We start from the raw sequence: 144,179 nt of genomic DNA, 5'->3' as shown, positions 1-144,179 counted from the left end.
AATATTAATTAGTTAATTGTTTAATTGATTAATTAGCATATAAGTTAATTGATTAATTGATTACTTGATTATTAATATTTTTTTAATAATTATTTTGTATATGATTTTAATTGATATATTGGTTATTAATTAATAATAATTAGTGATTTTTTGTATTAAGAATTAGTATATTATTGACATTTATTAATTGCTAACACATTAATTATAAATAGTTAATGATGTAATTAATATATTGCATATCATTTAAATAAATTAATTGGTAATTAATTTATAATAATGACTTAATTACATTAATTGTATACATTTAAATGTAATGTGTTAATTTATGTTGTAGTTAATTAATTAATTGGAATTAAACAATATTAATTAATCTAAATTATTATTATTATAGGTAATGTGAAAATATATTTTATAATATTTTTTTACAATAAATATGTATTTTTCATATATATATATGTTTAATGTTGTGTTCATTATTAGTTATAGTGTTCTGGCTTAGTTTCATAGTTTTTGTTATAGGTTAATTTTTTAGGGTTTTGGGTCTTTTTTCTAGTCGTGAGTAAAAGTGTATTTAGTGGGATTTGGGAAATTTTTACGTTTGTGGGTAAATGTGTATTTTTGAGTTTGAGGGTCAGTTTTCAGTTCTTGGGTAAAGGGCTATTTGTAGAGTTCAGGATCAGTTTTTAGTTTGTGGGTAAAGGGGTATTTGTAGGGTTCAGGGTCAGTTTTCAGTTTGTGGGTAAAGGGGTATTTGTAGTGTTCAGGGTCAGTTTTCAGTTTGTGGGTAAAGGGGTATTTGTTGGGTTCAGGGTCAGTTTTCAGTTTGTGGGTAAAGGGGTATTTGTAGGGTTCAGGGTCAGTTTTCAGTTTGTTGGGAAAGGAGTATTTGTAGGGTTCAGGGTCAGTTTTCAGTTTGTGGGTGTAGGGGTATTTGTAGGGTTCAGGGTAAGTTTTCAGTTTGTTGGGAAAGGAGTGTTTGTAGGGTTCAGGGTCAGTTTTCAGTTTGTGGGTGTAGGGGTATTTGTAGGGTTCAGGGTCAGTTTTCAGTTTGTGGGTAAAGGGGTATTTGTAGGGTTCAGGGTCAGTTTTCAGTTTGTTGGGAAAGGAGTATTTGTAGGGTTCAGGGTCAGTTTTCAGTTTGTGGGTGTAGGGGTATTTGTAGGGTTCAGGGTCAGTTTTCAGTTTGTGGGTAAAGGGGTATTTGTAGGGTTCAGGGTCAGTTTTCAGTTTGTTGGGAAAGGAGTATTTGTAGGGTTCAGGGTCAGTTTTCAGTTTGTGGGTAAAGGGGTATTTGTAGGGTTCAGGGTCAGTTTTCAGTTTGTGGGTAAAGGGGTATTTGTTGGGTTCAGGGTCAGTTTTCAGTTTGTGGGTAAAGGGGTATTTGTAGGGTTCAGGGTCAGTTTTCTGTTTGTTGGGAAAGGAGTATTTGTAGGGTTCAGGGTCAGTTTTCAGTTTGTGGGTGTAGGGGTATTTGTAGGGTTCAGGGTCAGTTTTCAGTTTGTTGGGAAAGGAGTATTTGTAGGGTTCAGGGTCAGTTTTCAGTTTGTGTGTGTAGGGGTATTTGTAGGGTTCAGGGTCAGTTTTCAGTTTGTGGGTAAAGGGGTATTTGTAGGGTTCAGGGTCAGTTTTCAGTTTGTGGGTGTAGGGGTATTTGTAGGGTTCAGGGTCAGTTTTCAGTCTGTTGATAAAGGGGTATTTGTAGGGTTCTGGGTCAGTTTTGGCCTTTAGGGTGAAGGGGTCTTTTTAGTGTTTTGGGACAGTTTTGGGTATTTTAGAGTGCTGATAGTTTAAGTTAACAGTGATACATTAAATTTATTACACAAAAATAGCTATTATTATAACTTTACATTAGTACCCTTTATTTAGATCAAAACTATTTATGTATTAGCATGTTTTCAGACAGTAGCTAGAGTGGAGTTGGAATTCTAATTATTAATTGGTTGGTGTACAGCACCATCAGTAATATTACCAACACTGGAGTTGGATTAATAAAATTACATTGGTTAGTCTCCACCACATTTTATGCTATTACCTTGAGTGTAGTAGGAATAGTACAATCATTTTTGTTAGTGTCCTGCAGCTTCTATGATTTTAGATTGACTGGAGTAGTAACAATATATATACAATTGGTCAGTGTGCAGCACATTTGTATACATTTGTTCATTACTGTAATTTACAAATAATAATTAATGCAACATAGATGTTTTCTAATAACTTTATTAAACAATTTTTCATTTTTTTATTGTGTACTACAATAAAATCACAAACAAATATAACATCATATTTTTTGAAACTTTTATTATTCACACAATAACATCTTTACATTTATATACATGTGGTCAATGTAAAACATAATTTGGATTACTAGATTTTTTCAGTAAATTTTACATATTCACATCAGTCACTTACAATTTAAACTATTTATATAGAAATATATTAAACAATGATTTTTTATATATTTCTTATATTAATATTTAATAATGTTAATATTAAATATTAATATAATAAAATATATAATACATATTTCTTTTTAACAAGTAACATGAGTAATATTACATTTTTAGGATCAATTCAAATACAAAAAAAAAATTTCTTGGTGTATATTTCACACAATGTTGTTTTTACATAAAACATATAAATCGATTTGGTTGTAAAGTTTATAATTGTATAGGGAAACAATATGTTTAATTATAATATCTGGTATTTATCAAATATTACTAAAGCAATTATATAATTTTGTTACACTTAGAAATAATTATATAACTTTTTTTACTAATTAATAAAAATAATAATTTTTTTATTATTTATTATTATTATTATTATTAATTAATAAACATAAACATTATTTTATTATTAACAAAAATATATACATTCACAGATAAAATAAAGACTTTTTTAAGGCCATTCTTTATATACTAAATGGTTCTACTTGTTATATTAATAACAATAAATAAGTTATATTATTTATCATTATTAATTATTCCCATAAACATTTTTAATGTTTTAGTAAAATTATACACAAATTTATTCATATAAATATACTGATTAACTAAATATTTACATCTTTTATTCAAAGTTTTATATAATTATTTAATATTATTAATATATAATACATATTATATATTAATTTATATTAAATATATATATTTTTTTAATAAAGGAAAATTGTCATGAGTATAGTGTATTAATTTGTTACATTATACATGTGTATGTATTATATATTTTACATTTAACATTGTTTATTCTAATATCCTTTTACACAAATGGGTTAAGGGGACTACTTTTTTACCGCGTAAGGTTATTGCGCTCCATTCAGGACTGGAGAAGTTCGCGGTTGGGAGTTGCTTCGCGTGGAGAGAGGTAAGGTTATTTTTAACTACAAATTATAAGTAAGTGGTTATGTTTGAGGGTATAATCAAACTCTGTAGTGTTTTTTGGTGTATGTATTAATAGTTTAATTTGCGTTTGGGTGAAAAGTTTCCGTTATAGATGTGTCGTGCTTTTTTTCCTTCAAGTCTAATTTTAAGTGTTCGGAAATGTCTTCTTACATGGTTAATGTTAATTGTTAGTATATTTACAAATGTGAAGGGGGTATTTGTGGGTGGCTTTCGTTATATATGTTATTTTACAGGTTTCGGTTCCTCGCACGAAAACTACATGGAAGGAAGCGTGTTTTTTAATGGAGAAACTAATGTTTAAGTTATTATGCTTACATTTTGACTTTTATCTCCTATTTTTCGTGTTTGCCAGGAGCGGTTTTTTCACTTTTTAAACCTTTTTCGGGTTTTTTGGAGGGTTTCGAATCGGATTGATACATTGATATGCGTAACCGTTTTTTTAAAATAGTGTGTATATAACTTTAAATCCTAACGTGTACACACTACTGTTTTCGGGATTTCCTGGAGCGTTTTTTTACGTTTTACAATTTATTTTCGGGTTTTTGAGGGTTTCCCACATTGGAATAGTAAGATATTGGATTGGATTGTATGGATTGATTTTTCCTTCATTGCGTCTCTCAAGTTCAAAAATTGTAAGTATTTATTTTACTATTTTGATTGGGTGGGAAATGTCGATTTCTAATGTTATGTGTATGTTATAAAAAATTATAAACATTGCATATTTGTTACGAATTTATTTACATCAATTTTCTAAGTTTGTCAAACAAATATGTTTTATTTATAATTTATTATATATGTTTATGACATGTGAATTTTATTAGTATTGTAAGAAGACATTCGTACATTTATTTGATATTTTTAAAGTAGACTTTTTGCTATTATTGCCAGGTATTCTAAACCTCTAGTTGTAGGGTATAATGTGACTTGACTTTGAAGTAGTCGGAACATTTGTTGGGTTTGTTTAGTGAGTTTGGGCCCTATTTGTGACACTGATTGTTCCATTCTTAGTTCCTGATAGCTTTGTTCTTTTTTCAAAGCTTCAAGAAGGTTGTGGAATGTGGGTTTGCCTCTGTTTGTAGTTGCTTGGAAAGCATTATGCCACCCTTCAACACTGTTGTTGGTTTTAGCCTCTTGGTTTAAAGTACTGAGATACACATTCCACCAAGGGATTTGGAATTTGGGCTGGCGTCGATGTCCTGATCTGTGCAACCTTCCCACCCAAGTGTCTTCAAAATAGTCTAGCAATGGTGTTAACTTATCCTCATTCCTCTTATAGTATGCGCTGTCAATTAATAAATTGTAATGTTCAGCAACATCTGTAACAGGGACGTAGGCCAGGGCTATTAACTTTTTAACTTGATAGGCAAAGGTGCTATCTGTAGAGTATAGTACACTTAAAGTAGATTTTTGGAGATGCCTCCATATACTCTGAGTAAAATGATAATAGCAACCCTGGATTGCTGTGTGGGGAAATGTTCTCAAAATGCTATTTATCATAGCTAATTCGAAATCAATAATTATTTTTTCGGGAAAATAATTATTGATTTCCGTTTTGAGAACATTTAAAATTTCGGTGTAGGTTGTTTGCTGTTTGTTGGGTAGCAAACAGTAAATGAAAGGTATGTTAGAATGATGGTATAAACCGTGGATGGAATACAGTTGGTAAAAAGGTTTTGGGCAGGGTTTAAAGGTTCCATCCATCATCCATTGGGGACACTGTTGGATTTTTCGTAAATTACTTGCAGTTGCAAACATAATTATTCGGTTTGTACTGCTTTCATTATCAAAAAGAATAAATTTATCTTTATTGTGTGTGATGGCCATTTCGGGTGAAATAATAATTTCTTCAAAACAAGTTGGGTTGGGTTGGGTTGTGCTAGTGAGTCGTTTGGTGCGTGCAATTGTGCGCTTCAGGGAGTCAATAGAGGGTAGTTGCCCTGAAGCATGGGCAGGGATTTTTACCAGTTCTTCTTTAAGTATTTGTGTGGTGGGTTTGTCACTTTGGCGTCGATTCCGATCCGGTAAAAAAATCCCCCTGTACGCATCGTATTCGTAGGCGAATCCGTACGAATCGTAAAAATCCATACGACCTGCGTAGTACGATCCTGTGGCGCATATTCCCGTACGAATATCAGTCATCCGTACGAACAACAGTCGAAGCCCCCGTACGACTCGGCTTCGGAAATGTAACCGTACGATTTGTAAACCTGCCGTACAACCACACAAGTACGATCCAGTTGGGGAACTCTGTACGCGATTCGTACGGGCCAAATTATTCGCGCATGAAGATGGTCCCGTACGGTATCCCATGCCTCACAGCAAGCGTAATCAATACATACCAAACGTGTAGCCCTTGCGCAAGCCTACGCGACCGCGCTCCCCCCCACCCCCAAACGGCCCGTACAACTCGCACGCAGGCACAAGTACCGCACGCACACCCCCCCCCCAACAAGCGAACCCGAGCCCCCGACCCGCCAACGGCTCGTACAACTCGATCGCAAAGCCAAGTACCGCACACACACCCCCCCAACAAGCGTACCCGAGCCCCCGACCCGCCAACGGCCCGTACAACTCGCACGCACGCACAAGTACAGCACGCACACCCCCCCAACAAGCGTACCCGAGCCCCCGACCCGCCAACGGCCCGTACAACTCGCACGCACGCACAAGTACCGCACGCACACCCCCCCCAACAAGCTAACCGAGGCCCCCCCCCCTCCGCCAACGGCCCGTACAACTCGTTCGCAAAGCCAAGTACCGCACGCACACCCCCCCAACAAGCGTACCCGAGCCCCCGACCCGCCAACGGCCCGTACAACTCGCACGCATGCACAAGTACCGCACGCACACCCTCCCAACAACCGTACGCGAGCCCCCGACCCGCCAACGGCCCGTACAACTCGCACGCACAAGTACAGCACGCACACCCCCCCAACAAGCGTACCCGAGCCCCCGACCCGCCAACGGCCCGTACAACTCGCACGCACGCACAAGTACCGCACGCACACCCCCCCCAACAAGCTAACCGAGGCCCCCCCCCGCCAACGGCCCGTACAACTCGTTCGCAAAGCCAAGTACCGCACGCACACCCCCCCAACAAGCGTACCCGAGCCCCCGACCCGCCAACGGCCCGTACAACTCGCACGCACGCACAAGTACAGCACGCACACCCCCCCAACAAGCGTACCCGAGCCCCCGACCCGCCAACGGCCCGTACAACTCGCACGCACGCACAAGTACCGCACGCACACCCCCCCCAACAAGCTAACCGAGGCCCCCCCCCCGCCAACGGCCCGTACAACTCGTTCGCAAAGCCAAGTACCGCACGCACACCCCCCCAACAAGCGTACCCGAGCCCCCGACCCGCCAACGGCCCGTACAACTCGCACGCACGCACAAGTACAGCACGCACACCCCCCCAACAAGCGTACCCGAGCCCCCGACCCGCCAACGGCCCGTACAACTCGCACGCACGCACAAGTACCGCACGCACACCCCCCCCAACAAGCTAACCGAGGCCCCCCCCCGCCAACGGCCCGTACAACTCGTTCGCAAAGCCAAGTACCGCACGCACACCCCCCCAACAAGCGTACCCGAGCCCCCGACCCGCCAACGGCCCGTACAACTCGCACGCACGCACAAGTACAGCACGCACACCCCCCCAACAAGCGTACCCGAGTCCCCGACCCGCCAACGGCACGTACAACTCGCACGCACGCACAAGTACAGCACGCACACCCCCCCAACAAGCGTACCCGAGCCCCCGACCCGCCAACGGCCCGTACAACTCGCACGCACGCACAAGTACCGCACGCACACCCCCCCAACAAGCTAACCGAGGCCCCCCCCCTCCGCCAACGGCCCGTACAACTCGTTCGCAAAGCCAAGTACCGCACGCACACCCCCCCAACAAGCGTACCCGAGCCCCCGACCCGCCAACGGCCCGTACAACTCGCACGCACGTACAAGTACAGCACGCACACCCCCCCAACAAGCGTACCCGAGCCCCCGACCCGCCAACGGCCCGTACAACTCGCACGCACGCACAAGTACAGCACGCACACCCCCCCAACAAGCGTACCCGAGCCCCCGACCCGCCAACGGCCCGTACAACTCGCACGCACGCCCAAGTACCACACGCACACAACGCCAAAACCCAAAACAGCACAACAACACCAAACATGTCTCCTGTGTACACACCATTGAGTAAGAATGAACAGGTCACAGCTAAACAGAGGTCAACACTGACACCCACCCCATATATGACACACCCAACCAATTCAAAATAAGCCACACCCACATCTTCACCTACAAAAGGCTCCACACATACAACCCATCATCCTTTGCAACATACCCATTATAGCAAAGAAACTGAGAGCACACCAACAATTGCAGCCACATACCTTCACACATACACCCTATCACATCTACACCCACACCACCCCCTTCACAATCACAACCACACACCCTCATCCATACACACCATCACCCCCTCAACCACATACACCCCACACCATGACCACACCCAAGAATCCAAAGTTCACCAACCCGGAGATGGAGATCCTTACCGATGAAATCATCAGAGTCGAGCCACAGCTGTTTGGCACATTGGTCAGACAGACCAGCATGGCAGAAAAAACTCGCCTGTGGGAGAGGATCATAGACCGGGTAAATGCTGTTGCACCCATCAGGCGCACCAGGGCGGATTGCCAGGCCAGGTGGTACGATCTGCGGAGGATGGTCAGGAGGAAGATGGACCAGGACTACGCCGCTGCACACCACACTGGAGGTGGTGGTCCCCGCAGACCTCCTGTATACCATCCCTGGGAGCAGAAAGTCATGGAGCTGCTGGCACCGGTGGGAGTACACGGAATACCAGGAGCCGTTGAGTCTGGTGAGTGTGCAAGAAAAACATGTGACAGGGGTGGACTTACAACAGTGCCCAGCAGCATGGGGTGGGTGGCCATGAGTCCCAGCATGACTAAACAACATGGGGATTGATGCAAGGGGGAGGCACAAAGGGTGGAAGGTGGAGGGTAGGAGGCTACTCCCATGTCATATGTCTCAGGGACACACCCAAGCACCATGCCCAATGTACAGGGATAGGGAAAAATCACACTACATAGTATATTACAGTTGCTCAACTATTTCATGTGGTGGACACACCTTGCGCAATAAACACACCACGCAGTGTCAGCGTAAAAGGCCATTTCAATACACCAGAACTGCAAATCTGAACATAACAGTAACAGCAACATAATAATAACAACAAACCCCCACTCACACTGCCCCATCATTCGTTTCACTCGTCCCGCTTCATCACCAAGCCCTTGAGCCACCAACCACGCTTCATTCTTGCCCCCCAATGACTCGTCATCCAGCCCCACTCATTGCGTCGTGCCATTCACGCTTCTATGCGCCCTACGAACTCACCCCCCCCAAGGGATGGGTGTGCCCGCTCTTGCCCCCCTTGTCCCTTCAAATACTGACAACCAGTGAACCCCCTGTAGGGTGGTTCACTGCCCCCCCCTCAAGGCTGCCCATCCACCACACACACACCATTCACTCCCTGCTACACCAGATACCCACATTCCACAACTTGCTCCACACATCTCTCATATCCATCATGTAGTACGCATTGCCCAGCTGGGGCAAGTGCACCCCGTCATCCCTGAAAACTAACCGCTCCTCCAGTCGTATCCCGCCATGCGCAATAACCTCAATGTCCTTGTATGCACAGTACGGTCTAACAGCCCTATTGAGCTTCCTCCGAGCCTTCTCTATGGCTCCATGCTTCAAAGCCCCTCTCCACACTTTTCTGGGGACCAACTCCGTCCAGGCAATGCAGGTCCCCGCAAGCCTCTACTTCAAAACCTTCTGGTCCCGCTGCATGAGTTGTAACAATGGAAATGCAGACAGTTGCACCAGGTCGTTCTCCCCCAGAAGAATGATCAACAAATCTGGCCATCCCCTCTGTGGGACCACTTTTTGCAAGCCCGGGTAGTAGTGCGACCCATCGCATTCCACTTCGGCCCCACCATTGTACCTCATGCAAGTGTCCTCTCAGTCCCAGGTTGCGCCCGTAAACCTGCAGCTCCGCATATTTGGATGCCCAATGCACGAAGGAGTGGCCAACAATCCAAGTCACTGTCCTACTGCCCGGTCCACCCACGCAACCTACAAAGAAAAAAATGTCAGAACAAGAAAAACAGTCCAAAACAACCAACATCCTGCCTGGGACCATCCTACTTCCTCACATACCTCTCACAACAGCGCAACTCCCATCGCCCAATCCTCCTAATCCTATCCCTGGACCAACCCAACATTGCCGCCGCAGTTGCAGCCCCAATCCGGAAAGAGTGGGTCCCAAATGCAGCCTCATCCATGCCCAAACGCCTCAAGCCCTTAGGCAACACCGCCAACAAGTGGCCCGCCGTCACTCTTGCGCCAGATGCATGACAAACAATCTCCACACAACGCACCCCCCCCTGTCCCCTGTAAAGTTCGCCATTCCAACACCGGGCAAACCGCCACGCCAGACTCTTTCAACCACACCCACTTGCCTCTGCCCAATGGAACCGTCTTGGAGCATCGCAGCCAAATACCCATGCGCCCCTCATCCACACGAACCTCCTCAAACAACCTCCCAGCCCCACCTCTCGTACCCAAAAGCTCAGACACCCGGAACGCCCCGAAAAACATCCACACCATGCACATACGGAAACGACCCAGCTCACCCAGGTCACAACTGCATTCCAGCAACACCCCCACCAGCCTGACCAACAACTCAAACGTCACCGCCTCTCAGCCTACCCCCACCCACCCCACTTTCCCTGCCCCAACCCTGCAACATTCTGGCCAGAATCACATCCTTAGTTGGGTCAAAGCCCAGGAACAAAACACAGTAGAACTATATCCCTGCCAACTTTCCAGATATCGTAGCCGCAGTCAAACCCTGATCCATGCAAGCCAACACGTAACTCCTCTGCCCCTGTACCACAGTTGACTCCCCACTCACTACCCCATCCACCGTCCAGCCCATGAAAGTGCCAAATTCAGACCATGCCAAATGATACGTCCTCCTTGTGGTCGCAGCCAGTGATCCTTCCATCAACCCAATCATCCTCACTCCCCCAAGGCCCAGATGCCGGCCGGCAGCTCGGTCTTGCACGTATCCGCACACGGTGCCAGGTGTCGAAAACGCTGCCACAGCGAACGAGACAAAGCATCGGCAATGTCATTTTTCGGCCCAGGGACATGGTTAGCCCGAAACACCACATTCAACTGCAGACACACCAACATGAACATCCACAACTGTCGCAGCACCCTCAGGTCCCTTGCCCTCTGATGATTCACCAGCCCCACCACCGTCATATTGTGGAGGAGCACTGACCTATCACGAAATTCCTCCCACCACACCGCCAGTGCCACCAGCAAAGGGAAGAATTCCAAGAAGGCAATGCTCCTGCCCTGTTTGATCCAGGAGGCCGGCCAGCTCTTGGGCTTCGTCTATTCCATACAGACAGTGACACACAGGGGACTAGATGTAGTCAGGATGGTGAGGCAAGAGCTGGGACCAGCCATCTTCTCGGCCAGATCTCAAATTCTCATCCCAACTGTGCTCCCTGGGACCCTGGTAGGCCACCCGAAAGCCCTCAGTGAAACCCCAGACGAGCCGCGCCGCAGCCTCCTGATCCGGGTAGCATGAGAGCCACGGGGCCATCGCCTCCACCCTAACCGGTGTAGGCGCCCTTTGGTCCAGGTTGGCCCCGCCCCCTGGTGTTCACCCATTGCTCCGAGGGGGTGGCGAGTGTGAGGCACAGCGTAAGGGCATGCTTCCCGCAGCTATTGTAGCACTTGTGCTTGAATTTACAGGGAAACCTGGAACAATACCCCCTATTGTAAATCCAACAGGCCCCCATGGAATGACCCCCCTGCTTGGACTGCTGCCCCAAGACAATGGTGCTGGGCACTGTTCCACCCCCCGCCCCGCCTTGTGCGGGACGTGGCGGAAAAGACTGACACACCACCGGTAGGCCGCTGGCCGTGTGAGTGGACGCCGTGGAGTGCGACAACGCCATCCACTGCATCCAAAGCTCCTGATCCACCTCCCCCCCAACACATCTCGGCATTCGCGCTAAGCCTTGCTCCAACACCTCATCATAGCTTAAACAAGCAAAACCTCCAAACTGCATCTGTGCCTTGCGAATGATATCCATGTACTCTAAAAGTGCAATCGCCCTTTCCAAATACCTCTGGCAATAAACACTGGCATAGATCAAGAAAGCTGACGTCCAAATCTCCATCGTCACCGGCACCCTAGGGCACCTCGTCAGCTCCCACTCCTCCTCTTTAGACCCCTCCATAGCCTGTACCTCCCTATGGAGCTACTTTAACACATCGACAAACTCATGTTTGCAGATCCGCTCCTTGAGTTTCTCAAATAAATGCAACCCCAGAGGCATCGCCAGCCCCATATATGGGAGCCTCTCAGGCACCTTCACTCCCTTCTCATCCTTACCATCCCCTTTGTCCGTCTGCACCCCCAAAGTCACTTACTTACCATCCACCTCCTTACCATCCCCGGGTGGATTGCCCGATGGCCTCACCGCCTCCCGCACTGAACCGTCCCCCACACCCACCGACCTGCAAGTCCTCTTCCAACCTTCCCCCCCCGCGGGGCCTCCTCCCAAGATGCCCACCAGGCACCCTCACCTGTGAGTGCCGAGGCCCGCTCCCGGTGCCGTCCTCTGGACTCAGTCACCTGGACTGGCGTCGATCCGGCCTTTGTCTTTGTTGCCGTTTTGACCTGTAACACACCAAGGTTGCCGTTGGCCGCTGCACCGCCTACGCCTTCCAAGTCATCCCGCACCTCCCATTCTTCCAGCTCATCACTCTTGGGACCATAATCCAACTCAAGCACCGGTTCCAGATCCACACCCACATTGTCCACCTCCTTCAGCTCACATTTCACACCTTTCTGCACACCTCCCCGCCCACACACTCCAGATCCGCCACGCGTTGCAGGTGCCCGAGCACTCGGTGGGGGGACAGCTGCTGCAGACTGCCCTACTGCTTCTGTCTTGCGTCTTGGAGCCGTCTTGCGCCCCGCCAGGCACCCGAGGGCTCTGCCGACAGCCGCCGGCTAGGATCCCCGCACACCCCTCAGGTCGCTCAAACCTGAGCGGGCCCCAGCACCATCGGCCCTCAAAGCCGTCCTGGCCGTCCATACACCTGCCATACCCCCCCCTGGGGGGGGTGGACCTGCACTGCCTACCTGGCCCTGACCCTCTTAGACTCCTCCTCCCTCTCCGCTTCCCTTTCCTCCTCAGAGGTCGGGGTGGGAGGGCCCTCAACCTCATGGCCCCACACAGACCCCACCCTGGCCCGTGTCTCCTCGGCCCACCTGACCTCCAGAATCTGCTCAAACATCCTCTCTCCCCGGGCCCTATCCTCCCAGGAAGCGGCACCCCAGATCCGAGGGGAGGGTGCGGGCAGTAGCTAAACAAATCAGCCCCCTGGGGGAAGAAACCCACCTGCGGAAAACCAGGAACCCAACCAGGCCTGGCAATGGGAACCAGAGTGGGGGTCCCACTCCGGCCACCCAGGTTCCCCACCACCCCCTGCCTCGCCATGGCCGCCGTGCCAGCCCTAGAGCCGGTGGACAGGTCAATGTGGACCTCCTCTTCCAGCCCTGCAGACTCTTGCAAGGCGTCCCCAAGCACATCCTCCCCTGGATCATTGAGAGCCGGCTGCCCGGAAAACCCAGGGCCCACCCCCCCCGGTGTTCCCGCCTGCTCCAGGGCAGGCCCAGACAGGCTGTCTGCCTGCCCCTCACCCTGCATCGCGCCAACCGGCACCAGCAGAGGCCCTTGGGGCGGAAGCGCGGGGGGCGCGGCCCTCACGGCCGCCCCCGAGGCCACAGGCAAAAACTCAAGCAGAGGGAAGGCCCGCGGGGGACGGCTCCTGCGTTTCCAGCCTCGCGCCGGGTCCTTGGGCACTCCGCCCCCCCTCTGTTCATCAATCCGGGACTGCAGCGTCCTGCTCATCATCCTGGCAGGCCACCACCGCAGCTTAACTAACGGCTGATTAAATAACGTGGTTATTTAATCAGTAATCCACATCCCTGTACTGCCGAGATTACAATGCATCTTAGCGCCGAGACGCCCAAGGGTAATTGTACGCGCTTTATAAATATCACAAACATAAACATAAACCCCGGCCGAGGCAGCGCGCAAGCCCCTGGTGGCCCCCACCCAGGCCTGGACCAAAACCCCTGGCTGGATAAGGTCTTTCCCACCGGCCCTTGCGAGCAACAGCAAGGCCTCCCGGACCTGTATTGCGGATACCCCCGACAGCTCGCCAAAAACCATGCTACAGGCTTGAATAAAAAAATACCCAGCTGGCGTGAAACAGCTCGGGAAAAACTCCTACCCAAACCTGACACTACGGTCACTCCAAGAATAACTAGCCCTAAACTAACCAACTCCTGATCTCCCTCCCGATGGTGCCATGCGCAGAAAGAGGAAGTTCCCTTCCTCCCCTGCGCCTAAATACCCACCCCCGGACTCCTCCCCATCCCCTACCTGGCCAATCCCCTGCGCTAAAGACCCCGGGGGAAGACTAGTCTGCGACTCTGCTTCCCCCGGGGCCCGGAATTCCAGAGAAGCAACATTTTGTGGCACAGTAAGGCAGTGCAGCGAGCAAGCATGCACAAACAACCTGGCTCCATCCCTGTCTCCCTCTCTCTCCCACTACCACTGTTGCCCACTCCCTCTGTTGCAATCTCCCTCGGTTGCCCTCTCCCTCGGTCGCCCCCTCCCCCTGTTGCACTCCCTCCCTCCCTCAGTCTGCCTCCATCCCTCTGTCTACCTGCCTCAGTCACCTCACCTCAGCCCCCTGGGCACACAGACAGTTGCACCCAAGCACTGCACAGCCATTCAAAACACCATAGACATGAATGTCCAGGGACAGCAGTCATCTACTAATAGCCTGCAACACACCCACCTTTTGCAGTGGACAATGTACTGTGTCAGGACACACATTTGAGAATGGTCTGTAGTACACAATGGGCACAGGTGTAGGCACCACAAGTCTCTCATGTGATCAGTGCAAACACAAACACCAGGACAAGGTCACACATCCTGTGCATGAACCCAAAATCACAAATATGCCCGCATGCAACATCAGGGGCCAGCCAAATTTTTAACAAAGGTGGCTTGCTAATCACACCAAAACTACTGACATGGCCTGTCATACACACCCCTTACAGAAACTCATCACCTGGGGACAAGCATCGGAGTGCAACAATGTCACAATTGTCATGTATCACAACTAAACACTCACTCATATGAATATGCATACAAGTAAGACATGCACACTGAAGAAGCTACAGTCCATTGTGCCTTCCAAACAATACTTGCCCCATCTCATGACTGATGTGGATGCACGTAAGTAACAACATGGACATGGGTATTGACAAGGTGATGCGTCTCAGAGAAGTGACACGTTCAATAGCAATGATCGATAAGTGTGTGTACAGGTCCAGGGGTGTTGGCATTGTGTGGCCATCACGGAACAGCAAAATACATCCAATGTAGTTGATGTCATGCTAATTTATGATGCCCTGTCTCTTACATCAACATGCTGCATCTAAACTCTGTGCATGCTTGACGCAGGCATAAGGATTTTCACCATATCCTGGATGTTGCGTCAACCTGAGCAATGCTTAACATGTGTTGGGCCGGCAATACAAGACACAGCAATGGCTGTGTCAGTGATTGACAAGAGATTGGAAGAATGAAAAATACCCCTGAGTACATGTAAAATTACTACCACTACATGCACAACTGAACAATGACAACAATGACAACAATGTAAAGCATGTGGAACAGTGATGCAGATAATGGATAAATAACCAATATATCACTTGATAGTGCCTTAACAGTGTCTCTCTCTCCCACACACAGGGCAACGTGTGGAGCCTAACCCACCCCAGGGGGGAGAAGGATCCCAGTCCCAGGCTCAGCCGGACACAGACCCCACCGACAGCCAGCCCACTCAACGCACTGTGGATGACCCCAACCAACCTGGCACCTCTGGATCCCAAACACCTGCAGCAACTGTACCAGAAACTTCTCTGCCAACCACCGGAACCATTCCCAACACATCACAGCAGACAGGTCAGAGCCTTGCACATGATCCATCAGAGGGCCTGTCTGAAGATGAGGGACACCCTTTGTCGGGCGCCCCTGAGGTGGCTGACAACCTCCACTCTGCCAGCACTCGGGGGGCCCGTCGACCGGATGTGCCCACAAGTGCAGGCGGTGCACATGTGGGTCAGGGTGGTGGCAGAGGTGCAAGGCGGAGGCGGGAATCTGGACAGGCAGCTGCAGGGACCGGTATGGCTGAACTCACTAACATCCTGGAGGCATACCGGCGGGACACCAGGGAGGTAGGCCAGCTTGCGGAGGTCCTCAACCAGGTGAAAGAACAGCAGGCAGAGCTAATAGCCAGGCAAGACCAACATTATGGACGGGTGGAGGAAAGTCTGGCTCAGCTCTTGACGGTGCATCGGGAAATGAACCACTCGCTACGTCAGATAGCTGCCAACATGCAGCACCCTCCCTGTGTCACAAGGCCATCAACATCACGGCAAAGTGTGACACCAGCCGCAGGGAGGGGGGAGGCGGAGGAGGAGGAACTCTCTGACGTAGCTTCCCATGCATCGTCCAGGCCTGCACCTGAGGGCCCCCCAAGGAAGGTTGGTCGTCCACGTCTAAGACGTTGAGGGGCAGTGGCCCATGCACGACTCCCAGGACACAGGACCTGGCATATTGCCCCTGGGTGCAACAGTTTCCCCTATGCAACTCTCCCACATGGACTTGCTGGTCACAGTCTACCCGATGATGCCACGCACTGTGGCCTGGACTCTGACGAGAGTAACTGTAAGGCACCACTGGACTTTGGATTCAACACCTTTATGTACTGCACCTATTCACATTTCCAGCACAAGATCACCAAATAAATACACTAAACCACATACGCATTTGTCAAATTATCATTGAACCACAGCATAAAATGTTAGGTGTGTGCAAATGTATACAATGTAAGGGTATGCAGCAAACAGCAGCAATCCACACACTTGCATCAGATTCCGTGTGAGGACACACATCAGTCAGAAATCACTAACAACTACATACATGGATGGCAAAACACAACTGTGTGGGATAGTAAATGCTGGAGGGGGGGTTCGGATGCCAAACTGCTATCACAGCCAGGCCCCGGAGAGTCACATTGAGGTGTACAGATCATTGTGACAAAAGTAGTTGTCCACGTAGGGAGTACCTACAATTGTGTCCTAGGGTTATGTGAACTATCATCAACATGATGCAGTACTGTGGATGTAATGAATGGCGCAAAGGACAAGGGTGGCAGGACAGACTGTGGGCAATGGGCTGTTGCTCTCTACACAAGCACACCTGAGTAGGTGACCTACCCCTATGTAGCTACAAGTACTAGACTCCTGTCACGGGAGCAACGCATACAGAACAACTACCCACGTCGGACACATACCTACACCAGACTGGGTAAATCACACCACACCCAAGAGATGTGGTCATGGTGTGTGTCCCCTGTGGCAACTTGACTGACTGTGACCGCTACGTCGAAGTGGTGTGACCAGGTTGTGTACTGCCACGTGACTGTTAGCAAGATGATTTTTCCTGCAGTGGTGTTGACAAGGTAACAATGTACAATATTGTGCCTATGGAAGGTGTGTGTGTGCTGTGCACCGCACATGACCTGGTGGTACGTAGACCCAATGTAATGTGAATCTGCATAGTTGTGGCAGTATGTGCTTCACACACAGACACATAAGCTGCAGTGGCTGAGTCAGAAGCATTGTGATACCAGGAGGGTGATTGTCTGGTGTTGTCTGTGTGTAGGGTGGCAGGAGCATGCTCTACAAAAGGATGGAAGGAGGGTAATCCTGTGGGTGTCTGTGTACCTGGATCGTGTGTGCTGCATCGTGCCTGTGCATGCAGCAGCAATGAGTGAAGACATGACGGCAGGAGGGCTGTGACAACTTGCCAAATGGGCACATACCGCAAGGCCATTTGCAAGCCACAGACTTAAATGTGAATGTGAAGGCAGGAGTGTCTGACTCACTCGGGGTCAATGCTAATACAATGGCACAGTAATGACCAAAGATCACAGTCACTCTATCAGGGCCCTTACATACATGTGGGGCACAGGACACACAGCGTCAGCAGGTGTATACTACAGCTAGGGTGTGGAAAGCTGAACAGCTGCTACAAAGCCATCGACCTTACACAAAATATAGTATTACAGCCTTCCCATACACCATGCATGTGCCCGCTGGACACGTCAACACAACAAGCATAAGCATACTACATGCCAAATGCTACTCATGCACATTAGAAGGACATGTCCGTTGACATGAAGGCGGCAGAATCTCAAATATGAACACACGTCATGCACAACATGAGTTAATTATATTGTGAGCCCATGGAGCACTGTCAAACATACATGTGCATTGGCAAGGACTCCAATTTACACTATTAATGATGTCACCTGTAATGCAGCAGTAATATTGGGTAGAAGCCTGTCAAGGACTGGCCGTACCTTTCTACATCAGAGTGGTGTGATGCTCAAAGGGTTCCACCTCCAAATAGCCCCTTGGTCTGAGTACAAATGACAGACACAAAAGGGTGATCAGGCGACGGAAGGAGAGGATGGGAACTGCTGGGAGGGAGACCTGAAACAGAGGCAAATAACCATTATGAGTACATTCCATTATCACTGCTAATACAAAGACCTCATGTGATACACTACCAGTCACACCTGTGAAGTAAAATGACTGGAGACAACATTACATTAGTCCTCATGCTATCACATCAGATCCAATCCAATGACACGGACACATAAAACCTAGGACAGTCTGTGATCCATTAGAGTATTGTGAAACGCTCACAAGTGAGCAACCATGCAATGTGACCTATGTTGGTAGAAATACATTCACTGGCTCAGATGCGGTGGAACTCACAAACAAATGAAAACAGTTGGCAATACTACTTACGCAGACTGTAATATCTGTTATTGACCATGTGTACCCACAAGGGCCATGTAGGCAATATTTACTTCACCCACAACAGCTGTAAGAATCACATATGATGAGCAAGCTAATGACCTACATGCAATGAAGGTTGTTGGACTTGGCCCGTCTGGCAGGTCCGCCCCTGAAGTATTTATGGTATATGTAACCTGGGGATGGTGATTCCCCCTCTGAGTGCGTGTAAAGAGAGAGCGACCTACCCTTCCCTAGGAATACATGGGGAATGGATGAGTCCTCTGTAGTTCCCGATGCGTAGGTTGTGCAGGGTCAAGTCTGGTATGTATGAACTCGTGACATTGAGTGCTGTGCAACTGTACATGTGGCATGAGTGTGTCTATTGTTGAAGTCCCTATTTCAGAAGTTGGCATATTTGTGAAATGTGTGCCTGGCGTATGATTGGCTGAGGCAGGCTGGTGAGCCTGGCTCCCAGGATCTGGGAGGGTCTGCCCCGGTGGTGAATGGAGCGTTTATCATGCTGATGTGAGGGGAGGAGTGAGCCTGGGACTGCTTGTGGATTGACTGTCTGGTTTGAGTGTCATGAATGAGGCTGGGTTTTCCCCAGACAATGCTGGCTCCACCCTCTGGGGTGCGGCTGATGTTCCGAGCCTGGCCAGTGTAAAGTATCCCCCCCATAACCAGTTACAGCTGGTTCTCTCCCTGCCTGCCCCTTCAGACCAGGAATGTGTGTATGAAAAGGGTGCTGTGACACTCTGGACTTGTTCTTGTTCTTCACTTGAATCTACCAGGGGCTGCCGCTGCTTGGGCTCAGGGTTGGCTTGCCTCCCTGGGCCCTGCCCTACTCCTGGACTACTGATGACCTTTTTCCCTCTAGGGGCTGCTGAGCTCCACCTGAGGTCCTGGACTCTGTTTGGACTGCTGCTCTTCCTCCAGCATTTACTTCTGACCCCCCAGCGCTTGGGGAGCGCTGTTCTTCCTACTTAGCGCCTGGAAGCGCTGCTTTCTGCCCTCGAGCGCCTGGAGCTCTTCATGGAGTTTACCCGCGCTGGGAGTGCTCTACCTCCCCTGCAGAGCGCCGTAATCCTGTCCTATTGCCTGGGGGTACTATTTCTTCCAGCCGGTGCCACCCGGCCTTTTGCCCTGTTCTTTGGGGTGTTCTATTCCCCCAGCAAGTGTCTACCTCACTAACTGCCCTACTCCCTTGAGGGAACCTAGCCCTCGCCAGTTTCCCCGAGGTCACCGGCCCAGGTTCCTTCGTGTTGTCTAGCCCGGGCCGTGCTGGGATTGGCCGCTGACCCGGGTCTAGCTGCTGACGTCTCCCCGGGCCACGCTGGGATTGGACGGCGGCCCCAGGAGCATAGGAGGCATCAAGGAGAGAGCGAGCGTATGCAGGGAGCCGCGGGAGCATACTCCGCGCCCCTGGTATCCCCCCAGGAGACTGCCGCATCCCCCCTGGGGCCCCAAGAGCAAGAGGGAGCCCCGGAGAGCGAGGAGAGACCAGCGCGTCTGCCAGCCGACCGGTGAGTGCTGCAGGAGGGGAGGCGGGGCGTCGGGGCGCATTGCCGGTGCCCGCCCCTCACCTCCAGCGCAAGCCCACATGCGCTTAGAGGCCCGCAGGGCCCCCAGTGACGCCGGGGCCCCCGAGGGGGGCCCAGCCTGCCCACAGTTCCTTTACCAAGCCCCGAGAGGGACTCCTCTGCTCATCATGAGCCCCGAGAGGCACCACCATTGCCCCCCTGTTCCCTCGAGCCGGCGAGGCTCCACCCGGCATCTTTGCTCTGGAGCCCTGGAGGCTCCCTCATGGAGTCATCCTCCCCCGAGCCTGCAAGGCTACATCAAAGCCCCTCAGCGGCCCAGCACTTCGTGGACCGCTGCCACGTTAACGTGTGCCCCGGGCCCCTTGCAGCCCACTCTGAACATCGAGACTCTAAGGTGCCCTTGCCCCAGGTAGGCCATCTGGCCTATGGGGTGCTACTGACTAATATCAAAGTGATGCCTGAGAATTATTATGTGTTGCCCTGCTGATGGGGGCCTCTGTTGTGTTATGTACCTTGTCCCTTCCCTCCTGAATACCCGATGTCCCATGTGCGTGATCCCTGGTCAGAGTGAGTTCTACTGCTAGTTCTAGGAAGCTCCCAGTGGATATGTGTTCTAATGCCAGTGCTATCATGTGCATCCCCCTGGCAGGGTCCCCTTGGCCCTGCCCTGTACCTTCTTCCGTGTAACCCTGGCCTGTGCCTCAGGCCACTTGTACCATGTGTGTTCCTATGTGTCCTTCTTAATACAAAGACTATTTTCATATATACTTGGTGTGGAGTCCTTTTGTGGGAGGCCCTGGATGTTGTTGTTGGTGGGCGCGTGCGCAAATGCTTCACACATGTCCTCCGAGACAGGCCTGACTGCCCACACCTCGTTACCTGGAGGGTGAGCAGGGGTCGACTTTACATAGGAGTGCCGGTCTCTGACTGGCTGTGGCGCAAGCCCTGGCCGGCGGGGGGTCCCATTTCCTACAAAGGCACTCTGTGGCCAGTCTTATGATCTATCAACATAGCATTACTAAGCTAAACATGAGATGCTGTTAGAAGAAATATCAACTTGAAGTCAAGTTGAACCAAACAACAATATGATACCCTACCATTGGACATGAATGCTGACCGGAACTCGAGAATCATGTGCATGACCACATTCCACTGGTGCAACACAATAATTAAGAGATGCTTCATCCCAACATTGTCATGTCTCAAGCAAAACATACATGACATCATGTGATTCAAAACAGAAGTGCTACTCACTGTGAAGGCTGGTGGAGCTGGATTTTCCACCTGCACGGAGGTAACGACATGACAGTGACATGAAATAGTGCAACAAGGGGCAATGCATCCATGTCCACAGATTCACACGACATTTCTCAGGACATGTGGAACATACAGTGGGCAACACCTGCACGACATGGTGGAATGGCAACCAAACTGTCCCAGAAGGTGGAGGCAAGGATCCAGTCACATTCTAATGCACACGGTGATGCTGCAATCCCCCACAGAGTCTGTGTTTGAGAGCTCTGACACAATGTCAAACCATGGTATGTGCTATGTTGCAGTGGCAATGTCTACACACATTGATGCATCCACCAGAATATACAACTACAACAGATGACTGTCAGATGGGGTGACTATCCAGTCATGGGATTGGGCATACATGTAATAAGTAACAAATTGTTGATGCATGTATTCATGGTCGCACTACATGCACATGAACATGTACCACACGTTTCTACACATACCAACGCTAAACAGCCTCGTATGAGTCCTTACCCAAAATGACTTCTCCACATGTCCATGCATGCTCCGTTGATTAGGCTGACGTTGCAATCATCTTCAGCAATAGCAGGGTGACCACAATGACCCAAACGGACAACAGGCGGGGTGAGCTGTGGATGAGAGTGGCACACAAGGGGTCAAATTCTGTACAATGTCATTCAGATAATGTCCTTTACCATATCCAGTTGTTGTAGTACACCTGTACATTCCAAGTATACACATAGCACGTATGTGTGTTGCATTACATCTGCACCTGTGTGACAAAGCACTACAGACATCAAAGTGACATTGCATACAGTCTGCTGCATTCACATCATGCTACCCATGCAACTCTCTCATACATGTATTACATATAACCTGCTATGACTCACCATTATGAGAAGAAGTTGCGGATGAGGTGAGCCCGGATATCATCTTCTACCTCCTCATCACTGGTATCCTGGCCAAGGCCTTCATCCTCTACGGGCGGATGTTCCAGCTCATCAGGGTCAAGGTAGAGCGGCACGGCCTTCTCCACTGCCATGTTGTGAAGCATGCAGCACACAGTGAAGATGTCACACACCTTGCGTGGGCTGTATTGGAGGGCTCCGCCTGTCCAGTCCAAGCACCTGAACCGGCTCTTCAGGACTCCAAATGTCCGCTCTATCACCCGCCTGGTCTTCCCATGAGCATTGTTGTACCGCTGGTCTGCAGCTGTCCTGGGGTTGCGTAGTGGAGTCATGAGCCACGGCATGTTTGGATATCCAGCGTCTCCTGCAAATCAACATCATGGAAATGAGTGTGTAATATGATTCGGATCAAGAAGGTGTGACATACTGACATACATAGCTGACGAATATACTCACCAACAAGACATGCCCGGTGGTTGTGCAGCTGCAGCATCATCTGTGGCACCCTGCTACGCCTCATGATGAAAGCATCGTGGCACGATCCTGGAAAACGTGCAGATACATGCGAGATAATCATGTTGGCAAGACACACCACCAGGGAATTTATTGAGTGGTAGTGTTTCCTGTTGCGATACGCCTGCTCCTGAGCCTGTGGTGGCACCAAACTAACATGTGTACCATCAATTGCACCAATAACATGTGGCATGCGTCCCAGGGCATAGAATTCCCCCTTGACATCTGTCAACTGTTCTGGAGTAGGGAATGTGATGAATTCATCTAGGTGGAGCAACATCGCTGCCAAAACATCTGTCAATACACGGCTGAACATGGTCTGAGACATCCCTCCCACATCAGCTATGGTCAATTGAAACGTACCTGTGGCAAAGAAATGGAGGGCTGCCATCACCTTTACCTTGGGTGTCAGCGCCGTTGGATACCTGTGTCGTGGTTGCAGGTGAGCCTCCAGTCTGTCCGTCAGGTCCTTGATCAGCTGTCTGGTGAAGCGATAACGACGGATGCAATTGCGTTCCCTCATGGCTTCCAAGTCAGGTAACGGCCGTTCCAGAGGGGGTGCCCTGCAAAACACATATGTTAGGAAATGTGTCCAACTGTCTGACTAAGACAATAACAATGTACATGGCACAAGCAACACTGCTTCAACAAATCTAGACAAGTGTGAGTGTGGTGTGGGAGACACACTGTTGTAACATGTTCAAACTCCCAGCCACTCCTCCGTGAACAGTACAAGACCTGTGGTCTGTGGAATGGATATGACATGCATACAAAATATCTGATGGGAAGGTCTTATTGAGCATGACAATGTATCATGTCAGTGACACACAGCATGTGAATGTCAGTAGGAGGTTGTCTGCACATCCAGACAGCTTACAGCAATACACACACCACATGTGGCATCTTTTGCACAGTTCTGACATAGTCATGTTGCGGTGTGATATTTCCCTAACTATTACCTGAACATCATCATCCTGCATAAATGTTTGATTAGTCACAAATGGTCTGTGATGCCATCACACATATGAGCGCTTCATTAATACAAGTGGCATGGTGTGCGTACATTAGAAACCCTGTAATCACGTGAAGGACACAATGTGGATGCTCCAACAGAAGATGTACAGAAATTTATGAACTGGTTACTTACCTTTCGTAACAATATTTCATAATGGAACAGTAGTAAGTAGCATGTTCCTGACTTTGAATACATACCAATCTTCAGACAATTTTGCCTCCCTGGATGCAATCTATGTGAGTCGGGGATATTGAGCCATCACTGGATGTAATACGGTGTTGCTGACTGGCATGCTACAAGTGCTTGGCCAAGTATTGCCCGTACCTACAACGCACACTCTGCCAGCAGTTACACAACCATGTCCCACAGACAGTGTGGGAAGCAGACAAAGAGGCATGTGATGTAGTAAGACCTCAGTCCCAGACTCAGGGAGGATGATGACATCTGTCCGTACTGCTCAGACCTCTTGGATACCCTCTACAGCAGAGATAGGGGGAATATGGTATGTGATTTGGCGGGCAGGTTGCCCATGCTCTCTGGGGTGGGGTGGGAGGACAGGGCACATGGCCGGTCCAGGGAGGGGTGTGGTCGTCTGACAACGTGCCTATCTACAGCCAAACATGCCGCATGCCTGTATATGCAGAACAATATAGATACAGTACATTCCTCAGGATAGGCCTGCAGACGCTCAGCAGAGCGTGACTGCACTTGAAGGACCTCCGTGAGGAGGTTGGTCCTCACCGCAGCAACGGGGAAATGATTGGGCAAGGCTATGGCCGCACACATAAACATTACACTGTCCGTTAGCCGGTCATCCATGAACAGGTTTGGAGTAGACATCACCAGTGTCTGGCTAGGTGTCCAGACCACTTGCATGCCCCAGTCCACCTGTCCTGTCACCTTGGGACCGACACTCATGTGTCAGTGGGTCTTCACGAACCTCCCAACACTCTTTGACACACATTTCATGTTAATTAGGCCTGTCATGAGCTGTGGCCGGCTCGTAGGAGTTGAACCCCCCCCCTGCAGCATTAATGGCGGTATGCTGCCGCACAGTTCCCACGCCAGTGCCGTACAGGGTGTGGTATTGGGGACACCACCCCCCGAGAACGCCGCAAAGGCTGGCACCTGGGGGACAGTTGCCAGTGAGGTTGTGAGTTGAACCAGCGAGGACCAGGATCAACATTCAGATCCTTTCTGTCACAGCGGGTCTGGCACAAATGCGCCGCCTGCATCAGGGACGAAGTGAGTGATGGCGTCACGGGCAAATCACCAGACGCGCAAGTGCCCCCAGACAGGTCTGCTGGGCCAGAATCCCCCGCTTTGGCCTTTGTTGGTGTGAGGGACATCATGGACATGAGGACCACAGGTCGTGGTGCAGGCTACAACGTCTGCAAATTTGACAGAGCCGCGTGGCCGGTGTCACCCAAATCCCATGCAGCATTGCACGTGCATTGTGTAGATTTGAAAGTGTGATGACATCTCTTTCACATACATGGGTTACCTGACGACTTGGCCCTGGAGGACTGATGTCAAATCCAGGGGCAATGATGTCTCAACACCCACGCCCAGGCACTCCTCCTACGTCCAGACCATGAGCCATTGTGCTGCAGGGACAACTGCTGGAATCTGAGCGGCATGTGTGACCAATCACACCTGCATTCATATGTCTGGTCCCAGCAGTCGGAGCAGCTCTACTTGTCTTGCTTGCCGTGAACACTGTGGAGACACCGACGGTGAGGGTCAGTCACCTACATGAGAGGGTTGCAATCCTCACAGGCTTTGTAATGGACATCCCTATTGGCACCGTCCTGAGTCAGACAATCCAAGTGAAATGGTCAGAAGTGATCGTACTATGATCTGGTTTCAAAAGTGAGTTAGGTTACACTTATACAGGACCAGCACAGGTGTTGTAAATACAGGGGACCTGACGTGAGCACGCTGAGGTCACGTATGAGTACCCAGACAACGTCATCACGGCACACACAACGCCAACAACACACGGTGGGCCGCAGGACATGCCTACCAACACACAAGTGTACTACTGAGTGGAAATTGGCATGTCCAGGATGACACGTGGGGATATTCTAAGGTGAGTACGATGATACTGTCCTGAACATTTCATATGCAAACAGCGGCCACAATATAACATATGGCACACACATGACGTGGTGACTCTGCGTCATGCTGTGCGTCTATTACACCTCTGTCACAGTGGGCATGTTGCTGTCATCATGTGCCAGTTCCCTGTACTGATTGGTGTGGCAGTCCAGTGTTCATGTGCATCGCAATATGTTGTAGACGTTACGTCGGTGCAAAGTGTTGTATGCATGTGATGCACATGTGCTGAAGGAGTAATGACAAGTCTTAACAGCTCTTCACACATCAACTGAGGCACTAGGCCACAGTCCCTGAACTTCTTCAATGTCTGACACACTTGGGGCATGCTGATGTGAGGATGGCATGCTGATGTATGCATCCACATTGTCAACATGGGGTAGAATACATCCCTGCTATGTGATTTCCTAGAGTCACTCTCCCAATGGTGACATGAAGGAGGTCAGGAACGCAGCCTACACAAACGTTCACATGAGCATGTCTGACACACTGTACATACGCCTCGTTTCCCTACAGCTTTTCAGCCCTACGCGAGCAGAGCGTACCCCAATGGTACGTGCGTGTGTACGCCTCGTTTCCCTATAGCTTTTCAGCCCTACGCGAGCAGAGCGTACCCCAATGGTACGTGCGTGTGTACGCCTCGTTTCCCTATAGCTTTTCAGCCCTACGCGAGCAGAGCGTACCCCAAAGGTACGTGCGTGTGTACGCCTCGTTTCCCTACAGCTTTTCAGCCCTACGCGAGCAGAGCGTACCCCAATGGTACGTGCGTGTGTACGCCTCGTTTCCCTATAGCTTTTCAGCCCTACGCGAGCAGAGCGTACCCCAAAGGTACGTGCGTGTGTACGCCTCGTTTCCCTACAGCTTTTCAGCCCTACGCGAGCAGAGCGTACCCCAAAGGTACGTGCGTGTGTACGCCTCGTTTCCCTATAGCTTTTCAGCCCTACGCGAGCAGAGCGTACCCCAATGGTACGTGCGTGTGTACGCCTCGTTTCTCTACAGCTTTTCAGCCCTACGCGAGCAGAGCGTACCCCAAAGGTACGTGCGTGTGTACGCCTCGTTTCCCTACAGCTTTTCAGCCCTACGCAAGCAGAGCGTACCCCAATGGTACGTGCGTGTGTACGCCTCGTTTCCCTATAGCTTTTCAGCCCTACGCGAGCAGAGCGTACCCCAAAGGTACGTGCGTGTGTACGCCTCGTTTCCCTACAGCTTTTCAGCCCTACGCGAGCAAGGCGTACCCCAATGGTACGTGCGTGTGTACGCCTTGAATGGGTTGCATCAGCAAGGGCAATGTCACCTTACTTGTGTGGGTATTTGATTAAGTACATAGGGGACATCTAGGGGAACAGTGGACAGATCAAAATGCAACCAGGTTGTCATGGATACTGCATTTTTTGAACCTCCTACAGGTGTTCTAGAAAATTCAGTTGGGCAAAAGTATACAATGTTGCAAAAGTTGTTGTTCAGCTCAGGCTCAGTTTTCAAACCATGCATATGTGTGTCATGTCCTTCTGTGTGAAGTGATTGGATGGAACGTAGGATGCTAACTATGGTGGCCTATCAGACACTACTCCTTGGACTCACAGCCCCTCTGCAGCACAGATATAAGGCAGCATGTGGCTGTGGTAGGGCACTTGCCTGCACAACATTGGTGTGGTAACCACAGCTGCTGTCTCTGAATCCTCTGGACCCTGATTGGCTTAGCATGGAGAGGGCACCTGCATTCACTGATGGTGAGAACAAGGCGCTGCTGGATGCCCTCCTCCCTAACTACAGCAAGCTGTATGGGAGACCAGAGGATCAGGTGAGTGATGTGTGCAATACCTTGGAGTGTGCACCTGTTTTGTGTGTGACATTATAGCCACTGTGTATGTATAGTGTCTACATGCAATGTTGTTGGGAGTGAGTGGCAGGGGGTACAGTGTTGTTACTACAGGCTTATTTGTTGCAGTGGGGAGTGTGACAGCATGTCACGTGCTGCAGTGCACCCAGACGTAGCATACATTGTTCAGTGGGTGCCATGCCGGGAGAGTGTTTAGCACCCATCATGTCATCTGTAGCCTTTCAATGGCATGTCATGCAGTGGTGTTTGCTCATACGCCACATACTCAGGCCCAACAGTGCTAATGTGTTTATCTTACAATGCCCTGTTATCATCAAGTTTTTTGTGCACATATGTGTGTGTTTGGAACATGGACCAGGTGTACTGATGCTCTTTGACTTTACATTTTTGACAGGTATCTGCCTATGAGAAGGGTGAAATCTGGCTGGACATCGCCAGGGCTGTCAGGAGCGAGGGGGGGCCTCGCAGGAGGCTCCGGAACATCAAAAAGAGGTGGCAGGACATCCGGTGCTGGAGCCGCCGCATTGCCAGAGTCCAACTAAAGCTGGAAGCTCCACGCCGGCATGGCGGCACCCGCCACCTCACCCCCAACATGCTCCGGGTCCTGGAAGTGGTGTTCCCAGACCTCCATAGGCAGTTGCAGGAGGGACAGCAGCAAGTAGTGGGTAGGTTTATGTCTGTATGTTGTGATGTGTGTCACATGCTCCCTGCAGTGCTCAAAGGCATGGTTACACTCCCATAGTTTGAGTGTTGTGGTCCGACAGGCACTCCATGCATTGCCCTCAGAATGTCCCCATTTCTGCTGGTGCTTCTTTACATGCCTTGCCCTAATCCACTTTTGACCTGCGCTTTGGATGATGTTTGTTTTTCACATGTACTCCTATGGTGCAATGTCTATGTATGCATCTTCCTTTGCACATCATCATGTAGGAGGGGGGGGTCTGTGACACCTGTTGGAACCTTACATGTGGCACCACATGTGCACTGTGTCGGCTGTTCTACATATTTGGGCACTGATCTTGAGTCTAAACATGTGTCTTCTGCACGAGTCAGCCTCAGTGGCCTTTGTCCATGTTACTCGTTAGAGTAGTCATGTGTTGCCTACAGGTGCACAATGTACAAGTGCAATATTTTGGGCTTATGCATACTCACACTGGGCATTGCGTCTGTGCATAGTGGCCACAGAAGTCAAATGTTCTTTGTAATTACTATTGATGCTCAGTCACACAATGAGGCTTGGGGTGTCAACAGCTGTGATGCCAGTGTGAGGTTATGTTACACTTTGTTCAGGGCCCAGGATGGCATAACATGTCACTTCAGGAAGGACTTTTCACATGTGGCACAAGGTGTAAGGAAATTCAACATGTGCAGGTCTGCGTTTGGGTGGCTGGGTGTCTACATGAGCTGTGATGCTTCATCAGCTATCCTGTTGTCAGGCAGACAATCATGATTGTGTCGCTCATGATAGATTTTTCCATTCACTGTTGCTTGTATCCTACTATGAATTATGCATGGTGTCTCTCGCAATTGGCCACAACTAGACTTATCATTGTGCAGGGTTCAGTCTCCTGTGACTCATGATGCATGCCATGTTCTGAAATGAAGCCTAATGATTTGTAGCTGACATGTCTGATGTGTACAGGTGACTGATATGTTATTATTCTTCTCCTTGCCCACAGCATCATCATCTGAATCTGGAGGGGACACAGGCGCGGACCACGAAGAGGGACACACCGACAGTGCCACCTGCTTTGAGGAGTCGGAGGGAGGCAGTGGCACGGAGGGTGATGATAGTATGCTGGGCGGACGACATGTGACTGACACATCTTACCATGCCGACAACTCCGAGTCAGACTCTCAGGAGGGGGGGGAATATGCTGCAATGGTCTCTCCATCATCTTTGGCTGGCGTCCCCTCCTCCAGTGCCATCTTCACCCTCCCAGTCATTAGTGTCCCTAGGGTCCGTGCTAGCAGCCGTGTCTCCTTTGTTCCCGGCACCGCAGCCCCTGCCCCTGTGTCCCCTGCTGCCCTCAGTGCTGAGACTGTGGACCTACTCCGACAGATTGCAGTAGGTCAGACATCCATACTGACTGTCCTCCATGGACATACACAACTGTTTACACAGTTGGTGTCGTTCATGGAGGGCATGTCGTCAGCCATGTCTGATCTACGTCGGGGTGTGGCAGCCATAGAGTCAACACTGACGGCAGCAATGTACTCCCAGCACCCTCTGTCTCCCCCCCATCCTTCAGACCCATCCACCTCTGCCTCTCCCATATGTACACCACATACACGCAGACGCCACAGGTCACACACACCCAGCACACCCACACGTCAGAAAAAGCTCAAAGCTCCACGCACACAATCTCAAGGGGATGTAGGCACACCCACAGGGAGAGGGGACACAACGCACACACGCATCCACACACCCAGGAGTACAGACTCACAGCCCTCTACCTCCACCCCCAATGTGTCCCCGGGTTCAGGTGGTAGCTTTTCCACACTGGCTGAGGTGTGCAGCCAGGTTTACATAGCTACTTTCGACGCTGCACCAGCCAGTGTGGATGAATCCACTACACCTGCACCCACTCTGCCTGTCCTTCCCTCTCCTGTCAATGCGGTGCCGGAGGATTCCACAGATGATGCCCCCATAGTTACCACTGCGGATTAAACACCATGTGCAGGCAAGTTAGTGTGGGATCACACCCATGGAGGCACATATTGTTGCTCGGACTTTTTTGGACTGGCCATTGGCCTTTAATGAGCAAGGACTCTTATTTGCTTTTCTTTTTTGGAGCAGCTGAATAAAGCATTTATGTTAATTTTCTGAAGTAGAGTTTGTGTGATAAGGTCTGTGACTGCTATGTGCCTGGGAGCTGATGTGATGTTCAAATGTAGGTATGTTAACATGTGTTAATCTCCTGATGGTAATGATGTTCACAATGGTATGTTGTTTTGTAACAGCTGGGCACTGGTGGGGGTGTTAGCCACACACACACTCTGATGCTGGGCACTGGGGGGCACTGGTGGGGGTGTTAGCCACACACACACTCTGATGCTGGGCACTGGGGGGCACTGGTTGCCACTGGTGGGGGGGTGTTAGCTACACACACACTCTGATGCTGGGCACTGGGGGGCACTGGTGGGGGTGTTAGCCACACACACACTCTGATGCTGGGCACTGGGGGGCACTGGTTGCCACTGGTGGGGGGGTGTTAGCTACACACACACTGTTATGCTGGGCACTGGGGGGCACTGGTGGGGGTGTTAGCCACACACACACTCTGATGCTGGGCACTGGGGGGCACTGGTGGGGGTGTTAGCCACACACACACTCTGATGCTGGGCACTGGGGGGCACTGGTGGGGGTGTTAGCCACACACACACTCTGATGCTGGGCACTGGGGGGCACTGGTTGCCACTGGTGGGGGGGTGTTAGCCACACACACACTCTGATGCTGGGCACTGGGGGGCACTGGTTGCCACTGGTGGGGGGGTGTTAGCCACACACACACTCTGATGCTGGGCACTGGGGGGCACTGGTGGGGGTGTTAGCCACACACACACTCTGATGCTGGGCACTGGGGGGCACTGGTGGGGGTGTTAACCACACACACACTCTGATGCTGGGCACTGGGGGGCACTGGTGGGGGTGTTAGCCACACACACACTCTGATGCTGGGCACTGGGGGGCACTGGTGGGGGTGTTAGCCACACACACACTCTGATGCTGGGCACTGGGGGGCACTGGTGGGGGTGTTAGCCACACACACACTGTTATGCTGGGCACTGGGGGGCACTGGTGGGGGTGTTAGCCACACACACACTCTGATGCTGGGCACTGGGGGGCACTGGTTGCCACTGGTGGGGGGGGTGTTAGCCACACACACACTCTGATGCTGGGCACTGGGGGGCACTGGTGGGGGTGTTAGCCACACACACACTCTGATGCTGGGCACTGGGGGGCACTGGTGGGGGTGTTAGCCACACACACACTCTGATGCTGGGCACTGGGGGGCACTGGTTGCCACTGGTGGGGGGGTGTTAGCCACACACACACTCTGATGCTGGGCACTGGGGGGCACTGGTGGGGGTGTTAGCCACACACACACTCTGATGCTGGGCACTGGGGGGCACTGGTGGGGGTGTTAGCCACACACACACTCTGATGCTGGGCACTGGGGGGCACTGGTGGGGGTGTTAGCCACACACACACTGTTATGCTGGGCACTGGGGGGCACTGGTGGGGGTGTTAGCCACACACACACTCTGATGCTGGGCACTGGTGGGGGGGTGTTAGCCACACACTCTGATACTGGGGGGTGTTCTGCTCACCACTTACACTTACAAACACATTGCAGGCGTTTGTGCCACACGTCTATTGCACTGGTGTAGTGCGGTGACGTACAGTCCCCCCTGGTCGATGACATAGGTACGGCCGGTCTCCGTATTGCACAGGTGTAGTGCGGTGAGCTGCCGTACCCCGTGGTCGATGACGTAGGAGCGGCGTATTGCGCTGGTGTTGTGCGGTGACGTACCGTACCCCCGGTCGATGACGTAGGTACGGCCGGTCTCCGTATTGCACTGGTGTAGTGCGGTGACCTGCCGTACCCCGTGGTCGATGACGTAGGAGCGGCGTATTGCGCTGGTGTTGTGCGGTGACGTACCGTACCCCCGGTCGATGACGTAGGTACGGCCGGTCTCCGTATTGCACTGGTGTAGTGCGGTGACCTGCCGTACCCCGTGGTCGATGACGTAGGAGCAGCGTATTGCGCTGGTGTTGTGCGGTGACGTACCGTACCCCCGGTCGATGACGTAGGTACGGCCGGTCTCCGTATTGCACTGGTGTAGTGCGGTGACCTGCCGTACCCCGTGGTCGATGACGTAGGAGCAGCGTATTGCGCTGGTGTTGTGCGGTGACGTACCGTACCCCCGGTCGATGACGTAGGTACGGCCGGTCTCCGTATTGCACTGGTGTAGTGCGGTGACCTGCCGTACCCCGTGGTCGAGTGCGGTGACGTACCGTACCCCCGGTCGATGACGTAGGTACGGCCGGTCTCCGTCTTGCACTGGTGTAGTGCGGTGACCTGCCGTACCCCGTGGTCGATGACGTAGGAGCGGCGTATTGCGCTGGTGTAGTGCGGGATTGTGTGGCGCTATATGGGCAGACATTATAATCGTGTAGTGGAGATGTGCGCGTGTAGCAAGACGTACAGGTATGTAGTACCTCCTTGTACTCACCTTCTGCGTCGTCGTCGGTTTCTCATTACGAGGTGGTGGGCGTACAGGATAGGGATTACACGGACGATGGCGTCCATGTCCTGCTTGTCGCGTACCGGGGTGCGGCTTGTGCCGGAGTCTGGTTTTACGGTAGTTTTGAGCTGTCGTAGAAAAAGAGCCGTACGGAGTGTGTGGAACACGGATCGTACTTTGTGGTTCGGGAGACGCCGTTTATGTACGTACGGACGTAACGTCGAGCGTCAGCCGACTGATATTCGTACGGACTTTCGATTCGTACGGCATTTTTTACGAGACGTACGGAGTGACGCATTAAGTTGTGATTGTACTTGCAAATTCGTACGGGGACGCCTTCGGGTTCGATTCGTACGGGGAAAAACGCTCCGTACGAGTATTTGGAGTGCATTTTACCGGATCGGAATCGAGCCCTTTGTGTGCTAGCACTTTTAATACTCTCTAAGGCATCTCTAATTTCAATTTCGGTGACATTTGGGGGATGATTATGTTCTCTAGTAAATAGCACATTACTTTCCTCGGTAGTGGCCCTCCCATAACATTTGTTGGAGTAATATTTTGTACACTTCCAAAAAACCTTTCTGCCACTTTGTCTCTCCTGATTATACACATAACCCATGTAGCATAATAGTAATTTGTTTTTCTGAGACATGACAAATTCTGCACCTTCAGTCATTTTGATTTACTTGTTCTAGGAAAGAGTAGAAAGAAACAAAATCAGTATACATTTTTTAACTTATGTGGTGCTAACATCATTAGTGATGCATTTATACTTACAGTTAATCAAAGTAGTAGTCACAGAAGCAGAAATGTCTTTTCAATGATGTTCTTGTATGTATGTCTTTATTTGCTGTTGGTATGAAAATATTGAAAAACAACATTAATGTTTCTATATAACAAACGTATTTCCTACTCAAAAGCAGTTGTCATTTTTGTTTACTAGTGCATTTGATGTAAACATTACATATACTTACTTGTTTAAATAGTAGAATAGTAGTAATTGCTGGAGTTCATCAATTTAGTACAGGTATGATCTGTAGAGTAGATAGAAGAAATAAAAGCAAAATATTATAATTTTAATACTGAACTGTTTGGAAATGTAACAGATTTAAACGTATACTAACTTCTAAATATGTCGTTTTCTTTGTTGTAGGTAGAATAGCTGTATTATGTATTCTGAATATCTGTAGAGGAAATATAAAATAGATAAGATGTTGTTAAGAACATAGTCTGTGTTTTTTTCGGCAGTTTTAGAGAAATGATAAATATACTTACATTTTATACAAGGCTATTCTTCTATATTGGTATATTTTTTGTAGGATGTTTTCATATGAGATGTAGAATAGATGTATGATGTTTTCTGAATATCTGTAGAGGCAATTCAAAATAAATAACATGGTGTTAAGAATATAGTTAGCGTTTTTTGTGCCCACATTGTAGCTAATAACAATTACACTTACATTTTTCTGAAGGGTATTCTTGTGTTTTGCTATAGTTGATCTTGGATCTTTCAAATGATCTATAGGGAAGATGTAAAAAGCAAGATATGTTGTTTAAAAATGTGCATTAATGAAATTGGCCGTTTTATAACAAACACATCTATACTTACATGTGTAATTAGGGTAGTTTTATAGTTTTTGCTGTAGAAATAGCACAATTTCAGTATATCTGTAAATATAATGGTAATGAAAAATAAATACTCTTGTAAATTAGTGTTTAAAAAAAGCAGTTGGTGTGTAACAGAAAATTATTATATACTTACTATCTGAATTTGCACATGAAGAAATATGACCATGTAATAGGATTTGTGTTGGAGTAGTTTCTATCAGAAAAGTAGGAAGACATGAAAATAAAATTAGTGTAAGACTTAGGAGATGTAAGGAAAATAGTGCACTTGTAATTTATTTTTCTACAAAAATGTTGTGTTACTTACTTGATTAATTAGCTAGTAAGCTGGATCTTTAAAGATGTTTATTCTGCAACAAAATCTTCAAAGTGTTGGCATCTACTTTCCAGAGAGGTAGCAGCAACAAATGGTAGAATGCATGTAGCCCTTTTATAGTATATGTGTTATGTGTGCTTTGATTTGATTGGTTATAGGATGTAAGGAAGCATAGTATAGGCTAGTTTGAATTTTTTTAAGTTAATTGGAGTGTTTGTTGATGTGAGAATGGTGGTATGTGGTTATTCCCGCATTAAAGCAGGTTCGTGTTTAAATGAAATATATTTATATGTGAAAATAAGTAATGAAAATGTTAGTTAAATGCAAAGATTAATAGAAAAAGATAAAATGCATGTAATAGAATGTATAGCAAATGTGGATTAATAGTAATTTTATGTAAGAAACCGGTATGATATGTGAAACGTTTTTTTTAGTGAGAAATGACTTTTATTGATGATAAAGATGGTATTTTAGAAAGAAAAGTGTGCAAATATGAACTCGATATTTTTTTTTTAACGATATTGTGGTAGTCTATATTTTTGTAGTCGATATTTTTGTAGTGTTAGGGCTAATTTCATGTCCAACGATATAATTGTAGTCGATATTTTTTTAAGCGATATTTATGTACTCGATATAGTTACTACTCGATATTTTGTACTCGATATTTTTGTAGTTTGTGTAATAAGTATAGTAAGTCGATATTTTTGTCGTCGATAATTTGTCAACGATATTTTGGTAAGTCGATAATGTGTCCGTCGATAATATTTCAGTGATCCTTTTGTCACATAGTGCTTCAGCTGCTGGAACTCTCTTGACTTTTGAAAGAGCCGTAGTCAAACTCCTGACATTTGGACTACTAGTGTGTTTAATCAGCATGTCGCCTGTAGTGAATGGGGAATAGCCGCTACCATTAGCAAGAGGGAAGTAGGACTCAGGGACCTGCCTATGGAATACTAGAACCCTGACCTCATGTGGGCGTATTTTGAGTCCTGAGCATGTGTTCACGCCCCTGTGTCTACCTCCCCCCACCCCGAGAAGCCATGGACTGCTAGACTCAGGGCTTTAAGTGGGCCGGGTCTCAAGGGGTCTGAGCACCAGCAGTTTTGTTCAGGGGGCCTCGAAACGGGTCTCTATCGGGCTCTGTTTTGAGCCCTGACACAGCCAGCACGTTTTTTTTCCCGGACTGCAATGACCGCTGTTTGCTGTCACTGCAGTCCGGAAAAAAGTGCCATGGCTCAAATTAAAGCCTGATAGAGACCCGTTTCGAGACAGCACCAGGCACATGGATGTGCGCTGCTCACACTGCTCACTTCTCAGTAGTAGCGAACTTACAGCATGACGTCATGCCAGGGGAGCGTTGTGGGGGAAGGGAATTCCTTTAAGAGTCATTTTCTTTCTGGATTTCCCTTCTCTTTCTGAAACTCAGGAGCAGCAACATTGTGGTAGGGTCACCAAGGATTTAATTGGAAGCTTTGTCAATATTATATACAAGTTATAGTTGCAGCTTATTTATCTTCTGCAAGTAATAACCATTGACAAAGCCAATATTACTTACTTATTGTAGGTATGATGTTACTTGTATCAAATATCTGGAGGCAATGACCGAAACAGCAAATTACAAGTCGGGCGACACACTATGCTAAGCACAGATTTTTTGCGTAAGCGATTTAAAGCCACGCCCCTAATTACACTGGCCACGCCCCTTTGAGAGACCCCCCAGTTTTTTCATCCCACTTAAAGCCCTGGCTAGACTCACACTGCAACTGAGAGACATGTACTTAAGGAGTACTCGGCCCAGTTAATTAGGAGACATAGTAAGGCATGTCCTGGGACATGAGGAGTTAAAGGCCTCAGCCCCCAAAGTTATGCCCAGTAGCACCTGCTGCCCCATGGCCTCTGAAAGGGGTTCTGACACACATCTTGATTCACTCTATCATTCCCTTACTTACTGAGGAAGAGGTGTGGCGCAGCAGCCAGGGCGACTGACGCCAGACGCTTGGGATCACGGTTCGATCCCGGCACCCGCGGCAGGGGTCTGCCTAGCACAGGGTTCTTCAAACTGTGGGGCGCGCCCCCCTGGGGTGGGCGCAGCACCATCCCAGGGGGGGCGCACGCTCCACTCCGATCTTCCCTTTGTGCCCGTTCCTTTGTCTGGGTGATTCCCCCAGGAGAGGGCCAATTCATGGAGTCGACAGCTTCGGCTGCTGTGCTGGCAAGGAGTCTCCTCTGCTAAAAACGAAAGCAAACAAACAGACACGCTTTCAGCTTTAGCAGAGGAGACCCCTTGCCTCCCACTGCAGCTGAAGCTGTCGACTCCGTGAATTGGCCCCCTCCTGGGAGAGTTAGCTCTTCCCAGAAGGGAGAGAAGGTTTCAAGAGAGGGTTTGAGGCACGGGCGGGGTGGGCTATGGCCCAGGGCCCCAGCCTTTCAAGGCGGGTGGGAGTGAGGAGGAGGGGGGGGGCGGGAGTCCTTCAGTTATTTTGGGAAGGGAGGGAGAGGTTGCAATCCGGGTTTTGGCCATGAATCGGGACGGTGGGCTATGGTCTGCGGTCATCAACTCATGAGGATCTTTGTGTGGGGCACGGAAGTGTCTGTGTTCAGGGATGTTAGTCTGCAGATTCGAATTTGAATCATCAAATGTGTGAGGGATGTCGGGAGGAGCCGGCCACCGGACGTCCGTTATGTTGCCATGTGGGTAAATAGATGTATGGGTGGAGTGATGGGTGGAATGGTGGATGTGTGGGTGACATGGTGGATGTATGGGTGGGGGGGTGGATGGATGAGTGAGGGGATGGATGGATGAGTGAGGGAATGGAGGGATGGGTGAAGGGGTGGATGGATGGTGGGAGAGAGTGTGGTAAATATAAATTACCTATACTTAATTTATGCGGTAAAGTTCAATAAGAATAACTCAGTCAAAAATAAGAGGCAGGATCCGTGGTATTTGAGGTTTTAAAAGGGGTTTTATTCCTTAAAAAGGAATTGGGTATATGGTTCGAACCATGGCAAATCGTATTCCGTCGCCACGAAGGCTCAGGAAAGGGTAGACAATACTTTATTGACAAGTTATCATATATATAGTCAATGCATTACAGTAAAGACAGATGCAGGAGGCGTAACAGCTGAGAGGAGAGATAAGAATACACATACGTAATGAAAGAGGCGTTACAATAGGCGTGCATGAGGGCATGTACTAGAAACGTCATTATGTGATGTCACAGGTGGGTGTATCCATAAGAGAATCCTGCAGTGTCAGCAGAAATATATGGCAGAGATGCGCGCGCAGCAGTATGACGTGTAATTGACGTGGAACTGGAGGGTGAAGGGGACTTGACATTTAGCCTTACATGAGGAGACAGAGGTCTGGGATGTCAGAACAACCTAATCCCAAATCGTATCTAATATCTTGTGTTTAAGGAACTGTATTATCTGGAAGGAAAGGTCTCTCGGGCAAAAGGCTATTCTATACTGACTGCTAGTGCGTGCATATGCGTCTACGTGTCTACATGAGATGCGAGGGGGCATGGGCCTACCATGGTAACAGGAGCTATGAATTACTTGCATGGAGACAGTGAGGCCGGGCCCTTTGCTCTGCAGCTGGAAGGATGTTTTCCTAAACTACTAGACAGGAATGTATTTTCGAGGAGCGGAGCAGATAACTTGAAGGCAAAACACCGTTTTGGCAGGCAACAGGCTGAGCCAGGCACCGTTAGCCGCGCAGGGAGTAAGACAAAGGTCATGGATACAGATGCTCATCCAGGCTGGAGCATTCAGAGGCAGAAAGCAGGAAAGGACTCGATGACAGAAATCAGGGCCTAATTCGCCTGAGCCAGGGAAAACGTGAAGAGTGCACCAAGAAAAGACGTTGGCAAGGCACACTTAGGAACGGAATATCCGACCCATTCATGGTGGATCTGAAAGAGGACATATTAACGTTGGACGCAAATGTATTTGCGTCTTCATAGCTGGTACAGGAGGGAAGTTACATGCACTTTAAGCTCGTACATGGAGACGGTGGGGTACACGTTAGGGAACATTTCTGACCATAAAATTTATATTTCCTCATTCCCTCCTTGTTCCCTAAGGACCCTTCATGATATATCGATACTCATAAATCTATCAATCTGTTCACGTAGTATCATTTGCTCTTCTTTCTTCTTATGTCGTTTTGAATGAGAACTTGAATGAGGAATACATGATGTGGCGCACAAGCCGCAAATCGCTGGCCCACATTGTAGACATAGGCAACAACTGAATACTATGAGAAGGGCAATACCTAGGAAGGATAGGATCTTCCATCCCCAGGCTGACAACGTGGTCCAGAACCAACCGGACCAAGTCCAGGTCCCTGGATTCTGGTGTATCTGACTTGCAATTTTGTGAAGACGAGTAATGGCTCTATACACTGATGGCGCGTTTTCTGGAATGAAAACACAGCAACTCGATCCGATGACTCTACAGGCTCCGCCCCTATCGGCCAGGATGACGTCAAGGACGAGACGATTTTGAAGAACAACAATCCGCATCGCAGACTGCTCCTCTGTTAAGTTGCCTAGGGCAGAAGTAGTCTCATTCACTACTGCTTCGAGGGTTCTAGTTAACTTGCGTATCAGTTTACTATTAAAGACAGCACCTAAGTAGGGAAAGAAACCTTTATTGAAATCTGTGTATTGCTCCCATGCCGTTTCAGTATAGTCGACAATCGGGAGATCTCTCTGGGGTCTATTGTGTACTAGATGGGTATTCCTATGATAATCAGGAGGAGCTAGGAAAACAGGTGGCAGAAGCAATGCAATGTAACAGGTACCGTCCCAATCTAGAGGTAAACGTATATATGCGGTATGACCACAAATGAAGTAGGAATGTCGTGAAGCTTTAAACGCAGACTTGCCCTTATCTCTGAATTCGATCACAGTAGTACATTTACTATGACCCAGGTGCACTGAACCATTCTTTCTAACACATAGTTCACCTTTGACTGGTAATACTGACATAGCAGGCAAGACTGGCTCGGATTCGGATTCAACATTCAGAATCATGAGATTAAGTGTAAAGTTACCTAATCCATATACTTCATTTTCTAGATCAGTCCCTGTCCTTTTGGGGAGTCCCTCCTTGTCAGGGAAACATACTTTATGCAGAACTGTGTTCAGGTTTCCCCATACCCAGTTGCCCTGGTAAACTACTGTATTTGAATCTAAAGAATTAATCAAACTAAACCATGCGCCACAGGAACAATTATGTGTGAACGGGTACGGAAAAAGGGGCAGAACTCCCTTGTATTTCTGGTAGGGAGGGAGTCGGCCACATATCCAACAATTTGTAGCGTTGCTGGTCTGATGAGAGTGGTGTAACATACTAATGAAGGTGTTGTTGCGCAGCGCAAGTCTGTAGGACAACTCATGCGGGGGTAATTCACTAAAAGAATGTTCGGCAGTGACGTTGAAAGCAGAATGTGCACGCTTGAAAATAGGGTAATAGATGTGCAATAGTATACTTGCAACAATAATCAAAAGACTTAGAAAAAACATAATCAACAGTGTCACTATACAGTGACTACGAAGTGATTTACAATATTCATGTTTCTTGAGCTGTTTCTGTCTATCTCTCTCTCTATTTCGGTCTAGGGGATACATGTCAGAAACTAATTTAACCGATTCACCTAGGGGAGGACTTAAACAATTAAACTGTCTGACTTGCTAGACCTTAGTTTTAATTTGTATTCTTGAGAAGCGGTTTTCTCAACCAGGGGGAGTTTTGAGTCAGTCTGTGGAGGAGGGCAGGGCTGAGAATTCAAATCAGAAGGCAGTCCGTGAAATTTCTTGATGTGGCTCGAGTGCAGCCACCCCTTTCGGCCCTCAATTTTCACAGCAGTCCTCGTCGTCAAAAGTACCAATTTCGGCGTTTGCCAGCGGGGCTCCAGCGGGCTCCGTCGGTCGAAGTTCCTTATAAAAACATAATCCCCAGGAACCACTTCATGGGGCTTCACGTCGGTGTTGTCGGGAAAGGCTGCAGCTACCTGTGAACGACAAGATTGTAGTGCAGACATCAAGGAGGCAAGGTAATCTGTCAGCATATTACAATCAACATCAGTTATTTTACGAGGTATAGGCGTCCCCCACATATTTGGTGGCCTACCGAAGACCACCTCATACGGGGATAGCCCTGATCGAGAATGCGCTATCATTCTCATGTAGAAGAGCGCAACTGGCAAAGCTACTATCCAGTCGACGCCTTTCTCTCTGCAGATTTTAGCAAGTCGAATTTTCAGAGTCTGATTATGGCGCTCCACGAGACCTGCTGCCTCGGGATGCCGGACACAGTGGAATTTCCACTGATAGCCTAACAGGAGTGTAACTTGTTTTACAAGCTCGGATGAGAATGACTGGCCGTTATCTGAGTATACGATACGGGGCAAGCCATACCGTGGGAAGAATTCGCGAACCAGTTGCTTGGCAGTGGTCGGAGCAGTGTAATCTGGGACTGGATATGCTTCTGTCCATCGGGAGAGTGCACATACAACTACGAGGACATATTTGAATCCTCGACAACGTTCCATCTGGATATAATCCATCTGGAGGACTTCAAAAGGGTGATCGGGAGGATGAAATCCACCTTGCTCTACAGGAATGCTTTTACCTGGGTTGAACTGACAACAAATCATGCAAGTACGCACTTTCTGTTTGGCTGCTGCTCGTAAGTGTTTATTGAACCAGATGTTTTGAATACTGTCTAGCATAGCTTTTTCTCCTAGATGTGCAGGACTGTGTACTGTGTTGATGATAACTTGAACCATAGAGTCGGGGAGAAACCATGTAGATTTTCCCTTCGTCATCCATCCCTGATCTGTTTGGATCCCTCCTAGTTCAGTCCATTTCTTTATTTCATCTGGTGTGGCATGTGTCTGTATGTCAATTACATCATGGGCGGGATCCTTAACTGTCATGCAGTGTGTCGATGTCGGAACTATTGTCTTTGTCAGGTCAGTTGCGTGAGTCTAAGCTGTGTGCTTGGCTGTTCGGTCTGCCAGGTCGTTACCCTGGGAAACGATATCAGTGATTTTTGTATGTGCCTTGCACTTCATGATGGATATGGCAGTAGGCAGATGTATTGCGTCTAACAGAGCTTGAATGAGGGGACCGTGTTGAATGTTGGCACCGTGAGAAGTTAAGTAACCTCTCTCTCGCCATAATACGCCGAAGTCGTGCACAACTCCGAAAGCATAACGGGAATCTGTGTATATATTAACTCTCTTGTTCTTGGCTTGAATACAGGCTTGTGTCAGAGCGATGAGCTCTGCAGCTTGAGCTGACAGGGTGTTAATACAATTTGTTTCTATGACTTCGGTGTCTGTTGTGACTGCGTAGGCGGCCACTAACTCTCCTGTACTTGTTCTCATACATGAACCATCCACATAAAGTGTCAGGTCTGGGTCTGGTAATGGAGTGTCTGTCAAGTCTTGTCTAGGCTTCGTCGTAATAGTAATGACTTCAATACAATCATGTGCCAATGGGCCTGTTCCACTTAACGGCAAAAGTGTGGCGGGATTTAATGTACTACAGCGTCTGATCTCTATGTGTGGCTGAAACAATGTCAATTCATAACCTGTCAGTCGTGCTATAGTCAAGTGCTGGGTCTGTGTTCGGTTTAAAAGAACTTCCACGGAGTGTGGAACTTGTACGGTCAACTGATGTCCTAACACTATAGAATCACTTTGTCTGATTGCTAGAGCTGTCGCTGCAACTGATTTCAAGCACGCAGGCAGGGCCTGGGCTACTGGATCTAATGTGCTAGAAAAGTAAGCACACGGTTTGTGTGAACCTGCTTGTTCCTGTGTGAGTACTGACAAGGCAGTACCTTCGCGTTCAGTAACAAAAAGTGTAAAAGGCTTATTGTAACATGGTGTTGCTAAAACAGGTGCTTGACATAAGGCTTTCTTTAAGTCTTCAAAAGCTTGTGTATGTTCCTGAGTCCAAGGGAGGACAGTCGAAGACGCTGCCTCCTGGGTTGTCAACTGAATGAGTGGCTTTGCTAGAAATGCATACTGGGGAATCCATTGTCTGCAGTAAGAAGTGAGGCCTATGAAGGCCCGTACCTCCTTTTGTGTCTTGGGTCGTGACATATTTGTAATTAACTGGATGCGATCAGGTGTGAGCTGTCTTCCCCCTTTGGACAACAAGTGCCCAAGATAAACAACTTGCTGAACACAGAATTGCAGCTTCGAAGGGGACACCTTGTGCCCCTTGTCGGCCAGGAAATGTAAAACCGTCAGTGATGCTTTTTCACATTCAGGTTCGCTTCGGGCGGTGATCAGCAGATCATCGACATACTGAAGTAGAGCAGTGTTATCAGGCATGTGAATACTGTCGAGTTGTCTTTTCAGTGCTTGGCTATAGATGCTGGGGCTTTCTGTGAATCCTTGAGGTGCGCGTGCAAATTTGAAGCTTCGTCCATTTAAACAGAATCCGAACAAGTATTGGCTTTCTGGGTCAATTGGAACACTAAAGAAAGCGTTCTTCAGGTCAATTACGGTAAAGAACGTTGCTTCTGGATCGATAGCTGTCAATAATGAAGAGATATCTGGGACCACGGGGTACTGTGGTACAATACATTTATTTAATTCGCGCAAATCAATAACTAATCGATAAACTGGTGGTGCATTGGGATCGGTGCGTTTAAGAATTGGAATGATAGGTGTCGGTTTCCACAACCACTCCTTGTGCAATGAGCTCGTCAATGATTTGCAGTAAAGCCACTACAGCATCTGGGGGTAACTTGTATTGTCGCATTCGGGGTAGTACCACTCCTTGCTTGAGTGTAACTCGATATGGTGTGATGTGCATACAACCTACATCAGTGGGGCCTTGCGCCCATAGATGTGCAGGGACATTCTGTAATCTGGGATCCATATCTCTCAATACATAGTGACCTTTAAAGTCGCGCAGAAATAGTCGTACTCCTTCCGGAGAACAACATATTACAGCTCCTAAAGCTTTCAGTGTCTTTATACCTAGCAAGTTTTCTGGGCATGATTTGGTAAGTAGTAAGTCTGTAGTACGTGTCAAAGGACCAACTGCAAGGGGAAGTGGTTGTGATACTTCATTAATAATAGGCTTTCCTATCTGAAAATCCAAGGGAAACATTCTGTGAGCCTGAGAGGGGTGCCCCTGGAACCTCGTCGTGACTGATAGTTGTCCTGCTTGCCCCTGTATCAATTAAAAACTTTCTGTCTTTCCCTAATATTTGACTATGTACATAAGGACCCTCTTGATCTACAGGAACCTCAATAAGAGGCAAGCCAACCTCCCTCTCTAGGCTGTTTCATGTGTATCGCTGATAGTCAGGATAATCATTTTGCGCATACTGATACATCTGTTGTGTCGTGTTTTGTGTTGCGGTGATGGGCTGTGACTGTGGCACTGCTACGGTCTGTACTGTCTGTTGTGAGGCTTGCATAGGCTGGATATTCTGTGGTACTTGTTGTTGGACCTGGTCTTGTCTGGGTGGACGTGGTCTCTCTTTGGTTTTACCCGTAGAGATATTATGCTTCAAAACTGCACAATCGTTTATATAGTGACCTGGCTGCTTACAATAGTTACATGTCCCTTTAACAGGACCTGCTGAATTATTGGACTGTGTTGTACCCTTTTTCTGACCGTCAGCTGGAACTGACTGAGCAACTAGCATTTTCATTTTCGTGTCTTTCATACGTCTTTGTTCGTGTTCCTGTTCTTCTCTAATTCTATTCTGGTGGTACTGTAACATTTGTAACATTTGGGATGGGGAATTTGCTTGCCATGTACTCTCGACTTTATATACACGGTTCTTAACCTGGGGCAGGGAATTCTCGACTAATTTTGTTACAAAAAGGTGCGGGTATGACTCGCTACTTGGTTTCAGACCACTGTTAATAATAAAACATTTCTCGAATCTTGAATAATAGTCACTAGTGTCTTCATCGTGTTTCTGTTTACAGGCTGAGATTGCATCCCAGTCTTCCTTTTTCGTTGTCAATAATCTTGGCAGAACTTGCACAATTAATCCTGGTAATGCTTTAGCTTTTTCCCCAAGGCCTACCCCTGGAGTACGACCATTTTCTTCGTCCTCTATCTCGGTCCAATTAATCTTTTTATCTCCCACCTCCCATTCTTTCTCTTTGAGTTTCTCGTAAATGCCGGCTGGCAACAGAACCTTTAACATTTTCATAATATCTGAATATGTGTAGTCTCCCATGAGTAGCATATCTTTAATTTCTCGGTGAAAACCTGCAGGGTCTTTATCATGACAGGGTACTAGTTTCTTCATCTCGAGCAATTCTATTTTTGTGAGAGGTGTATATACATACACACGTTCTAGTGTGTCATCATCTTTTCTTACTGGATGTACTTCTCGTAAGGGATTCTGTCTGTCTATGTAATACGTTTTTCTTTCCATGAAGGGAGCTGGATCAAGCCGTGGACACAAGAAGGCACTGTACCTGTGCCGATGTTCTAGAATTACTTTAATTAAATCAGTACCTAGACCTCTCCATTTCCTCATGAGTAGTTCTATCAATATATCAGGTAGGGGACCTGGATCAGAGTGTTGGCTTTTATACAATATAAGAAGATGTTGTATCATGTACATACCAGCTAAACGCTGTTCGTCTGGTGAAAGATTCAAAAACGTGTGTGCTAGCGCATCATCACTGTATTTATCAGAACTGTCAGCCCATTGTACTGCTGATCTTGCTAATTCTTGTTCATCCATAGAATCGAGTACATGGTACCCCATTCGTTCTCGAAGTATTTTATCCGTAGCCTGAAATAAGTGTTCAGGCGTCTTTGGATTTGACATAGCAGCTTGAAAAAGTCTCTTACTTTCTGGACGTACCGGACGTATTGAATTATTCAAGGGTCTTCCCTTACCTACATAAGCTATCATGTCTCTAGCTGGTAATTGTAATTGTAATTGTCCTGTTGTCGTTCCTTGTTGTTCGTCCTCCTCCGAGGATTCAGTCTTATCTGCATCATTCTCTCTTTCAGGCTATTCTCTTTCATGTATCTGTACCACTGCTTTTCGGATCCTTTTGTACATATTTTCTATACAACTTTGTTTATCATGTTTTCCGTCTGCTATATTCTGGCCCCATTTGTTAAGTGCTTTCATTTCTTCCTGATCTACACCAGGCCTATCTCTGTTTCTTATCAAGCAGTTTATGAAGAAACGTAACAACAGTTTTTGAGTATCGACTTTCTGGTATGCCATGGCCTCGCCAATGCTTTCAGGACCTTGCCCTGTTTGGATAAAGTGATATATTTTGTCTAGATGATCAACCATTCCTGGTAGTAACAGTAAGTAGTTTGAAACTCGTCGTAGACGTACTGATGATAGCATCATTCTGTCGTCATCTTTACCGGGCACTGGATCATATCTACAGTCTGTAAGAGGCTCATTAAGTATGTCGTAATTCGCTGTTTGTGGTGTACGTTGGTGCGCTAAATCCCTAAACGTCAGTCTATGTGCTTGTGGTGGGGTCTGAAAACCTCCTGTGGCACCTCCTGAGGTGCCAGGTCCAAAAGGATTTGTTGAGTGGAAGGTAGGGAGAATAGGTGCAGGAAGAGGTGGTGGAACGGGCGGAAGGTGTTGAACGGCAGGAGGAGTTTGTTGCTGTAGAAGTGGGGGCGGATTATTTCGGGGCGGAGTGCCATCAGCGGGTGGCGCCTGGACACGTGGATCTGTATATGCGGGAGCTACATCGTCTAAGTAGGATGAAAGGAAAATGTCCTTTGCGGTCTTGTGGTGTAATTTAGTCGGGAGCAATGGAGGTGGCAGATCTTTTGGTACTTCCGGGGTGGCCTTAGGTAAACCCTCGGCCAAGAGAGGATACATACCATTCATAAGAGTGTTTCGTTGTCTGTCTACTTGTTCTGCTTTTACTCGTATACCTTCCTCAACTAATACGTTTTCTCGGGCTTTGTCCGACTCCTCTCTACTCTTTTCTTCTTTTCTGAGCGCTTTCTCTGTGCGTCTATGCGATTCTTTACGCCATAATTCGATGGCATCTTTTTGTGACTGTCTGGCTTTCTTTTTCCATAATGCTTCTTCTACTCTCATGATGCAATCAGCATCCCATGTCCCAGCAGCGGGCCATCTCTGATTCTCTGTTAAATCTTTAGTATAATCCACCCACAAATCGAGATATAATACGGCATCTAAGCCATGTTTGTGGTACATAAAGTACCCTGGAGTGTCCCTAGGTGGAATAGGAACAGCTTCCTCAAGTACCCCTTTTCTGGTTTTTATCTGTCTTAATTTGGAGAACAGCGGCATCTTTCAGCCGTGCTGCTTGATACTTGATACTTACTCGAACTTGAACACAGTTAATACAATAAACACAGTAATGAAGATCGCACAATCGCTCATACCACGACATTAAAACACATTAAAACAATTTAAAACGAACAACAATAATTAGAATAAAACTAGCTAACTGCATGATACTAGATGTACTGCTAAACAGTACAGATACACCGCTAAAAACAGTGCATACCGGATATACTGCTAAACAGTACAGATACACCGCTAAAAACAGTGCATACCGGGTCTGTGTACCCAAACCCGTCTTGACCGGCACAAACTAATGCGCACGTCTAGATGCGTCCCCAGCAACGGTACTCACCGGGAAGCACTGAACAGAAGGCCTCGGAAACTCGACACTGGACTGGACTGGACTCGACTCGTGACGCAGATACTTCGGAACTTCGGAACCTGGTCCTCCGTATACCTCGGATCTTGCTCTCTCAGCTAGGCTCTGGTCGGGATCCTCCGCACCCCTCACCGCCTCGTCTGGGTGTTAATCGCAGCCTCAGTCACCTCCGTTGGCCTGAGGGAGATACAGGAAATCCTGCGGGTACGCGTAGTTGTCCGTCCGGCTGTGGCAGGGGACCGGGCCTGCAACGCACCGCCGGCGCGTAAGGTGGGGGAGGGGTTCCTATTCGGGCGCCAATTATGTGGTAAATATAAATTACCTATACTTAATTTATGCGGTAAAGTTCAATAAGAATAACTCAGTCAAAAATAAGAGGCAGGATCCGTGGTATTTGAGGTTTTAAAAGGGGTTTTATTCCTTAAAAAGGAATTGGGTATATGGTTCGAACCATGGCAAATCGTATTCCGTCGCCACGAAGGCTCAGGAAGGGATAGACAATACTTTATTGACAAGTTATCATATCTATAGTCAATGCATTACAGTAAAGACAGATGCAGGAGGCGTAACAGCTGAGAGGAGAGATAAGAATACACATACGTAATGAAAGAGGCGTTACAATAGGCGTGCATGAGGGCATGTACTAGAAACGTCATTATGTGATGTCACAGGTGGGTGTATCCATAAGAGAATCCTGCAGTGTCAGCAGAAATATATGGCAGAGATGCGCGCGCAGCAGTATGACGTGTAATTGACGTGGAACTGGAGGGTGAAGGGGACTTGACATTTAGCCTTACATGAGGAGACAGAGGTCTGGGATGTCAGAACAACCTAATCCCAAATCGTATCTAATATCTTGTGTTTAAGGAACTGTATTATCTGGAAGGAAAGGTCTCTCGGGCAAAAGGCTATTCTATACTGACTGCTAGTGCGTGCATATGCGTCTACGTGTCTACATGAGATGCGAGGGGGCATGGGCCTACCATGGTAACAGGAGCTATGAATTACTTGCATGGAGACAGTGAGGCCGGGCCCTTTGCTCAGCAGCTGGAAGGATGTTTTCCTAAATTACTAGACAGGAATGTATTTTCGAGGAGCGGAGCAGATAACTTGAAGGCAAAGTACCGTTTTGGCAGGCAACAGGCTGAGCCAGGCACCGTTAGCCGCGCAGGGAGTAAGACAAAGGTCATGGATACAGATGCTCATCCAGGCTGGAGCATTCAGAGGCAGAAAGCAGGAAAGGACTCGATGACAGAAATCAGGGCCTAATTCGCCTGAGCCAGGGAAAACGTGAATAGTGCACCAAGAAAAGACGTTGGCAAGGCACACTTAGGAACGGAATATCCGACCCATTCATGGTGGATCTGAAAGAGGACATATTAACGTTGGACGCAAATGTATTTGCGTCTTCATAGCTGGTACAGGAGGGAAGTTACATGCACTTTAAGCTCGTACATGGAGACGGTGGGGTACACGTTAGGGAACATTTCTGACCATAAAATTTATATTTCCTCAAGAGGATGGATGCATAAGTGGAGGGATGGATGCGAGTGGATGGATGTGTGTATGGTTGGAAGGGTAGATGGATGGGTGGAGGGATGGATGGATCAGTGAAATGGTGGATGGATCGATGGGGGGTGTGGATGGTGGACGAGTCGGTGGGTGGATGGATGAGAGAGGTGATGGATGGATTGATGTATTGATGGGTGAAGGGGTGAATGAATGAATGGATGGATGGATGAGTGAAGGGGTGGATGTGGGGATGGATGGGTGATTGAGGAGGGTGGATGGACGTGGGGATGGATGGAGGAGTGAAGGGGTGGGTGAGAGGTCAATGGATGGATTCATGAGTGGATGATTGGGGTGATGGGTGAAGGGTGGATGGAGGGATGGGTGGCTGGGTGAGGGGGAAATGGAGAGAGAGGGGGAGGATGGATGGATGGATGATTGAGGACATGGATGAAGATTGGCAGAGTGGATGGGCAGGTGTGTGCATGGATGGGTGAGGAGAGGAGCATGGAGATGGATGGGTCAGAGAGTGCATGCATGAGTGGGGGGGAGGGTGGAGAGCGGGAGGGATGGATGGGTGGGTGGGTGGGTGGGTGGTTGGATGGATGTGTGAGTGGATGGATGGGTGGAGGAGTGGATGGATGGGTGGAAGAGTGGATGGATAAATGGAGGAGTGGATGGATGAGTGGGAGGATAGCTTGGGTGAAGGGGTGAGTGGTTGGATGGATGAGTGGGTGAGTGGATGGATGGGCGGAAGAGTGGGTGGATTGGTAAGGGGATGGATTGGGTGAAGGGATGGATGGATGATGGATGGATGGGTGAGGGGGTGGATGGAGGGATGGATGGTGGATGGGTTTGCAAGTGGTTGAAGGGATTTGGATGTGGATGGGGCACAGATTGGGCGACGGAATGAATGGTGGGGGAGTTGGTGGATGACAAGGTGTACATGATGGATGGGGAGGGTTGTGATGACTTCCTTTGCCTTGGAGGATCGTGTTTTGAGCTGTGTGGCACGCCTCTGTCGTTTCGCCACTCCCACTCACAGGCCTGCAGTTTGTTAGGCACTCTTGTTGTGTTGAGCATTGTTTGCCGGATATGGCCCATGGTATGCGTGTTGCAGTCGATCATGTGGTGTGCCGGATTCCCGAGTTTTCGTTCTGGTGGTGGGGGGGCCCAACATCTGGGGGAATTCAGCTGGGGCGGGCTCAACCTGGAAAAGTTTGAATACCTCTGGCCTAGCACCCTGTGACTCTGGGCAATAGCTTGCTTAATCTTCCCGACGGCCCCCAGCGCCGGGAAACCTAATACGGGTAGCTGTGCGCTTTACAAATAGAGGATTATTATTATTATTACTATTATTACTCAGTCATTCAGTCAGCAAATTTCACATTCTCACTTTCACTCATTTTCACAATCACTCACTCTCACCCTCGTTCATTCTCACACATTGTCTCATATTCACTCACTGTCTGTCTGCACACACCCGCACTCTCTCACTCTTCCTCATTCCCTCTCGAATACCATCAAAAAGTGTTTACTACTTATATATCCCATGCACATCCCACTCATAGGTTCTTTACAGCTGCTCTTCTCTGCCACTCGCAGGTACCACGGTCCTGTGCCTTTTGGGCGAGGAGCCAGCTGGCTGCCCTTTCACAAGTGATCTTCAGGCTGGCACTGGCCCTTCTTGGCTGGTCGCCCCTGCTATATCTCAGCTTCTGTTGGGGAAGTGTGCTGCCTGTTGCATGTATAGAATTTTGGATTTTGGCTATGAATTGTGCTTTTGTGAGGGAAACGAAACTGACAGGTCCCTTACACATGAGCTCTCTAGAGCCCATCTGCTCCTTCTTTCCGGCGCTATCAAAATGACAGTTTTTATTATTATTGTTTGTTTTTATTTCCTCAACTCAAGAGCAGCGTCTCTTTGTGTGTGTGCTTGCTGGAGATGGGGGTGAGGTTGTCTGCCCTAACGCCAGTAATTCCTTCAACAATCCTTTTATCAATTTGAGTATGATAATGGATCACGTCATTCGCAGTTTCCAAAAACAGCTCGTAACAGTATTTTCAATTACATATTTGCATCACTTGTGACACCCATGTTCCCACCTTAGTGTGTACAACAACATACTTCTCAAAAAAACGGAAGGGCATCATTCACTCCTGAAAACAGGCTGACCTTGGACTGTGCAACATTGATCTGGAGTGTACTGGTGTTCATTCCAACATCAGAGCTGCCAAGCCAATCATTAGGCAACACTTACAGTTCAACCACTAGCAAAGGCAGATAGATTTAAGTGCGTTGGCACTCGAGAGACCTCAGCTCACATCCCTGAATGGTGCAAGACAGACTCGACACATAACCATGTGCCATTTGCGTAGAGTCAGCTGTGCAGATTATATTGAGTCGTGTTTTGTACCTACCCATCCCCACCTGGCATGCCCCAAGGCAGGCCAGTTCTTTGGGGCATTTTGAGCTCTAGGTCCAGTAGGCAATCCTACTGGCAAGTATTGTTACTGTTCCTGGAACACTGATACAGAAATCAGTTACTACTGCAAGCTTACTGAATTACAGAAGGCCATTGACTTTTCTGGAGTCGCGCGGTCCAGTTGTTAAACCGTACTCATGAAGTTGCTTTTGTGGTAGAACTTGCACATGTACCACTCAAAATAAATCAATGTCCGCCCGTTGTTACCTTTCAAGAAAAAGAAATATGACTTGAGTTCTATTAAGTATACAGTGCATAATAGCATAGATAAATATCCCACATACAACCAGACTGCATAAGGGTCAGCGTATGCTCTGTATTCACTTCTTGCGATACCAGAAGAATGCCCGGTTAATCACCGGTGATCCTTATTACTCCGAATCCTGGTCTTCCCAATCCGTTCCTGAGCCCATCCCTCCCTCTCTGTTTCTGTTTATGGTAATTGTTTTGTGATTTTCTTTTCCTTGCGTTTCTTTGGTATTCTCAGTCTGTCATGGAGACACACTTCCCTTTTGTGCGTGCCCGGTAGGCAGTCCCACATTGGGGGAAGTGTTTGATCTCTGCAAAGTAATAGGTTTCTGTGGAGCAGACAAGCAGCTCATATGTAGGGAATCTGACAGGAAGACGGACGAGGAGGTAATGCACACTCAGAGTTTATCTTACACAATGTTGCAAAAAAAGAAAAAAGCTAAAGTCCATTGTCTAGTTTAAAGGGGATATAAAGAGTCTGCAGCTTTCAGTTATAACTGAGTTCTTTAACAGGCACTTACTGTGCACATTTCGGAGCATGTTTACTGATTTTTAGCACACCGCCGTGCAGCAACCAGAGTTGATGCACTAGGGTACACTATGGAGGAGATAGCATCAGATGGGCATATATAGCAATGCTACTCTTTTCCACAGAACAGACAAAGTGCAAAGGTATATGCATGAGATCTAGCATTGGTTTTGTACTGGAAGGGTACCCTTCCAGTACAAAATTTGATTTTATTTTTGATTTTGTATAGCGCTCGAATGCCTGGAGGCGTCTTGGTGCTGCTGCCTTATGCGTTGCTGATGAGAGATTGGTTACAGCTGATTACTAGCGTGTGAACAGTCACGTTTTGATTGACTTCCGAAAAAAACAAGAAGTCGGGGCATTTCCTTATTGCCATTGGTATGCTGTTTCATAGTGTAGTTGCTTTCAATAGAAAGCTTCTGACTCCGCAGGTAGTACGCTTTGCTCTTGGAAGGGATACTAACCTTGCGTCTGAGGAGCTGAGCTTTCTCCCTTGGGAATACCAGGCAACTTTTTCACAAAATTGGCTTGGTCCTGTGCTTTAAAGGTTACGCATAAGGTCTTAAACTTCAGGTGTCTTGCTATGGGTAGCCAATGCAACTTGACCTGTGCTTGAGCCGCACATTAATATTCGGGAATCCCGGAAAGAAGTTGAGCTGCAGCATTTTGCAGTGTTTGAAGTTTTTGTAGCGACTTTTACTAGATCCCGATAAAGAGAGCATTTCCATACTACAATTTGGCCAGTATCAGAGAGTGGATAACTGTTTTTTGAAGTTCATTTGGGATATATGGACAGATCTTCTTTAATAATTTTAGTGTATAGAATACAGATGATGAGAGTTTTTTTACTTGATGGTCAAAATGGAGTTTGTCGTCAAAGTTAACTCCCAAGTTCCTTCCTTTCTGTACTAGCGTTGGTAGGGGTCCCATATTCTGGAGCCACCAAGTTGACAACCAAAACAAAGTTTAACCATTTTTACCAGTGCAGTTCATATGTAAAGTCTGAAAAGCTAAGATAAATTTTAATATTTCTCCAAATTAGCTCTTGCTTTGAGGAAGCATTATCTTTTGTCTAAAGCCCTGTCCATCATTGTTAGTAGAAAGGGTGTTGCCATTGTATCACCTTTTGGCTAGCCTTTCATTGTAACGTCATCAGTGTTACGTTACAGTTAACTTTCCGGCACACATACATTTTTGGGGTGTAAAGTAAACACTTTGTTCAAATTTGTGTCACTTTTGTGACCGAAAATCTTGCCCAAAGTGCTGATAAATCTGTTTGTTAGACGGACCGGGAGGGTCGGCCGAGGACAAGGGGAGAGGTCTCCGGGGAGAGCCGTCTCCAGCGATCGTACAGACAAGTAACTTCCCCCCCACAGACGTACACCACACAATGATAAGGTTTAGCGTTCTTTATAAGCAATCTTTAAGTACGGTAGAATGGTACAAGGAGGTCTGGACTCAGGGGTCCCCTCGAATCTTAGTCTCTTGGATGGGAAGGGGGTAGCGGGACAGTCTTGTTACCAATCTGGTAGATGCGGTGATATGATGGATAGCTCACAATCCTCGAGCTCGGCGTTCTAGATGGTCGGGCCGCGGCGGAGCCAGCAGGTCCCGAGATGATCGAAGGTGACGACGGTCCGCGGCGGTGCCAGCAGGTCCCGGTGAAGATGGTCGTTACAACGGTCCGCGGCAGTGCCAGCAGGTCCCGACGAGGTTGAAGGATTCAGAAGGTTGCGGCAGCGCCAGCAGGCAGGACAATCGTTCGCAAGGCAGGACTACGGCAGCACCAGTAGTCCGTCAGGGAAGAGTTTGTCGCGGTGTCTCTCAACTCCAGGATACAACTGCCTTCCTGCTCTGGAGCTGCCCCAGTTATAGGTCTGGCGCCCTTTGATGTCCGGACCCTCGCACTTGGAGGTCGGGAGGTCCGGGATGAGGGAGTCCAGACACCCAGCAGGGGGGTGGAGCCAGCGCCCGGGGGAGCTGGGTGCGATCGGCACCTGGCGGGGGAGAGCCATCGACACTTCTTTCTCCCATTGACCTGCCAAGTGGGCCGTTCATCCCCTGGGTGGATGGTGGTGCCGGGATGTCGGGGCCTGGCCAGGCCCAGGGTTAGGGTCGATCTGAGGCCACGCGGCCTCGTGGTGCAGTGTCCAAGATGGCTGCCGGGCCGGCTGAGGGAGCTGGAAGGCATTCGACCACATGACACAGAGATGTCCGGGGGCAGGAGTCCCGCCTGGGACGGGTTGCGGGTTGCTTCTGTGGGTAACATCGGGAGGACCGGGGCTCGGGCCCTGTCATGCGGGGAGGAGGCAAGCCCCTCACGTGGCCTGTCCAACATGCGTCCCCCCCAGCTGAAGGCGGGGAGAGTCACCATCCTCTTGGGGACTCTCCTCGTCGAGGCGGAAAAAGCGTGACAGGCCATCTGCGTTGGCGTGGTCTTGGCCAGGTCGATGTTCCACAGTGAAGTCCATCCCCTGCAGGGAGATGGCCCAACGTAGTAGTTTTGGATTTTCCCCCCGCATCTGCATTAGCCACTGCAGGGGCCGATGATCTGTCTGCACCCGGAAGTGGGTACCGAAGAGGTAAGGCTGGAGCTTTTTGAGGGCCCACACCACTGCGAAGGCCTCCCTTTCGATGGTGCTCCAGCGTTGTTCGCGGGCCAGGAGACGTCTGCTGATGAAGGCCACTGGTTGGTCAAGTCCTTCGGGGTTCAACTGGGAGAGGACTGCCCCAATGCCATGGTTGGAGGCATCCGTTTGGACGATGAATTCCCGACTGTAGTCGGGGGCCTGGAGCACAGGGGCAGTGCACATGGCGGCCTTCAGCTTCTCGAAGGCCGCTTGACAGTCTGGGGTCCAGTTGACCTTCTTTGGGTGGTTTTTGGATGTGAGTTCCGTGAGGGGCCCCACAATGCTGCCACAGTCCCTCACGAACCGCCGGTAGTAGCCTGTGAGCCCCAAGAAGGCGCAGACCTCGGTCTGGGTGATGGGGGGCTGCCAGGACTGGATGGCAGCGATCTTGAGCTGAAGAGGGGCTACCAGACCGCTTCCCACCTGGTGCCCGAGATAGGTCACGGACCCCTGACCAATTTGGCATTTGCTGGCCTTGATCGTGAGGCCAGCCCGTTGGAGGGCCTGCAGGACCTCTCGGAGGTGGTGGAGGTGGTCGAGCCAGTGGCGGCTGTACACAGCGATATCGTCCAGGTAGGCGGCGCTGAATTCCTCGAGTCCCGCCAAGACCTGGTTCACCAGACGCTGAAAAGTAGCTGGGGCATTCTTCATGCCGAATGGCATGACCTTGAAGTGGTAGTGGCCATCAGGGGTGGAAAAGGCGGATCGTTCTTGAGCCCGGGGTGTGAGGCCGATCTGCCAGTAGCCCGCTGTCAGGTCGAAGATGCTGAGGTAGCGGGCAGCCCCCATGCGGTTGATTAGTTCATCTGCTCGGGGGATGGGATGTGCGTCGGTTCTGGTGACAGCGTTCAAGCCCTGGTAGTCGATGCAGAATCGGAGCTCAGGCGTGGTGCCGGGGGCGGCAGCTTTGGGGACCAGTACCACTGGGCTGGCCCAGGGGCTGTCTGAGGGCTCGATGACTCCGAGCGTGAGCATCTTGGACACCTCCTCTTGGATGCAGGCCCGTACCCGATCTGGTACGCGGTATGCCCGATGTCGGATAGGGGGACTGTCCCCAGTGTCCACGTCGTGCAGGCACCAGGAGGTGACCCCTGGGGTGAGGGAAAACAGGGTCGCAAACTGCCGCAGGAGGTCCCGGCAGCCTTGGCGCTGTTCCGGGGTTAGGGCTTCTGAGAGTCGGACCCCGTCCACAGAACCATCTTTCTCCCGGGTCTTTAGGAGATCAGGGAGGGGCTCAGAGTCTTCTTCTGTTCCGCTGTCTGTAGCCATCAGGAGGCTGAGCTCCGAGCGCACAAAGTGGGGTTTGAGTCTATTGGCGTGGAGGACCCGGAGGGGGTTCCGTGCAGATTCCATATCGATGAGATAGGTGACGGGGCTCTTGCGCTCGACCACTTTGAAGGGCCCCGTCCACTTGTCCTGTAAGGCACAGGGTTCAGTGGGGGACATCACCCACACTTGTTGGCCAGGTTCGAATTCGATGGAGGAGGCATTTTGATCGTACCACTTCTTCATGTCCTCCTGACTGGCCTCAAGGTTCGCTTTCGCCATCTCTCTGAATCGCCTGGTCTGATTGCGTAGGGTCAGGAGGTACTTGAAGACATCTGGAGGGGTTTTTAGTGGGGGCATCTCCCAACCTTCTTTGACTAGGCTGAGGGGCCCTCGCACAGGGTGTCCGTATAAGAGCTCGAACGGGCTGAAGCCGAGGGACTTCTGGGGGACTTCTCGATACGCGAAGAGGAGGCACGGTAGTAGCACGTCCCACTGGCGACGGAGGGGCTCTTCCAACCCCCCGATCATCCCTTTGAGCGTGCGGTTGAACCGCTCAACTAGTCCGTTTCCTTGAGGGTGATAGGGGGTCGTGAATCGGTAGGTGACCCCGCACTGTTGCCAGAGGGATTTCATATATTTTGAAATAAAGTTTGTGCCTCGGTCGCTGACGACTTCTCGGGGGAAGCCCACCCGGGAGAAGATCCCCATCAAGGCCCGGCCGACCACCGGGGCTGTCACAGTTCGCAGGGGAACAGCCTCGGGGTAGCGGGTGGCGTGGTCCACCAGTACCAGGATGAACCAATGTCCTTGTGCTGTACGGGGGTCCAGGGGCGCCACAATGTCTATTCCCACCCTCTCGAACGGGGTGGTGACAACAGGGAAGGGTTGCAGAGGTGCTTTGAGTTTGCGGCCGCTCTTCCCGCTGGCCTGGCACGTGGGGCAGGAACGGCAGTGGTTAAGGACGTCGTTTCTCATCTTGGGCCAGAAAAAGTGGGTCACCAGGCGACTGTAGGTTTTGTCTTGACCCAGGTGTCCAGCCAGGGGGACATCGTGGGCCAGGTTTAGCAAGAAGTCTCTAAAGCGGAGGGGCACCACTAGTACTCGACTGGCCCCTAACTCCGCGATTCTCTGTTCGCTGTACAACAGGTCGTTGTCCCAATAGATCCAATGGGCCCCGGAGGTGTCCCCTGCGCTCTGGGCGAGGGCTTGCTGGCGGAGTCCCTCGAGGGAGGGACAGGTCTTCTGCTCTTGACGGAACTGTTCCTGGGTGGGCCCCCCTTCCTGTCGCCACTGAGCCAGGCTGGGCAGGTCCTGGGGCTGAGCAAGCTCTTCGGGAGTTGGCCCTGGGGGATCGGTCGGGTCGGTGTCTTCTACTGGAGCGACCGGGGGAGGAGGTGCTGGCCATTCGGGTTCTTCGGGTTGGGGGATGGTACGGGCGGCCATGGACCGGGAGGTTACGCACGCCCAGTCCGGGAGGCCCAACATCCCCAGGTGCTCTCTTCTTTCTACGGCGGCCCACGGGGAACTCTCAAGATCATTCCCCAGGAGACAGTCCACGGGGCGTCATCTCGGACCGTCACCTTCAACATGCCGGAGACCCCTCCCCATTCGAAGGGGACGCAGGCCATCCAACATAGACTCTCCGAATTGTCGGCTGAACGGACGGGGCAGAGAATGTTCGGCAGGATCTGTTCTGGTGTCACCAGGTGACAGCGGACGGCCGTCACACTGGCTCCTGTGTCACGTAGGGCTTCGGCCCTGCGCCCATTAATGTTCACCCACTGACTATATTTTCTGGTGTTGGCGGGTAGGGGAACCCGCGGGACCATGTCTCTTCCCCCTAGGCACGCTAGCACCATGGCGGCCGGTTCCCATTCTTGTTGTTCTTGCTCGCATTCCTCTTGTTCTTCGGAGATCTGTTCTCCCCCCAGGGCGGCGGCAGCTACCGGGCGGGGTCTCGGAGTCTGGTACTGTGGACAGTTCGGGTCACTTGCGTAGTGGCCGACTCGCTGGCATCGGTGACACGTGACATTGGCTCGGTACGCCGGGCGCACTGGGGGGTTGCCCCGGTTGGCCGGGGGCGGTGTGTTGGCAGCGGGGGCGGCCGGGGCGGTGTCTCTTCCCCGTCCCTGGCCTCCTCCTCCTCCTCGGGGACGGTGCTGACCTTGGTTGTTCCGGTGCTGTTCGTGCGGCCCGCTCCGGCCTACTCGGGTGATCTCCCACCGGTCAGCCTCGGCGGCGAGCTGCCGTGGGTCCGTCAATTTACTGTCGAGGAGGTGCTGCCTGAGCTCGACGAAGCAGTTGTTAGAGAGGTGTTCCCACACCATGAGATTAAAAAGTTGCTCGTATGTCGTTACATGGCTTCCCTTGATCCACCCCTCGAAGGCTCGGCTGAAATAGTTTACATATTCCACCCAAGTTGTACCCGGGATCCGGGTGCAGTCTCGGAACCGCTGGCGGTACATTTCGGGTGTGAGGCCATATCGGGTGAGGAGGGCAGCCTTCATGTGTTCATAGGAGGTCATCAGATGGTCTGGAAGTTGTAACAGGGCATCGCGGCCTTCATTGACGAACCTCCCCCATAGACCGGCTCCCCAGTCACTTCGATCGATCCGGTGGGAGGTCATGGCGATCTCGTAGGCCTTGAACCACTGTTGTATGTCGTCATCTCGGAAATACTCTCGAACGACATCCTTGGGGATGTGTACTTTCTTTTCTGTTGCTCCTGGGGTGCGCGGTTGCTCGGGCACCCCCAGTTCTTTGTTCTGCTTTCGTAAGTCTATTTCTGCTAGTTTGCGCTCGTGGTCATACGCTAGTCTCTTTTCTTCGAGTTCTCGCTGTCTCTGTTTTTCTTCCCGTTCTTCTCGGAGCCGCAGATGTTCTAGGTTCAGTTTTTGTTCAGCTAATTTGAGTTCACCTTCCATTTTGAGCCGGGCCATTTCTAACTCATGAAGTCTGTTTTTTTCTCTCTCTTGGATCTCTTCCTGTGAGAGACCCGTTCTTCGCTCCTCGGGAGCCGTGGTGTTCCTCTCTGATGCTGCAACATCTTGGTCCGGGGGTCTGACGGCCCCGGTTTCTGCCCATGACTCAATGGCGTTTTTGAAATCGTCTTTAGTACTCAGACCGGTGGTAGCAATGCCTAATTCAATGCCGAATTGTTTCAGCTCACGATGGCTGTATTCTTCCAATTTCTCCATCTGGAATTTCTCGGTGGATCCGCTTTCTTTGGTTGTCATTGTGGTTTTGTCGTGGGGAGAGCTACTCTCTGTACGATTATGCGTTGATTCGGATCGCCCCGCTGGCCACCAATGTTAGACGGACCGGGAGGGTCGGCCGAGGACAAGGGGAGAGGTCTCCGGGGAGAGCCGTCTCCAGCGATCGTACAGACAAGTAACTTCCCCCCCACAGACGTACACTACACAATGATAAGGTTTAACGTTCTTTATAAGCAATCTTTAAGTACGGTAGAATGGTACAAGGAGGTCTGGACTCAGGGGTCCCCTCGAATCTTAGTCTCTTGGATGGGAAGGGGGTAGCGGGACAGTCTTGTTACCAATCTGGTAGATGCGGTGATATGATGGATAGCACACAATCCTCGAGCTCGGCGTTCTAGATGGTCGGGCCATGGCGGCGGAGCCAGCAGGTCCCGAGATGATCGACGGTGACGACGGTCCGCGGCGGTGCCAGCAGGTCCCGGTGAAGATGGTCGTTACAACGGTCCGCGCAGTGCCAGCAGGTCCCGACGAGGTTGAAGGATTCAGAAGGTTGCGGCAGCGCCAGCAGGCAGGACAATCGTTCGCAAGGCAGGACTACGGCAGCGCCAGTAGTCCGTCAGGGATGAGTTCGTCGCGGTGTCTCTCGACTCCAGGATACAACTGCCTTCCTGCTCTGGAGCTGCCCCAGTTATAGGTCTGGCGCCCTTTGATGTCCGGAGCCTCGCACTTGGAGGTCGGGAGGTCCGGGATGAGGGAGTCCAGACGCCCAGCAGGGGGGTGGAGCCAGCGCCCGGGGGAGCTGGGTGCGATCGGCACCTGGCGGGGGAGAGCCATTGACACTTCTTTCTCCCATTGACCTGCCCAGTGGGCCGTTCATCCCCTGGGTGGATGGTGGTGCCGGGATGTCGGGGCCTGGCCAGGCCCAGGGTTAGGGTCGATCTGAGGCCACGCGGCCTCGTGGTGCAGTGTCCAAGATGGCGGCCTGGCCGGCCGAGGGAGCTGGAAGGGATCCGACCACATGACACAGAGATGTCCGGGGGCAGGAGTCCCGCCTGGGACGGGTTGCGGGTTGCTTCTGTGGGTAACATCGGGAGGACCGGGGCTCGGGCCCTGTCATGCGGGGAGGAGGCAAGCCCCTCACGTGGCCTGTCCAACACTGTTTTTTCAGTTTCATCAATTACATATGTCATAGCAAAGTGGTAGTCAACTTGTGCATGGTCCCAGTTCAACAGGACAAATGGACGTATGTGTGGCTGTGCAGATTGATTCCTGCGACTTCAGTTTCTTGGCTTAGCAAGAGGATCAAACAGCCTTGGGCAAATTGGCAACAGCATTCTAGCAATTGTGGCAATCAGTTGTTCTTGGACTTTGGGATAATCTCATGCTAGACGGAAGGTGCTTTGGTGCTCTGTCAGCGCACTCTCATGGGGAAGGCACACCCTTCATGCCACTCATAATAAAGTCACAGGTCCATGGATAATGATGGAAGGCTGAACATCTGTTGATGGGATAGCAGATTTAGCAGATTTAGCACTTTAATAACACTTAAAGGTGTGGAAGATTCAATGTGATAGCAAGCACATTGGCTTTATGTTTAAATCAGTAGTCATATTTTCTTGATTTCAGTGATCTTTCAGGGTTTCACTCTCTGGTGCTGTGGTTTTCCCTCCAATGCCGCTGGAAACAATCTGCAGTATAACAGTTGATATTACTTAGTAGGCACCAAATCGGAAGTTTTGGTGGCAATCTATGCTTCATGGCAAATTCATTTATTTCATTGCAGCTGTGGAACTAACTTTCCATTGAAGTTGCTGGGCAGGGATTAATAGTGTATCAGACCTTAATAAATTTGACTCTTATGTATTTATCTTCTGGCCGCCCTCTGGTCATAGTATGATCATAATTTCCACACTCATAATTCATTTAAAGCCCTTGTTCCTTAAAGTGATGGAGGGTGCTTCAATATCAGCATTCAGTGATGGAACCAGGGAGAGCACAAGCTGTGTCCTCTCAATACTGACTGCACAAGGGAGATGTCCCTTACAGTCAACTTCAACATCACAAATGTGCCACCAGATCATTTTGGTTCTTGGTAATAGATTAGTGGTTTGTAACTACAATGCTGCTTTCACAAATCATTCATATATTTGCACATTGACTTGCAAATGAGACGGTTGATAGAGCGCGGGTTCACCTGCCCAGAATGTTACCATACTCACCTGGGCCCACAAACACTTGCACATTTTGAACAGGTAAACCTACAATTTAAACCAGTAAATATTACTTTTTAGGACCTATACCTTGTCTTACCAATCCTTGTCACCGGTACCTAGATTCCTAAGGGATCAAGGGAGTTAGATTAATAGGCAGTATGTAATCATTTTCACTCATAAAATAAAAACAGACTCGGGAAAGATTTAACTGCTTTATCTAAATAAAGTTTCAAATGTCAATGTCCATACTAAATTAGTCAAGGCTTGATCAATCAATAATAATATCAAAGCAAGATGATGTGAGAGTACCATGAAACGTTCTTTAATCATTGAAATATAGGAAGGGTAAGAAAGGGGAAACAGAACAATGACATATCCCTCTCAGCTTTATATTTACCTAGAATGGTGTGAAGACCAACCCTGGCCACGAGCTGGGATAAAGGACAGGACCCCGAAAGTGCAGGTCCCAACAAGATAGAACAGGTGCAGACAAGAATCAGGATAAGTACGGGCAAAATTGGATCAGGACAGGACCACCGCAGGTCAAGACCAGCACCCACAGCTAAAGTGCAACGCCAACGTCGCACCCCTCTCTGCAGCTAACAGTCGGACCCCGATTGGGTTAGCGAATCTTCTCCCTCAGGAACCCCGATTGGGTTATCGAACTCCTTCCCAGAACCCCGAATGAGTTATTGAATCTTCTGACAGAGTGCTCCGCCAGCACCTCTGCTCCCAAATCTTCTGACAGAGTGCTCCGCCAGCATCTCTCTTCTCGATCGCCTATTGAGTGCGTTGGGTCAGTGACAGGTCAGCTATTCGGACAAGCCGGACAATCTAACTACCTAAGCCTACCTTAGTTATACCATTTTCCAGGGCAGTGTACCACCCCCTAATGTTGCAAATGGATCACTGAAATATTATCGACGGACACATTATCGACTTACCAAAATATCGTTGACAAATTATCGACGACAAAAATATCGACTTACTATACTTATTACACAAACTACAAAAATATCGAGTACAAAATATCGAGTAGTAACTATATCGAGTACATAAATATCGCTTAAAAAAATATCGACTACAATTATATCGTTGGACATGAAATTAGCCCTAACACTACAAAAATATCGACTACAAAAATATAGACTACCACAATATCGTTAAAAAAAAAATATCGAGTTCATATTTGCACACTTTTCTTTCTAAAATACCATCTTTATCATCAATAAAAGTCATTTCTCACTAAAAAAAACGTTTCACATATCATACCGGTTTCTTACATAAAATTACTATTAATCCACATTTGCTATACATTCTATTACATGCATTTTATCTTTTTCTATTAATATTTGCATTTAACTAACATTTTCATTACTTATTTTCACATATAAATATATTTCATTTAAACACGAACCTGCTTTAATGCGGGAATAACCACATACCACCATTCTCACATCAACAAACACTCCAATTAACTTAAAAAAATTCAAACTAGCCTATACTATGCTTCCTTACATCCTACAACCAATCAAATCAAAGCACACATAACACATATACTATAAAAGGGCTACATGCATTCTACCATTTGTTGCTGCTACCTCTCTGGAAAGTAGATGCCAACACTTTGAAGATTTTGTTGCAGAATAAACATCTTTAAAGATCCAGCTTACTAGCTAATTAATCAAGTAAGTAACACAACATTTTTGTAGAAAAATAAATTACAAGTGCACTATTTTCCTTACATCTCCTAAGTCTTACACTTATTTTATTTTCATGTCTTCCTACTTTTCTGATAGAAACTACTCCAACACAAATCCTATTACATGGTCATATTTCTTCATGTGCAAATTCAGATAGTAAGTATATAATAATTTTCTGTTACACACCAACTGCTTTTTTTAAACACTAATTTACAAGAGTATTTATTTTTCATTACCATTATATTTACAGATATACTGAAATTGTGCTATTTCTACAGCAAAAACGATAAAACTACCCTAATTACACATGTAAGTATAGATGTGTTTGTTATAAAACGGCCAATTTCATTAATGCACATTTTTAAACAACATATCTTGCTTTTTACATCTTCCCTATAGATCATTTGAAAGATCCAAGATCAACTATAGCAAAACACAAGAATACCCTTCAGAAAAATGTAAGTGTAATTGTTATTAGCTACAATGTGGGCACAAAAAACGCTAACTATATTCTTAACACCATGTTATTTATTTTGAATTGCCTCTACAGATATTCAGAAAACATCATACATCTATTCTACATCTCATATGAAAACATCCTACACAAAATATACCAATATAGAAGAATAGCCTTGTATAAAATGTAAGTATATTTATCATTTCTCTAAAACTGCCGAAAATAACACAGACTATGTTCTTAACAACATCTTATCTATTTTATATTTCCTCTACAGATATTCTGAATACATCATACAGCTATTCTACCTACAACAAAGAAAACAACATATTTAGAAGTTAGTATACGTTTAAATCTGTTACATTTCCAAACAGTTCAGTATTAAAATTATAATATTTTGCTTTTATTTCTTCTATCTACTCTACAGATCATACCTGTACTAAATTGATGAACTCCAGCAATTACTACTATTCTACTATTTAAACAAGTAAGTATATGTAATGTTTACATCAAATGCACTAGTAAACAAAAATGACAACTGCTTTTGAGTAGGAAATACGTTTGTTATATAGAAACATTAATGTTGTTTTTCAATATTTTCATACCAACAGCAAATAAAGACATACATACAAGAACATCATTGAAAAGACATTTCTGCTTCTGTGACTACTACTTTGATTAACTGTAAGTATAAATTCATCACTAATGATGTTAGCACCACATAAGTAAAAAAATGTGTACTGATTTTGTTTCTTTCTACTCTTTCCTAGAACAAGTAAATCAAAATGACTGAAGGTGCAGAATTTGTCATGTCTCAGAAAAACAAATTACTATTATGCTACATGGGTTATGTGTATAATCAGGAGAGACAAAGTGGCAGAAAGGTTTTTTGGAAGTGTACAAAATATTACTCCAACAAATGTTATGGGAGGGCCACTACCGAGGAAACTAATGTGCTATTTACTAGAGAACATAATCATCCCCCAAATGTCACCGAAATTGAAATTAGAGATGCCTTAGAGAGTATTAAAAGTGCTAGCACACAAAGTGACAAACCCACCACACAAATACTTAAAGAAGAACTGGTAAAAATCCCTGCCCATGCTTCAGGGCAACTACCCTCTATTGACTCCCTGAAGCGCACAATTGCACGCACCAAACGACTCACTAGCACAACCCAACCCAACCCAACTTGTTTTGAAGAAATTATTATTTCACCCGAAATGGCCATCACACACAATAAAGATAAATTTATTCTTTTTGATAATGAAAGCAGTACAAACCGAATAATTATGTTTGCAACTGCAAGTAATTTACGAAAAATCCAACAGTGTCCCCAATGGATGATGGATGGAACCTTTAAACCCTGCCCAAAACCTTTTTACCAACTGTATTCCATCCACGGTTTATACCATCATTCTAACATACCTTTCATTTACTGTTTGCTACCCAACAAACAGCAAACAACCTACACCGAAATTTTAAATGTTCTCAAAACGGAAATCAATAATTATTTTCCCGAAAAAATAATTATTGATTTCGAATTAGCTATGATAAATAGCATTTTGAGAACATTTCCCCACACAGCAATCCAGGGTTGCTATTATCATTTTAATCAGAGTATATGGAGGCATCTCCAAAAATCTACTTTAAGTGTACTATACTCTACAGATAGCACCTTTGCCTATCAAGTTAAAAAGTTAATAGCCCTGGCCTACGTCCCTGTTACAGATGTTGCTGAACATTACAATTTATTAATTGACAGCGCATACTATAAGAGGAATGAGGATAAGTTAACACCATTGCTAGACTATTTTGAAGACACTTGGGTGGGAAGGTTGCACAGATCAGGACATCGACGTCAGCCCAAATTCCAAATCCCTTGGTGGAATGTCTATCTCAGTACTTTAAACCAAGAGGCTAAAACCAACAACAGTGTTGAAGGGTGGCATAATGCTTTCCAAGCAACTACAAACCGAGGCAAACCCACATTCCACAACCTTCTTGAAGCTTTGAAAAAAGAACAAAGCTATCAGGAACTAAGAATGGAACAATCAGTGTCACAAATAGGGCCCAAACTCACTAAACAAACCCAACAAATGTTCCGACTACTTCAAAGTCAAGTCACATTATACCCTACAACTAGAGGTTTAGAATACCTGGCAATAATAGCAAAAAGTCTACTTTAAAAATATCAAATAAATGTACGAATGTCTTCTTACAATACTAATCAAATTCACATGTCATAAACATATATAATAAATTATAAATAAAACATATTTGTTTGACAAACTTAGAAAATTTATGTAAATAAATTCGTAACAAATATGCAATGTTTATAATTTTTTATAACATACACATAACATTAGAAATCGACATTTCCCACCCAATCAAAATAGTAAAATAAATACTTACAATTTTTGAACTTGAGAGACGCAATGAAGGAAAAATCAATCCATACAATCCAATCCAATATCTTACTATTCCAATGTGGGAAACCCTCAAAAACCCGAAAATAAATTGTAAAACGTAAAAAAACGCTCCAGGAAATCCCGAAAACAGTAGTGTGTACACGTTAGGATTTAAAGTTATATACACACTATTTTAAAAAAACGGTTACGCATATCAATGTATCAATCCGATTCGAAACCCTCCAAAAAACCCGAAAAAGGTTTAAAAAGTGAAAAAACCGCTCCTGGCAAACACGAAAAATAGGAGATAAAAGTCAAAATGTAAGCATAATAACTTAAACATTAGTTTCTCCATTAAAAAACACGCTTCCTTCCATGTAGTTTTCGTGCGAGGAACCGAAACCTGTAAAATAACATATATAACGAAAGCCACCCACAAATACCCCCTTCACATTTGTAAATATACTAACAATTAACATTAACCATGTAAGAAGACATTTCCGAACACTTAAAATTAGACTTGAAGGAAAAAAAGCACGACACATCTATAACGGAAACTTTTCACCCAAACGCAAATTAAACTATTAATACATACACCAAAAAACACTACAGAGTTTGATTATACCCTCAAACATGACCACTTACTTATAATTTGTAGTTAAAAATAACCATACCTCTCTCCACGCGAAGCAACTCCCAACCGCGAGCTTCTCCAGTCCTGAATGGAGCGCAATAACCTTACGCGGTAAAAAAGTAGTCCCCTTAACCCATTTGTGTAAAAGGATAATAGAATAAACAATGTTAAATGTAAAATATATAATACATACACATGTATAATGTAACAAATTAATACACTATACTCATGACAATTTTCCTTTATTAAAAAAAAATATATATTTAATATAAATTAATATATAATATGTATTATATATTAATAATATTAAATAATTATATAAAACTTTGAATAAAAGATGTAAATATTTAGTTAATCAGTATATTTATATGAATAAATTTGTGTATAATTTTACTAAAACATTAAAAATGTTTATGGGAATAATTAATAATGATAAATAATATAACTTATTTATTGTTCTTAATATAACAAGTAGAACCATTTAGTATATAAAGAATGGCCTTAAAAAAGTCTTTATTTTATCTGTGAATGTATATATTTTTGTTAATAATAAAATAATGTTTATGTTTATTAATTAATAATAATAATAATAATAATTAATAAAAAAATTATTATTTTTATTAATTAGTAAAAAAAGTTATATAATTATTTCTAAGTGTAACAAAATTATATAATTGCTTTAGTAATATTTGATAAATACCAGATATTATAATTAAACATATTGTTTCCCTATACAATTATAAACTTTACAACCAAATCGATTTATATGTTTTATGTAAAAACAACATTGTGTGAAATATACACCAAGAAATTTTTTTTTTGTATTTGAATTGATCCTAAAAATGTAATATTACTCATGTTACTTGTTAATAAGAAATATGTATTATATATTTTATTATATTAATATTTAATATTAACATTATTAAATATTAATATAAGAAATATATAAAAAATCATTGTTTAATATATTTCTATATAAATAGTTTAAATTGTAAGTGACTGATGTGAATATGTAAAATTTACTGAAAAAATCTAGTAATCCAAATTATGTTTTACATTGACCACATGTATATAAATGTAAAGATGTTATTGTGTGAATAATAAAAGTTTCAAAAAATATGATGTTATATTTGTTTGTGATTTTATTGTAGTATACAATAAAAAAATGAAAAATTGTTTAATAAAGTTATTAGAAAACATCTATGTTGCATTAATTATTATTTGTAAATTACAGTAATGAACAAATGTATACAAATGTGCTGCACACTGACCAATTGTATATATATTGTTACTACTCCAGTCAATCTCAAATCATAGAAGCTGCAGGACACTAACAAAAATTATTGTACTATTCCTACTACACTCAAGGTAATAGCATAAAATGTGGTGGAGACTAACCAATGTATTTTTATTAATCCAACTCCAGTGTTGGTAATATTACTGATGGTGCTGTACACCAACCAATTAATAATTAGAATTCCAACTCCACTCTAGCTACTGTCTGAAAACATGCTAATACATAAATAGTTTTGATCTAAATAAAGGGTACTAATGTAAAGTTATAATAATAGCTATTTTTGTGTAATAAATTTAATGTATCACTGTTAACTTAAACTATCAGCACTCTAAAATACCCAAAGCTGTCCCAAAACACTAAAAAGACCCCTTCACCCTAAAGGCCAAAACTGACCCAGAACCCTACAAATACCCCTTTATCAACAGACTGAAAACTGACCCTGAACCCTACAAATACCCCTACACCCACAAACTGAAAACTGACCCTGAACCCTACAAATACCCCTTTACCCACAAACTGAAAACTGACCCTGAACCCTACAAATACCCCTACACCCACAAACTGAAAACTGACCCTGAACCCTACAAATACTCCTTTCCCAACAAACTGAAAACTGACCCTGAACCCTACAAATACCCCTACACCCACAAACTGAAAACTGACCCTGAACCCTACAAATACTCCTTTCCCAACAAACAGAAAACTGACCCTGAACCCTACAAATACCCCTTTACCCACAAACTGAAAACTGACCCTGAACCCAACAAATACCCCTTTACCCACAAACTGAAAACTGACCCTGAACCCTACAAATACCCCTTTACCCACAAACTGAAAACTGACCCTGAACCCTACAAATACTCCTTTCCCTCCAAACTGAAAACTGACCCTGAACCCTACAAATACCCCTTTACCCACAAACTGAAAACTGACCCTGAACCCTACAAATACCCCTACACCCACAAACTGAAAACTGACCCTGAACCCTACAAATACTCCTTTCCCAACAAACTGAAAACTGACCCTGAACCCTACAAATACCCCTTTACCCACAAACTGAAAACTGACCCTGAACCCTACAAATACCCCTACACCCACAAACTGAAAACTGACCCTGAACCCTACAAACACTCCTTTCCCAACAAACTGAAAACTGACCCTGAACCCTACAAATACCCCTACACCCACAAACTGAAAACTGACCCTGAACCCTACAAATACTCCTTTCCCAACAAACTGAAAACTGACCCTGAACCCTACAAATACCCCTTTACCCACAAACTGAAAACTGACCCTGAACCCAACAAATACCCCTTTACCCACAAACTGAAAACTGACCCTGAACCCTACAAATACCCCTTTACCCACAAACTGAAAACTGACCCTGAACCCTACAAATACCCCTTTACCCACAAACTAAAAACTGACCCTGAACTCTACAAATAGCCCTTTACACAAGAACTGAAAACTGACCCTCAAACTCAAAAATACACATTTACCCACAAACGTAAAAATTTCCCAAATCCCACTAAATACACTTTTACTCACGACTAGAAAAAAGACCCAAAACCCTAAAAAATTAACCTATAACAAAAACTATGAAACTAAGCCAGAACACTATAAATAATAATGAACACAACATTAAACATATATATATGAAAAATACATATTTATTGTAAAAAAATATTATAAAATATATTTTCACATTACCTATAATAATAATAATTTAGATTAATTAATATTGTTTAATTCCAATTAATTAATTAACTACAACATAAATTAACACATTACATTTAAATGTATACAATTAATGTAATTAAGTCATTATTATAAATTAATTACCAATTAATTTATTTAAATGATATGCAATATATTAATTACATCATTAACTATTTATAATTAATGTGTTAGAAATTAATAAATGTCAATAATATACTAATTCTTAATACAAAAAATCACTAATTATTATTAATTAATAACCAATATATCAATTAAAATCATATACAAAATAATTATTAAAAAAATATTAATAATCAATTAATCAATTAATCAATTAACTTATATGCTAATTAATCAATTAAACAATTAACTAATTAATATTAATTAATTACCAATTAAAATCTAATTAAAACAATTACCAAACATATATTAACTAATTAATTATTATTAAATTACTTCCCACCCTATTCCCCTATAAACCCACAACCCGCTCCTAAACATTAGGTACTATTTATTAATATATTATATATATAATATTTTATTAAATCAATATTTTCTAACATTTTTTCGATATTTTTTACTTTCACTATATTTCGATATTTTGTCTAGTCGATATTTTTGAGTCGATATTTTTGTATTCGATATTTTTGGGTCATTTTGCAGTCGATATTTTGTTCAACGATATTCCTATGGTCGATATTTTGGTATTGTCGATATTTTTCCGTCGATATTTTGTCCATTCGATATTATGTAGTCGATATTATGTCCAGTTACCGTTGCAAATGTGTGGATTCCCTCAATTTGATTGGTCAAAAAAGACGAGGAGAGGTCATCACACCTTACCAGTTATGAGCTCATGCTCTTCCATATTCAGATTTATGATCCCGCCCAATATTTTATTTTCCCATGCACTTTTATTCCACCCGGCAGTGAATGTATCAATAAGAACTACAATGTAATATAACATTTTGATTCAGCTTCCTCTCCACGGGTCAAGAGGTAAGGTTCCCAGGAACATCTTCTAGCAAGTCCGGATTTGGACGGGTTTCAATGTAAGTGCTTCAGGAATTTGAGCTTCTCTGCACAGGCGCAGTTCCTCCAAAGATGGAGTTCAGAAGTACATGTCAGGCCCAAAGTACGATACATGCGAAGTAGAAGAGAAACAGTTTTAGAACAAGAAATAAATGAATGCACTGTACACCACTTATCTCTACTCTATTCCCATTATTTTATTTTAACTATGGCATTAGTCATTAAGCAGAACAAACAACTTAGTAAAAGCAATAGTGCAAGCGTTAGCAGTAAATACGTCATGTCACGCGAGTATGACAGGCGCATGCGCAGAAAAGTTCCCGCATTGCGTTGGCCATTTTAGGTTAATCGAGTTACGGTTAGTAAAAGCACATAGAAAAGCTTCCCCTAGATACTAGAAAAATTGTGTTTTGCTTTGTTAATAAGACGAAACATGTTTATTAGGTTATTACAGTTTATTTCGAGAAGGCTGAGTCCAAGCAAGGCGCTTTATGTGCGAACCTTGCTCCATCAAGGTGCTGTCTCTTGCAATTCGGTCCGGACCCCAAAGTGCACTCTGGCGACCCCTGCTCCTTGTAAGAGAGAGCACCACTGTTTCACTGCTTTACATTGTGTCCAGTTCAATGTCCCCTGGTCCCTATCAAGTTGTGACTAATCCTGTATTCTGTGTCTGGTTCAGTCCTCTTTCTTAGTCACTCTCAAGCCACAATCCCATTCTCTCACTCTCAATTTTTGCATTCTTCTTGCCTTATCTCTATTGTTTCTCCCTCTACCTTTCCAATAAACTTAAATCCGTTTTTCAGCATTCCTTGGCTAGTTTTCATATTATCCTTGCTTATTTTCTCTCACTTAATTCAAAGACTAGAATCCTCCACAGCTGTTTGTCTGCACAATATGTCTTCGATGTCAATATTCCTGGTCTAGCTCTGTCACCCTTCATTTATGATCTCTGCACATCTGTACAAGGCATTAATATGTACTGGCATTCATTTACTCCCTGTCCAAGTGTGCCTTTTGGAATTGCTGCCCTGTATCTAGATTGTAGAGCTCGATGTCAGTAGTAGATGCTGACAGACAAGCACACAGGGAACTCCAGGCCCAAGCAGCCCTTTGCTTTGACAGCCTTGAGGGTAGATTTGCATACTTGCAGTCCTACACAGAAAGCCTCACAAAAGCAATGCTGGAGGCAGGTTGGTGTTCTACCTGATATGATAGCCGTGCTTTGTGCACAGCACACCTGAGTAGAGGATGTGCCATCTACTGGCAGCAACGTAAATAGTTTTATGGACTGAAAGCCTGCATATGCCAGTCCGGCACTCAGGCAGCCCTGGGGCAAGTGAACTCTAGGAAGGAACAGCTCAGTCCACAGATTAATGTGTGCACAGACAACTCTAAACAATGGCATCCTTGTGCACACGCAACCCTGCAACCCTGCAAGAAGTCTTTCACGTTGGCAGTGGAGAAGTGTGGCTCACTGGTTACAGGAGGCATACCCTGAAGCAGAGGTCAGACCCGGGACCAGGGTTCAATTCCCGACGCGGCAGGGTCTTGAGCCCAAATGTCCACGGACTCAATAATTCTCGCTTCGGTGCCCACTCTAATCACAGGTTCACACTATGCAGCTCTGGGCATTAAGCTTGCTTAATCTCCACAACGGCCCCCCCGCGGTGGGATGCCTGGCTTTCACCTTGGGGATGCCCAGTATGGGTTATCTCACAGGGAAACGCCAGGACGGGCTCCCAATGCAAGCGCCAAGATGCCCTAGGGTAAGTCGAGCGCTATATAAGAACATACATACGTACAGTGTTCCAGCGGAAACGAGGTCCTTTTTGATACCGATTTTTCTTTTTACTTTTATGTTATGTTATGTTATGTTATGTTATGTTATGTTATGTTATTTTATTTTGTAAAGCGCAACGGATGCCGCAGCCAAGAGGCGTCCCGGCGCTTAGGAGAAGGTAAAAAACACAACACGGAAGCTAGTGACCAGAAAAGACTAAACTGTGGAAAATAAAAAGGTCTTCAAGGCTTTTCTGAACGGGAGCAGATCAGGAATGGAACGAAGAGAGGCAGGCAGGGAATTCCAGAGAGCTGCTGCCATCACAGCAAAAGAGCGTCCGCCCATCCTTGCTCTTTTAAAACGTGGCACTACAGCAAGGTTAGTCCCTGAGGATCGGAGAGCTCTAGATGGCTCATAATGACAGATTAATTGAGACAAAATAGGGGGAGAAGCCAACTTCAAGATTTTAAAAGTTAGACAAAGGGTTTTAAATTTGATTCTTTGCCCCATAGGCAGCCAGTGAAGATCCTGAATAGTGCGACGCGCAGAAACAAACTTCGGAAGACCCACCAACATCCTGGCGGCCGCATTTTGCACCCGCTGGAGGCGAACTAGTTCTGCTTGATTGACGCCTAAGAACAAAGAGCTGGCGTAATCTAATCTAGCCAAGACTGTGGCCTGGACAATGATCTGTCTCGTGTCAGCATCAAAAAACTTAAAAATGGGTCGCAAACACCTCAGGGCACCAAAACAAGTTCCGGCAACCCGTTTAGTGTGGGCGGTGAATGAAAGTTTATCATCCAACCACACACCAAGGTTCCTGACTTCAGCCACTGGGGTGGGAGCAGGGCCTAATTCAGATGGCCACCACTGATCGCCCCAAAGCTCACTTTCCCTACCAAAAATAATAACCTCGGTTTTAGAGGCATTCAGTTGTAGGCGATTGCTCGCCATCCAGCCCGCCACAGCTTTTAACGCGGTCTGAAAAGAGGCAGCATCCATGTTAGTCTCTCCATTATCTCTCCAACACTCAGTTTGGTCCTCCGATGGACCTTGCTTTGTGCCAAAGAGGGGTTGGAATCGGGGATCTAATATCTGACCATCCAATGAGGACCAGGAATTGGACAACCAACTTTCAAATAAAAAATTAGGTTCATGTATATAATTCTCAAAAACAGACTATACAAGTAAAGAATTATCACTGCTAGTCCGAGCCTTCTGAAGATATTAAGCCAGACTAAAATCATGCAGACTAATAATTCGGATAGGGCACTACAAAACAACAACATTAGTACCTGATGCTCGGAGGTTTCTCTAAATTGATCTCTCCTTCAAATTTAAATAATTAAGGTAGAGTGCACAATCCACTCAAAGAGACAAGTCATGATAAACCATAGACTCAAGTTTCTAGTTTAGATTAGTTTATCAAGGATTTCAATAAAGGCCATCACATTAATAATAAACATTTCTTGCCAAAACAGAATAGGATAGTCTAGTTAATTTGGGCTGGCCATAAAGTGACTAAGGAATTAGGAAAGTTCAACCAGAGCATGAGCCACATAGGCAGTTTCCTATCAAGAAAGAGTCCAAGTATGGCGAATACAGCTTATGCGTCAGTCCAAAGGGAAAGAGCCAGCTGAGTCTGCAAAAGGAATGAGCATGATCAAAGTCAGCAAAAGTGTTCCCAACGGAAAGGTGCAGGAAATGTCAACGCGGTTCTCCTTGCAACATCCATCAAATCAATGTCTAATATAGTCCTCTAGTTCCGAGGTTACACCTTCTTGGTCATCTCGTCATGTCAGACCACTCAGTTCATTGGTCTGTTCATATAAGATGATTGTGATGAGGCATATGGAAGAAACGTATTATAGAAAGAGGTGATACTAAACACGTAATTTGTAGGGTCATCCCTCACACGTAAACCTCCGATCAATGATCATTTAGCAGTAGGCGCATGAGTGAGTTCAAGAGGACAGAGTCCCATAGCAAATGTTCCCAAAGTGTCAACTTTGTTGCAAGCAGTTCTTCTAAGCGAGTGAGAACTCTTCTAGGAAGCAACAGTTTCACTTCCCATTGCAAGTTTAGGAAAGTTTCTCATGCGTATGAGACAATGCAAATTAGTAAAAATGCAGGTCTAGAATAGAGACAATTTAAGAATATACAGGACATAAAGTAGTAAAATATACATTGCATAAAGGTAAATCAATATGCTAATATACTATTTCAACTAATAAGAATTTAAAGATGTTAATATTCTGTTTGCAAAGATTGCAAGTAACTATTTCGTTTTAGTGCATTTTCAAAGTACCATGGTGTAAAATTATTTCAAATCATAAAATATTAGTGTAGTTTCAGGTGTTCTTTATTAGTACTTATATGAAGACTATTATCTGTAGAATTTATAATATTTGCACTGAGTATCACTGTGTAGCCCCATTTTTTGTTTTTCTCATTTGGTGCACAATTTCACATATATAGATGAGGGAATTTGGAATGAAACCTTTAGTATCACATGTAAGGTTATGTAAATGACATTAGATTTCATTAATTCTTCACACAAATTACTATTTCCATGAGGATGGTTAGGAATTTTATAACACATGAGTACATCACTTTAACATTCTATGACACATTGAAATAATATGCTAATATTGGTTAATAAAATATAAACCTATTTAATTCAAATGAATATGATTTCCTCTATTCTACAATTATCTGCATGCTTTTACGATGAAGTAACTAGGTTCTTTCACGTTTATTTCTCATGTCTCTTTAATGAGTAGTTGGTGCACATTTATTCACGTGTTACCCAAAATGTCTCAAAATAAGTTTATGTCTCAAGTAAAGATTCTTACACCTTTTCAGCTGCATCAGCAGCACTGCTCCCTCAAAGCCTAGTGCCAAGAAACCTCCCTTCACAGGCATCTCATGTTCAGTGGCATGAATCTGCATTGACAGTCATGTAACTTAGCAGCTCTGTGCACAGGTTGCCATAAACACTTGGGGCCCAGGTTTACAGATTTTTCTTAGAATGCTAATATGTTAATCAGCTCCTAAAGTGACCTTTTGTTGGTAGCCTTCCCCATGCTGAGGGTCAAGCAAGGCTGTCTTTTGCGATGCTTAGCCTAGCTCCATGGTTAGGGTGACCAGATGTACTGTTTCCCCCGGACGGTCCCCGTTTTTGGAGAAGTGTCCTGGTGTCCCAACACTTTTCTCCAAGTTAATGAAATGTCCCGGTTTTTAAACAATGTCCGGGTTAAATATAGAAATGTCCCAGTTTTTCATTGGTGTTTCGGTTGAGCATGCGCGAGCATTCTCGCTTTGCACCGATTAAGGCGTGACGTCACTTTGGTGAGCGTTGTAGCAGGAAGGGAAATCCTTTGAAGAGAGACACTTTCTCTCTGGATTTCCCTTCTCTTTGTACAACGCAGCACCACCTACGTCATCGTGTCAGCCATCAGCACAATAGAAAAGTGATCAGCCAATCACATGGGATGGTGCAAGCTCTTTGGGTTCCTGCACCGTTTGAAGGACAAACTTTAGTAGGCTGCAGAATTCTGTGACAGTGAGACAAGCATCAGATTGTGAGAATTCTGGGGAAACAATGCTTTTTCTAGTTTCCTGTTTTCAGGTAGGTTGCAGCCTCTTGGTCAGACGCTCTGGATGAGGTGCAGCGATCACTGAAATGGTAGTACAACTCTGGGCGCTGCAGAGTTAGAGGGCACAAGGTGGAGTAGTGAAGGGCGTGGGGGGCATGGCAGCCTCATATCAGCAGAAGTAAAGAATGGAGGAGATGTGGCCTAGCAGACAGAGCTGAATTTGGAACCCAGAGACTTTTGTTCAAACCCCAGCCTCAGTGGTCAACTCCACATCATGTGATTCTGGACCAATCCCTTAATCTCCTTGTGCCTAAAATGTGAAATGTATTTTATGAATTCAATTTGTGTAATCCCCACTTGATGCACATGATCTTGCAGATTGCCTCCCATTCATCCAATTAATATACAGAGCTTTGTTGCTTCCTAACTCGTCTGAACTATATAAATACCAATACATACATACTATACAGAACTGTTGCTTTCTTGCTAGGCTTGCATTATTCATGTAATTGCAGCTCCCAATGCAAACAACATAATCCTTGACCGAGCCGGAAGTTCTGACACAGTTATATAAGACACGCTTTTCAACTACAAAAAAACAGTAATAAGAAAGCAAATGGCTTACTCTGGTAGTCTTCATTGGTACGAAAAACTCTCTCTCGTGGACAAAACAATTGTTTGTGGGGGACGCGAGGGCAAGGTGGAACCAATTCCTAGGAAAGACAAGGTTAATGAGGATGACATAATATTTAGGGTAAGTCCAGCGTATAATTGCAAAAGTATGTAGTAGTAGTCCAGTCTAATAAACAATACCTACCTGGAGCGATGCCCAGCAACCCAATAAATTGAGACAAAGTCTATTTAAATGAAATTAATGGTTACTGCCAATAAAAGACCTCTGATTTGTTGTCTGTAATGCTTAATTACCTCCTCTTTAGTCTTCCTCGCCACATGACTAACAAAGTGAGCTTCAGCTAAACACCAGAACCCTCCAAAGCAAAAAGTCAGCCTCCCATGCCTCATCCCTTCCCAATATGGCCGACCCATTACACCCCTGACCCCTATAAGAGTCTGGGGGGCCAACCCATCAGCCTGCTTTTTTAAGTTCTGCGCACGTTTACTCTCCAGATGCACTTTCAGGTAAGTGGTTCCTGCTGTAGCAGGAGCTTGGGCCCTCGGTTGGTGGTCCTGTGCTAGCGGTCTCGGTGGCTTTTGGACCTCCCCCCTTATTTCCCCCGGTCTCTTCTGGACCGGTTAGGCTCTGCCTTAGCGGGCCAAGGGTCAATAGGGGGGGCGGGCGGGGTGGTCTGGGGCTCTGCTGTGCCTGCTCCCTGCGACCCCTCGCCTCGCACTGTCAGGGTCATAGTACCTCTGTCTCACTGGTGCTCTTTCGCATTGTCCGTGTGTCTTCCAGTTTTGGCTGTGACACAGTTAGTTGTTATTTAATTTTTTGCCGGGAGGTGCGTTGAGCGCCTGTGGCGGTGCTTCTACTTGGGGGTTCCCGGTGGGCTCCTTCCCCCCCTCACTGTCCCTGCACTGGTTTTCGGTGTGGCGGGGTGCCGCTTTCATCGGGTTTACATTGCGGAGTGATTTGTTGGCAGTGTATTCTTTCCGTTTCCCCGTGTGCCCCTGCCCTGCTGCTGAGGTGGGTCTGCATCGAGCGGCCTGTTTCCGCGGACGTACCATCATGTGCACCCCGGCATTTGTACGGCCTGCGCTGTGAGCCCCGTGGGGCTGGCCTCCAAGCTCTCCCCCAGCAACTCAGCTCGTTCGGCGCTCTGACCTCGGTCCCCTAATGCAGGGTTCGAGACCTCCCCACTGCTGAGTCTCGCTTTTCATAGACTCACCTTCAGCTGGGGCGGGTGCAGTCCTCGGCGCTGCCTGGGGATTCCGCACAGCGGGATATGGCTTGCTGCCTCCGGCTTCGATCTGTCCTGTGGGAGTTTGGCGAGGGTCGGCTACGCGTCCGGGTGCCGCTTCTTCCCGCGCTTCTTTCCCGACCTCTGTAGGGTGGGACTGGGCTGTTTGCTCTTGTGAGCCTTCATGTTTCGGCTCCTTGGACCGGGGGCGGGGCCGGGCCCCTCCGGCTTCACTTCGGAGGTTCATGTGAGTCAGCATATGACTGGTCACAGCCATTGCCAGAGCGAAGATTCGGCATATGGTAAGGACTGATAGTCACTTGTGTGCTATTTCGGTGATCGTATAAAAAGGCTTACACGCTGTACTGTAAATAATGTCACTGATGGGATATCTGTTGGGGACATTTATTTGTACTTTTCGTCACCCGGGGTCTGTGCATGTGTGTGTTTATTTACATTTCCTCCCCGGTTGCGGGTCCCGGTTTCCCTCCATGTTTTCAAGGGTTGATTGGGGGGGAGGCGCGTCCTTTGGGCTCGATTGGTCTCCCTTGTTCTGTCCGACTATCCTGCTCTCCCCGTGCTGACGGGCTCTTTGAGGGGTTTGTGTTGTGGTGCGGATGTACTTGGTTGGGGCCTCTGTTCATGTTCATTGTCACAGGTTCAGTTCTCATCTGGGCCGCTCGGTTGCGCATGGTCCTGTGGGTGTACACATCTTTCAGTGCCGGCATGCCCTTCGGGTGTGGGTGCTCCAGGTTTTCCCTGTTAAGATTGCGCTGCTTGTCGCGTTTTGGGTCCTTTCTGGTATGTTTTTGTTCTGCGATTGCCATGGGGGTTCTGTGGAGTGGTCATCCGCTCTTACTTTTGGGGAAGTAGTGTGGTGCAGAGGCCTGCGCTACTGGCGCTGGAACCCAGGGGTTCACGGTTTGATCCCCAATGGCGGCCGATCGGCCCAGCACCATGTGATTCTGGGCAATAGCTTGCTTTCTCTTCCCGAGAGCCCCCAGCGCCTTAACACCATCGGGTTTTTGTTAACAGCCTTTAGTTTTGCCATCACTAGGCTATTGGTCACTCTTGCGGCGTCCTCTTGCCCGGAGGGGTGTGTGTTCCTGGCCTAGTGTGTGGCGAGCATTGTCCTGTGGTTCCTCCGTCCTCTATGGTGTGACACTGGGGGGGATGTGGCTCAGTGGGGGGGGCATTTGACTGCTGATCAAGAGGTCCCCCTCCGAGGTGTCGTTCTTGGACTCTTTTTCCTTTCTGTTAGGGTACCCTCTCTAGGTTTGAGGTTTCTGAGGGCTACGGTATGTCTTATGGGACCGGGCCACTGTCTGCCCCTGCCCGTTCTTTCCTGGGCTGCTTCTGTGGTCTCCAGGTGGGCTTTTTCTTCTGCTGCTGCTCTTGTAGTCTGGCCTTTTCTTTTCCAGTCCGTAGCGGTTGCGTCCCCGGTTGCCTGTCTCGATTGGCGGCCTTGAGTTACCCTCCCGGTCATGTTTCCCTCGCGTCCTGGGGTTTGGGGGCTCTGCTTGGGGGCCTTTTCCGTGGCTGGGTCTGATGGCACGGTGGTCTCATGCGTCCACTGTTGAGGCTTGTGTTTGTCCTCAGGGTTGCAAGTTCTTCTCCTGGCGGGTCTACTCTCTCTTTTACTCCATCTGAGGGCGATAATATGAGTTCCTTTCCGCTAGGTGCCCGTTGCCTACTGTGATTCGGCCCCTTGAGGCCCTTGGGTGATTTGTGCACTTTTCACTTACACGTTATGTTTCGTCTCTGCTGGGTCACCGCCAGTTGTCGGTTGTTGGGCTCCCTGGGCCGGTCCATCGTGCAGTGGCTTTGTGGTGGGTCTCCTCCCTTGGGTGGCTGTCCCCCTTCGTCTGTTTTTTGTGGCCCAAGCTGTTCCTGTCCGGGTTGTTCCCCTTGGTGGGGGCCCTCCACAGGGAGTGTTTTCGGTGCCTTTGTGTCTTGCGGTGCTTTCACTGCCTGTCCGTTGGGGATCCTTTGGTTGGTCTCTGTGCCCTGTGGGCCTTCCAGTCTTCGCCTGTTCCTGTGTGTGTCCCTTTTTCTTGCCCCGGTGGCTCCCTTCCCACCCTGTCTGCCAGTGGGTCAGGTGGTCTTTCTGTTCTGGTGTCCCCTTCCTGGGTGTTGGCGGCCTTTACTTCCTCTCTGTGACACCCTCTTGGGTGTCTTCTGTGCTGATCTATGGCAGGCTGCCGCAGCCTTTTTGGTACTACGCCTTGCCTTTGGTCATGCTTCCTGTCCTTGGTCTTCCTGGGTCCTGTGGCCTTTCTTGCCCTGTGTGCATCTGTCCTCCTCTGCTCTGGGTTGTTGGCTGGATCTGGACTGGTTTTCACCTTGGTGTGTCGCAGCCTGGGTCGTCCTGGGTTTGGGCTGCCTCTCCTGTGGGGTCCGTGTCCTACCCGGGTGCAAGGGGGCCTTTGCCTCCCTTTGGGGCATGCAGGGGTTCCTGGTCGGTGCCCGGTCGGTTAGTCGGCTTTCTGTCGCCCATTCCTTGGCTTGTCTGGGATTTGCCCCGGCCCTGTGGGGGCTTCTGGTTGCTCTCCTGGGCGGTTTCTCCCCTGCTTTGTGCTCCGGGGTGTTTGCAGGGTTTGCCCCTGTTGACCTTTTGGAGCAATGGTGCTTCCTTGCCTGGGTCTCTTTTCTTCTGGCTCCGGCCGTACCGCCCTGTCAGCTCATGTTCTCGTCTGCTCTCCTACGGTACTGTGGGTCGGGCCTCTTGGTGTCTGGATAGGGGTTCACCGCTTTGCACTTTCCTGGGGTCCTTTTACTTCCAGGGGTTCTGGGTCTACGGACTCTGTGGACTGGCCAGGGTTTTTGTCCGGTTGGTGGTGCTCGCCTGAGTGCGTCTCCATTGGCGTCCGCTGCTGCGGTGTTTGGCTTGGGCAATGTTCCTCTTTGGTACGTGTTGGGCCTATGTGGGCACAGGTTTCGTGTCCTGCCCCTGCTTTCTGGCTTTACCTTGCTGGTTTTTGTTTCCGGCGGCTCCGTGGGCGGGCCTCTGGGCCTTCCACATTTCTCGGTTGGCTGGTTGAGTTCCCTTGGTGGCCAAGTCTCTTTGGTGTCTTTCCGGCTCCTTCCTGGGTCTTTTTTCGCCCTGTGCCTGCCTCTGTTCTCTCGTAGTCACGATCCTTTCCGGGGGTCCCTTTGTGTTGGCCTCACGTGCAGTGTTGTTGTATTTGTCGGACTGCATCTCTCTTGCTGCAGTGGCTTTTTTGTTGGTCGCTGTGGTGGGGTTGCCCTCTGTGTCATGGATTCTTGCCTCCGTCTCACTTTGGGCTGTCTTGGTGGGTTGCTGATTTCTCTTCTGGGGCCTGTTGCTGTTGCTTTTGGCTCTGTGCAGTCTGGTGCCGTGCTTTCTCTGTCCTCCTTCTGTCTTTCCTGGGGGCACCTTTTCTGGCGGCACTTCGTGGCTTGGAGGTCCGGTTTTTCGGCCCTTCCATTGTCTTTCAGTCCCGGGCTGGTTCTTCTGGCTCGTGGTTGCCTCTCTTGGGTGGTTCTTCTGCTCGTCTGGCCTGTTGGGTTTGTCCTCTTCCGTGAGGGTCCCATTCTGGTCCATTGGCTTCTTGTGAGTTTCCATGAAGCTGCTTGGCTTTGGTATGTGCTCACTTTGTTAGTCATGTGCGAGGAAGACTAACGAGGAGGTAATGCCCTGATTACGGTAATCTTCATTACTCCGAGTATAGTCTTCCTCGCCACATGAGTTCCCGTCCCTCCCTCCCTGTCTGGCTATCGGCTTCATGTTTATGCTTAGTAGTTTCAGGCTGATGGGTTGGGCCGGCCCGCCTCTTATAGAGGTCAGGGGTGTAATGGGTCGGCCATATTGGGAAGGGATGGGAGGAATGAGAGGCTGACTTTTTGCTATGGAGGGTTCTGGTGTGGAGCTGAAGCTCACTTTGTTAGTCATGTGGCGAGGAAGACTATACTCGGAGTAATGAAGATTACCGGTAACTAATCGGGGCATTTCAGTCTGTGGAGGGAGCTGTCATTGTGGGCCTTTTTCTATGTCTTTGACAGCTGTCAAATAGTCCTACTTTTATGTCGATGGTTACTGCAAACTGTAGTCCTACTTCTATGTCTATGTCCTGTCCCCGTTTTTTGTTTTGAGAATCTGGTCACCCTATCCATGGTACAGCGAGGAGTCTGCACTGTCCAACATTGGATTGGTAATGGAAGACTATCCTTCCAGTACAAATTCCTATCCATAGATACATTATGAAGTTTTGAATGCATTGGGTCCGTACTTGGCACTGCAGCACACCTGCAGTGCATTGCTCTTTTATTTTTTAAACTGAACACATTTTCTCTTGTTTGCGTCTGCTACAAGCTGGGGGGTAATGTTTTTTTTAAAGCACAAAGCCTGGTCTGGCTATCTTTGTACATCTTGCTTTGTGTATAAACCTATGGGTGTTTGTGCTGATATGCCCCTGTAACAACCCCTTGATGCAGAGCAAAATGGTATTTGTGCTGAGAAAAGTTCACATTTTCAGCATAAAACACCTTTTGCAGTGGATGGTGAATAGCATGTGCTGCTTTGCTCTACTTTTGGTTGCTTTGTGTAATGATCAATTTGTGTTAAAGATGATGGTTTATTGTATCTATGGAATAGTAGGCACATGTTGCGTTATTGATGGCCTGGAAAGGACATAGAGCTTGAGCGTTGTGTGCAAGGTTGTGAGGAATGCAAAAACAGTGCTATAGTGTATGTCTCCAGACAGACACCTATGGTTTGTAGGAGACTGCCTAATCATCAATGACATCAAGTTACTATGGACATTTTAGGTCCGTGGAGAGGGGGCTCCATACGCCTTATCTCATTGTTCTGCTTGACGTGAATTCCAGAAGGGTGGAGGCCATTTTTGTTTCTTACATGACATCTTCTGGCATCATAACATTTTCAGGGGAGATATTCAAGAGAATGTTACCCTAATTCCATTCTTATTGACAGTTGACCTCATTTTCTTTCAAGTGAGTTTGACTTGTTTTTACAGAGTTGCGGTGTTACGCATAAAAGATGTTCCATTCATCACCCAGAACTAATTGGTGTGGAAAGATTAAACAAGTCTCCTAAAGAATGGATATAATTGGTTAGAGATAATCATCTTGACTGGAAGTAATCTATGGAAGGGATAAATATTGCCTATCGGATGTCTCCCCACACCTCTACTGGGAAATCTCAGTTTGAAAAGGTCGTGCTCTGAGCAACTTAGTTTTTTCAAGTCGGATGAAGTGGGGTAAAGGTGTGAAATATAATGGTCCCAAGTAATACCACTCAAAAGAATTGGCTCAGCAATAGCAGAAGCAAAGTTATATTGATAAAAAGAAAAATGTGCAAATCGATTTGATCAGTGTTGGTGATACTGTGCAAATAAGAGCAACTGATAGCTGTGCACCATGGTCCAGAGTCACACAAGAGCATAAAGTTACTAAACTCTTTAAAAATGCAATTGTGCAGATGATGGAAGAATTTGGAATCTTGATCAAGTGGTAAGGTTACAAGCTAAATCGAACACATGTGAGGAGTGTAACAAGGAAGAAGTGAGATCTCAGGATTATAAGATTCCTGTTCCTCTCTTCTGCTAAAGGGATGAAAGGAATGCCGTTGATGTGTGGCAAAGGAAGTGTTTAGGTCACGCAAATGTCCAGGCTATTTAAATGATTATCAGTGAATGATGAAGGGGTGACATCTGTGGTCTTCTGTCACTTATTCATATATGTCTGTTAGTTTCCATATTGTTTCATGTTGTTTGTATTGTATTTCTAACGTATGTTCCTACTATGTTAACCTGGTCTTTAATTGCAATGATCATTTATAAAGGGAGGTTGAAGTGTGATTTTCCACTTTTACAGAAGTGGTTAGTCTTTGGTAGGCCTGAATGCTGCTGCTCAGCCCTGGAGGAAGTCTTGCACATTCTGTGTACATATTTATGTAGAAATAATTCTATAATGTCCAGTACTTTATCTCAAAGCTCTGTGGATTTAAGCAAAATCTACGTGAAAGAAGAGAAATAGAAGGTAAGAGCCCGATTAGGTTTGGGTGGTAGCCACCTTCTGAAATTGATTCTATGTTCTGACTTAGTTTCAAGGTGTTCCACAGCCTAGTTATTGGGAAAGGGCTCTCTGCTTCAGCTGCTTGAAGACTTACTGCTGAGGTAGGGCTGGGCAGGCCTTTTATTCACCCAGGCAATATCCCTGTGGGCTGGAGTCCTTGGATTACAGTTTTATGACCGCTTCTGGGACCTCTGTCACGTTCTCCAGCTCCCAAGGGTAATTGCAGCAGGCACACGGAGGCTTCAAGAGAGAGTAAAAGAGATGGAGGGTAGAGAGAAAGCAATCAGAGACTGAGCAGAGAGAGGGGAGAGGATGAATGAGAATGGATGGATGGAAGAGAAAGATTGAAGGGAGAGGGACTGGTTTGAGCATTCTTGCCAGGACTGCTTTTGGTTCCCCAGTCCGGCCCTGTGCTTAGGCAAGTGTGCTGCCCCTGCAAGCATTCAGTGCTTAATTTGAGCCAGTGGTTGCTGGAGGAAGAGAAAGACATAAAACAAACTCACAATGGGATAAAGCAAGAACCTTCAAGCAAAGGGTAACCAGGCAGGGAATGTCTGGTAGTGGAATAGGCATGAGATGGATTTAAGACTATACATCCTTGATATTCAGTGTGCTGATGTATAATTTTACCTGCCTCTGGCTTCCGAGCAGAGATTAAGCACAGGCACTCTTTCTTTTTCAAATTAAGCACTGGCACAGATTCCAGGATAACACCCAGTGTAGAGACAATGCCTGTAGATATCCAGGCTTTTTTGCCTTTTGCCAAGTCCACCCAAAGACTGGTTTAGAGTACTGAAAAGATTTTGAAGAGTAAGGAGGGCTGCAAGCTGGCAACCTGAGAAACCACGTTACATGGAGGATCGAATGATAGGCTTCGAGTAAAAAGAAACCCCAATCTACTTCATTTTCAAAAAGGCAATGGGGTTATTTTTATATTTGGAGGTCACTGAAAAGTTAAAGAATCAGGAACTATTTATCCCAGAAACATAGGCCTAGATTTACTAAGCCTTTGCGTCGCCCTTGCATCATGCAATGCGACACAGGTCAACACAAAGGCTTATTTGACAGTTTACAAAACCATGGATCTTGGCACATTCCATATAAACTTGGGAATGTGTCAAAATGATACTCCTAAATATCTTTATTTCTCCTCTTTATTTCCTCTTTCCAAGTGTGCAACATTCGGTAGGACACATAAAAGAGGAAAATCCCTCTAAGGACTGTTTTGTGCAGGAAGGTTTGCCTTCAGATTTGCTAACGCATTGTGATTGTCTAACATGGCATTCCTTTCCATCACCTGCACTAGTCATATTCACCTCCCTCCATCCCTTCCCACCAACGTTCAAAGTATTAGGATGTCAGGTGCACAAACATTTCCCATGTCCTGCCGTTTTGACATTCATGCTGCATATGTTGATGTTTGCTTATTCCCCACGTAAGCTTAACTCCTGTGCATCATTGTTGGGTGAAGGGACCCAGTGGCCATGTGTAACTAGAAAGCATGCTTCTATGTTACTCTCATGTTTGGTAAATCATGCTGATCAGTCTAGTATCCCTTACCTTTGAATTAGGACAATAAAGAGATGTTTAGAGCTCAGTGAGAATCACTGAGGCCTTGAATGTAAATTATGGATGTCAAACAACAAAAGAGTGTCATATGTAGTAAGTGTGTAAGCACAAATACAAAGTATAAATGGACCTTAGTAAATCACATTGGAATTTATAAGGAAGCCCTCACTCACCACAAATTATGGATGCCAGTTTGTTACCTGCTTCTTCGGTTCTGGCTCTTTATTGCTGTCTGTAAAGTAGAGTCCAATCAGGAAGCAATGCTGTCCACAGAATGCTTTTCAAAGATAACAAAGCTAAAAGAGCCCTGATTAAACAGAGGTTTATAAAATATGTGTTTCTATCAGCATGTCTATATCATTTTGCAAAAACAACAAAACACACAATGTGGTTAATGGCATTTTTAATCTTTAGCTGTATCCACTCAGCAAAGGGGAGCCTGTACTGGGCGTTTGATAGAAAGCTTGGTACTGATATTGTAACACAGTTTTATTTATAACAGCATCACTTCATCATGAAGAAGAGTCATACCTCTATTTTAAGGTTCTCACCAGATGTGTGTGAATCCACTTTAGCGTGTATATTCTAATGAGCTCCTGCACCTTGCAAAGAGTGTACATTTGTATCTGCTACAGTATGTGTTATTACACTCCAGCTGTTAGGAGACTGCCAATTGTGTCAGCTTTAAAAGCAAAACCTTTTCTAGCATCCGTTCCCTCGGGAGGACCAACAGTAGTGTATTCACGTGAATACTTTAGGCCCACAACCCCCAACCTTGCATGCGAGGCCGGAATGGGAAGCCAAAGTAGCCCTGGCAAATTTTGCCAGGCCACCCTCCTTATGTTGTGTTGCAAGACAGTGGAGTGGGCAAGCCTGCCAGCAATAAAGAGGGGGAAAGACTGGTGAAAACAAAAGTTTCTAACCTGTCCCATGCAGTTTGCATGCAGCTCTTTGATGGCAGTTTATAGCTCACTGAGCTAGTTTGCAACTTGTGAACTGCACAATAACAAATGGATCTCTGTGACAAAACAGTAACCCTCTGAGCTATGCACAAAGAATACAGGGACATATTATCAAGAATGGCATTAAAAATGATCGCCGGTTTAGCGGCAGAAAACTGCAGCTAAAGCGGCGATAATGGACTTGATAATATGCCCTTGTGAATTCCCATAGAAGCCCAAGTTCTGGTGTGAACCTGGGCTTCTATTGGAATTCTCCAGGGCATATTATGAAGCCCATTATCACTGTTTTAGCTGCAGTTTTCTGCCACTAAACCGGCGAGAATTTTAATGCCGTTCTTGATAATATTCCCCACAGTTCTGTGATCGCGTGATAACGGTGGTTTGCAGTACGCATGTTAACCCTCTGCGCTACCTTTGATGAGTCAAAACTGCCACTAGGCCAAACTCCGATTCCTCTACAGCAGGAATATTAATCACCGGAGATATCTTGACACTTTTATTGTTGCTAAAACTGCTGGATATACAAGGAATTCTGCACTTTTTAAAACCATAACATATTTCAAGTCACAAGGAGGCTGGAAACAAAAGGGAATGCTGAGTGGATTATACTGTCATGCTGATTGGTACTGGGGCAGATATGGCAGCACTGCTAGTATATTGCAGCCCCCTAGTACCAAAACCACCGCCCATCTTTTCAGCCTCTCAGGGAAACTCCCGATGCCCAGTGCAGCCAGTCCGGCCCTGCTTGCACGTAGGTCACCATCATGAGAAATTCCCTTTACTTTCCTTTTTTTTTTTTAAAATATATTTATTAATTTTTTAGATATACGCACAGCACATTTTAAAGAAAGCAAGAAAAATAAAACAGCAACAGCACAGAATCAAAGTAATCACAACACAATACAATATTACAGTGCCTAACAATATGCTTACACAAAATCGAACCCAAATACATAAACAACTAATAATAATATAGCCCCATCTGCTACTTTATAAGATCAGTCACTAACCATACCCTCTTTCCAAGCCGATATTGGCTCCCATATTTTCATTCCTATTTTCCTAGCCCTCCTACCCCTTCTAGCTTTTTCTAGGGTGTAGACCGCGAGGAGAGTGGTCAGCCAATGCTGCATTACTGGCGCTATTTTATCCAACCATGCCCTAGCTATTACCTGTCTATAAACTGCCATAGCCACAAACACGAATTCCTCATGTGGGCCATCAACCTCCGCACTAACTCCAAGTAATATCAGGGGAGGGGTAAGAATAACGTCGAGCCCAAGCATACCAGACAGAAAGTCTTCAATGCCCCGGAGGGCATTGAAAGTCTTCAATGCCCTTAATGGAGCAGGGGGCAGGTAGCAATAATATGTATACTATCTGCCTCTGGTGTATTGCAGCACGGGCATGTTGTCCCGGAGGTCCCCCCCACTGTGCTATTCGTGCCGGAGTAAAATAGAGAGAGAATAATGTTTTATAATGCTGAGATTGGAGCGAAGCGGAGCATAATACTGAGCGCCCCAGATCTAAGGAATCCTGAAATAAGCCTGCCTCGGTCTCTAACTTATTTGCCCACTTGTCTCCATGTTTTCCCAGGGCGTCCGGCTTGGTTGCAGCCAGAGCTGCGTAAAAACTACGAATTGAACACTCCCCCCCCCTCTTTCAATGGCTTCCAGAATGTTATTTTTGGTAAATCCTGCAGCCCCACCTTTCCTATTGCTTAAAAAACTATGTACCTTGAGATATTTAAAAAACTACTCCTATTTTATGAAATTTAGCCTCCAGACTTTTAAATTGTTGCAGACCCCCATCTGGACCCAACAGGTCCCCTAGTTTCACGATTCCCCTACATGTCCACTCTGCCATAGTTGCGTAAGCAAAAATCAGTGGAGGTAGGGTTCTATTTTTATACAACCTAGTATATCTATTGAACCTTCCGAGGCCAAATTTCCTTGCAAAGGCAGACCAAATATTATAAGTAGCTCGGATAGTCTTGGACCCTGTCCTTTTTAAAGTAGGAATAATCAGTACAGCTAAGAAAACAGTTCTCTGTATCTGAGCCAAGGATAGTTGCATATACTTCGGTAGAGGTTGATGTTATTCTAGCATCTGCCCCCCCCCCACCTCCCACCAACCCCTGCATAAACTGTAGCGCTGCTGCCCAATAATAAAATCTAAAGTCCGGAGCCCCCCACCCTCCTCTTGCCCTGGGTAAAGACATAAATCTTTACGCCCTCCTAGTTTTCCCGTGCGCCCATATAAACCTATTCAAGAGACCTCCAGTTTACTAAACCAAATGACCTCAAATAACAAAAGGATTGCCCTAAACAAATACAAAAACTTTGGGAGAATCAGCATTTTAATTGCGTTCGTGCAACCTACCAGAGAAAGCTGAAGTTTATTCATCCTGACCAAATACACACTAACCTTAGACATAAGGGGTGCCATATTTCTCTCCACTACCCTATTTAAATCTGCAGAGATCTCCACCCCTAAATAAACTGCAGCACTAAGTACCCGAGTATCATTACACACAGCATAGGAGTTTTTAACTATTTGAGTCTTATTGCTGTTAAGCTTATAGCCTGAAATTTCACCAAACCTTCGTGCCTCTAACTCTATCTCATTGATGGCTAGGGCGGGGTTAGGGGTAACCATTGCCACGTCGTCCGCATATGCGAGTATTTAAACTGTCTGCCATTAACGCTTACAGCTGGGATATCCGGGTTTCTTTCTAGTTCACGTAGTAAAGGGTCCATATAAAGCGCAAACAGCAGAGGTGACGATGGGCATCCCTGTCAGTCCCCCTCCTGATGTATACTGATGTGGTAAATCCTTTGTTAATCCTAATCCGGGCTGTCGGTTCCCTACATAGTGCTTGTACTGCTTTAATATAGCCTTCCCCTAGGCCATACCATCTCATCACCTCCCACAGATAATCCCAGGAGACCCTATCAAACGCCTTTTCTGCGTCTAAAAATAGGGCAGCAATAGTGTCTCCTGGGACTTCGGCAGCATCAAACAATGTAATAACCTGCCTGATATGCTGGGTGGTGCCCTTACCTGGGATGAACCCATGTTGTGTGTTGCTAACCATGCCCTCTATTACTCTAGCCAGTCTTTTCGCTAAGATTTTGGAATATACCTTTGCGTCAGAGTTCATTAATGTAATAGGCCTGTAGGACCCAGGAGCTGCAGAAGGCTTCCCTTTTTTTAGAATAACTATTACTTCCGCCCATGAGTTTGTTATTGAGTATCCTATCTGTGCTTGCCTAACCATGTTTAATAAGTCTAAAATCAGCTCCTTCTGGAAAACTTTGTAAAATTCCACTGGTATCTGGTCTGGGCCTGTCGCTTTGGCTGAAGGGAGATCCGCTAAAGCTGAAATCACTTCCTCCAAGTTAATTGGGGATTCTAAGATTGCTTTCCCTACCTCTGGTAATTCAGGTGCTAAGTTATTATTAAGATATTCCTTGACATCCGTAGATCCTCCACCCTCTGTTATGCCATAAAGATCAGCATAGAACTTTCTGAACACCTCTCGGATGCCCTCTGAGTCAGATATCAACACTCCCTGTCCGTCCACAATACCCTTAATTTCTCCTGCAGACGCTTGCAGCCTGATGTGAATTGCCAAGATATGTCCAACCTTCTCGCTTAATTCAAAGGACTGTTCCTTCTTAGCTAAATATTTGGCTGCAGTCTTTCTAGCAATATCCTCTATTGCATCAGATTTTAACATAATGATTTTTAATAATTGCTGCTCGACCGGCATACCCCGTTGAATTAGTAGGTTGAGGTCTTGCTCTGCTTTAGTTAAAAACCTTACTAATTCCTCCACTCTACGTCTCGCAGAATTCTGCTTGTGTATTGATAAGGTAAGGGTCTCCCCTCTGACTCCAGCCTTAAACTCATCCCAGGCATTACCTGAAGCTGTGCTCCCCCTATTATTCATCCAAAATTCCTTGATATAGTTATTCATATAGTTGATATACCCACTGTCTTTCAGGAGGGCTCTCTCAAATGTCCAGATACTTTGTTTAACAGCTGTGCCCATTAGGTTAATAGAAAGAATCAAGGGGTTGTGGTCCGAAATAATTCGGGGGAGTTTCTCTATTTTAGATCTGGATATTAAGGAATTCGAGACCAAAAAGTAATCCAGTCTGTGGGGGGCTGAAAAGAAAGTGGTACCATCCATCTGTGGATTACCTTTGGCCCATACATCAATCAATGCGTTATGTTCCGCCATAGCTGTTAATGCCCGCAGTGATCTCTTCTTCCTGCCAGAGTATCCCCTCCCTGTTTGAACCTCAGAACCTGAAAGGCTATTGACGTTAAAATCACCGCAGCATACAATTGGTTCCGGCCAATTAGCTAATTCGGTATCCAGATACTCAAAGATGTCAGGATCGTCCTATGGGGAGCCATAAATCGAAACCAATGTGAATTTCTCTCCCCTGTATACTAACTCAGCTGTAGCCCACCTACCCCACAAATCTTCAGCCTTTCTGGTCACTAAGCAATCCCTCCCCTTGCAAAGTATAGCTACCCCTCTTGTTTTAGAGCCTTGTTTAGTATGAGCTAATAAGGTAAACTCTAGTTGTTCAAGCAAGAATCCCTTCCCCATCACATGCGTTTCTTGTAAACATACAAAATCCAGCTTCATTGTTTTCAATATCGCAGACACCTGAAGTCTTTTCTGTGTATCATTCAGTCCTCAAACATTAATTGAAGCAAAAAGTCAAGACATTAAAAAAGGCAAATGGATGCTCTACTGTTCCCACCAAATCCTCATTTGAAACAAAATAAAATCGTGCTGTGCTGCAAGTGTTTCATGTGCTGTGCATGCCCTACCTTACCCCTTCCCCCCCTACCCCCTTCAGCCTACCCCCCCGGCCCCCCCTCCCACCTGTACCCTCCCCCCCTACGGGCAAATAGGTCAGACATGACCTATGTGTGGTCGCTTTAGTAAGTAGCTGTCGCCTTCTCCTCCCCCCTTGCATACTAAACACTAATAAAACAAAGTGAACCTCCTTCTAAGGTATACTGATTGCAAACCATGGATCCCATATACTAAGACGGTACCCTAAGGTTTTTACCTTATTCACATCAATCTCTACCACCCCCTTTCCTGTACCCCAACACCTCTACCATGTACTCCGGTGCTTTAATTTCCGAAAAGAACATTTTCACCTGCCTCTTGGTGATCACCTTCAATTTGGCTAGATACAGCTAATAGGCCTCTGATCCCAAGGCCTGCAGGGGGGGAGATAAGCTGTCCTAATCGCCACCAGCGCTCAACAGTGACATGACAAAAATCCTGCCTATCAAAGAACGTGACATTATCAAAAGAGCGCTTGGCCTCCGGTTTTGCTTTATCTAAAATTAAGTATGGCTCTAGGTCTCCCCTCTTGAGCCCCGGACTGCCCTCTCTTAATTGTGAAGGGGTACCGGTGCGCACTCTGAATTTCTACCTCCCACTGCCATGAAGATAGCTCCGGAAAAACCCCTTTTAGTAAACTCACAACAAATAGCCTGGCATCCTGCCCTTCCAGCCCCTCCCAAAAGTCTGATGTTGTTGCGACATTGACGATTTTCATAATCCTCCAGATTCCATTGTACATCTTCAGCCATCTTCTGCTGATCTTGTTTAACAGTCTGGGGGCTGTTGAGATCGTCCTCGAGCTTCCCTGTCCTGTCCTCAAGATGGGTAACTGTTGTAATCTACTCATCATCTGGTCTCTAAGGACTATCTTATTTACAATAGTAACCCTTTCCGTGATCTCATCATATAGTTTGTTCATCTTTCTCAGGGTATTCTGTATCTTTCTTGCCCCTTGTCTTGCCCTCCGGCTCTCAGCCCTGGACTCACTTTGCATGGATTTGAGGGTATTGAATAGCATGTCCATTGAGACAGGTTGAGGTGACATTTGGGGGGGATCTGGCCCCCAGATAAGCACGAGGCACCATCCTGTTCTTGGTATGTCTGTGAGGTGGCTGAATAGTCCCACAATAACTTCTTAGAGGGGTCTGAGGGGCTGCCTGAGGGGTTGAGTTTTCTTCTGGATAAGCGTCTCCTTTTCTGTGTGCTTTTAGTAGCCGCGGAGCTACTCCCTGTGTCAGTGATTTCCCCTCAGAACCCACAGAGTCTGAATCTTCATTGGCCGAGTAAAAACGGTCCGTTGAAGCTGCACCGCCACCAGCCCCTAGCTCGTCAAGTCTGGCTTGTTCCGCTCCAGGTCGCATAGCTATCGACCCCCCTGAGTCCGGGTTGTCCCGCAATGCGCCATCACCACTTTGTTCCCCCTCAGCCCCCTCGACCCCATCACAGCCTAGTGTATCGCCTGATGCATCTGTAGCATTTCTAGCGGATCTCATAGCTCCGTTTACACTAACGCTCTGTTCGTGGAGTCTGCCTCTGGCCCCCATATTACTCACATTGTCCCATGTTACAGAATCCTCGGTCAGCTCCTCTGGTCCGCTCTCCACCCATTGCACCAGCGTCTGTACTGCCGCCGAAGCTCCTGCCTGCTCCGGTTGCTTGGTTACCCGAAAGACGGCATCCACGAGGACGTTTTGCAGCTCAGAGCCCTTTCTGCCGCTCCTCACGTTGCCGGCAGCGTCCTCTGCAATCACTGCAGGTTTGTTAGCGAAGCTTTCTCCATTGTCGGCTGCCTCAAGTTATTTTCCTTTGTCTTGGGCTTAAGCTGTGTATACGGGGGGGGCATTATCTCAGCATTATCGCGGGGGGCGCCCCGGGTTGGCCCTGCTTCATTACCGGCCCGCATCTCTCCTCAATTTTTCCTCAAGGTCTTTCTTGTAACTCCAGCTAGATTGCCCTTCTGGGTGCTCGAGCCGGATGATGCCTTAGTATCAGTTTTACTCTTATCTTTGCCTGCCGCATCCTTCTGCACCACCGCTTCCTTAGCTTTAGCTTCATTCGCCTTTGTTGTGCGCGCTGGCATACTGCCGGCTCCTCTAATGACCAGTGCAACGAGGGCCGTTATCCTTTCTTGGGCCCGGAGGAAAATCTTTCTCACCAACTCGCAAGTATACTCCTGCCAGAGCACGATAGCCAGATCGCCGGAATTGCCGTCTATGAGACCACAGGAGTCCGCTCTCATTGCCGAAGGAGTAATTCACTTTTCGCCCATCAAGAGATTGTGGAGAGGAGGAGTAGTGAGGTGCGACTACTCACTACAGTCCACCAGCGGCCATCTTGCCTCTCCTCACTACAGTCCACGCATTCAGTGCTTGCTGAAATTCCCTTTTGTTTCCACTGGTGCGTTATAGAGTCAGACCATTTCAAAGAAGCCATCTTCATGTTACTTCAGTGCCACATGGGTTTCCATCTGCTCCTGCTTCACCTTCAAGCCTTTCCTTGGATTTATGCAAAACGAGTTCTTGGATAATCTGGACATGATTACAAGCCATACAGATAATGAATTACAATCTCTGCTGGACATTCAACCTCTACATCTGGTAGAAGCAGTTTCTGCACCCTCTCTCCTGTAATTTGAACCCCTCTTTGAGGTCGACTTCCAGAAACCTCTGGCTGATAATCAGCATTCTGGTCCCCTGAGCATGCATGGCCAACCCCTAAAGGAAACGGGCAGTGCCATTGGCTCCACTGTTAGACATATATTCAACAGCCCTATTATTGCGTGTCATGGGTCAATCCTGAATATGCCTAGCAGATTTCCATTGCCCCTAAGGTGAATACAGATATACCAAAATACCATACAGAGCAGAGACGAAAGGCAAGTGTTGTCCTTCAAATCTCTAATTACCTTACACATTGAAAGGTTGCGTTTACAATGTAACTGTAAAACCGGTCAGACATGAGACCCAATTCACAAAGGTAAACTTAGACCTGAAGTTTAAGTTTAGACCTAAAGTCTAAGGACCCAATTCACAAAGGTAAACTTAAACTTCAGATTAGGAATTATGTTATGTTATGCTATGCAGATTTGTAGGGCACACTATTACCAAAGAGCATTGAAAATCCAAGCCTTCAGCTTCTTGTGGAATTCAAGAAGAGAGGTGGGGGCTCTTCTGGGGAGCGGCAGGCCCTTCCACGCTTTCAAAGTAATATAAGCACAGCTAGATCAGGTTTTCCTTTTATATGGGATGCGTGCAAGTAGGAGTCCAGATGAGCTGAGGTTTCTGGAAGGTTTATGAAAACAGATGTAATTATTGAGGTATGCTAGGCCTGCACCCTTCTGTGAGTTTTATGTTGATCCTGGCATCAAGGGTGTTTCCTTGGTCCAGCTTGCTTGTGATGAGGGAGTGACCAGGTGCTGATTGGGAGCCATTTTGAAATCTTCTTCAGCACCTTCAGGGTATGGAAGCATAAGGTGGTGCCTGCGTTGACTTGGGTGGTCACGTTGAGTTTGTTGTTGATGATAATACAGAGGTTCCTGGCATGGGTGGTGAGGGTGTGTGTCAGTTTTAGCTCTGTTGACAGCCAGGTGGAGTCCTTATGGTGAAGGGAACAGCACAGTTGCAGGTGTGATCAAAGCCTTCTGGCTTCAAGGATTGTTTGCAGCATAAGTGGCTGAGTTGATTGCCCTTACTAGGGCATGCTGCATTTCAGACCAGCTGAGAGTAACATTTTTACTGATAGCTAGTATGGCTTTGTTCTTGTGCATGACTTTGGGCAGTTGTAGGCCCACACGGATTTAAGACCTCACCTGGGTCACCAATCCATAATGGAGAAAGTATTTTGAATGCTTCTCAAGTCCCTACAACTGCCTGCCCAAATTGCAGTAGTCATTTGTGCTGCTCACAGGTCAGGTATTGGCTATGTGACAGTTGGGAAAAGTATGCAGATAAAACATCGCTTTACAACGCATTTCATTTTTGAAAGTTCAGATGTCACAGATTTCGGTATTCACAGAAGGTAGAAGTATTAACTTTAGGACTCCTAAATGCCTTCTGTGAATACCAAAAGTCTTAAAGTTAGGATTTTTCTCAGTTTCGGAGTAGTAAAGTTAGGACTCCTACCTTTAGGACTCCTAAATGCCTTCTTTGGAAACCGAAAGTCTTAAAGTTAGGATTGTTTTCAGTTTAGGAGTAGTAAAGTTAGAACTCCTAACTTTAGGACACCTAAACTGTGAAAAATCCTAACTTTAAGACTTTTGGTATTCACAGAAGGCATTTAGGAGTCCTAAAGTTAGGAGTCCTAACTTTACTATTACTGAACTGAGAAAAATCCTAACTTTAAGACTTTTGGTATTCACAGAAGGCATTTAGGAGTCCTAAAGTTAAGACACCTAACTTCTGTGAATACCGAAATGAGTAAGTGCCTTCTGTGAATACCAAAATGGTAGTAAGTTTAGGATTTTGTCTTAAGTTAGTTCTGTGAATCGGGCCCACAGTAGCTAAACTATTGTTGAGGGAGATAATTCCGCTTTTCAGTTTTCCGACTTCTGTAGAGTCAGATCGAGGGACTCATTCTAATAATGAGGCCCTGAAGATGTTGTGTGCAGCATTACAAGTCATTGCAGTTATCGTCCAGGGATTTCCGGCATTGTTGGGCAAATGAATGGCACATTGAAATCCAGATTGGCAAAAATGTGTGCTTCCACATCTCTGAAATGGCCTGATGCGTCGCCTCTGATGCTGATGAGTCTGCAAAATACCCCAGACAGGAGGAGAGGATCATCATCACCCAATGAAATCATCATGGGGAGAGCTATGAGACAACCAGCTGTACCTGGGAATGCACTTGTGAGCATTATAGATGACATGATTCTTGATTGATAAAGATTTACAGCTAAATTTAACGAAAACCTTTGTCATGACATGCAGGAGCAACAGGCCTAAGAACAGACAGCACCATGTGGGCAGGGTTTTCATATTTGGGGATGCTTTTTAACAAGAACATTACATGGAACATTCATATTGAATCATGCAATATGACATTTTTAAGAATCACAGAGAGTATTTTTAGATTCTCCACAATATTGGGAAACAAACCCATACGAGAAATCTTAACTCTGTACAGGAGTAAGTGTGTCTCAGGGGTTTGTTATGGGACAGTGATTTGGTGGAGAGCTGATATGACGTCCTTACAAATCAATGAAAATAAGTTTTTAAAACGATTGTTGGCAATCCCAACAGCAACAGCAAACACTATAGTACATAAAGAATTGTCGGTACTATATTTAAGCGACACAATAAATATGGCTGGCCTGACCTTTTGGCAAGGGCTGTGGGCAAAAGAAGAAATCAAATTTACTAAATATTTAATAACGGATTGCCTAGCTCTTGACCTTAGCATGAAAATACCATGACTGGAGTATATTTTTAATCTCCTAACACAATGTAAAGTCAATATTGACAAAATGAACCCCATACTTATTCAGGAATTTAGTAAAGTGACCTGAAATGGAAATATATAAATGCCATGAAAAATGAAAGAGAAAGGGCTGCCACCCAAAAACAGAGCGTGGTTTCTTATTGTGAACATCCGCTCATGAGGGGCATACAGTTATATTTAACACTGGTTAGAAATATTCAACACAGATTTTATTTAACTAGGTTAAGGATGGGTACACTACATTATCTAGTAGTATTCCCCAGAACGGAAAAGTGGTGTTACAAATTACCAAACTGTCCGTGTGATGGTAAATCCTCACAATCTACATTGCATTTTATTCTTTTTTGTAGTTTTCATAGGGATATCCGGAAATCAGTTTTAAAACCCCTCTTTTTATCAAACATGCTTTTTAAATATGAATATGCGTTTAATTTTGTTTGTAGCCTGGAAAATGTGAAAATCATAAATACTGTAATTCGATTTGTTCAACTTTCAATTAGGAAAAGAAAGGACTACACACATTTGGATGTATTGTTATATGAAAATCAGGATGGTTATCTCTAGTTTCTGCTTTTAAACTTTTATCTTGATAAGATGTGGCATTGTGCATTTTATGTACCTTTATGCACTTATAAGCACCAGCACTTTATCGTATAACATGTGGCAGCTTGGACTTTACGTATCTGTTGGCACTTATATGCACTAGCACTTTATTTGTGGATGCTATGTCTCTGAACAGCTCAGTGCGTAAAATACAATCCGACTCCGATCCTCTTGGTTTATTTTTAACGATACTTTGTATATCATGCATTTTATGTGTATTAGCATTTACATGTACTAGCATTCTGATTAACCTTGATACCGCTTGTCCTGAAGATTCATAAATTATTATTCCTTATAATCTAATTATGATGTAATGTAGGTATGTTTTATTATTTATGTATTAGTATGCTTTTATGGTGTTTTTTTCTTTTGCACCGAATAAAGCTGAGTTTGACTTTGACTTTGATTCTTGGTTACTGTAAAGGACTAGCTGATGTGGTGGGTTCTGTGGCCCACCAGGTTGGAGAGGCCACTGTCCCACCTCATCAGGAGCAGTGCCATGACTTCAGTTCCAGACAGGGTAATGGTGAAGAAGCACATGCACAAGTCTTGCATGGAGCCTAGTTAGCATGATTCTTGTTACTACTACTACTGTAAAGTGTGAGGGTCTCCCAAATTGGGTAAATTCAGCTCATACTCACAGAGTCTCGGGTCCCCTTGATGAAATAACAGCAACTGTCCCTGATGTGCCGGTGGTTGCAGTGAGGCAAAGGGAACAGGTTAGTCAAGATTTAGGAGATCAGCAAGCTACTGGGTCAGCACTCTTTTAGCCTGAGGGGCATCTGAGAGAGTCAACTGTTGTCGATTCTGAAGGGTCAAAACCAGTAGAGTTTACTACAAAGAACCCAGCGAAGGACCTAGTGCAATAGAAACGCAAGTAGTACCCAGAGACCGATAGCCCAGAAGACAGGAGATTGGTGACGCTGTCTTACCCAAGTGCAGGTGCCCGCACCATTCCTGAGGGCATTGATGAATCCAGTCAAAGTGACAGCGAAGGCGAAGGACCAATTGTGAGAAGGTCAAAAAGAGTGAGAGTACCCTCCCAAAGGTACTCCTCACCTGATTAACTTACTTGGCAGCCAATGATTGGGCGAGAGCGTTTTACACCTTTTACTATAACAATTTGCATGGACCTGAACCTCCTTAAATTGAACTTTGTGGCTGAGCTAAAATTGCATTGCCAATAGATAGACTGACACATCTTGACTGGAAGTGATCATCAGTGAATTCGAACTGCTCATTTGCTAAAAGATTTTACTTTGATCTTTGATAGCAGAATTTAAACTGTGCTTTGCTGCTTGGACAAAGTGAAAGATTTAACTTAAAGAAAACATTGTGCTGCAATCTTCTAAAGCTAGCGGCCTGTTCTTAGTGAACTCATGGAGCCTATTGCAAGATCCCGTAGACACAAACATGTGCGTGTAGGAGTATTTGCTGTTGCCACTATAGAATTAGTTATTTTGATTATAATTCTTACTTTACTGCACCACATTCATGATGAACCTAAAGCTACTAGCACACTCCAAAAGCCTAATCATACTAGTGGTAGTTTGCCCACCTTAAATGAGAAAAGCTTATATGTGGATGCTTCCACATGAGATTTTTCACTGAATATGTACCCCAAACTATAGCTTGAATATGTTGACAACATGGATGTGAGGATTGCTACAAGTGAAATGAAATGAAATGAAATGAAATGAAATGAAATGAAATGAAAAAAATATTTATAGAGCGCACGATGGCCAAAACGGCTTCCTGGCGCTGGGAGCTCTGAAGAACCGAACAGACAGGGCCAGGGGGGTTAGCGGGGGTAGGCCAGGGCAAACAGAAAAGTTTTCAGCGCTTTACGAAAATGAGAAAAAATAGGGATCGAACGCATAGAAAGAGGAAGGGAGTTCCAGAACCGGGGAGCAAGAACAGAAAAACGGGTTCCACCAGTGCGAGATTTGTAAAAGCGGGGAACAGTGAGGAGGGCAGAAGATGATGAACGGAGAGTGCGGGCAGGGATGTGACGGGAAATCAAAGAATTGATGAAAGCCGGTGCAGAGTGATCAAGGGCCCGGTAAACAAGGCACCCTAGTTTAAACAGAGATCTCTGCAAAATGGGCAGCCAGTGAAGGGATTTGAGGACGGGAGAGATGTGATGGGTTTTGGGCAAGTGGAAAATAAGACGGGCGGCCTGATTCTGGATAGCTTGTAAGCGGCGGGTTTCATAGGCAGGGATGCCAGCGAACAAGCTATTGCCATAATCAAGGCGGGAGGTGATAAGGGCAGAAATAATAATTTTAAGGGAGTCAAGAGAAAAAAAACGAGAGATTTTCCGGATCATTCGGAGGGAGAGAAAACAGGAGGACACCACGGCGCTGACCTGGCCATGCATGGACAGGTCCTGTCTGACCTTGATGCCCAAAGTTTTAACAGAGGGAACGGGGGTGGGAGGGGGGCCGAGGATGGGAGGCCAGAAAGCAGGGAACCAGGGACTGGAAGAGCCGCCAACCAGGACAAGCTCGGTCTTATCTGGGTTGAGCTTGAGGTGGTTGGCGCTCATCCATCCAGAAATAAAGACCATGGTGGAGTGAAAAAAGGATAAAGAATGAGAAGAAGAGGAAAGATCAAAGACGAGCTGGAGGTCATCAGCGTAGTTATACACCGAGACCCCCAGCTCAAGAAGAGAAGAGATAAGAGGGTGAATATAGAGATTGAAAAGAAGGGGAGAGAGGGAGGAACCTTGGGGGACCCCACAGGGCACCGGGAGGGGAGAAGCAGAAAAGCCGGGAAGGTGGACAGCTTGAGTACGCCCTGTCAAGAAGGAGGTGACCCAGGAGAAGGCAGAACCTCGTATGCCCGCTGCGCTGACCCGGTCCAAAAGAATGTTATGGTCGACCGTGTCAAACGCAGCGGACAAGTCGAGGAGGATCAAAGCTTGGGGGCAGTTGACGTCGGCCTTGGCCTTAAGCTCGTCGAGGACGGCTAACACCACGGTTTCGGTCGAATGACCCGAGCGGAAACCAGCTTGGTGAGAGGCCAGGAGTTGGTTCCGTTCAACATAACCAGAGAGACAGGAAGTAACGTAGGATTCAAGAATTTTAGCAAGATAAGGCAGAAGAGAAATAGGTCTGAAATTAGAGGGAAGAGAAGAGTCGAGACCAGGCTTTTTAAGAATGGGAGAGACAATAGCAGATTTAAATGAAGAAGGGACCAATCCAGTGGAGAGAGAGGCATTGAGAAGGGAGAGAGGGGTATCAGGACAGGAAGAAAAAAGGGTTTTGAGAATACGGGCAGGGGCACAGTCAGAGGGGGAACCAGACTTGATTTTGGTGAGCAGGGCTAGGAAAGAGTCCAAAGGGAGGGGGGGAAAAGAGGAGAAAGAGGATTTGGGCGCAGAGGGAACAGAGTGAGGAGGAGTAAAAGGAGTGACCAAGATGTTAGATTTAATTTTTACAATCTTCTCGATAAAGAAGTTGTTAAGAGAAGAGCAGAGGGCTTGGGAGGGAGTGAAGTGAGGGCAAGCACGATCAGAGGTGGCCAAGTTGTTTACCAGAGAGAAAATTTCTTTAGCTTTGTTGGCCGAGAGCGCCACTTGTTCAGAGAAGTACTTGGTCTTAGTGGCCAAAATGGCCTGCTTGTACTCCTTAAGAAGGATTTTGTATTTGGCCTTGTGGTCAGGGCAGTAGCTACGGCGCCAAAGGCGCTCTGAGCGTCTAAGCTCCAGTTTAAGAGTCTTGAGCTCCGGGCTAAACCAACGATGAGCCTCGTGAGGGCGGATGGATTTAACTAGCTTGAGGGGGGCTACTAAGTTACATGCAGAAGAGAGCCAGTTACCAACTGCAGCGGCCTGTGAGTCAAGGGGAATACCAGTAAGGTCTGGGGAAGAAGAGGCAAGGGAGTGAGAGAGGGAGGCCAAGTCAGCACGATTCCAGCTACGGGAGAAGACATTCTTGGGGCAAAGGGGCTTGTGAGCGGAGCCAGTGGTGATAGAGAAGGAGATGAGGGAATGATCAGACCAAGTACATGGGAGGATACTGGGAGGAGAGACTATGTCCTGGGAAGACCAGACTTGGTCTAGGATGTGTCCAAATTTGTGGGTAGGAACCAGGATGTGAGACTTAAAGTTGAGACAGAGGAGAGTGGCCGTGAAGTCCTTAGATGCTGAGTCCTCCCTGGGATCGCCAGGCCAGTAGTTGAAGTCCCCAAGCAAGAGGACAGAGGAGTTATTAACCACCAGCGTGGCGAGAAGTTCCTGCAGGGAAGCCACGAACAGAGGCATGTTCAGGGGAGGGCGGTAGACAAGGACAACGGTGAGAGGAGCCGGCAGATTGGAGGAGCGAGCGACCAGGAAGTCCACTCCAGCGATGGGTGCTTGGGGGAGAAGCTGGAATTGAATAGTGGATCGGACAATCATGGCAACACCTCCCCCGACCTTGTCCGCGGGGCGGTCAGCCCGAAGGACATAATAGGAATGGGGAAGGATGGCAAGAATGTCGGGGAGGGAAGCCTCCGAAAACCATGTTTCCGTTAGGAACAGAAAATCAGGGGAGTCTGTAGTAAGAAGATTAAACAGGTCAAGTTGGTGTTTGCCTGCCGAACGAGTGTTGAGAAGATAGGCAGAAGCAGTGTGAGGGGGAGATGAGGGTCCAATGGAGAGGGGATCGATGTCTGGCGTAGGGAGGGGACGGATTGAGTGAGGAGACACAGCACGGTCTGAGCGGGGAGCATAGATGTCTAGAGCAACAAGATGCTGCATGAGGGTGTGGGGGAGAGGCACATCAATGGTGTAGGAAAGGAGTTGAGCAGGCGTGTATGACAGCAAGGAAGCAGGGGGTGTGGCCCCTGGTCCCGGCCCGTCGCGGACGGGCGCAGACGGGCTTAACTTATGCGCAACTTCGGCGCGCCTTCGTCGCGCCCGCTGCGCTCGTCCGCTGCGCGGCCGGGATAATAGTGCCATAAGTAGGAGACCGGAAGTAGCAGGGTGTGGCAGGGGGTGGAGGGACAGAGGAGCTGCCCCGCCAACCAGGGAGCAGCCCAAGATGGTCGCCACGCCCGTCCCCGCCCTCGTGACCTGCCCGTCAGAGGGGGAGGGAACGCTCAGCGTGGGGCGCTCTGGCGGCGGCAGAGAAGAGAATCCCAAAAGGATGAGGGGTGCGCGATGACCTCAGCGCAGCCCCTGAGCAATGAGGCAAGTGATTAAAAGTGTCCAGGCACTGTTTTAAAAGTAAATTTGCGCCGCGCCTCGGCAGCGTTGTTGCTCCCGGCGAAGCCTCGGGAGGTCTGGCAGTTCGATAGAGCTGAGGCGGGACTGCGCCCGTCAGGAAGAAATTGCCAGGGGGGGAGGGACAGAGGAGCTGCCCCGCCAACCAGGGAGCAGCCCAAGATGGTCGCCACGCCCGTCCCCGCCCTCGTGACCTGCCCGTCAGAGGGGGAGGGAACGCTCAGCGTGGGGCGCTCTGGCGGCGGCAGAGAAGAGAATCCCAAAAGGATGAGGGGTGCGCGATGACCTCAGCGCAGCCCCTGAGCAATGAGGCAAGTGATTAAAAGTGTCCAGGCACTGTTTTAAAAGTAAAGTTGCGCCGCGCCTCGGCAGCGTTGTTGCTCCCGGCGAAGCCTCGGGAGGTCTGGCAGTTCGATAGAGCTGAGGCGGGACTGCGCCCGTCAGGAAGAAATTGCCAGGGGGGGAGGGACAGAGGAGCTGCCCCGCCAACCAGGGAGCAGCCCAAGATGGTCGCCACGCCCGTCCCCGCCCTCGTGACCTGCCCGTCAGAGGGGGAGGGAACGCTCAGCGTGGGGCGCTCTGGCGGCGGCAGAGAAGAGAATCCCAAAAGGATGAGGGGTGCGCGATGACCTCAGCGCAGCCCCTGAGCAATGAGGCAAGTGATTAAAAGTGTCCAGGCAATTACCTGCATCAGTTGCTGAAGGGATTACATATCACCACATTCCCTGACATATAGAGTTACTTGTAGTCTGTTAACCCCTTCCATGCTAATGACAAGGTCAGCTCGTCATGGGTGTTACCTGCGCTGCGCTCATGACGAGCTGACCTTGTCATGAACAATGGGAAAAAATGAGTGCCAGCGCCCAGCGGGAAAACCCTTAGCAGCCAAGGTGTTAACAAGTCTTTTTATGGGAAAGGTATTTTCCAGTATTATTACTCAAATTAAGATCTATTTCTTTCTGAAATTTCAGTGCTTAAACACCTGAATCAAAAAGAACAAATGACGGATAGAATGCTGAACAAATCAAACATTCACCCCAAGTCACAGATCTGAGTTTAATCCATAATTTTTTGGTTCACCACACCACCCCAGTTTGGACCCGGACAAATGCAAACCAGTCTCAACCCTGCTCCCCATGGTGACAGTCTAACCCGAACGGCATAGGCCAGGTCCTCCCTGGACTGGAAACAAGCATATGGGACCGGTTGCAGTGTAGCACCCCTCATCAGCCAGTCTAGCTTGAATCCAGTGGCACAGAGAGCACAGGACCCATGTCGAGGTATACACTTCCCACTCAGGGCGATAAAAGCAAATAGAACAGATGATAGACGGAATGCTGAATAAATCAAACATTCACCCCCGTTCACAGATCTGGGTTTAATCCATCGTTTTTTTGCTCACAACGCCACTCCAGTTTGGACTCAACCATATCCACATCAGTCCTGACCCTGCTCCCCATGAGAGCACCTGAACAGACACAAGGATGTCAGGAATGCTGAGATAATTCGCTAGATGCACTATGTCTCCAGACACTGCTTATGCACAACAACACAATTTTACCTGTTCCATCACCACTTTAGAAAATACATGTATTGATTCAGTAGAAGATAGAAGGAGAGACCTTATAGCGAAAGCTGAAAACCATTCTAAAGTTCCACCCTGGGCAAAGGAAGAGAGTGAACATAAAATAGTGGGAAATATGGCTGCACTTGATTTAGATTGATAAGATAAAGGGAGATTATGTTTCACTATTAGAAAATCCACGACTGATGTAAACTTTGTAGGGACAAGTGAATTTGACCACACCTTTGATGTTCAAGAAAATTTGGAATTGTATCAGGATAGAGGAGATCCAGAGTTCCCTGGAGTTTATTATGTTTGTTGAAAGAGTGCATTTTGCAGGTTACTCAAGCAATGGTACTTAATGTGTTATTTGGGAGAAGTTTTTCCCAAAATTTCTCATGTGGATCAAAAGTAGGATCCCAAAGGGGAGGAAAGATGAGAACAAAGAGGAGAGCGAGTGCCAGTGAAATAATAGGTCATATTTTTAGTGTCTTGATTCCAACTGTAGGAGTGATGCTCAAATCTCTCAAGATCAGAAAACATTCTACTGTATTCGATAAGCCAGCTACTAGTACAGTTGGGGGTTTCCTAATTGTCGATCCGGAAATGGTTGCCATCAGGTCAATGGTTTTGCGGGAACCCACTTGTTTTAGACGTCCTTTTTGCGAAGGATGGCGGAATCTAACAGATGTCAAAGGTTCAACAACATTGCACTTACATCCAAGACGGGAGTAAAGACTTGAAGCAATACATCAGTAACATTACAGACCTGCAGAGGTATGTGAAAGGTTTAAAAGCTATAGGTGCCTGGAAAGCAATAGTGAATGGATTTTCCATTATAGGCAGATGGTTTGGTAACTTTGGAAGTGGACTTGTTGGAAGCATCTTAGGATCCTTAGGTATATTCGTTTTTTTGGATTACTTTTGTTTGTGATATTGAAAGTGTGCAGGTGTGGATAAGTGAAGAAGGGAGTGAAGAGGAAGAGAGCAGATATAGAATTAGAAGACAGACAGAGTAAACTTTATGATGACATGAATTTTCTGGAGAATTCCAGAAGGAAGATGTTAAAGATAATGAAGCTGTAAACTGAACATCTGATAAGAAATTGATGTGATGGCTTGATACACCATCAGAGGGGAGATTGGTGCAGTGTAAAGTGGCCCACTCTTTACACGTCACAAAAATCGACTGGTTCATGACACACCAAATGAACGTGCAATTTTCACATGGGAGTTACATGTCTTTATGATTCTTGCACATATTGTGCCTGATACTGCTGATGCAGAGAGTCTTCGGGCCATATGTAGGTAAAAGCATTTTTGCGGGTCCCTAATAGCGATTTTTAGGGAATCGCTATTAAGGACTCGCAAAATGCCATGTAGGTAGGAATCGCAATATTTTTTGCGATTCATTAATATTCCTTAATTGCAAATTGCAAATTGCAAATTGCGATTCGTAATCAAGGAATACCTTCCAATTAATTTATATGGGCCTAGAGGCCCATAGGAATGAATGGGAATTGCACACGCAATTTGCGAGTACCCAATAGGTACTCGCAAATTGTGTGCGCAATTTCAAGGGTTCCAGAGGGACACCCTGGTGTATCCCTGAAATGTGCATCTGTGCACCTGTGGAGCACATACATGCCCTAAGGGCATGAATGTGTGCCACATGGCACTTTTAAAAAATCAAAAAAGTGCATTTTGTTTACGGAAATCGCAAATTACCACCAACTTGAAGTTGGTGGTAATTTGCGATTCCTTAAGGCCAAACTGCACTTTCTTTTGTGCTTCTTACATTGCATTTAAGGAATCGCAATTTGCGATTCCTTAAATGCAATTGCAAAGTAGGGAATTGCAAAATTTGCGATTCCTTATTTTGCGAGTGGGTTTTTGTGTGCTACATTGTATACTGCTAATTTGCGATCGCAAACGCTGAAATTCGCAAATTGGCTTCCTACATCTGGCCCTCATTTTTAAGATTTATAATTACTCACTTAAAATGTATATTAAGGCTCTAAAGAGAATATTTTGAAAATCTTTAATTCATTAACAGTTGCAAATGTGTATTTCATTACTGAAGCTTTACACCTGATGTATAAGCAATGCACTTCTCTTCTGTCTGTGTAACTGCTAGAAATGTTGTTCTTAGTTTTAAATGATCTTTGTATGTGCCTTATACTAAACTGAGTCAAACGATAAAGTTTCATCAATGTATGTATTAACATTACACATATGTATTCTTGAATGCATTTCACAAGCATGCTTACTGTTATGCACTTTCATTGCAAAGGTGTTTTAAATGTGCACACACATTCATGAGGGTGCACTATAGATTGAATACTTGAAGTTAGCTGCATTGTACTAGAGGCCAAAAATGTATTCCCATGAGAATAAATTTTGCATTTTGCTGACTTGCTTGCTTTGAAGGGGTTCTTACTAACTGTTAGTTTGACTCAATACATGTCTTGTAACAAATATTAGATACATGTCTGGGAAAGGAATTCGATGATGAGCACATGAAACCTCTATAGACAAACAATGGGCTGTTGTGCTCGATGGTGAACATGGGACTGAGATGGAGTTCCCGTGTCTAGTGTGGGACCTTTTTCCACTGCTGCAGAATATACTATATGGAAACTATGAGAACCTTTGAAACAAATACGATTGGACTACTGTTGATGACATATCAAAATGGGAGTTAACAATGTACCTTGTGAATTATAATATCGGCTGCCCTGATGTAAAGACGAGAGACGCGGTTGAACCCAGACAAGAGATGATGAGCAGATGACTTTGGACTTTCTTCTGAGGCTGCATGCAGCACTTTCTCTGGTCCTTTCCAAAGTTTTTCCTTGGACTCCGACCTGAACCAAACGTTTCCCAAAAACCCCAGTTACCTTGGCGCCTTTAAACAGGCTCTTAGAGACAGTACCCATGTTACATTAATTTCCCAAGTGTGATTTAGACCAACAGTTTCCTGATATCTTGGAGAATCCTAACAGAGCTTCTGAAATGCTATTGCTAATACTTCTTGTGCTCTTGTGCCTAATTCCTAGTGCTTCCTGTAGGTTTTTGCTGTGAAGGATTATGTGCCTTAACTTGTCTTTGAGAAATTTAAATTGCTAATTCCTAAGAAACAACAAGCTAGAGTATATTCTGTCATCAGATTTTAATGTCATTGTTTTGTATAGCAGCTATGGAGCTGCTTGTGTGCCTAATATCGTTCGCTCAAATTACTTTAGGAGGCTAGGCCTCCCCATTGCGATACTGTATTTATAAGTCTAATATTGGGAGCAATTTATTTGAATCTAATTTCTAACTTGTATTAATACCGCCTGAATTGCCTAACGATTCCTAGTCCTCATTGTGTTGTTGCGTGTTTATCTAGGTTCCTGATCGATACTGTGACCTTATGCCCCTATTCGGCTATAAATCCATTTATTCCCTATATTGGCATAACCGTTCAAGTGCGATTTCTGACAAGTCATCTCTGGCCTCACACGAACAGAGCCACATTTCAGCATAGTTCCCTCTGCCACTTCCTTTGCGACCAATTAGTGCAATGACAGAGCAGCAGTCACTATCTGATATTCCTAGATAACACTCCGAGTTCTTCAACAAGATAAAAACTTAGCAAACCTGGAAATCCCCGCTTGCTATGTTTTGATTAGTAATGGAACTCTAATGAGCAACTGATAACTATCACTTCCTAGTGACATCTTTAATTGACGTCTTATGTCCAGCAAACTTGCGTCAAACCCGGCACCTGTCAGGTATAAATATTACCAACGTTGCCTTAAGCAATGTGAGCTGTGAGCTGCAAGCTACTGTTGCTGATGCTGGCTGCCAGCATGACCCCGTGTTGGTAAATCTAGCACTCTGTCGCTGCAGCCTGCTATCCTGTGGTGGTGAAGCTGCTGATACCATTATCGCCGCTACAGCGCGAACTATGGTGCAGTACGCTTAAGGAGCTGAACAGTCGTCCCTCTGCGAAGACATCCAGCAGATTCCAGCTGCCCGCGGACGCTGTCCCCCCTCCTTCCTCGACGCGCTAAAGAGCAGCCGCTGCCTTTCTCGTGCAGAGAAATCCAGCTACAGCGTTTCCGGTTTACCCTCGCAGGTGACTGGGATATCGAGAGAGACCCCTGAAGGAGATACCAATCCTCCATCATTCTATTCAGAGGTATGGTGTTGACTAAACCCTTAGACAAGAATTCTTGAAACAAACCTTGGCAAAACCAACTTAACTTAAAGCTACTTACTTACTCCCCTTTCACGTGTTAGGCTTAGGTCAGGCACACTGGGGTAGGCTTAGTTAGAAGCACCAGTTGAGTATGTTAGCCTAATGTATATATGACTGTATATATGTTTTATTACTTTTAAACCATTGTATGGCTAAGAAACCATATCAATGCTTTTACAGTTCTATTTCGCAATACTTATCTTACTGTACGTACTTTTTATAATAACAAATATTGCAATTGTGGCAATACATTTCTCTTGTACGAGAAGAAAGACTGTTCAATAAATGTTAACCCTTTATTGACAAACACCCGTCTCTCTATTCTCTACATCTCGTGAAAGTAAACTGCACTAGACTGACTGAGTGAAATACATGTCTATTGTTTCACACGACCCTAGAGATTGACTCTTGATCTGAGGAGCAAAGTTGTCATGTTGCACGGTTGTTGGAAAACTGAATCCCTTCTTGTCTGTGCCAAGGAAGCTGATCACTTCCCATGCAGAGAAGAAAGTTTCCAGTGACCTCTGAGCTAGTTGGTAACACACCCAATTAAGTTTAGCATAGTCAGTGGAGGCCTGGAATATCCGCAGTTCCACGTCGATACTACTGTTTATGTTATTCCAATGCGCAGGGCCTAGTGGGAAACTAGGAACTACACTACATGGCGCCCAAACGTTTGGTAAGGCGATAAACTAACGCAAGACTTATAGAGTAACTCAGTCGTGCATATTTCACAGACCCCTTTCTCCCGTAAATACTCCAATAGACGTCTGGAGTGGGTGAAAGGTTAAAATCCGCCCGACCTTAGTAGGAAGAGATTCCTATGTAAAGCTCTGGTTTATTCAATGTTGAAGGATACAGTGTTCCAAAATATTGTGCACCTAATCTTTGTCTCCTTGGAGACCTACTCTGCAAACCTTGCATTTTTACAATGCCAGGAGAGAACGGAACCTCTGGGGCCGCAGTAGATGCGACTCAGCAGGGTCCCGAACACACAGACCCGGATGCTATTATCATCCCGGTCCACTTAAGAAGATCTATAAAGTTAAAACTTATAGAAAACGGACTGACACCTCAAGGTGGTACGGTCGTCTTCGTGATAGAGGCTCACGAGTATCGGCAGACAGAGGTATTCTATTCATGGATAAACTTTCCAGCGGTAAACGCTATAACAAAAGAGTTTCACTATTACAAAATAGAGAAACCTCCGGAAGAGTACGCTCCTTTCGAGGAGATTGAAATTCCACTTAAATTTCAAGAGCACCTGCTCTGGTTTAATGGCGCCCTAAAACACAATGATCACATAACCAGGCTCGGTCCACTAGGTAGACCAGGAGCAACGTGGCCGGTTCTAGCCAGCTACACACCACATCCTGACATTGTAAGAATGTCTAAGGAAGAGCTGTTAGCACAGCTAAACACATTAATAAAAATACATAGGCAATTAGTCCAATATGTAATGCGGACTGCAACAGTCCAGCCAGCTGTTAATTCACACCAGCTGACCCCTCATCAGGGGAACACAAATAAAATTACACCACAGAACATACAGTCATGTCTTGGTAAAACACCCGTAAAACGGGAACAAATTCCTTTCTGGTTAGCACAGAAAATCACTCAAATAGAGGCAGTATTTCCTGATACTACCCCTATTGAGAAACACAGAATCTTGACCATCTCCCTTCCTATGGGAATCGCACCACACGTGGAGGACTGCGACAGTTGGGGTACAGTCTTTGCTTCCATCTACACAAAAACACACGGTGTTCCGTCTATGGCGGTAATACCAGAAGTGCTAAAACAATTTCAAAATGAATTCGGTCCAGAGCCCGCTTTAAATCTAGGTATGAAATTACTGAAAGACTTCAAGCAGGTCTCGGCTATATTATTAGCCAACATTAGAGGAGAAGCAGCATCTGTGGCGATTCGCCAGAAGTTGAAGGAAACAGATATAAAAGATCCTGTTGAGCTTGCAAAAATCATAGAAAAATGCTATGAAGAATTAGGTAGAGACAGCTTGGGTGGGAAACCGGTAAAGCCCCAACTGCTCGAAAATCCTGAAAAATTATTTATTAAAAATAATTTAAACACTCCTAAAAAGAGCTGGGATGGAAATAAACAATCCACTCCCAAGGAAAAAGTTTTCCAGTCCAGAGGAAGGTCTCCTCGACGGAGGGAAAGAACTCCGACTCGAGAACGCCAGTCTCCCCAGAGGGAGCCCTCTGAGAAAAGATATAACCTTAGAAATAGGGACAATCTGAAAAAACCTGATAGATATCAAAGTATTGATACACGTCCCTCTCGATCTCTTCCACAGAAATCGGAAAGAAGAGGACGGTCAGAACCAGGAGAGCACACCAAGTCCAAAGACAAGGAACCTGCTCAAAATAAAAAATCTCAATTTCAGAAAAAGAAGGTAGCCAGTATTAGAGTAATCAACCATGCCGAGAATACTGAGGACACAGTTGAAAAACGGGGAGTGGGCATTGACAATGTTGGACAGTGCAGCAGAAATCAGTATAGCGCGCAAGATCTTGATGAGTCATCTGGAGACAGTGGACACGAATGAATACATTCAGGTTGAAACTGCTGACGCCAGACTTAGCGAGCCCCATAAAATATACGAAATAACATTGCGTATAGAGGGTGATAAGACTAGGAAAATAAGAGGTCTATTTTGGGATAAGCTCTCAAAAGGCTATGATATTCTGTTAGCTGAAAAAGATTGGCCCCCAGAGTTTGTCAGGGAGTGCCCTCGTGGCGAAGAAGTGATTATGCCTGCCTTCTCGAATCACATTCCGATTCACAAAAAATATACATATGCAAGGAAATGGGCAGTAGCCCAGGCACCTGCATTATATAAAAATCATGTAGGATGGGATGAGGACTCACCTCCTCACAAAATTCAATTAAAAAGTGAACCAACTGCCCAACGGCAGTATCCCATAAAGCAAGAAGCTAAAAAGCGAGTCAGGGAGATCTTAGATCAACTTGAATACCAGGGGGTGATTGAAACATGCACCTCTCAAATGAACAATCCTTTGTTTCCTGTCTCCAAGCCAGACAATTCATATCGTCTAGTTTTGGACTAAAGACATCTTAATATATGTTGCAAAACTTTTGCAGTACAAAACTCGCATAGTGCAGCCCTAATGAATAATATAGTTAGGAAAAAATACAAAACGACATTAGACATATCTAATGGTTTTCTTTTGTCAAAACATTGCACCAGAAAGCAGATATTTGACCGCTTTCTCCGCATTTGGGTCGCAGAAAAAATTCTGTCGACTCCCACAGGGGTTCAAGAACAGCCCAGGACTATTCTCAGCTAGGGTAACAGAGTTACTACAAATATATGATGATGAAGCATTATCTTACGTAGATGATATTTATCTCACAGACGACGACTTGGATACTCACTTGAAAAGAGTGAACACCATTATACTTGGGTTCGCAGCAGAGGGTTACAAATTCAACTTTAAAAAAAAAAGTCCCGAATTGCCCATCTGACAGTACTATTCTTAGGGTACGAATTATCAAGTGAAGGGAAAAGCCTAGCGGACAACTTCTTAGAGAAGTGCGCTGTACTCCAAGCTCCAAAAACGCTGAAGAATTTACAATCCATTTTAGGTTTTCTGAATTTCGGAAGAACTTACATCCTAAATTACGCAGAGAGGGTTAAACCTCTCTACGAACTAATTAAACCTGATTTTAAACAAATCAATTGGACTCAAAAACACACAGAAATTTTGAGATCACTGCAAACAGACATGTTAGCAAAAACAAAATTAGATACACGTGACAACACACGTGATCTTGTAATCCGAGTCATCCCAGGAAGATGCGGATTCACGTACCTGAGCTCTAATGAGGGAGAAAAGGTACCAATTTCAATTAAATCTCACTTGTACACACAAGCAGAAAAAGCATTCAGTCACACAGAAAGAACTGTGAACGCAGTGCAAATCGCATTAGCAAATGAACGAGAACTAGCACACGGCAAAAGGATTAATATCCTTACAGCGGAATCCGCCTTCGAAGCGCTATTCAGCCCAGTAAACCTGCCTACAGTGTCACTGGATCCGAAATGGATACAGTGTATAGATTCTCTAGGAGCGGAAGATGTGAAATACTATTTCGCCCCGCAATACGAAGAACTGAATGATTTAGAATATGAAGACGAATATCCTCTGCCAATCGAAATTCTGCCTCTCCCACAATACGCCTGTATAATCTATACAGATAGCTTTGTACAGCACTTCAACGTAGAGAAAAAATCCTACGATGCAGCATGTGCGATTATTAAATGTCGTTGGCTGTGCGGTAAAATTAAACCGAAAGTAACAAAAACTGAATCAGTAAAGTACTGTTCGGTTCAGAGAACTGAAATCAGATGTTTAAAGATGGCGCTCGAAAATGCAGAACGCGAATTCCCGACACTTATCGTGTGCGATTCTCATTTTTGCGTCAACTCTTACAACAACAAACTGCAGAGTTGGATCGAAAACGACTACAAAGATGACACAGGTGCCACAATAAAGCATAAATTGCTCTGGAACGAGGTAGCTCTTTTATACAAAGAACTACAAAAGACTCACGTGATTCACGCACAGAGTCTTCAACGTGATGGCGTTCACGTTGCAGGGAATTCATTGGCTAATACAGCCACCGCGGAAGCAACTAAACCGGCTTCCGTAGCCACAAAAAAGCGTACAGATAAATACATAGACGGGGAAACCATGCTGGCAGTAAAAACGACCGTAAAAGGCGACTGTGCAGCACTACCCGTAAACTATCCACTCAATTATGCATACATAATCGATGCAAACTCTGTTCCTTTTGCTCGAATCCCTGGAGTGGGGGACAGAGTAATTCCAAACAGGAGCAGGAGGGGCTTCCTACTACTGGAAGCACACATGGGGTTGGGTCTGAAACACCAAACAATCAAAGCCTCTCTGAAAGAATTACAATCAGAGTACTGGTGGCCAGGAATGAGTATAGATATTCAATGTTTTGCTCAAAATTGTGAAGACTGCAACAGAGATCGCAGTAATGAACAGGCCAGTGTAGTTTCAGGATCCCTTCTAGACAGCATAAGGCGGTCTATCTGCGCAATCAAAGAAGAGAAGCGCGTCCCAGTGTACACAGTTAAGGCGAAAAGCACTTAAAAAATGAGGCCACCAGCGCTCGGCTGACGCTAGAACGGTTATAAAAGATTTGCGAGTCTTTATCGGCACATACGCAATTACCACGTTCCATTCTGACCAGGGTCCTGCTTTCAGCTCTCGAGCTTATAGGGAGGCCATGGCCAGCATGGGAATTGGGTTGCGGTATTCTTGTCCGTCGCACCCCGAAGGGAATAGTGTGGTAGAAAGAAAAAACCGTGACATAAAGCAATCTATAACAGCGAAGGTATTAGGTTCAGGCGCTGGGTGGGTCAAACATTTAATTAATAAGTGTCCAGACTAGTCTTAACAACATGCCAAGAAATTCTCTAAAAGGTTTCAGCCCATACGAACTATTGTTCGGAATTAGAATGCGAGTTCAGGACCTCGATAGTCAGATGTCAGTGGTACAAGAAGAAACAACGCACTTTGATGTAAAGAATCGTTTGGCTGTCTTACAGGAACTGAATGAAACAAGAAAATCATTAAGCAACATAAAGTTAAAGCAACAGCCAAGTACCACTGACGAGGCACCACCCGCAACAGCCCCAGCAAGGCCTGTCTGGATTCCTAAGATTGGGGATCTAGTCAGAGAAAAGATCGCGGCGAAGAAGGAATTTGGGCCTTCTTACAGAAAAGCAGTACCTGTCTTGGCAGTCACCGGAACAAGATCAGTTGTGCTACCGTCCCTTGCTGGTAAAAAGGAGAACAGAGCCGTGTCCATCGATCTGGTAAAACCACAAGCATGTGGCCTATAATCAACAGTAGGCCCAGTGGACTCCCAAGAAACAAAAGAATACCCAAACTTGCAACAATCCAAGAGGTTCAAACTGAAAGACTAATCACATTCGATCAGCCTGCAGTGCACAATGAAGGACTATGCAATAATGCCATGGAACTCGTGCCTCTTGAAACACAGATTGAAACAGTTCGTCAAGAAACAACACCAGTCTACAATGATGTGGCATCAGAAAGTGCTACCGAAAGACAGATTGAAAGAACAATCCCATCAATTGACAGAACTGCCTCTGGTTATTTCATCAACTTCGACAACTTCTCTGAAGATGAAAACGACTCCGAAGTGATGCCAGAAACAAAAAAGTCTTTTAAAGAAAAAGCAACGGAACTCTTTCATCAACTGAAGGAAATCTACCTTATTTCCTTGGCTAGAGTTCTGGTTCGGTCTAGGTGTATTTTTCCTCCTGCTTTGGCTCATCATGGTACTGTGTTTGGGAAAATTCATTGAAGGAAAATATATTACAATGGACACAGCAAGTCAGAACATCAACCTAGTCCTGAAACCACACAGATCATCCCATGTGAAGAAAAGAGAACTGTCAACAGTAAACGTCACAGCAATTCCAATACCTGGTGGGGTAGTATGGGAAAAAACTGACTATGAGATCTATGGTCCGGTCGAAATCCTGAAGTATCCTCATCAACTAAAGGTTTCCTTAAGTGACTTTGTGACACCTAGTACATTCTCTGATGATTGGGACTTTAACAGTATTAATGACATGATGTCTGATTTAGTAATGTCAGCTAGATTCACAGATCATGATTATTTACAAGGTTCATCTAGTTATGAGCAGTTATTCTGTTACACCCACTATGGGGATCATTACTTGCATAAATCTGCACAGCCTAGAAATGTTTTTATGTATAATCAATGGGAACATTGTTCTACACCACCTAAAAGCAGTTCTAAAGCATTTTTTGAGAAATTCAAATACTTCTCAGGGTTTAACACAAGTAATGCAGAAACGTTTTATTATAAATTGTTAGATAAAACAGGAATGAAAACAATGCTGACAAATTCTAAATTGATATATTCAGAAGCATTTTATGACAAAATGATGACATTTGGTTTTGATTATTGGAAAAATAATATTGAAACGAAAACAATTTGGGGTACAAAAGATTGGCAGGTGCAAGGCATTGAAGCACTATTTAGAACCTGCATGATACCTGAACAAATGTTGTTTTTAAATGACACAATACACCAAACATCTTGTCTTGGCCTAGCTAAGAACAAAGACCTTAAAACACCGTCCATACCAAAGCCAATACCTGAGAATGCAACCACAGATATTGAGTTAGACGTTTCACAAATTTTACATTTCAACAGAACACATCCTGATTGGAAAAAGTGGTTAATCTGGCCTACAGACACAAATAGCTGTCAAGATAGATTCCTGAATAAAACACAGGGGTTAAAAATGACCAGATTAGACTCAAGATATTCCCAGAGACAACATCCAGGGATTATTACAACATACAGTGTAGGGAAACTCTGCCTAGAATGGCTAACCTCGTCCACACTGGCTGAAATTAAGCAACACTTGTCTTTACTAAAAGATGGTGCTGATTTGCGCGATTTCATTCTTGGACCACGCAAACAGCGTCAAAAGCGTTTCATAGCGACCAGTATCTATGCTGCTTACAACGAGGCTTGGAAAGTAAAGCAAATTGAAACTGCTGAAAAAATACGAGAAATTGATCGTATTAATTTGGAGAAATCACTTTCTGTGGTAGACAATGGGTTAATGACTCTGTCTTCCAGAATATATTCGTTGGACAATATTGTATCCTCTGCCTTTGATGTGATAGACAGAGATTTGCTTATGTTACAACATGGCCAGTCTCAATTACGTTCTATTATAGAATTAGGCTGGACGCTGCAAAATCTTCGTTCAGGCTATGTGCCTTGGCGTTTAATCAACACAACGTCATTATTTTCCATTTTTAACCTTACTGATAAACAGATCAGTTTGGCACAGAAAGGAGCAGACTATACAATCCGGAGCATCGAAAAACTCGAGAGATTACCATTGACAATGTCAGAGAGTCCTGTCATTGAATGGATAATACACGGAATTATCACAATTCCGATAACAACTTTCCGATTTAAAAAGTGCCTTGAGTACATACCTGCTGGCCAGTATGAACAATTGGGTAAAGGATATGTAAAATCTATATGGAAATTACCATACACTCATTCTTGCTATAGTGACAGTGACAAAAATGTATTTCTTAGTGGTGAGAACTGTAAACATTCACTAAGCGGTATACTTTAGTGTCAGGGTATTAATTTACACGGAGCATGTGATGGAAATTCAAACAACCTTTCATGCCACCAGCTAGTCACACCTGCAACTCAGATAGAGCCCTTCTTTATGCAACTTTCGAACGGGAGTTACATTCTTAGAACGGATCACAGATGTTGTGGCCTCGCGCCAGGGAAAAGTTATCTAGTAGAAGTAACATCCATGGTCAAATGCTGTATGCAAGCATTGTTCCCGAGCGGGCCTCCAGACATAGTGACTCCCATCTGGCCTCGTCTGAATCTCTATTCTATACGAATTGATACATTAAGCAAAATGAAATCTGTACTTTTACAGACAACAGTGCCTATAACGTCATCTAAAGAGACGTATGATCTTCTAGTTGCAAGGACAGCTACTGAGGTTCATGACCTTTTATCAACAAATTGCCCCGTGCATTTCGTAGAAATGTTCAGCCAACTCCTTAACATGTCTAGTGCAACAAGCATCCCAGGCATATTTAAGACAGTCTTTACGGGACTGCTAACACCCTTCCAGGCAATTTTGGGAATCTTTCCTAATTTTGTGCACTCCATTTTTGGCGGAGTACCATTATTTTTGGGACTCGTCGCAGGGATTCTATTTTTGACCCTCCTGCTACGTTATGGCAAGCCTCGGCTCAGACATAGCTCCCATGGGAATGGAAGAGACAATCCTAGCAATGCGCTACCGGGACAGGATAACTAACGTCCTTGGATTGGCCAGGCTGAGAGATCTAAACATGACCTGGTTCCTTTCATTCAGACCGATATGGCAAAATTGCATTTTACCTGTGCTACGGTGTATGCTTTGCGGAGATGAATGCGTGTTGGACATCTGTCTTTCACTTCCATCAGCAGTACCAATGGACGTCGATACTTTGCTCAGTCCAATAACGGCTCACGCATTGTGTTGTCCCCAGCGGCTACCAATCCTGATGACGGCATTTGTGGAGACTCCTGTACTACGACTAGGTGGTATCAGTGGAGCGAGTGACAAAAGCAGCACCACCCAGGTACAGCCATCTGTGAGCATTGCTGGTCCTGCCTTCGATGACAGCAATCATTCTCACACCTGCCAAGTTACAGCGCTATCTAATTTGGTTGAACTATCACCTGAATTTGTAGACCAATTCTTTGAGAGCCTGTCTGATACGATGTTCTCACCCATAGAGAAACAATAACTTTTAGAAGCTTTCCGACACACAGTGTTCCCATGAACTCTGAATTCGGCCTTCAGTTTTGTTCAACAAAAAACTGCCAAGAGCTTTGGAAATCTATTTTCTTTGAATTAGACAATTTTTTTTCTAAATATTGACCTTTTTTGGCACAAACAATTCTTTGCTTAACGTAAAAACTATTCTTAGAGAACAGAAGCTTCACACTTCTATTTCTAAACACATCTAGAGACATAACAACATTACACCAGCCTCTAGCACATATGTTATTACAATGCATTTTTATGTGATGATTTATCTCGCCTTTCTTCTGTCAGAGATACTTCATGTGTAATTCCTTAATCATAATCGTTCATTGATTTCATATGCAATAATTTCTTGAATGATTACTATGCTTTAAAAAACGTACAGTACCTATATTCCATGTATTACAAGTACGCCTATTTCGAATGCATTTATGTATTTTGGGGTGGGCAATGTTACACATGCATCTAATTGCTTAGTTTTAGTCATTTTGATGGACATTAACCCGTGGAGTGGGTGTTGCGTGTTTATCTAGGTTCCTGATCGATACTGTGACCTTATGCCCCTATTCGGCTATAAATCCATTTATTCCCTATATTGGCATAACCGTTCAAGTGCGATTTCTGACAAGTCATCTCTGGCCTCACACGAACAGAGCCACATTTCAGCATAGTTCCCTCTGCCACTTCCTTTGCGACCAATTAGTGCAATGACAGAGCAGCAGTCACTATCTGATATTCCTAGATAACACTCCGAGTTCTTCAACAAGATAAAAACTTAGCAAACCTGGAAATCCCCGCTTGCTATGTTTTGATTAGTAATGGAACTCTAATGAGCAACTGATAACTATCACTTCCTAGTGACATCTTTAATTGACGTCTTATGTCCAGCAAACTTGCGTCAAACCCGGCACCTGTCAGGTATAAATATTACCAACGTTGCCTTAAGCAATGTGAGCTGTGAGCTGCAAGCTACTGTTGCTGATGCTGGCTGCCTGCACGACCCCGTGTTGGTAAATCTAGCACTCTGTCGCTGCAGCCTGCTATCCTGTGGTGGTGAAGCTGCTGATACCATTATCGCCGCTACAGCGCGAACTATGGTGCAGTACGCTTAAGGAGCTGAACAGTCGTCCCTCTGCGAAGACATCCAGCAGATTCCAGCTGCCCGCGGACGCTGTCCCCCCTCCTTCCTCGACGCGCTGAAGAGCAGCCGCTGCCTTTCTCGTGCAGAGAAATCCAGCTACAGCGTTTCCGGTTTACCCTCGCAGGTGACTGGGATATCGAGAGAGACCCCTGAAGGAGATACCAACCCTCCATCATTCTATTCAGAGGTATGGTGTTGACTAAACCCTTAGACGAGAATTCTTGAAACAAACCTTGGCAAAACCAACTTAACTTAAAGCTACTTACTTACTCCCCTTTCACGTGTTAGGCTTAGGTCAGGCACACTGGGGTAGGCTTAGTTAGAAGCACCAGTTGAGTATGTTAGCCTAATGTATATATGACTGTATATATGTTTTATTACTTTTAAACCATTGTATGGCTAAGAAACCATATCAATGTTTTACAGTTCTATTTCGCAATACTTATCTTACTGTACGTACTTTTTATAATAACAATTATTGCAATTGTGGCAATACATTTCTCTTGTACGAGAAGAAAGACTGTTCAATAAATGTTAACCCTTTATTGACAAATGCCCGTCTCTCTATTCTCTACATCTCGTGAAAGTAAACTGCACTAGACTGACTGAGTGAAATACATGTCTATTGTTTCACACGACCCTAGAGATTGACTCTTGATCTGAAGAGCAAAGTTGTCATGTTGCACAGTTGTTGGAAAACTGAATCCCTTCTTGTCTGTGCCAAGGAAGCTGATCACTTCCCATGCAGAGAAGAAAGTTTCCAGTGACCTCTGAGCTAGTTGGTAACACACCCAATTAAGTTTAGCATAGTCAGTGGAGGCCTGGAATATCCGCAGTTCCACGTCGATACTACTGTTTATGTTATTCCAATGCGCAGGGCCTAGTGGGAAACTAGGAACTACACTACAGTGTAACCAAATGGTTTCACCTTTAATTAATTGATTGGACGGGAATGCTAACTCTCTTTCCCCTCAGTGTGACACAAAAATGTCCATTGGAAGACCAAGTTGACAAGTAAGTAAAGCAAAGTTAAATGATCAAGCCGAGGAGTAAAGTAGCAGTGGAAAAATAAATTATCAGGCCAAACATTTTAGTGAATCTCTTATGAGATTCCTCTGTCAAGAATGAAGACCTGCAGTTCCTGGCTCTCAGTGTCAATTGGGCTCAGACGCCCCTGTTTCAGTCCCCAGTGGTGCTTTGGCACCCTCTTACCCAGCTTCACCCGACACTCCTTTATTTCGGGGCAGTTGAGGGTCCCAGTGACCCTGGACAAGTCGTTCCCAAACTTAGCTCACCAGGAGGAGGAGTTCTGACAGGTTAGGGCCTCCCCTGTGGCGCCTATTGTTCTTGCTTTTGATGGGGGCTACGGTTCAGTTCCGGGAGTTAGTGTCACATCTGGAGGGCAGCGGTCGCCATCTTGGTATCACCATCTTGAGGAAGCCTCAACAAGTCAAACAATTTCTCTCTTCGGCTTCGTGAAGCACTCAAAGGCTGGCGATATGTGCAGCAGTGCCAGGGGGCTCTCTGGTCATTTTGGGGGGCCCCTGATATTAAAACAAGCACAGGATGTCGGATGAGTGATTGCTGGGCGGGGACTTCAAAATCTGCAACCTACTATATCGGCGGTCAGCCACGCCCACTATAAAATACAATACCTTGAAATAGTTTACCACTTTTTCTGTCAATGTATGTGTGCACGCATGCAAAATTTGAAAAGTTTTGAGAAAAGGAAACTTTTCTCACACATTACGCCTACCTAGAGGAGGCGTAACTGTTTGGAGCAAATTCTTGGTTTCCAATGTTAGTAGAATGGCAGGCGCCACCAGCACCTAGGGGCGTGGCACGCTTTGTGGCATCTTGGGAGAGAGCCCATCCTGCCCTTTCGGTTTGGGGGAGGTAGATGACGCCGAAAGCAAAGGTGGTCATGTACAGGGTCGCAAGTTGCTTCAAAATTGGGCTCATCTTCCATTATCTTTATTGGGTAGGGTGAATCTTATCAAAATGTCCATCTTACCCAAGATAACTTTCTTATTTAATATTATCCCTTTATACTTGTAACCTTCCTTGATTAAAAAATTACAGGCCGACATTAGCTCTTTTATTTGGAATAAACATCTTCCAAGAATTTCATGGAAAAAAATCAGGAGACGTGGGGATAAGGGTGGCCTTGCTGCACCAGACTTGCAGATCTATGCCTGGGCTTTTCAGATAGCACATGCTAGGATGTTATTAAAGAATCCAACTGATCTTCGATTAGGCTATATATACTCTACATTGTTGTTGGCAGAGGGGGTAAGCCAGTCATGCTTCCTTTTTAAATTCGGAGATCCCAAATTTAAAAAAAAAATCAAGCTGAAGATTTTACGGGGCATGGCAAGAATGTGGGCTGAGCTGACAAAAGCTATCAAAATAGGGTACTATGGTAGTAGAGCGCCTTTGTGGGGTCTTCCCAACAGTCCGACCTGGTTGGATGATTTACTTGCCCAACCTATCAGAGATGCGGGCCTTTTGGTGTGAGGAGATCTATTTGTTGATGGTGTTCTCTTACCCTGGGAGTCTTTAGGAAATGCAATAGGTCCGAATTTTGCGAGACCTAAATACCTACAAATATCTAGCTGGTCCAGATCATACAGTATTTTACCATCTCGAGGACCTAAATTTCCGTTGGGCTCACACAGTTATCTTATCACCCTTCTACTGGACAAGCCCCCGTTTAAAAAAGAAATTTCATTTTGGTACAATTTAATTCTGGAAGAACTGGGTGGAGAATTTTTGCTACCAGATCACCTTTGGGCATCGCATCTGAGCAACCCCAACCTGCAAGACCTTTGGACTACTTCATGTGACATGTTGTGGGATATTGTTAAGCCGGCATGGTTACGTAGAAACCATATTTTTACTATACATCGAGCTTTCTACTCACCCCTGAGACTGTCCAAATTTGACCAGGGGAAAAGAGTAGCATGTGCAAGATGTGGTCTCATAGCCACAGCTGATACCCACATGTTCTTTGAGTGCCCGCAATTAGGTTCATTTTGGGAATCCATAAGTAAGACCCTATCAATTTCAATTGGAACTAATATTGTTCTTGACCTTATTTCCGTAATATTTGGTCTTGTAGATGGGGTTTCCTCTTCGGCAAGGAAGCTGATTTTCTATTCTATCCTTCTCGCCAGGAGGGAGTTATGTAAAAAATGGAAAGACTCTTTATCTCCCTCAATTAATGACTGGTACACTTCGGCCTTACAGGCTTCCAAGTTAGATCTGGCCTGAGCCGGGAACCCTGTGAAAAGATCTTTTTGGCATCTCCTGAGGTGGGATCATTGAGAGTCTGTTTTTTTTTTTTTTCCCAGGTCCAATGATTAAGCCATCATTCTCATTCTTGGGTAGAGCCGCATTAACATGCTAACCTAGCATTTTGGCTGCTTTTTTGACACCTTTATAGGATTCTGTTTGGCGATAGCTGCAGGTCTAGGCGCAACTGCTGAGGGATGAGCACCCCGTTCCTTTCGTCTATCCCCACCAGTCGAAAGTACTGAGGCAGCAAGTTGCACTCACCGGCAGTTTGTACAATCGGAACCTAGGTGGCATATGAGGACAAAAAAAAAAAGGTGGTCATGTACATCATCAAGAGAGGCAGGTGGCCCCTCACGGAAAGAATAAAAACAGAGAACGAGAGGAGGAAGCCCTCTTTTGTCCTCTCTAACAGATGCTGAGACAATGGACAAGCAACAAGTTAAACAGAGTGCCACCGTCGTTCCACGCTGTCCTACGGGAACTATTTGAGGAACTTCCCGGGAGGCGGCAGTGCTCGTGCAGTTTTGGCAGAGACGCAGGCTACCAAGCTAGTCCGCTGCATCAATTAAGGTGAGAGGGCCTCACAGCATAGTTGAACATATGGCAAAATATAGTAACAACTTTGGTTTTAAAGTAGGAGAACCTTGTTTCAGCATTTCAACAAACAAAAAGAGTCTTAAGTTTTTTGATTTACAGGGTAAGTCCTAAAAGCAGTTATCAGGCTACCTCTGGGCATGAAGGTAGTGAGTATTCCCGGTGCCCATGGGGATCAGCGGCATGCGCGCTTGTCTCAATGGGTTTTCGGGGTTGATGCATGGGGATGGTGTGCTACACCCGGCAGTGCATGGCTCAGGGTTTTGTCGGTAGCGCATTAGTTTGTTTGATGTAACCGGCAGTGCATGGCTTGTTTACGTACATTTGGTTAAAACGGCATGGTAACCCGGGGCACTCGGCCCGTGAGTTGGCTGGGTGCCCCTGGGATGTGGTGCATGGTTTTGCAGGCTCACCGTGGGGTAATAAGCATGGGAGGAAGATGCCGGGTGCACTAGGATCGTGAGTATTTCCGGTGCCCCGGGTAATTATCGCAAAATGTGTGGAACGGGTGGGGAAAGGGCGGGCAGCGTAAAAGCAAAATACAAGGTGGAACAAGAGCGGAAACTAGGCTGTTGGCAGAAAATGTATTATCTTTTGCTTTCTTTAGTGCACTTGTGCAGAGGTGAGGTTATCGGGCAGTTAGTAGTAAGGATGCCGCCAAACGCGCTAGAGTCAGCAAGGATGCCCCAGCTACCCTGGAGGAATTTCTGTCGCTTTTGGCACTGTGGGAGGTTGCAAAGACAGGTGGCATCGAGTGGGCCCTGCGGACATTGGCTCAAGGGGCTGGAGCGAACCCACAGTAGGAGGCTCCATTAGCCAAACGTACGAGAAGAATTCCAGAGCGTTACAAACAAAGCTCAGCATGAAACGGTTAAGCAGGGCTCGGCTTTACAGGCAAGCACTCCAGGTGAGGCGGTGGTGGCGAGCCGGCCCCTGACAACCGTAGACATTAATAAGGCCCCAGACGCAGCAGTACATAATGACCAGATGAATGGAGGGTCATCCCCAATAAAGGAACCCTCACAGGATAATACACCTCCTACAGAGGGGGTTTCTACTCAGGACAATGTATTTCCTACAGCTCAAGTAGCGGCAAGTGCGCTTTGAGCCCCGACTGCGCAGGGTGGGGTGGCCACGGGAGCTCCATCCATGGCACAATCTCCTGCACCGTTAATAGCGCAACAAGGCAGCGGGGTAGCTAAAGTGTGGGTACAATCTGGTGGGGTGGCGCAGTCTCCTCTAGTGGTCGCCGCTACATCACAGGTGCCTGATAATAATCCGGTTGCCACTGGGATGCAGCCAATAGCACCAGTGGCAGTGGTATCGGTACAGAATGCTCTCTCTCAGAGCCCTATGCTTTATGGTTCTGCGACCCCCACATTAGCCCCATCAGCAGGTATTCCATGGCATTTACCAGCGGAAACTAGGGAGAAGATTTTTAGACGGAAATATATTGATGCTTTCGACCTCATTAACGCAGGAGTGGTCCCAGGGAAGAGCAGAGCAGGCAAGGATGGGGAGTTCAAGCATAAGAAAGTTTGGGTTGAATGGTCTATCAAGAATTGGGTTACTTTTTTTGCAATTTACGCAGCAATCATGGTAGAGAAGTTTCCAGCGGTGGCCGCTCAATTAATTAGCTATGTGAATGATCCATGGGGCAGCGTCAGAATTCCAAGGCATGGCCTGGCTGCAATATGACAACAAATTTAGGCAAATGAAGGCGGTAAGGCCAGAGATGGCATGGGATCAGTGAGAAAATAACATATAGCATGCAGAATTCTACTTGGCACCGCCAGTTAACAAGACCGCTCACTCCTTTTGGGGTGACAAAGGGGCAGGGGACAAGAAACAAGCTTGCTGGCAGTTTAATAAAAACGAATGCAGTAGAGGGTCCAGCTGCAAATTCAAGCACTTATGTTCCTTCTGTGGAGCCCAAGGTCACCCAGAAAGCAAGTGCTTCAAGAAATTGGGAAAACCTAAAGAACAGCATACCCACTCCCATAGCCAGAACAGAGGCCGCAATCCCCAGTCATCATAGGAAACTACCCACTCCCATATGTTTGCATGTCTTGGCTCATCTGTTCAATAGATACGATCATAGCAAGAGGCTCATTTGTTATATGATGGGTTCAAATATGGCTTCCATATTCCGTCTAATGCTCCATCTTCCAAAGTACCCCCACGTAACCAGCTCTCAGTTTTGCGCAACCCTGAGGTTACTAGGCAAAAAGTCATGAAGGAGCTAGCACTGGGAGGGTGGCTGGTCCTTTTCAGAAAACTCCAAGACAAGGCATGGTGTGTTCCCCTCTGGGTTTGGTGCCTAAGAAGGAGGCAGGGAAATACGGCCTCATTCACAACTTGTCATGTCCACCGGGGTCTTCAGCCAATGACAGGTTAGGCTGTGCACGGTGCGTTACACCACATTCGATATGGCGATTCACAAACTACAGAGACTGGGCAAGGGCGTGCTAATGGCCAAATCCAATATCCTGGTGGCCTCCTTCATTAGGCTCCCCACCTAACCGAGTCTCTAAGGTTAGGAACCTAGGCATCCTGTTCGATGACAGACTGACCTTTGCACCCCATGCCAATCTGGTGGTTTTGGCAGCGTTCCACAAACTCCGACTGATCAAAAAGATTCTTCCATTTCTCCCCATGAAGCAGGAAAAACTTTGGTCAGTACACTGATGATGTCATCCTTAGACTACTGCAATGGGCTGTTTGCTAATGCACAAAGCAGGGTCATTCAAAAACTGCAAACCGATCAAAATGCGGCTGCCAGAATGTTGTTGGGAACCCCCAAGTTCAAAAATGTAATCAGAAGGTACCACTGGTTGTCAGTAAGGAACCGTATACAATTTAAAACATTATGCATCGCCTATGAAGCCCCCAGTAAAATAAGCCCCCAGTTCCTAATAAATCATTTAGCCACCTACCTTCCTAATAGACCTCTTCGCTCCTCCACTGCTTTTCATCTCACTGTACCACTTACAAAAAAAGTCTCCTGGGGTGACAGGCGTTTTGTTGTTACGTGGCAAGACTCTGGAACTCTCTCCTGCTGGAGATTAGAGCATGTCAGTCATTGTTACTCTTTAGAAAGATGATAAAGACCTGGTTGTTTAACCAATTATGCCCACTGATTCTGCTTGCCGTCCGCAGCTCCCACACCCCCCCGTGGCATTTGTACGCTTTATAAATTTCAAAAAATAAATAAAAAATATTAAATAAATAAATATAGAAGCCTTCTTTTGCCTCTTGCCGGTGCACCCGGTTGACACTAGGTTGTTAGGTTTTTACATTTGAAGGGAGTTTCTTTATGGACCTGTGTATGCCAATGGGGGTGTTCTATTGCCTGTGCTGTGTTTGAGACATTCAGCCGTTTTTTAGAATGGGCAGTACAAGATCTGTTGTCATCTAGAAACTTGGTGTACTATTTAGATGATTTCCTATTGTTAGGTCCTCCAGGCTCACTGGCTTGTGCGAAGGCACTGCTGGGCTTCCAATGGTTGACTGAAGCATTGGGGTCCCACTGGCGGCAGAAAAAACTGAGGGTCCAGCGACTTGCATAACTTTCTTGGGCATTGAAATAGACACCATAGCAGGCTCCCACAAGAGAAAGTGAGAGTATTTGACACCTCCATAGATGAATATTTTGCGTCATGCAAGCTTACCTTGCACCTGGTGCAGGTTCTGGTGTGGCAACTGAATGTTGCTCTCAGAGTGATACCCATGGGCAGGGCATTTTCAAAGAACATTGCCAGGGCAATGTCCGGATTACGGGCGAAACAGCACCACACCAGGCTTTCCTTAGAGGTAAAAGACGACTTGGGTACTTCTAATGCAGAGCTGGAACTTTACACAGATGCAGCAGGAAGCTTAGGGTTCGGTGTGGTGCTAGGCACAAGGTGGTGCATGAAACACTGGCCGGCTGAGTGGGTTAAGATTGGGTTGACATGCACCGTAACTTTCTTAGAGCTGTTTCCTATCATTGTAGCATTGCACATTTGGAGTGCCTTCCTTGAGAATAAGTGCACCATGTTCTTGTCTGACAGTATGTCTGGAGTGATGGCGGTGAACAATCAGAGGGCCAAATGCCCATGGGTATTTCACCTACTTAAGGAACTCATTTGTGGGTGCCTCAAACGTAATGTGCATTTTATCGCCAAACTAGTGCCAGGGGAATACAACGCAGTAGCTCATGCCCTGTCTCGTTCTAAGTTACCAGAATTCAGAGCACGATGGCCATAAGCAGACAACCAGATGGCGTTCTTCCCGGAAGAACAATGGAAGGTTGGTGCCCCATTGCCTCCGATTTAATAGCTGCTTCTCTTGCTCCCAAGACTAAGAGTATGTATGAGAAAGCATGGCGGATATATATGGCATCCCTAAATAGTACAGGGAAGACAGAGAAATTCACACTACAGGGTGTGCGTTTATTCATAGTCAAATGAAAGAGAACGGGAAATCACTATCTCTTGTTAGGAGACAGTTGTCAGCGATAGCCTTTTTCGGAGGGCTGGAGGGGGTGGCAGATCCTACCAAGGACCCTAGGGCCTAGCAGGCTTTGAAGGTTTGGGAACGCTTGGCACCCGGGGGCGGAGGATGGTAGGAGACCTATAGACGCCAGTAGATTGTCATGCATTTTGGAGATACTACCTAAAGTTTGCACATCCCCTTATGAGCACGCAGCTGTTGAGGTTAGCGTATTTCCTGGCATTCTTAGGGGCTTTCCGAATCTCTGAACTCATACCTGCCTCAACGGCAGATAGGGAGAGAGAAATTAGCCTAGTGGATGTGATAGTATCACAAGACATGTTGGAGGTCAGGGTAAGGAGGTCAAAGAGTTGACCCTTTTGGTAAAGAAGAATGGGTGCAACTAAGGGCAGCACATGGTGCCACTTACTGTCCAGTTCTGTCAGGACTGTTCCCATGAGGCACAGGGTGAAGACTGATTCGCATATGGCTGGGTCCAAACTGGGGTGGCGTAGTGGGCAAAAGAACAATGGATTTAACCCAGATCTTTTGACTGGGGGAGAATGTTTGCATTGTCAGCATTCCGTACATCATTTGTTTGCTGTAACACTTTTTGCCCTAAGTGGGATGGATATGCCCAGACGTGGACCCTTGCTCACTGTGCCACTGGATTCAACCTAGGCTGGCTGAAGAAGGGTGATATACCCTGAAACCAGTCCCAGGATGCTGGTTTCCGGTCCAGGGAGGACCTGGCCTGGCAGTTCGGTCTGGACTGTTCCCATGGGCCACAGGATAAAGACTGATTTGCATGTGTCTGGGTCCAAACCGGGGTGGCGTAGTGGGCAAAAGAACAATGAATTTAACCCTAATCTTTTGACTGGGGGATAATGTTTGCACCGTCAGCATTTCGTCCACCATTTGTTTGGTGTAACACTTTTCTCCCCAAGTCAGATGTGTATGCCCAGACGTGGTTCCCTTGCTCACCGTGCCACTGGATTCAAGCTAGCCTGTGTGAAGAAGGGTGATATATCCTGAAACAGGTGTCAGGATACTGGTTTCTGGTCCAGGGAGGACTTGGCCTGGCAGTTCGGTCTGGACTGTTCCCATGGAGCACAGGGTCAAGACTGATTTGCATATGGCTGGGTCCAAACTGGGGTGGTGTAGTAGGCAAACCCAGATCTTTTGACTGGGGGAGAATGTTTGCATTGTCAGCATTCTGTCCGTCATTTGTTTGCTGTAACACTTACTGTCCAGTGACATTGATGCAGGCGTTCATCCAAATGCATCCAGGGGGGACACTAGGCTGTTGATACATGCAGATGGCGCGGATGTATGACGTTACAACGCATGCTTTTACCACGCATGCCTTTACAACGCATAGTGCTTTGGGGCGCTGGATAGTGAATAGTTTAATTTACTATTCCAACTCCAGTCCCTGTGGATACTAGGGAAGGAGGTAAGATAGTAAATTAAACCTATTCCCTATCCTAGAGCGCCCCCCAGCGCAATGCGTTGTAATGGTTTGCGTTGTAAAAGTTGCGTCGTAAAGGCACTGCGTGGTAAAAGTTGCGTTGTAAATGATGTTTCCCAGATGGTGCCTCTCTGACAAGATTCCGGTTCACACGCCTATGTAAGTGCTCCCTGACGTTGTTGGGAGAAGAGACTTCGCTCTTCACGTCCCACTCGTTTCGCATCGGGCTGCCACAACCGCAGCCTCTTTAGGTCTGCCATTCGAAAGCATTAAAAGGGTAGGCAGATGGGAGTCATCCTGTTTTGAGCTGTATGTGAGGCCACTTTTATCTTAGACAGCATCTTGGTCACAGCAGTGCGAGGGGTCCCATGCCTAATTCTGTTTCTTTCTCTGTCCTTTAACTTCCATACAGTCTTCAAGAGGCAGCAGACGCAGGTATGCTGGTGTGGCAATTCTTTTATCCGCAATCCGCAGAGCTGGGCAGTTTTTCACAATTTTGGGGTAGAGAGATCACAGAGGGCAAGGGGAAACAATTACCACATGATAGGGATTGGAGGGCAGCGGTTGAATGAATTGACCCAAAATTTACAGAGGGCATTGGCCAAGGGCGGCATGCCCATCCCCGATGTGCTGGTGGTTCACTTGGGGGGCAATGACAAGATCCCTGTGGGCCAGAGGGGGGTTAAGGAAGTGCTCTTCTCTATGCTTTTGCGGGTGAGGAATTTCCTGCCTGACACGGCTATATTCTGGTCAGAGCTAATACCACGCCGGGTTTGGGCTAATAATGCTCCCCCGATTGCGGTGAAAAGGTCGGTGAGGAAATTAAACCAGGCATTGTCTAAATAATTGGCTGGCTCACCACTGCATACCATTGGGCACAACCTGATACAGGCCTCCAATACAGAGTTATATCTAACACATGGCGTACAATTGTCCAGCACAGGGCTTGAACTGTTCATACAGAATATTTTAGGGGCCATGTCAATGGATCTGGATGGTCAAGCGTTGTTTGGGGGAGGGCAAGAGAGCCAGTAAGCTCCTCGTCCCGTGGGGGGGTCCAAGGCAAGAGAAATGGCGTGGACTCCTTTTTGGCATGGACTGTCTGGCCCTGGAATAGGGCGGGCATTCAATGGGGGCTCCAGGCTGGCGGGAGGGGGGACTGACCTGCTGGTGGTCCTGGACTCTCCTGCCCTACCCGAGATGCCGGTGTGTGTAGTAAGAAACTTTGGAGGGGGTATCTGGTGTGCAGGAACCCCTAGTGGGGGTAAGGCGTTAAGCAGTGCCCTGGTGATAGTGTCTCTGGGATGGGGGACTGGTAGTTACCGCAGATAAAAACAGTACAAGTTGTGGCCTGCTGACACAGCAAGCATCAAACTGCATCTCTGGAGATCCTGATGGCAAAGGGCCATCAATGGAATGTAAATACAATCTCCACCTGTGGCAGAAATGTATACTTTGCAAGCCTACTTCTTTTTCTAAAATGTGTGTTAGGTTTGGTTTTACTCATAAAAAATGGTCAAGTGTTGACAGTCAATCAACACTTAAAGAATGCGTTATTTGAAGGTGTAATAAAAGACTATGCAGTGAAGACCAACTATTTGCCTGATGTTTTCTGTGGGCAAAGAGGGTCAGGTTGCCAATTTTGCTGGGGCGACTCACACGTTGTATGCACTTTATGGCAGGCGCTACCTTCACCTACGGGCATGGCGCCCTTAGGGGCATCTTGGGTGGGAGCCGGTCCTGCCCTTCCGGTTTGGGGGAGGTAGATGACGCTGGAAGCAAAGGTAGTCATGTACATCATCAAGATGCACAGGTGGCCCCTCCGAAAAAGAATAAAAAACAGAGAGCGGGAGGAGGAAGCCCTCCTTTGTTCTCTCCAGCAGATGCCGAGACACCAGACCAGCAACAAGGTACCCCCCCACCTATTCCTGAGATTAAAGGACAAGTTAGCGGTGTCCCGGGCAAGATAAATGGCATGGACTCCTTTTTGGCACGGCTCTCTGGCCCTGGAACAGGACGGGCATTCAATGGGGGATCCGGGCTGGCAGGAGGGGGGATTGACTTTCTGATGGTCCTGGACTCTCTTGCCCTACCCGAGATGCCGGTGTGTGTAGTAAGTGAGGCGTGGGTGTGATCAGGATAGCACGTATAAATATGAGGCCAGCTTTAGTTGGTCAAAAGGCTGGACTAACTTTCAAGAAAAAAACGTTATTTCTTCAAGAAACCCTCACTCACCCTAGTGGTGACATGCTTCATCATCGGGTCCACTCGGGAGATCGAGTACCTCCCGAGTGTGCTACGACGCCAGGAGACTGCGGAGCAGGTTGTTGTGAGAGTGAATGTGAAAAAGAGGGTGTAGTTAAAAATGTCAGAGGTTGTCCCAAAAAAACTTTTATTCGCTGGTCAACTTGACATATTAAAATTAGAAACTATGTGCAGGGAAACTATCCACAAGAAATACAGGTGTTTCCCTGTTAGGGGAAGGTCAACATGTTTCTGCCCTTTTAAGTGTGTGAATTTACAGGGCTTTCGTCAGGACCATGAAGTGGGTGTTACCTCAACAGGTATAGGCGCGCTAAGGCCTACCCTGCTGTAGGTTGTGAAAGTTAAAAACAGTGGCACTATGTGTAAAAATAAGTGCGTGAGAATACAAACCGAAGGCTTGGGGATTTACCTCTATTGTGAGGAGCCTAGAAGTTTGTAATCAGTATGAACCACGCCCCATAGATTCAGAGGGGGGGTGGGAGCGACAATGGCACACCGCCCGCAACGCTCAGCACCCTCTCGGCACCTAGCTGTCCCCGCTGGATCTCGTGGACAGCTAGGTGCCGAGAGGGTGCTGAGCGTTGCGGGCGGTGTGCCATTGTCGCTCCCACCCCCCCTCTGAATCTATGGGGCGTGGTTCATACTGATTACAAACTTCTAGGCTCCTCACAATAGAGGTAAATCCCCAAGCCTTCGGTTTGTATTCTCACGCACTTATTTTTACACATAGTGCCACTGTTTTTAACTTTCACAACCTACAGCAGGGTAGGCCTTAGCGCGCCTATACCTGTTGAGGTAACACCCACTTCATGGTCCTGACGAAAGCCCTGTAAATTCACACACTTAAAAGGGCAGAAACATGTTGACCTTCCCCTAACAGGGAAACACCGGTATTTCTTGTGGATAGTTTCCCTGCACATAGTTTCTAATTTTAATATGTCAAGTTGACCAGCGAATAAAAGTTTTTTTGGGACAACCTCTGACATTTTTAACTACACCCTCTTTTTCACATTCACTCTCACAACAACCTGCTCCGCAGTCTCCTGGCGTCGTAGCACACTCGGGAGGTACTCGATCTCCCGAGTGGACCCGATGATGAAGCATGTCACCACTAGGGTGAGTGAGGGTTTCTTGAAGAAATAACGTTTTTTTCTTGAAAGTTAGTCCAGCCTTTTGACCAACTAAAGCTGGCCTCATATTTATACGTGCTATCCTGATCACACCCACGCCTCACTGACGGACACTCTTCCTTTGTTTTTGTATTTACTGACTGGGGACTAAGAGTGCCCTTGAACCCTGTCTCTCCCTTTGTTGATCACAAGGTGTGTGTAGTAAGACACTTTGGAGGGGGTATCTGGTGTGCAGGAACCCCAGTGGGGGCGAGTCGTTAAGCAGTGCCCTGGTGATAGTGTCTCTCGGATGGAGGACTGATAATTACCACAGATAAAAACAGTAAAAGTTGTGGCCTGCTGGCACAACAAGCATCAAAGGCATCTCTGGAGATCCTGATGGCAAATGGCCATCAATGGAATGTAAATACAATCTCAACCTTTGGCTGAAATGTATACTTCGGAAGCCTACTTCTTTTTCTAACATGCCAGTTGGGTTTGGTTTTGCTCATAAAAAATGGTCAAGTGTTGACAGTCAATCAACGTTTAAAGATTGCGTTATTTGAAGGTCTAATAAAAGACTACGCAGAGAAGACCAACTATTTGCCTGAAGATTTCTGTGGGCAAAGGGGCAAAGAGGGAGAGGTTGCCAATTTTGCTGGGTGATTCGCACATTGTATGCACACTATGACAGGTGCCACCCACACATAGGGGCGTGGCGCCCTTAGTGGCATCTCAGGCGGGAGCCGATCCTCCCTTCCAGTTTGGGGGAGGTAGATGACACCGGAAGCAAAGGTGGTCATGTACGTCATCAAGGTGCGCAGGTGCCCCTCCCGGGAAAAATATAAAGGAGAGCGAGGAGAGGATGCCCCCCTTTTGTCTTCTCCAGCAGATGCTGAGACACTAGACCAGCAACAAGTTACTCACCCACCTATTCCTGAGAATAAAGGACAAGTTGGCTGTGTCCCGGGCAAGATAAATGGCATGGACTCCTTTTTGGCACAGACTGACTGGCCCTGGAACAGGGCGGGCATTCAATGGGGCCTCCGGGCTGGCGGGAGGGGGGACTGACCTGCTGGTGGTCCTAGACTCTCCTGTCCTACCCGAGATGCCGGTGTGTGTAGTAAGAAACTTTGGAGGGGGTATCTGGTGTGCAGTAACCCCAGTGGGGGCAAGGCGTTAAGCAGTGCCCTGGTGATAGTGTCTCTGCGATGGAGGACTGATAGTTACCACAGATAAAAACAGTACAAGTTGTGACCTACTGGCACTACAATCATCAAAGGCATCTCTGGAGATCCTGATGGCAAAGGGCAATCGATGGAATGTAAATACAATCTCAACCTGTGGCTGAAATGTATACTTCGCAAGCAGACTTCTTTTTCTAACATGTGTGCTGGGTTTGATTTTATTCATAAAAATTGGTCAAGTGTTGACAGTCAACCAACAATTAAAGATTGTGTTATTTGAAGGTGTAAAATAAGACTACGGAGTGCAGACCAACTATTTGCCTGAAGTTTTCTATGGGGCAAAGGGGCAAAGAGGGTGAGGTTGCCAATTACATCCATAGTACGCATCAGTGGCGAAATGTAGCACAATCACTAGTTTGCATTACATTTTGCCTACCTTCCTAAATCCGAAAATCACCACTTTCACCCACATGCATCATTGTTACATTTTGCGATTTCTTAATTGCAAAATTAGTCAATTGCATTCGCAAACGGCCGAAAATTGCGATTTGCACCGTTTGCGAATGCAATTGACTTTGATGCATGTGGGTGTTTGAGCTTTGCATTAAAAAATATTTGCTTTTGGGCAGTGTTGATACAATTGGCCCGTATTTAAACATTTGAAAGATTCTGTCAAATCTGACAACTCGTTAAAGAGGTCAAGAGCATGAGACAGAACTCTTCACAAATCGTCATGCTTCTACTCAACAAATGTACCTCTTTAGAAACGCACCTTGATGATCTGTGGCGAGCTGTACAAGACATACGACAGTGCTCTACGGAAAATTCACTTATGTGTAAAAGCACTCTCTGGGCTGCAGGTAATAGCGATTTTAACCTGTCTGAGATGTCCCTGGGAGAGGCGCTGATGCAATGTACTTGATGTCAGGCATATAATAAGAACACAAGGTTACCCAGCTGTTAATAGGGAGTTAGTGTGTCCAGAGGCCCAGAGGGAGCACTGAATGGAAAAACACCCTGGCAATGTGTCTGGATATTACCTAGGAATATTGGTCCGTGGTTCAGGCAGGGTTCAGAGCAAAGTTAAGGCTGCTTTCACTGCTCATCGGTGGATTGGGAAGTCAGTTGACGTGCTGGCGCCAAAAGCTGCTTATGTATCATAGACTTAGGACAAATGGTGCCACCTTACATCAACAATTAGAGTAAAATCAATAAAGGCCAGACTGTGCCAGCTGTAACAGACACTTCAGTCTGCGTTTGTTATGTCTCGTGCTGTCAAATATGGCGACTGGCGTGAGTCAAAGTCCCTCTGTGTGCCAACAGTCACTGATGTGCGGCCTGCGCGTGCACCTCCTATTTCATGAGACTAAAAAGCACACTTCACAAAATCTCCTGTACTTAGAGATCTGAGGTTTTTCCAAAATTTTTTTTTGTGAAAGTTTGCCAATGTCTATGGAAAACTACAACAGTCGGACTCCAATTACACATTCCGAATGCTAAGTAAACAAGAATCTGGGATCTGCACATTATGATTTTTTTTAAAATCTGCACATTATGGGGCATATTCTCAAGAACATGTGATAACCATCGCAAAAGTAACTAATGCAACCTTCAACATCGCAGTCTATCGTGGGAAATTTACGCCGTGATAATGAAGCATTCTCACCACTGCGGCCCCATGCGATAGTCTCCAGATAATGCATCAACTGACCGCGTTAAAATAAAAGCCATGCCGCAAAAATGAGAAAAGCGAAAGCAAAAAAAGCTGTGATGAGGCCAATCGCGAAACAAAAATCAGCAAAAACCAGCTACAGGCCTGCAAATCACACGCGTCCGGTGGCAAAAATCACCATGAAAGTAGAAAAAAACAGACAAGCAAATGCCAAACAACAGCGAAGCACAATGAATGTTGCTGGAGCAAGTAAGGATGAGAACCAGAATCTCACAAGCCCCCCCCCCCGGAGGACCAGCCTTGGACCTCAGGGTCAGGGATTCCAAGGCGAAGAAGAGTAGGAAGAAGAGGTTCAGTCTTCAGGAAAACAGGATCCTGATACCGGAGGTGGTAGAACACCATCAACAACTGTTTGTCACCTCCACTGTGTCACTGGCAACCAAAAATTGACTATGGCAGTCCATCATGGACAAGGTGAATGCAGTTGGAGTGCTAAAGAGGACAATGGAAAAGGTCAAGAGGTGCTGGAATGACGTCAAGTGCAAAACCAAGCTGAAACTTGCAAACAACCTGAAGACAGCAATGCAGACTGAAGGTGGGAGTCCTGCGCCACAGGAGGAGCTGGATGATATGGAGAAAAGTGTGTCCACAGTCATCAGTGAGGAGACAGTGGCTGGAGTTGGGGCACCGGGCACTGCTCAACATGACCGGACACAACAGCATCAGGGTGATTAACAACCAGGGACTGGGGGAGATGGGCACAATGGCACACATGCACAATTGAGATGAGCACATCTGCGAACAAACCCTGCCCCAGCCCCCAACTCCCACCAAGAGACCAATGTACCCAAGTATGCAACATCTCAGCACTGTATAAGCACAGAAGTCAAAGGCACATCGCAGGAAAGGGATAAGGGGCAGCAAAATCAGAGCAGCAGGGGACACTCACCCAAAATGCAGCACACACACACATAACATGCAGAGCACATCAACACTGACAACAATGTGGAACAAACCACAACACGTCCACTACAGAACACAGGACACAACTGGTGCCGACTGGGTGTAGACACTGGCCAATCACAAGTGGCATTGCAGGGAAATTGAGTTGATAATGTACAAGTAACAACACACACACGTCTGTTGTCGAAACGTCCACTGTCCCCCGTCAAATAGGGAGCTCCTCCCAAACACCACACCCATCCAGCACATGCATCACAGGACATCTGACCCGGGCAATAAAAAGGGCCAGGGGCGCATGTGCTCGACACCATTTCTGACCTCTCTCGGGGTGTAGTTGTTTGGTGTGCATGTAGTCATGGGGGCCCAGGGGCCTGCGACACCACATTCAGCCGGCACGGAGGTGACATGATGGCATCCGCACCACAATACCCAATCATAGAGGGTCCGTGACTTGCGAGGCACAGACTTGGTGGCACCGGATGCTTTGCGGCCGGCACAGGCACACTGCCACGGAACGTTGACTTTTGGTGCACTGAGGTAGGGGTCCCCTAAGTGCTGAGCGGGTGTGCAGCCTGCGATGATGCCCTGTGCACTGGTATGTCCTCTGCCATGGCAAAATTAAGACCCAGCACCAAATGTGAGATCTGGTGGCCCGCGGAGCAGGGCTGCATGATGTGGAGGGTGCCATGTCAGCGGGCTCGGGCTTGGGGCTTGCATCGGCACGTGGTGGGCCCTCTTTTCTACATGCTGTGGCAGAAGGGGAGCAGTGAGGCCTGGGTTTGCAGGGACGGGCATGCAACGCTGGGCGGCGGGAGGGGATGGGGTCCATTGCCTGCGTGCGCAGTGGCGGGCATCCACCGTTGGGCGGCAGGTGGGGCTGAGGTGCAGCTGCCTGGGTGCGCAGGGGCGGGCAGCCGATGTTGTTGCGTGCAATTGTACGTACTTTGCCATTCTTGTATCTGGACTCTGTTTCAGATGACAGATCTGTTTCAAATGTGGGACCTTGTGGACTGCACTACATGCCGGCACATGGTTGGAGACACACTGGTGGCAGCAGGTGAGCAGTGTGGCCTGGGTGTGCAGTGTCGGCACTCTCTCTCTCCTTGTCCATCTCTTCTGTTATCTGTGTCTCTCTCTCTGACTCTCTGTCCGGCTATCTATCTTGCCCTCTCTCTGTCCGTCTATCTCTCTCTCCCTCTCTTTCTCTCTTTCGCTCTCTCTCTCTGTCCATCTATCTCTCTCTCCTTCTCTTTCTCTCTCTGTCTGTCTATCTTACTCTCCCTCTCTTTCTCTCTCTTTCGCTCTCCCTCTGTCCGTCTATCTCTCTCTCTCTCTCTCTGTCCATCTATCTCTCTCTCCCTCTCTTTCTCTGACACTCTCCTTCCCTCTCTCTCTGTCCCTTGATGTGCATAGGACACACCTTCTCATCATGATTTTTGTCTTGCAGGCTGTGACCTACGGATTGTCCCGAGGGGAGCTGCCATGTGTCTTCATTTCTGTACTGTGTTTCTTCGAATACATTTTCATTTGTTGATTTTAAGGAGAATGTTTGATGCTCTTTTTTGTGACGACACATGCATGTCACTAAATGTGATTGTGTGACATCAGGCAGATTATTTGGTACATGATTCCATGTAGTTGATGTGGCATGTCTTTGTCCGGGTGGTGGGCCCGGGGTGGGCGGGGTCCTGGGGTGATGGCGGTGGGTGTTGTGGTGTTGTGACCCTTTTGGGTGTCCGGCCTGCAGGATCAGTGGCTCCATGGCATCTGTTGCCCTTCAAATGTGGCTCTGGCCTTGGCTCCCTTTTCTAATGCAGACTGTGGTCCGACTTTACACCAGGTCAGAGCAGGTGTTAGTTTCCTGCTGCTAACGCGCCTTATTGCATGTTATGTGGTCATATCACCGATCTGGCTGGTCGTTGAGAATTTTGCGGAGTGGTGTTATCGCAGCTTTTTGCACGGGAATGCCTACTCTGCATCTCATTAGCGATAGTTGCGGGGGTCATCTGTGGCGATGTTTTTTGCGGCTGCTATTGCAGGTAAACTGGTGCTATGGGCTGTTAGCACCAGCTTGTGAATTGGGTGATACATTTATTGCGACTTTGGTTGCAATAAAGTGCTTTTAACTCGGCGATAGCTCCTTGAGAATATGCCCCTATGAGTTTTATGAGTCGTGTAATAATTGTCAGGCCTCGCAGTTCTTACCTGATAGAACTAGCCGTTCAAACCTCCAGAAATGTATAAAAGGGAGCATTATGAAAAAAATATAAAACATGCAGAATTCCGAATGTTAAATACAATATCTGTATATCATGCTTCATTTCCAAATTGAAATCTCAGATTAGGAGGTATTCACCACTTCTGGTAAATACCTCGCCCTGGGGGAATAGCATTGAAAGGGTGTTGTGAATACCTTATTAAACGCAATGCAGAATCAGGGGCCTCGTTGAATGTTAAGAAGTGTTTTGCCTTGCCACTCCCATTGTGCCTTACCGCTGAAATCGCAGTGACAGTTTATTATTTAAGACTGAGAAAATACTTTTTATAAGATGCACTTGGTAAAGTAAGGGCGTATTCTGAATGCAGTGTTGTTTTGGAAGGTAACGCCAATTAAGAATTTGCTAAATTGCGATTACTTGCATTTAAGGAATCTCAAATTGAGATTCCTTAAATGCAATCCATCAAAGTAAAAAAATTTGCGATTTCGCTAATAGGAGTGGCAAATTACCATGAGTTCAACTTCATGGTCATTTGCAAAAACTTTGAAAAATGCATTTTTGTGCATTTTTCAAAGTTTCATGTTGTGCACACATGCCCTAAGGGCATGTGTGTGCGCAACACATGTGCACAGATCAATTTCAGGGGGTGCAACAGGGTGTCCTTTGGACACCCCTGCACCGTTGAAATCGCATTCTCAATTTCCGATTCGCTAATTGCGATTCCCAAATTGAAAATGTCTTCCCATTCATTCCTATGGGCCTCTAGCCCAGTAGGAATGAATTGGGAGGTATTCCTTATTGCGACTCGCAATTTGCGAGTCGCAATTAAGGAATTTTGAGAATTCGCTATTTTTTGAGCGAGTTCTTCTTGCATAGCATTTGGATATTTGGATATTTGGAGGGGTATTTATAAAGCGCAGCGTTCGCTCCGGAGGGAGCATCATGGCGCTGAAAATCCTGAAAGCCCGGTCAGGCGGAAGGCGCGGGGGGGTCTATATGGCGGCTCTGGTCCAGTCATCGGGGAGGTTGAAAATCCAAGTTTTAAGAAGTTTTCTGAAAGGCTTCTCTAAGGTCTGCTGTCTCAGGTGTTTAGGCATGCTGTTCCAAGCCTTGATGGCCAGAAAACTTAAAGTTTTTCCGCCTTTTGACTTTAAGTTGTACCTGGCGGAGGACATGAGATTGTCTTGGGCAGAACGAAGGGAGCGACTCGGGCAATAGTGTGGGAAGCGTCTGGTTATGTATTTAGGACCAGTGTTGTTAAAAGCCCGAAAGGCCACAGTAAGTATTTTGAAAAGTATTCTTTTATGAAGGGGTAGCCAATGCAGGGTTTTTAGGGCAGTAGAGATTGAGGATTTGCGGGGTAATTTTAGGACCAGGCGGGCGGCAGTATGGAGGACGCTTTGTAGTTTGGTCAGAGTGGATTTTTTGGTCCCAGCCAGGAGGGCGTTACAGTAGTCAACGCGCGAGATAATGAGAGCTGCTGTTACAGTTTTCCTGGCCTCAAGAGGGAGAAAGTCGAAGAACTTTCTAAGAGATTTAATTATGCCGAAGCATCTGCCGGCAACAGTCCTGGCATGCTGGTCGAATGATAGATCAGAGTCGAAAAGTACACCGAGGTTTCTAGCGGTAGTGACGGTCTGGGGCGGGGCAACAGAGTTATCCGGCCACCAGAGGGCTGGACAGAAGGAGGTGTTCTTTCCGATGGGGAGGATCTCATTTTTGTTGGAGTTGCAGCGGAGATGGTTAGAGTCCATCCACTGGAAGACCGCAGTTAAGCAGTTTTTAAGATTGAGCTCAGCTTTGTTTGAGTCCTCTAGTGGTACTATCAACTGAGTATCATCGGCATACGATGTGACTGGTATGCCGAATGATTCAATCAAGGCGAGCAGTGGAATGAGGTAGACATTAAAAAGCAGGGGACTCAGGATGGATCCTTGGGGGACTCCAGAGGAGACATTTTTCTCCTTAGATAAAAAAGGGCCAAGGGCGACAGTTTGCGACCTGTCGCTGAGGAATGATCTTATCCATGATAGGGCAGTGTCTGAGATCCCTATATCCACCAGTCTATTGATCAAGATAGAGTGGGATATGGTGTCAAACGCTGCCGTGAGGTCGAGGAGTATCAGAATGGCTTTTTTCCTCTGGTCTTGCAGTGTTTTGATTGTGTCAGTCAGTTCAATAAGAGCAGTTTCAGTTGAGTGTTTAGGGCGGAAGCCAGATTGTTGGGTGTGAAGTATGTTATGGGTTTCGAGGTAGGTTTTGAGCTCTTTGTAAACTAGCTGTTCAGTTATTTTTCCCAGAGCAGGGAGAAGGGTGGTTGGGCGCAGATTGGTCAAGTCCACTGGGGATTTGGTAATCTTCTTCATGAGTGGTTTGACAACACCCTTTTTCCATATGCGAGGGACAGATCCGGAGCTGAGAGACAAGTTGACTATGTCATTAATGGTAGGGTTTATCACATCTATGATTTGATGGAGAATCTTGGGGGGGGCAGGGGTCGGAAGGGGAACCGGATTTGCACGATAGAATGGCTTCTCTGGTTTGAGCCAGGGAGACAGGGGTGAAGTTTTTGAGACTACCAACTGGAGAATCAGGTTGGTCCGGAGTAGGAGGGACTTGAGGGGTAAGTGGAGGGGGGAAATTCCTCTGGATGGAAGCGATTATTTCGTCGAAGTAATCTGAGATCTTGTCCCATAGATCTTGGGATGGGGGGATTTCGGGTTGGAGAGCCTTGGGCTGAGTAAAGGTTTTTACTATAGAGAACAAGGCTTTTTGTTTCTGACTGGCTTCGTTGATGGCTTTTACATAGAAGATCCTTTTGGCCGATTTGATGTTAGAGAGGTAATTTTTCCTCTGTTGGATATAGGCAAGACGATCATCATTGTCATAAGTTCGGCGCCATTTGCGCTCTGCTTTCCTGCATAGTAGGTGAGCGGTCGCTAAGTCAGGGGTAAACCAGGGGGCGTTGTTTTTTGTTATCTTATGGGTTCTGCCGGGATGATTAATGGGGTTCCGGCTCTTAATTTCTTGTGTAATCCAATTGTGGAAGATGTCAGCATCCCTTTCTATATTGCCAGATAGAACGGGGGACTGGGGTTGAAGGATGGGATTGAGAGTAAGGTTTTCCTGGACGGTTTTCCAATTGACCGAGTTGTCACGATGAGGATTGGTTTTATTGATAGTACGAGGGCGGCTATTTGAAATGTGGAATGGGATCAGGCTGTGATCGGTCCATATCTGAGGGAGAGGGGGCAGGGTAGTGAGAAAAGGAAAATTAGTGCAGACACCATCGAGAGTGTGTCCAAGTAAATGTTTGGGAGAATTGACACTTTGTTGAAGATGGAAGATTTCAAGTGTTTGAAGAAAGTTATTAGTATGTGAGTCAGATGAGGACTCTAGGTGAAGGTTGAAGTCTCCTAGAAGAGTGAAATGTGGATAACGAAGTAGGAAGTGTCCCAGAGAGTCGCTGAGGGAATCAAGAAATTTGGAAGCATTACCGGGAGGGCGATAGATCAGGCCGCCTGAGAAGGAGAGGGATTGGCTGAGTTTGATGGAGAAACCCATACCTTCTGTGTCAGTTAGGGGGTCTAAACTGAACGTATGACAGTTGAAGGAGCTTTTCAGAATAATTGCGACGCCTCCGCCTCTTCCTTTCGGTCTGTCTTGTCTATGAATGGAATAGCCCTGTGGGAGGGCAACGGCTATATCTGGGTTGCTGTCTTCTGTGAGCCAGGTTTCTGTAATCAGGAGACAGTCCAGATCGGAGTCTAGGATGAGGTCGTGAATATCTTGGCTATGTTTGCCCATAGACCGAGCATTAATCAAACCACCTTTGAAGGGTGGCTGGGGGTCCTTGGGGAGGGGGGGGAGGGAGATTGGAGAGCTGGAACGATGGTTAGTGACCAGCGGCATTGAATGCAACAGGCCGAGCCTGATACCTTTGATAGGTCAAGTTTGCAGGGGCAGTCAAGGTTACCTCGCAGAAGGTGGAGATCGTCAGAGGGGTACCTGATAGATGAGGCGATTGGGGCAGAGTCTCCTGCGCCTGTCGCGGTCTTGGCGCGGACGGGCGCAGACGGGCTTGCCTTAAGCGCGCCTTTGGCGCGCAGACGGCGCTCCCGCTGCGCTCGTCCGCTGCGCTTCCTATGCATGCATATATCTAGAGGAGGTGGGCGTGGCCTCAGGGGGCGTGGTCGGCGAGCACGCCTGCGATGATGGCGGCCGCTGGAGTGGATGAAGAGCGTCACAGCGTTCAAATCGGCTGTGCGCAAAGAGGAATACTTTGTAACAATGAGCTTTAAAACACAAGAGTAAGTGACACAACACAAGATTAAAATGTTACCAAAAGCAATTTTTACTCGTACCTCCAGTACCCGGCTTCCGCCTCAGGACTGGGATTAGAATTTCTGCAGAACGCTCGAAGTCAGCGTTTTTTATAGGTTGGGCGGGGGGGGCGTGGCCTCAGGGGGCGTGGTCGACGAGCACGCCTGCGATGATGGCGGCCGCTGGAGTGGATGAAGAGCGTCACAGCGTTCAAATCGGCTGTGCGCAAAGAGGAATACTTTGTAACAAGGAGCTTTAAAACACAAGAGTAAGTGACACAACACAAGATTAAAATGTTACCAAAAGCAATTTTTACTCGTACCTCCAGTACCCGGCTTCCGCCTCAGGACTGGGATTAGAATTTCTACAGAACGCTCGAAGTCAGCGTTTTTTATAGGTTGGGCGGGGGGCGTGGCCTCAGGGGGCGTGGTCGGCGAGCACGCCTGCGATGATGGCGGCCTCTGGAGTGGATGAAGAGCGTCACAGCGTTCAAATCGGCTGTGCGCAAAGAGGAATACTTTGTAACAAGGAGCTTTAAAACACAAGAGTAAGTGACACAACACAAGATTAAAATGTTACCAAAAGCAATTTTGCTATTCCTTATTAGCAATTCCTTATTTTTTGCTAATAAGGAATCGCAAAATGGATGCTTGATGCATCTGAGGGTAAGTGTGCTTCTCCGGGGAAATTCTATTTTGCATATAAAAGGTTCAAAAAAGGTACACTTGCAGAAAAAATCATACTGTTGCAATTATTCATAGAAAATAACTGCTACAGGTAAACTTAAAGAGACAAATACATTTCCCACCTTGGCTGGATTGTGTTAGGGTGAAAATAAATGATCTCGCTATGAGTTGAAAATTATCATGCAATGCAACAACAAAGAAGATCCTAGAGGTGAAAATATGAACGTTGCAAAACTCTTCCAGCAGAAAAAGTCTTTCCACAATTTTTCCACCTCACCACTCCAGTAATAAACACTTGTAAAAATATGCTTTTGGTTACAGCTCCTGGTTTTCTTCATGTACAGTGGAAAACATTCAACACTACTTATTCTCCAGTCTGAGATATTCGCCAAACACAGCAGATCAAGCACCTGGCAAATACCTTTTCATAAACGTTCGGTGCAATGTCTGTTCTGTTCCTGAACACACATTGCACAACGCAGTGGCCTCTGCTCTCCCCGGGTGTGCTCCTTTTTCTGTCCAAAGCTCATGCTAAATGTATGAAGGTCTCTTTGATGCCCCGCATCATGAATGTCATACCTAGGTCATGCATGAATGGTATGGGATATGAGTATAGCTGATCTATTGAAAAATAAA

Source organism: Lissotriton vulgaris, chromosome 4_1 (assembly GCF_964263255.1).
Source record: "Lissotriton vulgaris chromosome 4_1, aLisVul1.2, whole genome shotgun sequence".
Classification (NCBI taxonomy): Eukaryota; Metazoa; Chordata; class Amphibia; order Caudata; family Salamandridae; genus Lissotriton; species Lissotriton vulgaris.
Note: the sequence above shows the minus strand (reverse complement) of the source record.